This window comes from Falco punctatus, assembly GCF_963210335.1.
Source record: "Falco punctatus genome assembly, chromosome: Z".
Classification (NCBI taxonomy): domain Eukaryota; kingdom Metazoa; phylum Chordata; class Aves; order Falconiformes; family Falconidae; genus Falco; species Falco punctatus.
The window spans coordinates 34,076,643-34,198,538 of record NC_137586.1 but is presented as its reverse complement, the minus strand read 5'-3'; the positions used below and the strand labels follow the sequence as shown (position 1 = coordinate 34,198,538).

At 40.4% G+C, this 121,896-nt stretch overlaps 2 protein-coding genes across 2 annotated transcripts; both read right to left on the bottom strand.

Moving 5' to 3' along the window:
- Positions 1–800: 800 nt before the first annotated feature.
- On the bottom strand, positions 801–30,557 carry LURAP1L (leucine rich adaptor protein 1 like). The gene is made up of 2 exons (XM_080371881.1): positions 29,944–30,557; positions 801–6,840 (listed from the first exon to the last, which is right to left on the bottom strand). The coding sequence occupies exons 1-2, from the start codon at positions 30,493–30,495 to the stop codon at positions 6,466–6,468; spliced, it is 927 nt and encodes a 308-aa protein (XP_080228007.1). The 5' UTR covers positions 30,496–30,557; the 3' UTR covers positions 801–6,465.
- On the bottom strand, positions 6,719–70,498 carry TYRP1 (tyrosinase related protein 1). The gene is made up of 9 exons (XM_080371879.1): positions 65,529–70,498; positions 64,559–65,032; positions 62,866–63,188; positions 61,372–61,576; positions 60,260–60,427; positions 58,549–58,728; positions 57,030–57,176; positions 30,566–56,449; positions 6,719–6,840 (listed from the first exon to the last, which is right to left on the bottom strand). The coding sequence occupies exons 2-8, from the start codon at positions 64,938–64,940 to the stop codon at positions 56,244–56,246; spliced, it is 1,611 nt and encodes a 536-aa protein (XP_080228005.1). The 5' UTR covers positions 64,941–65,032; positions 65,529–70,498; the 3' UTR covers positions 6,719–6,840; positions 30,566–56,243.
- Between the last annotated feature and the right edge of the window lie 51,398 nt (positions 70,499–121,896).

Sequence of the window (121,896 nt, the reverse complement as noted above, 5' to 3'; positions counted from 1 at the left end):
TTACTTGACTGTGCAAATTGTGTGAGACAGTCAGTTGTCAGGGAACAAAGGGCACTGTATTCCTGTGGGAAAGAGACGGTCTTCTGAGTAATAAAAATTCTCAGAGATGCACAAAAGGTAAATAGGTTCTCCCTAATTCGACCATTTGTGATAAAAACTGAGCAGTTGATAGCTTTGCCTGAATAATTTGATTCCAAAATATATAACTATTGGGAGAGTCCTCTCATGTTCAGAGGAAAAGCCTGCCTTTTAGAAAAACAAATGGTACCAACCATGAGTAAGATAAAAGTTCTTAGAAAATGGATAGGGGGAAAATAAATACCAAATATTCCTGTGAAACATTTTTTTAAATTGTTATTCATGTACTACTTTAAGACAAGTATAGCATTCTATTTTCAAACATGTGAGCAGTCCCCTGGAAATCAGTCTTAGGGCTAGAGCGAGCAATCTAGGAAGCCAGGCTACCAAATGCTAGGTTCATTAATTTTTTTTCCTTGGTTTAACAAACACTTTTAGGCAGAGTTGAAAAAATGGTTTATGATGGAAAATGCAGAGGAGGCATTCAGATTTGTTTTCTATGTGTACAGCATTTAGGCTGCCTCCTGCAAGGTTGGTCATAGGGTCAGATCTGTCTTTAACCTATTGAGATCCACTATCATTTGGATGCACACAGGACTGGGTGCATTAGTAACTATTCTGTCATTGTCTCTCTTCCTTCCGTTCCTAAAGAAATGTTTATTGTTTTGTTGGCTTTTTGTTGCTTTGCTTTTGGTTTTGGTTGTGTGTTTTGGGGGGGGGGGTTGTGTCCCCTGCTCAAAAAAAAAAAGGTAGCACAATCATTTTATTACAAATTCTACTTTATGTTTTATTTCTTAATTCTGATTTGCCTAGTAAGTCATGCACTATTGTTTAGACAAGCGGTAAGATGATGGGAACATTTCTGAGAGAAAAACTTGAACAAAGGATTAACCAAGCCATTTTCTACAAATACTCTCACATATAGCATTCGTTGTTCTCCTGTTATGTTGGTTCTTAGAATTTGATTTGGAATGCAAATAAAAATTAAATTGAGCATAAATAATAAGATTTTATTTAAAATGAAATTGGCCAACAATAAACAGTTAGTTTACAATTAAAATTTCTAAAGTTTAAAATATATTTTTTAAATCAGTATTTGGGTGCATTCTTTTAAGGGACTACTATTTGCTCTTACAACAACTTTGAATACTTGTGACTAAACCTCACATAATGCCATCTGAAGAAAAATAAAGTGCTTTTTATTTTCAAGTGGTATAAGATGCTGAAGAGAAACACAGCCTACTGCTACGACATGTACCTACCTGAAGAGAGTTTCAATTTTATTTTGTAGATAGTTTTCCTTTGAGTTCATTATTCATAACCAAAATTTATGCTGTTCTAATAATAACATTTTCCTTCACAAAATCAAAGCAGTATCCTTTCCAAATGAAAAAGGTTTCAGTGTTCTCACAGGTTTCCAGAAGGTGACTGATACAGTGATCATATGAAAGGGTTTGAATTTATCATAATGTTATAGTTGTGGGCTACAAAATTTTGGGCACAGCAATGCTGACAAGTTTGCACTGAGAGTAAGTGTGTTCTACAGTCCACAGGTAAAAGCATGATTTCAGCTCTGGGCTTAATCTGCTGCTTTCTTTCCGTGTGGATGTCAATATAAAAACAAGGTAAAAAAAAAATAATTGAGCAGAAATACCAACACGGTTTCTACAGCCAATTTTTTTTGAGGGGAAAAAAACCCCCAAAGATAAATTATGTTACCAAGCTTTATTCTCAGGCATTTGTGTCATGTAGTCACCTAACAGTAACTAAAAGATCTGTTCAAACTTGTTTCTTTTGGTACTGAGCCAACAAAACCAGGAAAGACTACAGGGAACAGTCAGCCCTGAAGACCAGACAAGTTTGCTGGAAGAGCACACTTTTAGAAAGACTTCATGAAGATCGTTTATCTTATTTGTGGTATGCCATAGCATAGAAAATTCAATGAGGAAAAAAAGAAATTGTTTTATTTTCACTCTGGATATACTTAATAGATAAATTTAATCTCTGACCAATGGAAAGGTCGAGTTCAGGTAGCATTTATCTCTAATTTATGTGAGGGAGAAGCTTCTGTTTGTTTTAGGACAGGATGCTATAGTAAATTCATAGCTATTCTGAGAATGACAAAATTGCTGTAACAGAGCACATTTAAAGTGAAACAAAGCCTCCCTTGCTGCAAGGTCATGGATGCTTTCTACTGATCTCATGCTTATTACGTATGTGTTAATTCTTTATATCAAAGACACATCTTTTAGGCTTGGTTCCAGAAGTGTTGGCAACATGAACACTAGCACAGGGGTTTTAGACAGTTTAGTAACTGCTTAAGATTACTAAGTAACTACCCCCCACCATCCCCCCTCCCAAGTTTCCAGTGGATTATATACCATGGCATGAGATGTAGCTACAAGGTGTAATCAGACATTATTTCAGACTGCACTTCACCCACCTTGATTAACCAGTTCTTTTTTTCCAAAGGGAAATGCAATGAAAGGCTTTTGAAACATCAAACTTTCAAACATTTTGACAGCACTTTCAGCATTTTACCATTCCCTTCAAAAGACAGGACTCATTTTAACAAGATACACCACATTTCTGCATTTTTTAATCATCCTGTTTCAATTTGCAGGATAATGGTAGTGCACCTTCAAAGGCGATGCCTGTTCCCAGTACAATGTTTCTGGCTTGCTGATGGATCCACAAGCTCCTGCTTGGTTCTCCATCCTCTCACAGCATTTGTGGAGACACAGCCATGCTACCTTGAGATCAGTACTACAGCCAGCAGATGGCAGAGAGATTTCAAAGAATTTTCATTTATCATTTGAAAATGCAACAAAACTTCACAGCTAGGCTGTCTTGGTCAAATATTTAAAGCACAATGGTTTTCAGATTTGCAAGTTTGAATGTTATTTTTGTTTCTTCTCCTTCAACAGTTTGTCAACAAAAGCACATCCATTTACTAGCTGGTTCCTATTATTAGCAGGTAACAGTTATTTTAAAACAGAAAGCGTATAAAATCTATCATTTTGACTGCCCCTTATTGTCTTGGAGTTACACAGCTTACATAGTGGAATGTCTTTCAAAAACAAAACTTTAGCAGTACGGAAATAAGAACAAACTGGGTATTGCTTATTGTCTGCGATTTCACAAATTGTCTTGAAATTGGAAGCAAGCTACGTGACAGAAGAGACAAGATGATAGAAAATGACAGAGAATAAATGAATTCTATTTGCTATTTTTCCACTTTTTTTTTAATATGCTGCTTTTATCCATTTGAAAGAGACATAGCTTTTTAAAGTGATTTCAGATACCCTGCCCTATACTGCTGAATATTGTTTTTTAGTTCTGTAAATCAGAAAAAAAATATTGCAAGGACACTCAAGGGAAAAAAGAACCCAGCTCTACAAAATGCTAGAAGAGGGCATCCAGATCCCTTTTGACATGACAAAACCTTTGCAAGACCAAGGCGAAACAAGTCAAGAGGTGTGTGGAAGAAATATGTAAACTCTTTAAAAGCAAAATTAATTACACAACAGGTAGTCTTTTTTTTTAAGGAATATTGAACATCTTCCATTGCCTAAATAGTAAAGTTTCATTTGAGAGTTATTGGATTCATTTAGGAAATAATAAAATTTCATGGTCTGTCTAAAGTAGGAAGTCAAGAGTAGATTATTATCTTTTTGCTATGAAGTCCTATTAATACAATAAGGGAATGTAAGTAAAGCCTAAATCTTTGAAGTTTTTATGCTTCAATAATAAAAACCAAGGTGTTTATGTTCCTGGATATGAGAAACATGCACCTGGAAATTCTTGTTTGCTTCTAAGAGACTCCTGGAATCTCTGTTTTGTCATTTGTACTCTTTCTGTACATCCAGTCAGCAGACATATAGGAATAAAAGCTTCTAATCACATAGTTTTTATTTCACCACTTCTTGTAGTAGGTTTTTTTTTCTGCCAGCTTTGATTCCCAGTTAAATGAACTTTTTAATCACAACATGATAGATCTATCACTGGTGTAATTACTCTTTATCCAGTATTACAGTTGTGAGTAGGTGGGTGACAGCTACAGCCAGTATTTTCCTTGAAGTAATTTCAGCATAACTCTAGTGGCTATTGCAGAAGGTATGTTAATATTTTTTGAATTTCCTTCATAGCAGAAAAATTTTATCTGTGTCTTGGTCTACTGCCCAAAATCTCAGTTGGAGAAGAAAAGGCTGTATATATTGCACATTCATTACATTCAGAGGGAGTACACATCCTGATGTTTAACTTTCATGCCAAGCAATAAAGGTAGAAACACTTTAAAGAGTCAGAGTTTTATACCAGGGAGCTAGTTCTGTTCCCTAGATTCAAATAATTTAAAGTAATAAAACCTATTTTGAATTCACAGTTGATATTCTATTTAATGTCACACCAAGAAATTATTTTTTCCAAGATTTTTTTTCCTTTTTTTTTTTTTTTTTCCCAAAATATGTCCAGCAGTAATAAGCTAGGGAAGGATCGAAAAAAACTGAAAATGTTAAGTGAGCATTTGAAGGCTTGCCTCTGTTTTCCTTCAAGCTATCTGCAATATCCTGGTTGATCTCAGAAGTTGGAAATGAGAACCCTCATTCTTGATAACCACATATTTCTTCACTCTATTTCAATAAATCATGATGTTTGATGCAAAATATACATACCTTGTCTTTTAATTCTGGTGGACAGAGACATCTACTGTATTGAGAAGTAATGGAGCTAACCACAAAGCACAAACTGCCACTTCAAATTTCTTGAGTTTTTACCCTTTCTCCACATTCGATGTTGATCAAGGCTGGACAAGAAAGATTCATGGAGACATGTTTTGAATGAGCAGAATCTTATTGGACTATTACTTTCTCTCAAAATGAACCAAACCAACATATGTTGACTGCTGCATATACTAGCTTTAATCCTTCAGAATGCATAAAATGTATTTTGAATAGGGAGCCTGTATTACACTTGGCAAACACTAGTTTCTTCAGTGAGGGAATTTCATGATCTACTGGCAGTAGGTATACAGACATGGCAAGACAGGACACTTTTAGATGATGCATCAGTATCAACACCTCTTTCATTATCTGGAAACTGGAAATACACATTCATTAATCTGTTAAAGTGTACAGTTCCATTCTATTTCTTTTATTTTTATTCTTATTTCTTCTTTACTGGAGAAGGTTAAAAACCTTGTTTATTTGTTATTTTATTATTATGGCTCAAAGCCAGAGACTTCTCACAGAGCAGTTTCTTCCTGTTTTTCTTCTCACATGCTTCCAATATGATCGACTAGCCATACCTCATAACCGTACCGGTAGGCACAAAAAGGTTAAAGTAAACTCTTATTTGTAAAACAGGAAACAAAAAGACAGCAGGGCAACACTCTCTTTTAGTAATATTTGGTAAAAGCAAAATCAGCTTGTTAAGGTTGGGGGCTTCTAGCTTGTTGCCTCTTGTAAAATGTTTCACCAGTGCTGTCCACATCCCACAACATTTCAAGGTAAAAATTTTCAAAAATTCAAATTATGTTTTTAAAGTAACTCCACTGAGGACTTTTGGGTCAGAACCCAAACTATTAGAATTGGGTATTTTTATTGTGGGATATGCCCTTCATTTTTTTAAGGGATACAGACTATGCCTATAAAATAGTAGGTTCAATGAAAATGAAAGGTTTAAAGCACAAAACATGAAATATACTCATAGGCAGAGCTTCTAGCACTGGAATGCATCACTGCAAGACACCAATGAAGCACAGAATTTAAAATCATAATTAGACAATAAGGATGAGAACATTCAAGATGAAAGAAACCCCACAGAAAAGTTTAGGATATTTTATATTCCAAGTGAAGACAGCCTAACAGAATCAAATATCATTGCTTACAAAAGGAAAATTATATTGTAGAGGTATTTTCAACATTCAGATTTAAGGCTCAATAAGAATTGTCTTTGGAAAGGCCAAACCTGGTAGTCAAGAAAATTTACCACAACATATGTGTATCAGAAGATACTTTATTGCCAAGAAGAACAGAACTGTTGCTGTCATGCCCGGATGTCTCATTTTAAAGACAAAGCTTTTCCTTCACCACTTTTAAAGACCTGTAAACACAGCACTATAAAAGACTAAAACAAACAGAAGAAAAATTACAAAAATAAATTAGAAAAAGAAAAGCTGAGAAAGAGGAAAGCCCAACCGACAAAGGAGAAAATGTATTCGAAGCAACAGAAAAGCTATGAAGTGGAATGAAAGTATCATGTTATGTCTTCCTTCCAAATGAAGTTGGGGTGGGGGTAGAGTTTGCATATGAAATAAAATAGCAGCAAAGAAAAAGGGTAAGTACAAAAGGGTAAGTACAAGTGCATTTGTGTCCCTCTGGAACTTTATTAACCAAAACAGTAGTACTCATCTGAATCAATTTTGGGATGCCTATGCAGAGGCTGTGAGTCCTCCATAATAGAAGAATCACTGAACTTCTCCATATCTGAAGGGGTTTGGTGACCAGGGACATCATCCACTAAGGTGTCCAAATAACTCCCCACTGATATTCCATCCAGTCCATCACTACAGTCTTGTAAACTGTTACAGCTGTCATGAAGGGACGTCTCCTGACTTTCCAGCAAGCTGCACAGGCTGCCACTCAAGCTGCTACCTCTGCTGGCAATGGCTTTCTCTTCAATCATCCACTTGATTGATTCAATACTTTCATTGATGATCAGTAGCTGGCGCATAAGCTTCACATCAGTGGCTCGGAGATTAACCTACAAGGCAAAAGTGAATAAAAATATTACTAATTTTCTTCAAAATGGAACTCCAAATAGCAAGCTGAAGGAAAAGAATGGGTTAAAAAAAAAAAACACAAAAAAATCCATCTTTCACAGCTAGGACAAATCATAGAATGATTTGGGTCGGAAGGCATCTTAGGGAACATTTAATTCCAATCCCCCTGCCATGGAGAGGGGCACCTTCCACTAGACCAGGCTGCTCAAAGCCCCATCCAGCCTGGCTTTGAACACTGCCAGGGATGGGGCATCCACAGCTTCTCCAGGTAACCTGTTCCAGTGTCCTGCCACCCTCACAGTAAATTATTTCTTCCTAGTATCTAACCTTGAATCTGCTCTCTGTCAGGTCAAAGCTATTACCCTGTGTCTTATCACTAACATGCCCTTGTAAACTGCCCCTCTCAAGGTACTGGAAGTCTGCTATAAGGTCTCCCCAGAGCCTTCTCTTCTCCAGGCTAAAGGACCCCAGCTCTTTCAGCCTGTCTTCATAGGAGAGGTGCTCCAGCCCGCTGATCATCTTTGGGGCCCTCCTCTGGACCATCTCCAACAGGCCCATGTCCTTCTTATGCTGGGGACTCCAGAGCTGAATGCACTAGTCCAAGTGGGGTCTCATGAGAGCAGAGGGGGAGAACCACCTCCCTCAACCTGCGGGCCATGCTTCTTTGGATGCAGCCCAGGATGCAGTTGACTTTATGGGCTGCAAGTGCACATTGCTGGGCCATGTCAAGGTTCTCGGCCACCAACAGCCCAAAGCCTTTCTCCTCAGGGAATTTCCACAAGATTACACAAAGGTGAGGCCTAAGAGTTTTATTTGTTGCTTCTTTCTTCTCATCTGAAACATCACAAGCGTTGACAAAAAAAGAAAACAAAAAAATTATCTGTGTGACCTCCTATTCATCACATGAAAGAGGTTAAAAATGGAGAAGAGGCAGTCTGACGAACTGAAGATGATTCTAGGTTTGCCCATAATAACAAGTGTGGAGAGCCAGAAGCTGCTTACACCCATAATGTGAGAAGATAACACTAGTTTGTGAGCTAATCTACTCTGCAGCCCCTTCTAATAGCACCTCAGCACTACTAAATGTTTGACATCACAACAGACACACCTTCAGTCTCATCACTTCCACAGCAAGACCTCCACCTCTATGAACTTTTGCCATACTGCCAACATAGGGCATGCACGCTCAAAACCACTGGAAAAAAGATGCCAGTCATTTCAGATTAACTCATAGGGATACCATGTGTAGCATGTAATTTGTGTCATATTTTATCACATGTTCTTATACCCTTCAATTGTACTTATCAAGCATAATATGTGCAGAGATGTCACTGATTTAATACATGCATTTAGAAAATACTTGCCCTTATACATAATTTGAGTGTACCTCTCTACAAAATGTGTGCCATAACATCTGATGTATGTGTATTCATTACATGCTTTTCCAAAGGACACTAACATCTTAACTTTCAGCTTATTAATTTGAAAAAAACAATACAGTATATAACAAATTTCAATGTCTTCACTCAATTGAGAAATAAGGAAGAAGTAAGATCTGTTCTGCCAGACAATAGATGTTTTATACTATTCTCCTTGTCCACAATCATTATTCAGAAATACAGCATCTGTATTGTTCAGCCACAATGGACTGGAACGGAATCGGTATTGTCAGGAAGCAAAGACTGTGTCTTGTTTTGTCAGAAGTACAATATGGACACAGTTCTTTCCATACTCAAATGCTGTCTTCTCAATATCTGAAGTTACACTGACCTGGTACCATTGTTGAAGAAGTTATTTTAATGTGGTTTTATTCTGTTATATGCTGCAAGGGATTGTACTAGTTCTGGCTGGGAAGCTTCACAGCAGCCAGTATGGGGCTGTGTTCTGTATCTGTGACTGAAACGGCGTTAATAGCATACCGACATTTGAGCAGCTGCCGAACAGTGATCGCATAGCCTCAAGGCCTTTCTGTTTTTCACTTTGCACCCCCAATGATAGGCTGGGGCTAAGAAAGACGTTTGGATAGGACAGAGCTGGGACAGTTGACCAGAACTAACCAATTCCCTGCCTATATGCCCATTATATATGTTGTGCTCAGCAATAAAACCCATGGGTTTCACCTTTCCAACATAGCCATTGCTTGGGGACTGGCTAGGCATTGGTATACTGGTAGGAGACTGTAAGTGACTGACTTTGTATCACTTTTTTTTAATTTTAATTTCTTTCCTTCACTTATTAAACTACCTTTATTACAACCCGTGAGTTTTTCTTGCTTTTGTTCTTCCTGTTCTTTCTCGCATCTCACCAGAGGGGGATGGAGAAGTGAGCGAGCAGCTGGTGGGTGCTTAGTTACCAGCCAGTCAAACCAACACAAACATACTTCAAGGATAGCTAGTAACAGACTGCCTATGTAACTCTCATATGCATTCCCAGCCTCCCTCCCCAGTCCCAGAATGACTCCTGAATTATCCTCAATCCACTATCACAGGATGTAACATAGCTAACCTGGCACTGTGCAAAATAGCTTTACCATTCACAGTTTTAACAATACTGCCCATCTATCATTGTTTCAGACGTGAGGTTTTGAAAACAGATTGACCATTTCACAGCCCTCCTGCTCAAGCCAGTTCTTCTACTCCTACCCATAAATCACGATAAACCATTTGCTCAGCAACTAGGCTGTCATGAAAGCAGTAAATTACCTGACTTCTCAAATACAACTACAGACTTCAGCAACTTGCTGAATATAAGCCAGCTTGGAGACAGCAAATTTCCCAACAGGCCAATGAAGGAAATGTTTAACAGAGCTAGCACCAATATGCCTCTAATCAAACAGTCCCTTTTAAGTAGATGTCTCACATATTTCAGTTCACAGGAATAATTTTTACTCCAAATACATGCATAGCTTCAGCGTTTCTGCAGAACAGCCTTTACTGGGAGTGTTTCTTTGCATTCTTGCGTACTTGAGTCCTCCTCCACCCAGCTACCATATTGTCCCAAATCTCCCATATCAACAGTGTGCTTTTCCTAAAGCAAACGTTAAAAAGTAGCCCACTGTCATCTTTCTTTAACATGCTTTACTTAATCATCTGTTTGATAATACAAAAATGTCACTATAACATTTCTTGCCTCTTACCTGCTTTAGCACAGATACAATCGCATTAGCTCATACTGACTTATGTAGCTGCAACCCTAATGTAGCCATTAGAGTACACAAGGCAGTTCCAAGATGGTTCAGCTAAAGGGATTAAATGCAGTAAAACCTCATCATGTCTCATAGCTCCATTCCTTACGCACTGTTACGGATGCACTTCAGAAATATTCTAAGAGTTTATCATGGTTAATACAAGTATTTCAGAACAGTTTCTACAGCTGCTTTTTGAGTTAAAGGTAGAGCACAGCACCACCATAGGGAAAGTGCATGTCAGTATGTATCAGTCCTCAGCACAAGCTTGTGGTGTACACAGAAATTCTGACAAGACAGCAAGAAAGGAATTCTGGTTACAGGCTAGCTTCTGTATCTTTTTGCTTAGCTTATATAACCACAATAGTGCAGATCACCAGGAAATGTTTAACATTGAACAGCTAGTCATGGCAAAGAATAGTAATTAAATTGAAGTGACAGCATCTTTCAAGTAATGCAGTCTGCTATCATACGTAGGTGGACAGAACAGATCAGCATTCAAACACAACCAGACCTTCAGTCTAGAAAGGATAACTGGCCTAAGCACCTGCCTGTGCCTCCCTCCCTCTCATACTAGTTGTTCTAACAAGGTACTTTTTCCTTGCACAGCTAGCCTTGCTTATGGTCTTCCCTAAGATGATGTGCAACACTGTCATACCTTATACAAGAGACGTTATATATATACACAAACATATGGACATCTGTGCACATACATATATACACATAAATATACAAGTATTCATATTATTTTTACACATACAGTGTTTTTAAGAAAGGATTTGGGTAGATTATTGGTTTTAGAATAAAACTCTTCATGACCAGGGCTGTTAACAAAGACAATTATCACTTCCTGGCAGTCTCCCAAAATAGTGCATGAGCTGTCCCTAGCCTGATCACTTTCCTTTTGGATCAAAGTTGCACTTGCGCTCACACTACAGGCAGAACAGACTTGTTTTTCTGCTGCATGTCTTGCAGATATAGCTTCCAGTCAGCTCCAAAGATAGTGGGTCCCCTTTCCCCTGCCCCCCACCCCCAATGACTAAGCTAAAAATTCTGTTCAATATATCCTTTTAATCTTTCAAAACTGCACCTCCAGTCCCTCTCTGCAGACTACTTCCTTCTAGATTCCTGGGGGTCACATGCTGCTGCTTCTTTTAACTACAGGAAGTCTGCAGGGATATTAATGGTAACCATAAAATGTGGTCTGAGGAAAAGACACTCCTAAATTTATTTTAAAGATACTAGTTTCATTTTTTCCTCAACACCTTTATTTTGTGTGCTGTAAAAAGCCCATAAGTAAAAGAAATTATTGAGTTTGAGTAACAAGGTATTTCCTTCAAGACAAATCTTTTTGCCAGAGCACAGAGAAATAAGTCACTATAAGACATTAAAAACCCCTTAGAAGTTAATGGATTCAGGGAGCCATTTATGTCACTCAGCTCAGAAGTTCTGCTCTGCCTATGATCTCAGGCAGGATTCAAACACTGATCTAGGGTTGGCTACTATGTAATCTGTGTTTTTAAGGCAGTATAATTTTGGACAGATATTTCACAATAAATGGATGTTGGATGGAAACAGCAGCAATATATGGCACCCTACTGAAACCTGTTCAGAGGTTCAGTGTGTGAGCAGAATTAGCAAGTGAAGAGGTTAGATGAAACTGGAGCAGATTCCATCTGTTGTTAAACACTGCTACACCAATCTGTATCACTGATTTTACAAACAGAATTTCAAACCAGTAGAATCTTTCCATGGCAAACAGGTGTGCATGACAACTACAATTTAGAAGTATTGATGCTACTGCTGTTTTCCTTTTTCTAGGGTGTGTCAGAGAGAGCTTTTCACATTCAATTTCTTCTATTTCCCATATCATTCAGGATGAACAGCTCTGTGGCTACCCAGCTATGCCTACCTCCCTTTTTTTTAAAGGCAGGTTACCTCACTCTTCCATGGAATTTGAGGTGTTAGATTTTTAATATTTTTGTTACAATGTCCAAATAATAATTCATTTTGAATTCTGAGTATCCCTTTTGTCACAGAAGCTAATCTTATTCCACTTTCATCATTACAAAGAGAGTAACAATTTTTAGAGTAACTAAGAAAATTAATTCCCAAGGGGAAAGGTGTGAGTGTGAAAAATAAAATAAACATTGATTCGCAACATTTAATTATTTGAGTCTTACAAAGATACAGATTTAGTAAGCAGATACAAAAGTCTATAAAACTCAATTAAACCTCATCAACCAATTATGGGAGAGAATATATATAACAAGCTAAAAAGACCATAAGCAATCAATTTAAAGTACAAAATTCAGAATATGTGAATGCAAGATTATTTAATTGGAGTGACTGAGCTAACTCACACACTTACACACACAGAAGCTTTGTTTATTAAGCAACCACCTTAAAGTATGAGGTATGCCACCTGAAGGCTAGCAAGTTCAGAATGATACTACAATAGCTTCTCAACACCAGTGAGCTAACAAAATGCTTTTTTTCTGCATTTAACATGTGTAAAATAAAAATATAAATGACAGATAAGGGACAAATTTTTGCTCCATGAACACACAGGTTGATGAATATGCTGTGCATAAATGCCATCCTACTTAATTAGTAAATATGCATGCGCAGGACTTTAAAACCCTTGCCTACTTCAAAATTTTCCCACTGATGCAGGATGTTTGCATTGGTTTCTTCATATAATTAAGACACTTTGGGCGATGGCATTTCAGGATCCAGATGACAGAGCAGAATGCCTAGACTGACTTTTGAATTTGAACACTATCTTCAGTATCAACTGTCAAAAAGCCAGGAAGCTTTTAGGCGACAGTGTAAGAACACGGGGTTACTATCTGTAGCTGGAAGGGATCATCTATGCACGGGTGGAACTATAAGTGCTTGTGTGAATGTTCTACATCCACTCTACCGCAAAGTCAACTTGCTTGGAATAACAGAGGCACTACAATAATTTGAACTAACCTAATCAACCTGACACTGTGTGAGCTCTCTCATGTCTTCATATGCATAAACAATGGATGTGGTAACCAAAGTCTGGCACAGATCAAACTAACAGTGAATCAGCGTAGGTGCTCCATTGTTCATCATTATGCCATGTATGTCCGACTGATTTACCTCACCACTATTTTAGGTAAACTACATTTCAGTCAACAGCAATACATGTAGATCAACAGCTTTTTGTGCATCTTGTTTCTTGAGAGCACGGCTTTGTGTTATAACGTATTGCTGGAACGTTTTCCCATTTCTTTCCTCATGTTTTTTAGGCTTCTGGTAATCTTCAGACAATGAGGGAGCACGTACAAACGCTACATATACAAAAGGCAAGTTGACCCACTGTTGATTTATCATTGCAGTTTGCTGACCTAGTTTATTTCTGCAAACTGCACAAGTTACACCAACCCTTCTCAGCCATACTTCCATCATGAGTCACAATAAAAACCTTGTGGCAGGCTACAGAGGCAGTCCTGATCACTTAATTCATGCCTTCTTCTGCAAAAGTGGTTATTTATACTCTTGTTTCTCTTGAAGACTCCAAAATTGTTAAAACCCTCATAGTAGATTTTTAGGCAGCATTTGTTATTATCACTGAAGTCCCAGTTGTTCACAAAGTGAACGGTCATTAAGTCTTCAGTTTCTAACAGCACCCTTGACCTTGCTGGCTTAAGAAGCTCTAGCCTGGTCATGACCTTATTTCAACCTGATGCAGTTCCAGCGCGATCCTGAACCAAATGCTTATGACAAATACCTCTACAGTTCCTTCCATAAAATTTGGCAGCAACATAACAGCTTTGTGAGCAGTTCTTTTTAACTAGGAAAGACAAAGACAGACAGTGTGATTTGGCATCAGCCAGAAGAGGATTCCCCTTCTGTAAACAGAGCGTACCAAACACCCATCACCTAAAGCAAGGAAGCGGGCAGTTCAGATCTGAGCCACCACCAGAATAATCAGGAGGCAGAGCAACTTCATGAAGGAGCAAGTTAACTTGGTAAGCAGTGAGTGTAAAAAATTAACAGGTTTCAAAGACATTTATTTGTGCTACTATGGTTATCATCCGGTATAGGAAATCCCAATATTGCTGATTTACATTCATCTTACAACACTCTTGTGTTATAATACCAATATATTTTGATATGTTCATTTTATACATACTAATCTCCTTCTGACTTCACAGGAAAATACATACCGAGTTATGCAACTGTTTAATTACATTATCTCTGTAGCAAAAAAAGTGGATCTAAAGGCATCTTTCTACCTCCCCGAAATGTGCATGAGCCTTTTCTGTGGAGCATCTGTGGGCAGCTTGTCATTTTCATTAACACCCAGTAAAATCTCAATGATTTGGATGAATCATCATCATTGTTTAACACCAGCTGGCAAGTAAGTACCATGCAGTCACTTGTTTGCTCCCTGCCACTCTAGAGGGATGGAGAGGAAAATTAGGAAAAAGGTGAAACTTGTGGGTTGATACAGGAAGAACTTAATAATAAATATAAAATAAAAGTAATAATAACAACAATTATAATAAAAAAGGGTGGGGGGAGAGGAATAAAACCCAAAAGGAAAAGAACCCACCCAAGGGATGCACAATACAATTGCTGACCACCTGCTGACCGATGCCCAGCCAGTCTCCAGGCAGTGCCTGGCAGGCCCTGGCCACCCCCGCCCAGTTCATATACTGAGCATGCCATCCCATGGTATGGAATACCCCTTTGGCTGGTTCAGGTCAGCTGTCCTGGCTTGTCCCCTCCCAGTTTGCTGTGCCCCTCCAGCCCTCTCGCTGGCAGGGCCTGAGAAATGGAAGGTCCTTGACCTAGTATGAACATCACCCAGCAACAACCAAACCCATCAGCATGTTATTGACATTGTTCTCACACCAAAAACACAGCACTGCACCAGCAACCAAGAATAAAAAAATAACTCTATCCCAGCTGAAATGAGGACAATCATTTACTCAGTAGGCTACAATTTCTATTTTTTTTTTAATTTATACTGTTGAAGGTATCCTCTATGCTTAAGTAGAACACAAAATTCTCAGCACAAGAATCTTTTTCTTGGATGTTTGTTTTAGAATTTTGGCCATCTTTTTATTTTACAGTGAAAAAGAAGAAACAGTTCAAATACCTACTAAGTAAGTATGACTATGATTATCGGAAAGAAACATGCCATAATCAGAGAACAAGCAATAGGACCACCCCCACCCCACCCCGCCATTAGTTAGTTAAGTCCCTATTTCACCAACTCCTCCCCAAATGAAAAAAAAAAAAAAAAAATACTAAATCAGCTCTTTAAATACAGAAACACATCAGAATTCAGAGGGAGAAATATCCAGCCTCAGAAGGATGAATGAATATGAAAGGAAGGTCCTAAATATTTTAGAGCTTAGTTCAATGAACATTAAAAGGAGCAGCAAGGAAACGTAGGATTTTCCGAAGAGTAAAAAGCCTCTAATGCTATTGGAAGTTTTTACTGAACATTTCCAAATATCTCCTACTGCTGTCATAAAAGCAGCATCTGACCTTAGAAATGGACCTGCTGTGACAGAGGTGAAAATGCTTCGAAAAATCCATACTATGGACCCACATATATTGACAGACGAGATAATAACAGCGCAAACGTTGAGGTCAATACACAGTGGTAATAATCAGCTGTGGATGTCAAAGTGTCATGGCAGACTGACAATCACAGCATCACTGTAGTGGTGTTCTAGACACCACACTGCACAGGACTATATACATCTTCCACACCAACATGATATGGCACTGGGTCTCAACAGCGTAATTTTTTTTTTTTTTTTTTTTTTTTTTTTTTTTTTTTTTTTTTTTTTACCATTGGATTTAACTCTCTGCCTCATTTATGCTTGACTTGACCAAAACATGATCTTACAAATAGAGCACAAAAGCTGGATAAAGTATCTGTTAATTTCTGAATTAGGTTTGGTTAATGAGCACTCCAGACCTGCTAATCCCTTTAAAATTCCTTAATATCAGTACTGGCACTGTGTAGGTATGCTCAAAAGCATAGAACTAAAATACAAGTGAAAGAATATAATGGGTTTTGCTTACAGGTATATTCAAAGTTTGAAAATGTTGCTTTTACCAAGACAGTGATCCTCACTTCATTATCATTTTTAAAAGGAAGGGAAAAAAATAATCAAGAAAAAACTTGCAACTTGTTTTAAGTCAGAACTGAGACGTGACATTATTGAAGATAAAACACTGGAGACAAATCTGAACTTTCATAATACCACTGCAGAGACACATAAGATTAAAAAAGTGTAACATCTTTGTCTGAATCTCCCCAGAATTCAAAATTAGATTATTTTTGTAATAATTCTGTGGCCCTGGAAATTAAGTAGGTCCTGTTAAAAGTGTATTATTAACCTAATAACCAAATCTTTACTAAGAGGAAAATCCCACTGTATTTACTGAAGGTTTATATGAGTAAGAATAAAAAGGAAATTCAAGACAGCCTTGTAATTTTAAGTGATCAAATGTCCTCTTAGAACTGCTTTAATAGAGTTAGAAAGTGATGTGCTGATCACTGGATTTTTCTTCCCCTATGAAAAAGTTATGATCACCATGTTTCAGCGCTAAATCTTTTCACTTATTGAATAAAAATGAGTCAACATCTTATCAAATAAGGTTTGGTTTTGGGTTTGTTTTTTTTTTTTCCCCTAATTTTAATCTGTGCTCTATTTGAAGTTGCATGTCTTTCAGATTCAGTCTTATTTTTTCTTTTAAATCAAAAACTTCAACCAAATTTCCCATTGTAATCACCATCCTGCTAAAATACATTTTGTACACAGGCTTTGTGCCCATCTGAATGTGGCAGCAAATTTGAGATCTTTCAGATAAAAGAAAGAAAACTTGAGTATTTTGAATCTTTTCACCAAAAATACCCTTCCAAACTTCCAATAATCTATGAATAGTTAACTACTTTAGTTCTTTCTCACTCGCTAAGACTGTATCAAACAGCTAGCTGCCAACCTGCACCCAGGATCTCCAGGTTAAAAAGACAGAAGTAAACAAGAGGCTAAAACCATTTTTAGCAAGCTGAAACACAGAATTTGGTCAAAACAGTTAGCCAGGAAGGCTGCTGCAGGCTATCCTAGCTGCAGCTTTTGAGCCCTTTTGGCTCAAAAAGCCCAGTGACCCTTCAGCTCTCACAGAACACACTGCAGTAACGCATTCTAAAGGCCACAAGGCAAGATTACCCAGATCATAAAGCGAAAGGATATATTATAAATTAAATAAACAGAAATCCTACGCTTGTCGCTAAGGTCACCTCATAAGAAGGTAGCAGCAGTAATCAGTGTTGAACTATAAACCTCAGAACAAACCCAGGCGCTCTAGGTACCAGCCTTTCCATACTATTTGATCCCTCCTCTAACCAGTAAACATCATTCAAACCATATGGCGCAGCTTCTCCTACACCACTCTAGTTCATATCACATTGCTCTTTTTATACCTAAACCTGCTCTTGGTAAAGATTTCTACATAGCAGACTACTGGGGCAGTATGGCTTGATCCTAGTTCAGCAAAGAATATTAATCATAACCATCAGTGCAGTTACCAGAGGTATGAGTAGAGGGGAAGGAATCAGGGTCATTGGTTACATTTCCCATTTCTCCTTCCACTGAGGAAATGCTACCTACTAAGCTAGTTGTGAAGCAGAAATAAGGTGCAAGACTTGCACCAGATGGCTAGGAAAAGACAGATACTGCCTTTGCCAATAATCAAGAGTGACCTGAAAAGTGAAAGTAGACAACAAGGGACACAATAGAGTTGAACTAGAGAAATACAGCTGTATTCAAAAAGGGCTGTTAAGGCTCTTCTGAAGTAATTTCATCATTAAATTTCAACAGACTACAAATTAATAAAAATTAAGGAGAGAAATGACAAAATCTTACATATCATATGGTGGTTTGGGCTGCGTTTCTTTTTTCCTCTGAAATGGGAGGACTGCTGCTCTGCACATAATTAGCTATATGCATTGATGGTCATTGTGAGCTACCTCATGTGCCTATGGGGAAACCAACTGTGCCTCCACTCTATCCCTCCAGTCACAGCAGCCACTGCTGGGTGCTAATGCAGGAGTACATAAATTCCATAGGCATGTGAAGTTTAAGAAAATTACTATTGCTTTGGCATGCTAGTAGTATTGTTCTTCTCTTGCAAAGAGGTTTTCCCTTCTATTGTTTCAGGATTTAGTTTTCCACAAACCCTGTAATGCTAGAAATCTGTCACAGGCCACCACTTGAGACTAAAATATTTCAGGGTATGGCACAATTGTCCCATGATGTATGGATAGTCCATTAATGGTTACAGTGGCTGAAGTGGCCATGTGAAGGCAAAATGTGTTTGTAATCACAGATCAGGAGAAGTCTTCTAAAATTATCACTTGGACTTCATGATTGCTTCTCTCTATAGTTTTAAGATGACTAGAACAATAGTCTAAAGTCAGAGTTTACCATGACTCCTTGAATGACTTCTCAATGCTGTCATGTTTTAGCACGGATGCATCCAAATTCTGTTAGAAAACCTTCTGCCCATGGAAAGGATTCTTCAGTATTCAACTGCATTAAAACATGACACTGCCACTGTTTTATCATGTACTTTGTTCAAAACACACATCATTTGGTTTTGCCCAAAAAGGAAAGCTGTATAGGTCTGGTTGCTGATACAGACCAATTCAGGCTTATGATATAGCTGGAACAGGCCTTCTCCAGCCACCCTTCCAAACTTCACTGGTTTTCTAAAGAGATGGCAAACCAATGCACATCCCACTTCTGCTGGCACAGAAATGCTTCACTGTTTCCTCCTTGCTATCAGGACTGTTTCCTAGTAATTTAGGATTATTGGAAAGGTCAAGGTCAGAATCTGAAGCTCCATAAGTTTTTTTTTAAAAATACTGTTTACTGAAAAATGTGTAAGAGGGTTGTGTCCAATGTTTGCTATGTTTCATAAGCACATATAAGAGTTACAAAAAGCAGTGCAACCCTTTCAAATAAAAGATTTCTTTAAGCCAGTGGAAACTGTAGTAAGACAAAAAAGCCTCGCTTAGATAAATGCAAAGCAACAGAGCTATTCTACCTTTGTTTCTACCCTGAGGTAAAAATGTGGGAGCTTGGAAACACTCAACACATTTCTTACATTATAATTCCTGAATGTGTGCTTCTTTCTGTATGGAGAGAGGTAGGTTTCATGGCCAAAGTAGCAATGCAATAAAATTACTCTCCTTCTGGAAGCATTTTAGTCATGAATGCAGCTGGTATCTAACAACAGTGAACACAATTACAAATTAAGCCATTAAACTGTTTATAAAAATCTGAAACTCCCAGTAGTTAAACAGGAATTTAGCACTGCTTTCCAGACACTAAATGCTTTTGCTTCACCTGGTACTGTACCCAGCAGGGTCATACAGTATTAAGAGAAGTTTATTTTAGAGCACAGCAAATGAAACATTCAGATAACTTCTCCTAGTAGCTTAGCTAGTGTGTGTTTCCTGTTAAAGTAACAAATGTGCCATACCATTCCCTTGATAAAACACAAAAATTAAGAAATGTCACGTTGGTAGGGAGGGAAGAGAAGGATTAGGTTGCTGACAGCAGGGCAGCATAACTGTGCCAGTATTGCTGCTCTTTGTGTTTAGGGAAGCTCTGGGAAAGGTTGCATATTCTGTCATAACAGAGTAGCTAGCTTTTACTGTCCTCTCCTTATTTTCTCTTATGGCAGGAGGCAAAACTTTGGAGCAACTTTGAGAGGGGAATCCTCAAACACATTTTATTCCACACAGTCATCCGCAGGTAGGCAGAAGAACTCACTGCTGGAACACAGCACAGGTTATTTTTGAAATAAATGACCATCCAAATATGCTTCTAGATTTGAAAAAAACCTTGAGCTGTGTTGTTTATACTTTTCAAAACTGCCCAAAGTGGCTTACAGGCTCTCTGGATGCATTTTGGTCACTTAAGTTTGGTTACCCTCCAGACTAGGGTTCTTTCCAGTTGGTTATCATGAACACTCCCCTGACATAGTCTGGCATCTCTTGAAGCTTGCAAACTGCTCGGGGACATTGAATGAATAGCTTTTGAGAACTCATTGAGGAGAACGCCCCAGGATGTACCTACCAAGCCCACCAGTTGCTTTGGACACAACCCAGCTCTCACTAGAGACAAAGACATGGAAAGACATCCATTGACACCTAAGCTCTAAATGGCTGATGACAAAAAGAAAGCATGTTAAAAGCTGTGAAAAACAAAGAAGATTATTTCAGTAAGTCTAGTTAAAAATCTGTCTTTAAACCACATCCTCCAATACTGGTTACTTTACAGAACAGTCTAGACCCATTGCACACACCAGTCTTAGTGATGTTTTAATTTGACATAAGCCACTACATAGTTGTGAATTCAACAACTACTGAAATCAGTATCCTAATCAGACACCTATCAGCTACAGGCAAACAAATAGCAATACCATGCTGATTACAACACAACGGTTTCAATGGATGCATACAAGAATATTCTCTCTGTCATTCTAGGTTTTACTCCTAATACAGCTACAGTTTGCTAAAGACTCAAAATAAGAGCATACTTGGCTCTAGGGGTACCAAGGCCATTTGTACACTCACATGGCTCAGCATCATGGTACAGGGTAAAATCAAGCTCAGAAAGCAACTTAATCCTGGGGCAAGGTGTACTTCCTGCATAACCAGCTTTACTATAGCCAGTGCAGGCACAGGTTTCCCAGCTAGATCTGGTTTGTAGCCATTTAGCTGAAAAAGGAAATACCCCAAATGTGCAGGAATGTTTTATCTTCTACATTAAAGAAACATCATTATTTTAATTATTAATCTCCTCCCTGGCTTTTATTGCAGCCATATATTTCAGAACAAGTATTTCAACTTCTTCCTCAAACTCTGCAGCAGTCACTCCTACCCAGTTCTCTCTCTCCAATTCTTCTCCAGTCCTCGAGAATGTATTCTGTCTGCCACAAAAAAAAAAAGCTAAAGAGATCAAGATTCAGAGGTTTAAAATTTTTTGTATTACAATTCCCTTTTGCAACTAATTGAAGTTATCCAATGACAAGGATGTTATTTCAAAACTCTGCTTGAAAACAACTGCAGTATGTACAAGGATGCAAGGGAGAACAGCTAGAGCGACCAAATACCTCCACACTAACAAGGAAAAAAGGTAAACGAAAACCTTACAGAGTTTGGTGGGTTGTGGGTTTTTTTTTGCTGGTGGTTCCCCCCAAGCCCCAAGCATTTAGTAAACTAACAGGCCAAAACTGGATAACCTTGCTTTTCAGAGTTGCTATGCTGATGGACACCCTCACATTTCAGTTCAAATTCAAGTTTCTCCTGTTTCCTCCTTTAGTTGATTTTAACATTTGCAACTAACAGCTTGTACAGCATTGTAAACAACGTAACAGCTTTCTGAGAAGCCTGCAAAAAGCCATTTTTGTTGAAACTATTCTAGAGCAGTATTTGGTCAAGCTACTTCTGAGTCATCACAACTTCTAAAGTCATCACTTTCCTTTATCCCTCCAACACAGAAGGTCTGCATTCACAAAAGCCATGCTAAGGTTTCAAGTATTGCCTGTTCCCTGTGTTTCACTAACAATTTAAAAATACTGACAGAGAAGATTACAGACTGTGTAGGGGACATACCTTCTTTATTGGAGGTGGCCTCAGCACTGCTACTTCCGAAATACAGACACTGACACACCCATGCCATCTTAGGGTCCATTGTCCTACTGGATACTAGCTCTCATTCCACACCAGCAAGGAGAACTGCATGGTTGAAGCCAAAATTCAACACCGAGAAAAACTGGTGTGAAGGCAAAAATAAATCCACCACACGTAAATGCTTGTAACTAGCAGCCTCACTTACGACAGCGAGGGCTGGAAAACCAAGGCTGCAAGTCTGCCTTTATAACAAGTTTCCCCTTTTACTATGAGATTGACCATAATTTTTCTGTTCAGAGCTCTTCCACCTATACAAACAATAATCTGTGACCCATCTTTTGGAACTGCTTACATGCAAGATGCCCAAATTCTATGGTTATAAATGTAGGCGAAAATCCAAGACAGAAATTGTACTCAATTTTATGAGATTCCAATTGCTTTCCATCAGTTCAGATCCTCTATCTTTTTACTTCTGTAAGTTCGCCCTCATTTGCTCCAGATACCCGCATCCAGCCCCTCTTCCAGGCCATGGACAAGTAGGAAATCAACATGTCTACTGTGGAAGGTTTCCTAGGTTTTGAGCTTGAAGGCAGAGAACAGACAAATGATCTTGTAACCTTTAAAAAATGAATTAAAACATAAGTCTTTTAACTGTTTACTGCTAGGGGAAAAAGTATCAAGGACTAGAAATGCACTTATGGGCCATCACCTCTGTTAAGTATATTTAGTTGGTATTGTGCATTTCAAGTTTTTCTTGCTTACACACAAAAGGTACTTTCCAATTATTGTTAGCCGTAAGTATCCACAGAAAAAAAAAGTACCCACACAAAATTATGATGGTCAAAGGGCTGGAGAACCTGCCTTATGAGGAAAGACTGAAGGAGTTAGGTCCTCTTTCCCTGGAGAAGGGAAGTCTTGTGCGTGGACCTCATCACAGTACTTTAAGGGCAGCTACAAGGAGGATGGAGGCTCTCCCTTCAGAAGGAGCCATGTGGAAAAGACAAGGCAGAAGTTACACCTAGAGAGGTTTCATCTTGATATAACAGCGATGCATACAGTGAGGACAACCAACCACTACGACAACCTTCCCAGGGATTTGGTGGAGTCCCCATTGCTGGAGGTCATCAAGATGTGATTGGACAGGGTGCTCCATAATCTCACCCAGACTCTCTTTTGCATGAAAAATTGAACCAGATGACCTTTTCCAGTCCAGACTATTAAAATCATGCTGTTCTGATTTAATCAGAAAATTGGTCATCTATTTGCTAAAAGCTATTCTAAGTCACTTAAACTGCAGAGCTCTGTGCAGAAAGGGTTTAGTTTTCATGTCTTTTCATTACACATTATCAACAAACAGACTTTAAAAGGCAACTTCGAGACAAAATACTTCCTCTAGCCTTGAAACAAAGTAACCAGGAAAGAAATATCATGAAACAGTAAGACATATTCTTTGAAATGAGAGCTGGCAAAAGTCTACCTGTACATGATACTGAAAAGTTGAAGACAAAATTCTAATATTTGGTTTGGAGTTTTATAAAGCAGGCATTCTTTATTTTCAGTGCCAGATGCATGGGGGGATAAGTTCTGTCCAACATGCATACCAACTCTGCTCCCTATTTATCTTTCTATGGCTGATCTATACATATTAATAACATTTCTGAGAAACTATTAGCATATTCATTACAGTTCCATTAACTACTTATTGTATCTACACTCTTACTACATGTGTGTGGCCCAATGGGTTGGGGGTCCTCTGGTGGTAATTTGGGACATCTTCATCCTTTCTTCATCCTCTTTCCCATCTTCCTCTTGTTCTTTTCATGACCTTCTCTTCTTCTGGCTCTGTTTCAGCACTTTTGGCTCATGTCTTGGTTTCAGACCCATTCTTATCTACTTAGTAGCTAAACTATACAATGCAGCGTTCTAGTAGTAGCTGAACTACATAATACAGTGTTGTTCAGCTTGGCCATGTCATCGGTACACAGTTGCAACATTTATAGTTAAGCACACTGGTAAAATTCCTCCAGTATCACACGTGGCAGTCTAACTGGAAGCCTTGAGTGAAGTATCTCTGATTGTTGTGATAACTCATACAGGAGACAGAAGCACCTGGTATCTCGCACTGATGCTCTTAGATAAGGTATCAGCAATGTTCCACAGACTCTTGGTGAAGTAGCTAGAAACGTAAGCACATACTCATCAGTACTTCCTGGGGATATAAGCACTTCAACAGCTGCTGTAGCTGAATCAGAACAGCTGGAAGGTCTAAGAGCAACATGGAGATGGTTCCACAATTCAAATCCTTTTGCCAGGCACCATGTGAGATCTGCCAGTCAAAAGATATGTTTAAAATTGCATTAATTTAAATAAACTTGCTCACCTTCTCCCAAAGATACTCTGAAAAAGTGGAAAACTTGGTAAAGTTCCAGTACTATAGTTAGGTTACAACTTTTTCTTGCTAGACTGGATCATTTTCCCTAAGGATCTATCTACAAATCACTTTTAACACAATTATCCCAATATCACTGCCCAATCATACATAAAACTTACAAACTCCTCTGCCAATCAAGCAATTCTGAGGCTACAAAGGAGAGAGCTCATTAGCAAGACCCAAGATTACCAGCTTTTTCAGTGCACTTCAAGAGGACTTGGAGAAATGGATATATTTCCATTTCTGTATGCCTTCTTTCTACTTCCAAGAAAAGCCTCACTTCAGGGATTCACTGAATCACTAACCAAGGTTAATCAAACTCTCCTACACAGGCTTGAGGCTTAGCCGCTAGTAATTCTATATTTATGATCTTATCTTCAATCAAGTTTTTAAGCAAAAATTCCCATTAATCTAATAGAAAACCAGCACCTGATACAAAGCTTTGCAACTGATGACTAGACATACTGAACCAGATCTTGGCTTCAATTAAGTCAGTTGGTGTTATCACACAAAACAGTGGAAGTAGCAGCCTGTACCTACAGCATGTGTTAAAGAGATGTTTCAAGTCACAGCTGTTGACTTTTTAAAAAGGCTCTTTAAAGAATCTAATCAAGGCAGACCCCCCACACTGTGGATCTAACAAATCTAAGCAAATTTAAGTTGTTCAAGCTCTTAAAAGCTGGTAGAATAGAGTCAAAGCAGCTCTGCCCTCCAACCTGCACCTTCATTTCCATGCTAAGACTGTATTAAAAAAAATACGTAAGAATGAGAAAAGGACTGGCGTTGTAATGATCATATTTGTCTAATTTCAATCAATAAAAAATAATTTTAGTTCTTTGGTCTTTACTTTTGTCAGGGCTCCATATTAATCAGCCTTTTACAAATACACTAACACAGAAGTAGAAGAACAAAGGGGGAGAAAACTCAACTAATGAGAAAGCATAGGAACATGCCTCTATCCCAAATAACTTAAGCTTAAGTCTGACACACTCAGCTTCTTGGGAATAGTGTTGTTTCCATTTCTTTATCCCTTCACCCTAAGAACTGCTGCACTCAGAATACCCAGTTCAGCCTTCAGACTCATTAACAGTATCTGATCCTCAGCAGTGCTTACTGGAAGGAATCTCAGCTAAAAGTCCCAGCAATGCAATCTACCTCTCACCTCCAAGACACAGTTTACCTTTTCTGCCCAAAATATTTTTATGCAAAGCATGCTATTTTTTTGCTGCATGTAATGCAGACTATACTCTGGCTTTCAAGGAAACAAAGAGTTGATTTGGGAAACTTGAATGAAAAGAAGAAAAAACATACTTTCTTTGGTTACTCTTTGAGTATCCCCAGAACTTTTGAAGGAGAAATGAGGATTTTTAAGCAGTATCATTTTGGGCTGCAGAATGAACCTCACTGATAATTTACTGCAGTGCATAGCTGTTGAAGTCATGTGTATTGAATGGTGACCTTAGGAGCATGACACAACACAAACAGGACTGCAGCTATAAAGGGTTATTAATGCGCCAGTGGAAGATTCAATGTAAAAAAAAAAAAAAAAAAACACACAGGAGGAAAAAGTTTAATATTAAAATTGTGACAAATTTAATACTGAATCAAGGGCACATTGGCTAGCAGGAGGCACTCCTCATGTCCTAGGCTGACCAGAACACAGTGTTTTGACCCACACAGGCAGTTACACCTTGCTTCTCCTGTTATTTGATGGTCTTATGCCTTGAAGGTTTTCAGAATCCAACAGAGTCTCCACCACAGCCTTGGTGGGGCAAACTGAAGGTAAAGGAGGGGAAGGAGGCCTGACAGGTCCATATTTCAAGAAAGGTACTCCATGGTGCTTTGTGTGATCCAGTGACTACCAGCAAAAATAAAGCTTGAGGGCAAAAGCAGCATACACTGGGAGCAGCAAAAGGATCTGAAGCAAGGTGCAAGCCTCAAGGCCTTTAGTTAGCAGATGTATTGTTGCTACACACACCCCTCCCTGATCTGTAAGGTGCTTCAACTTACAATAAAAAACAGCATTTCAAATCAAGTATTGACACATTTATATGCTTATCTCTTAACATTCCCCTGCAGCAGATGACACAGGAGAGGTGATCACTTCCACCATTTCATTCACGCTTTTCCAGCCCAAGGTCATGACAACTTGACGAGAGGGAGCTCCCAAAGCTTCCACCATATCTCTCTTCTGAAGAAGTATCCAGTCCAACAGCTACCACTACTTTTTTCTGAAGAAAGACAAGCACTAGTTTCTCACATATCAGACAGATGGAAGAACAGAAGATCATTTTATTTGGAAGGACAAAGTGTGCATTGGCAGGAAAGGAGATGGCCCTCTAGTTTTAGATGAATAAAACTTTCCACCTACTTCCACTCCTGTACATCTGAATTTACTCTGGGCACTGGAAGGATTAAATGCAGCCTGAGATAAGGCTTGGTGTCTACTCCCGAGCATTACAAACAGGTTAAGGTAAGCTTTCCTTGTTCTTTACTGTCAGGGGCCAATCAACAGGATGTCAGGGAACACAGTGGTATTTTATAGTAGCTATGAGCCAGAAAATAATGAGAGAACATAGCAAACAGTAAAATACCTCCTTAGCAGAGTACTGTGCCATAGTTTAACTCCAGCGAGCAGCTAAGCACCTCTCCCTCATTTGCTCACTCCACCCTGATGGGATGGGGGAAGAGAATCAGAAGGGTAAAAGTAAGAAAACTCATGGGTTAAGATAAAGATAATTTAATAGGGAAAGCAAAAGCTGTGCATGCAAGCAAAGCAAAACGAGGAATTCATTCACCACTTCCCATGGGCAGGCAGGTGCTCAGCCATCCCCAGGAAAGCCGGGCTCCATTTTGGGAAGACAAAACACCGTCCCTCTGAACATCCCCTCCATTCCTTCTTCTTCCTACAGCTTTATATACTGAGTATGACATTATATGATATGGAATATTCCTTTGGTCAGCTGGGGTCAGCTGTCCCAGCTGTGTCCCCTCTCAGCTCCTTGTGCCCCTCAGCATCCTTGCTGGCAGAGTGGGGTGAGAAACTAAAAAGGCCTGGGTGCTGTGTAAGCCCTGCTCAGCAATAATGAAAAAATCCCTGTATTTTCAATGCTGTTTTCAGGCCAAATCAAAAATACAGCCCCATACAACCTGCTAAGAAAATTAACCCTACCCCAACCACAACCAGCACACACAGTCAAGAGCTTTGGGATCAGCGTGATTTAAGCACAATGATAATGCAAAATATACTAAGGCAGTATTTTTGTTTATCAGATTTAGTTGAAATTTGTCAGCACAGACACAGTCATTGTGACTAACAATAGCTGTGGGAAAGGACAGAAGTTGAGGTGCACAACTGCACAATTTGTATAAAGCAGTTAAAAAAAACACCACAACAAAACACAACAGCAAATAGCCACATCTGTCCAAAATATCTTCATTAACAAGAACAAGAACACAAGAAGATAATGAAACAGCACTGCTCAGTATCAGAGATCAAGATGTCAGCGCAGTAGTCCATATCAAGTTTTTATATGTGACTAAGAGGAAAGCATGAATAACCTAGTTTTGTAAATGCTTACAAAAAGTTTGCTTGCTTGCTTCAGACAAAAAAAAAGCACAGATGTGACTACCTGAAGTTCAGTGAGTGGGCTGCAGAAGCTGGCATCATAGCACAACTAGAAAAAGAAAGCTTGATGGATGACACTTGATTTTCTAAACTTCTAATCTTTCCATTTTTTGCATGTTTACTACTGCAGCAGCTATAAACTACTTTGCTACATGTTCAAGGCCTCTTAGGCCTTGCAGCAAAGCCAAAGAAGAATATGTTAAAAAGTGGTGTAAAATAATAAGCTAGATAGAAGTTTTGGTTCTGTTTTAGGAATGATGTGCAGTTAAAAAAAAAGTGAAACATAGAAGGAAACTACGATTTTTACCCAATATTGTTCTTAAATTGATCAGACCTGTAAAATGTCACAAAGCAAGCTGCAGAGGGGAAAGCAACAGATTAATAACCTTCAGAAAGTTTAAGGATAGAGGAAAATCCTTACGTTGCTAAAGAGAGTAGAGGAAAACCCCAGGAAGACTTCCATGCTCTGGACTACTGAAGACAGCTGAAAGCATGAAAGACATAGTGTAGCCATACTTCACCTTTTACTAACAGTCATTATATTGGTGGTTTAAAGGCCTGGACAAGAGACTAGAAATCAAACAGGGGAAAAGTGTGTAACAGAATTCCCCTTACTTGGCATGAGCAATGAGTTCAGCTGTGAAAGTCAGTTATTTAAGTGACAAAGAATAGGAGAGGTCAAGGATGTTGGAACTAAAACCTTCACATTGAGGGCAGGGAGGAAAAAAAGAAACTAAGTGGCAGGAGGAAGAAGAGGCAGATAGAAGATTGTAACATGAAACTTGCAAGTGTCAAGTAGGTGAAGAGAGCAATTAGAAACGAAAAGGTGATGAGGGCAAGTCACTCATTTTTTGCCCCCCTTAATAGGCCTGTCATGACATGTCTAGACAGCCACGCCACGTACTCTGGCTACCTTATTTATTTCCTTTGCAGTCTGCCATCCCTAACAGTTTTACCTGCAGGTCACTCTACAACGCTTGTGCAAGCTTAACACTGAAAAATAAACATGAGATATGCTGACAATGTGGATCAGTGTTAAAACTGAAATTCACAGCGATCATTGTGATTTTTAGTTCGATTTGTGAGGATCTCTTAAACCATATGAAGCCACAGAACAGCAAGCGTGATTTGTAAGTTACATCTCAAGATTAACATCATCATCTTGGCTATCCCCTCAGAATATCCATTCTTGATTTCTCTCCCCCCCAACATGCTTATTTTTTAAGCACTCTTACAAACCCACCCACCTTTTGCTTATCTATCTCTATGTAAGGCTGCACAGGGACTGATGGTATGGCATTTACTTGTTCAAATAGGATGAGATTGCTTTGTTTGCTGTAAATGGCTAGGCTCCAAGACAGTTGCATACAGTCATCTCAACAGATTGCCAACAAAATCCTCATCCCAACAAGATCAAATTCCATACTGCTTTCAAATAATTTTAGTGGCAAGAGCTATGGAAAGAACTGCTACCAAAGAAAGTCTTCTGGGACCTCACATAACAATGACACTCTAATAAAAAGTGGAAGCCAACTACGCCTGCACATGTGAAATACTCTGCATCATCAGAATCTTGTCTGCTGGGTGTTCACTAGTTGCTTGCTCACTTGCTTGCAAAAAGTTTGTTTGCCTTAAAAAAATGATGCCAGTTTTACAGCACCATCAAAAAAAAAAAAAAAAAGTTAATACTGAGATGGTGTCACACCAAGTAGGACAAGCACCTGCATTAAGACAGCAGGCATGTCATCAGTTCCGAACTAAATACAGCACTGTCCCATCACAGACCACCGGCAAAAAAAAAAAACCCTCTCAGCCAAATTACAAGTAGTTGTTTGCTCAAGAATCACCGTGCATCTTCTGCAGCCTGTTTGGAGTTAAGGAAGTCTCTGAAGACCAACGTCCAGAAATTGAGTCACTGAATAGCAGGCCAAATTTTCAGCCCAAAAGATCCAGCACCTCGTTAGGCATTACTCATCAGCAGGAAACAGGTGCGATGCAGAAAAGGCATTTACAACGGGGGGGGGCCGCGCGTTATTTTCTGCACTGACGCCCCCGCTGCCAGCGCCTCAGACGACCCGACGCGGCGCACCGCACCGCACCAAACCCCGCCGCCAAGGGGCCCTCGGCCACTCACCATCTCCTGCCGCAGGAGGTGAAGTTTCGTCTCCAGCCGGGCCAGGGCGGCGGCGCGGCGGCTGCCGGGGGCTGCGGCGGCGGCGCGTCCCGGCAGCTCCTCCCCGCGCAGCGGCCGCGCCAGGCTCTCGGGCACTTTGCGCCCCAGCTTTTGCTCGACGTCGCGGAGGTCTGGTGGGACGCCGGGCTCCATGGCTTGACCCGGAGGGGCCCGCGGCAGCGGCGCCAGCACTACCTGCGGCCGCCCGGCCGCCGCGAGGGCGCGGAGGCGCGGTAATCCGCGGTGGCGCCGGGGACGGCGGCCGAGCCTCGCAGGTGACCCGCCGCACACATGTGGATTTCCTGGGCCAGCCCGACCCTCCCCCCGCCGCCCTGCTCTGCCGCGGCCCCGCTGTGCCACCGGGCGCAGAGACAAAAGCAGGAGGGCTGAGGCGACGGAGAAACCCCCCGCGTAAGCCAAGGGGTGCGGGGGACGCCCCGCCGGCGGCTGCCTGCCGGCCGCCTGCCCTGCCCGCCCGCCCTGCCGGCCCGCTCGCACCGGGACCCGAGTCATCACGCGTCTCGGCCAGCTGCAACTTTAAAGCCCGCTGGCAGGTGGAAGCGGCGCGGCGCGGCCCTCCTACCGTAATGCCTGGAGGAGAGGCGCCACGGGCGTCGGCGGCGGGGCGCCCTCGCACGACGGGGAATGCCCTCCCTGCCCGGGAGCTGCCGGGCAGCGCTCGGGAACGGCCTGTGCCTTCAGGGGAAAAGGGAGAGGGCAGGAAGGGAGGGAAGAGGATAGAGGAGGGTAACAGGAAGGGCGAGGAAAGGAGAAGAGAAGGGAAAGAGAAAATAAAATACGGCAGTCACCAGAGCTCTGTGACCCTAGATGCTTTCTAACAGCGACAGGAATATACGTGCAGCAGTTATTCCCACTCCTCAACCAGGTGTTATTCCAGGCAAGCTAACTCAGCCCCCACCCACCTCATTATTTTTGCTATTTTTGTACCCACTTCCTCCTCTCTAAAAAGCAGAGCTTGCTAGCTGAGCCCACCACTGTAGCTCTGCTGGCAAGGCATGTGCCGGCTGTGCAGATAGCGCTGGGAGCGCCCGGTTGCTCCCTGGACCGGGGTGCTGCTGCATACACCTGTCATGGTGCTGAAAAACCTTTTAGGCATGAAACTTGGGGTATGAATAGCCCCATCCATGGAACTGCAGTTGACACATGTCAGCGGGGGTTGAGAGAGTGAGGCCAGCCCCTCCGTGAGGGTGCCAGGCCCTTTGTAGCCATGAGAATCACAAAAAGTGGTGTGGTGAGCTTGGGCAAACAAAATATCGTTACAGCAAACCGGGTGTTCTCCATGAAATAATTTCATCAGCACTTTAAAATATAAGAGTTATTGATCGAGAACTTTGCAAGGGTTTAGCACAGTCAAGCAAAAACCCCACAGACATATAATAATCTTATAGGTACCTTGATGTTAGACCAGGACCCTTATTGCATCAATATAATCAGACCATGTGGAAATCCTTTGCTTAAGACACATGCAAAGACACTTATGTCTCTTGTATTTGCCAGGATTGTTTGGTTCAGGTATCAAAAAGCCATCAGAAAAGAAAGCCAAAAGCAGTCACACATGCAAAATCAGAATCCTCCTTACTGCCAACACCCCCAAATATGTCCTATAGTTCTATTTTAATCTATGAATATTTGGAGAACAGCTTTTATATAACCTCAAATTAATATTGATTTCCTCTATTTTGTAAATTAACAAGTGTCATGCTGAAGTTCTTCCCATGTGAACTATGAACATTTTTTAAAGTAAAAATTTATATTACTGTTGCTAAAATACTGAACTATAAAAGGAGGGTTCTTTGCTGTACAAGAAGTACCTTATAAAAAGGATCATGTTTCAACTGTATTTGAATTTTTTTTGAAGACACTTTTTAAAAACAACATGTGAAAGACTAATTTTTTTAAAGATTTCAGGTTTCCTGAGTTATCAGGCTTTTTAAAATGAAAATGTAAGGAGAAATAATCCAAATTTTTATGCTAGTTTAAGTGTTCTTATTGATAAAAAGATTTCCTGAACCCTACTGTAAATCATCTGAAAATAATGAAAATAAATTCTTTCTGTTGTTCCAGATGAGCAACATTCAGAAAGTAAACTATATAATATAGCATGTGTGTTCATTAGTTTATGCTTTACTATCCGATGGACTGATTCTCACCTCACACAGGCTCTGCATCAGTATAACACCATGTAAGTCAATGGGTTTACTCTTGAATTACAAAGATATAAAGATACGCCTGTTAAAGGCACCCTTTTAAATCTTCAGGGTTATCAGATTTGGTAGACTGATCTGTATTTCAAGGAAATAGTTATCTCTGTAGGTAAACACAAACATGTACATCAAATAGTATCTAAACTGCATTCTCATCCTGTGTCAGATCTTCTATCTTCATTCTAAAATCAGAATATCTCAAGTTGGAAGGGACCCATACAGATCATTGAGTGCAATTCTCTGCTTCTCACTGGACTACCTGAAACGAAACAATATGACTAAGAGCATTGTCCAGATGCTCCTTGAACTCTGACAGGCTTGGTGCTGTTACCACTTCGGGGGGAGTCTATCCCGATCTCTCTGTAAGGCCTCTTTACCCTCAAGGTAGTCCACAGCTCATCCTAGTTTAGTATCATCAGCAAACTTACTTCATGTACATTTGATTCCTGTGTCCCCATCATTTGTAAAAACATTAAAGAACACTGGCCCTAAAACTGAGCCCTGGGGAACCCCAGTGGTGGCCACCAACTGGCCACCAGTCTGATGTAGCCTGGAACTGTAACTCTTTAAGCCCAACCTGTCAGCCAGTTGTTCACCCAACATATTATGGGATTGTCTGGTTGTATGCTGAACATTTTGTCCAAAAGGATATCGTGAGACACAGTATCAAAAGCTTTGCTAAAATAAAAAAAACCAACCACATCCATTGCCTTCCTTTGGCCAACTAGATGGGTGATCTTGTCATAAAAGGAAATTGAGTTAGTAACGCAAAACTTTCCCCTTACGAACTCATGCAGGCTATGACCAATGACTGCAGTCTCTCAAGTGTTTCTCAGTAACTCCCTTAATAACATTCCCCATAATTTTAACAGGCACTGAAGTGAGACTGACATGGCTGTAACTACCAGTCTTCCTTCCTACCCTTCTTGAAAACTGGGACAATATTTACCATTCTTCCAGTGGACTGAGACCTCTCCAGACTCCCAAGACTGTTGAAAAATAATGGAGTGGAGTCCTGCAAAGACATCACACGGTTCTTTCAGTAAGCTGGGATGAATCCCATCGGGCCCAATAGATTTATGCACATTCAGCTGGAGCAGCAAGTCTTGTAGTTCAGAGTCAGCTGAGAGTTTATCATTACCCTATTCATGGTCTTCCAACACAGGGCTCTGGGGGGCCCATGGCCCATCATTAGTGTTAAAGACAGAGGCAAAAAAGGCATTAAACATCTCTGCTCTATATACATCTCCATTTGTGAGGTGACTGACCCCATCAAGTAAAAGGCCAATGTTATCTCTGATCCTCCTTCTGCTCTTAACATGTTTTAAAAAGCCGTTTTCTTGTCCTTCACAGTGCTGGCCAGCTTGAACACTAATCGAGCTTTGGCCACATTAATATTCTCCCTACAGTGGAAAACAGTATCTCTGTAGTCCACCCTTGCTGCCCTGTTCTCTTCTGCCCTGTGCTGCCCACTCTTTGGATGAGGTTCAGAGCTTTTTTAATCTTTTAAATTGAATCTCTAAATAAGGCCATTTATATCAGTCTTTGCTAGCATTTTTTTTTTTAAGTTCAGAAAGACATATTCAGTGATTTTAATGACTTGTTAAATCCTCCTATAAACAACTTCATCCTTTCTGTAGTAGAAGTCTTAATAGTTCAGTCCAGCAAGTGTGAATGCTTGCATAGACAAGAAATGAGGCTGTTCAGGCTCTTGCTAGATAGGTTCTCTGTTGTCACACAATCTCATCTGCATCTTCTACTGGGTGTAAGAGTCAAGGAATAAGTTTCTTCATGTGACTACTGAGCACTGCCTTAGACTTACCTTAGGTGAAACCATGATTTTACATAAGAAATTGGAGAGTGGATGTTATGGTAAACATTTTTAACATAAACTGGTGATCCTGAAATGATTCCATTGTGTAGTTTTCCTTGACACCTTAAATCTATGAGGTCTGGAACGTGGTACTGTCTTTGTCCAGAAGGGTGAAAATGCTGTAAACAAAACCATAGTGCCGTCACACAACACACCTGCATTTTCCAAAGATCACACTGTCACTGTGATTTTATGAACCCTGGGCATGTAGGTTAAACAGGTAACTGCTTTCCAGACTGTAAGGTAGGATCCATGTTTTAATGGCATTTTTTTGCAGATTTAGGTTTTGAATGATTGCTGAATCTAATCACATGGGAAATCAGAGGAAAAAACTAATTAAACAGGACAAAAATGGGCAGCTTGAGAAGGAAGAAGTTTGTTTTCAGTTTATATTTTCTTTTGCTTTCCATAAAAGGTGGTGCTTGTTGAGGAGTGCTAGAACTCAAAATGGAAAGGAACAGCAAAGCAAAAGCAAATTTGTTTATAGGGATGTTATACTTAGGGGATGAGACACAGCAGGTCAGTTATTTTTATAATTGGTTTTAATAATAATGTATCTATTTATAGTACATTTATTTTCATTTTCTGTTAAATAAAGTCTTTAAGATGTCTGAGAGGTCAGAAATAGCTGTAATATGATCCTCAATGTGGGAACTTTACTGAAGCCAGATCCAAAGGAGGCACATATAGTCAAGCCCTCCCTCAGCTAGAGCGCAGTCCAAGATGAATTTGACTTAATGATGTTGGAAATATTAGCCCAGTCCAGAGACTGCTCAACATTTCAACATAACTGAGTCGGCAATCAGACTGATCTTGACCTTTGGCCAACATAAAATGCTTAGCCGTAGTGAGCCAAGTGCTCAGATACTGTATTATACTAGTTTCCCTTTACAAAAATTATACTGGAAGAATGTCTTGGAAAGTAGCCAGCATGTACCTAGGTCCATACAAGTTTTCTACTTCCTTAACCTGTTGACAGTGTCAGACAGATTCCTACAGTACAGCAGAAAGTTTGGTTGATATTTAACCTGGAGTTACGTCATAACAAACTGTAGATGAGTAAGGGTTGGTTTAAAAAAAAAAATACTCCTGGAAGACAGCCAGTTTTGTGGGGGTTATGTTTTGTATTGTAATAAAATAGACTTTTTTAATGAGGAAACTATTTCCAGTAAAAAAGTATATTTCTTAAGTGTTGGACAAAGACAATACCACATATAATGAGGAGAAAATATTCTTTACATTGCTTATGCCAAGGAACTGGGGCCTCTGATGAATAAACTGTAAGAGATGAAGTTTTAGTAGTCTGGGTCCTGACGGAATCCCACAGTCTCACTGAAGTAAATAAACCTTACATAAATAACTGCTCTAAGTAGTCCTTCCCTTGAAAGTACAGGCTACAGAAGTGGGACCTTCGTCTTGTCTTCAAAGGCTGCAGGAGCATTAAAAGAGTTCCATGTACATGACAGCGAAGGGTGTGGTAGACAGGAGTCCTGCCTTTCCTGCTTGCAACTAGTTACCTCACTAATGCCAATACTTTGTCAGCAGCTTCTAGGAAGCAATCACTATTTGTTTATTCAAACCAACACCCAGAGGAGGGTGAGGCAGTTTGAGATGGATGTTCATTGGTCATGCTTTGGTGTCACATTGAGTGACTCCTGCTTGCGCAGGATAATGCTTAACTTCTTAAGCAGGTCCCTTAGGAATGAAGATACTCTACAGCTGAAGAACTACTGCAGATGAATAAAGTCAAGTAGACTAACAGAAGCCATTAATAATCATCATCAAGGTGAATATTACTCAAATCCACTAGAAAAAAATAATATCCTGATACAAGCTTACAGACCAGAAGTTTGAGTCATACCAGTCAAAGTAAAAACTTTCATCTGGGGCAATGCAGTATGTAGGTAGTTCACCCCAAAACAGACTTTCCCCAAATTTAAGACTGTATGTTGCTGTAAGAAAAAGAACTGTGAAAGCTGAAAATGGCTACCAAGGGCACCTTGCACTGACAAACTGTTACTTCAGCAGCAGCAGGGATACTGCTGCAATGCATTGTCCTGTGCCCAAAGGCCTGTGAACGATGGAATGTGAACATGGTGGTGGAGAAAGGAGCAGGGCATTTTATTTCTGTCAGTTTTGACACATTGTCTCAGCAATGCCTTCTAAAAGTGATTAATTCCCTTTTCTGAGCTCCTTGCCTTGTGCTCGGAAAAGAGAGCAGAAAAAGGAACACAGGCATAGCATTTAGGAACACAGATTACTATTTTCTTGGCTTTGTTTAAAGGGAGGAGATGAGAGTGCTGCCCTTGCTGTTACACAGGCTTGTACAAGAACCCAAGTGAATCAACCGAAGGCATACAGAGAAGGACCAGTTTTTCAATGTGCTCACAGCAGGCTGTACTAACGCACCCTACTGACTTCAGAGGCATTAGTCATTGCATGTAGAGAACCCAGAAGCATTTCCAAAGCATTATTATTCTTTCTTTGCTGCTTTGCCTATGTACATACATGATTCCATTAGCCATTGCTGCCACTGTGTAAAGATTGTAGATCTTTATACAACCCAGCCTTTACTTTAAAAATACATGGAACAATGAACTGCACCTATAGGTCAAGTTTAATATAAAAGCCTTAAATGTTGTGGTAAGCATCTGTCTTAGAGTGGTGACTACACTGATTTATGTAATGTAAGGCTGTAAGCAACACTGTGAATTGTGTGTAGAATTCTGGTCAACACCCAAGAGCATTGCAGCCATCTCAGCAATCTCCAAATCCAGTGGTTTAAGCTTTTTCCCCAGTTGCAAACTTTGTAATACTTTCCTGCAAAAGATATGTTGCTGTACAATAGCTTTAAATCTACCCACGGTAGTTTTAACACTCTGTTTAGCAAAACAAGCCTAACAAAGAAACAGTCCACAGATCTCCAAAGATTTGGGAGCCACTGACTGAAAAACTACTTTGACGAACATTGTTCCTGCTGCACCAACAAAAAAGTCCTTTAGCTCCTGTGAAATTCATAATGTGTATCAGTTTTAAAAACAAAATAAACAAGAGAACTGAAGTCCATGAAGAGTCTAGACTGAAGCCTTTTTTACCGAGACAAAAAATTTCCAACCACCCAGTTTCCCCTAGAGTTGTGCCAAAACCCTCACATCATTGTGGCCCAAGCATTGGGTTACATTGCATCCACAGCAGAAAGCAAACTAAACTTCTAGAAGCAGCCAGATCTGACACATAAGGAAGCAGCAGAATATGAGCATCCTGAATTGTGCTCATCGTTCGACACGTTACAGGAGGAAATTTGAGAGTTGCTTAGGGGAATGTCTAAATCTTTTGATTGTCTTCCCTTCCGATATCACAGATGTATCACAATGCAAACTTGAGTGTGGGGATTACTTTTAATGTGAAATTGAAAGTTACTATTTTATTGCAACACCATTTCCAGACACCATTACTTTGCTGAAGCCATTTTAATTTTTACTGCTGACAGAATTGGACATACACACAAGCACCAGTATTTTTATTCTTTTAAAAATCCCAGCCTGTGTGGAGATTTGAGAAAACAGCATCCAGTATCTGCAGTGAAAAGATCAGGTGGAAGATATTTAACACACTAGCTAGAGAAAATCTGTGGGGCCAGTTTTTAGTCTGTGTCATACTGGTGTAGAAATGTTACTTGGAGATCACTTCTTGTCCTGAAGAGGTGAAAATAAAACCTTAGGGAAAAAAGCTGGGGTTTTGTTAACAAGGAAAGAGGTAGTAGGGCTAAATCTTAACTGAATACTCATGCTGCTTAGTGACTGCCTGTCATGGTTTAACCCCAGCTAAGCCTCACACAGCCACTTGCTCACTCCACCCTGGTGGGATGGAGGAAAGAATCAGAAGGGTAAAAGTAAGAAAACTCATGGGTTAAGATAAAGATAATTTAATAGGGAAAGCAAAATCTGTGCATGCAAGCAAAGCAAAACGAGGAATTCACTCACCACTTCCCACGGGCAGGCAGGTGCTCAGCCATCCCCAGGAAAGCTGGGCTCCATCACACGTAATGGTTACTTGGGAAGACAAAACACCGTCCCTCTGAACATCCCCTCCATTCCTTCTTCTTCCTACAGCTTTATATACTGAGTATATTTGACAAACAGTCAAATAATAACTGAATTAGCATTCAGGAGACCGTACTTCAGTGTTCTGAGGCCTTCAGAAGAATCACTCCAGGTCTGTATATATCATGTCCCTATCTGTACAGTGACTTAAACTTGGCCTTTCAGTAGAAATTTTACAAATTGCATAGTAAAACCTAAGGACATAAGCAAATCTTCCATAAGAAAGAAGGGTTTCAAAGGAGCCTTATTCTGATAATTCCTGCTTATCTGGATATAGAATAAAGTATCTTATTATTGTTATAGAAGTTCTCATTACTTCCGTTTCTGGTGCTTTGCTTCCAAAACGTAACTTAATTTGTCTGTCTCTGTCCACAAAGGGAAGGAATTTCCATGCTACTGAAAACACAACCACCTTTGTGAGGCCCAGAACACAAGGTCTTTCCTCACATAAACCTCACATACCTTCATGAAAGCATAAAGTGTATCCCACCCAACTGCCAAAAATACTCTTGCACACATCAACAGTTTGTGTTCAGCAGTCTTTTGGGGTAGGATTGCAATGATGCTTCCTGGGTGCCAAGGGCAAAGCTTTCTAGAAAGGCTACAGCATTTTTATTTACTCTGTTTTGTGATTTAAACTTTCTGGTCATTTGCCAAAACACAGGTAATTCTGTGCCTCTTGTATATTCAGCTTTAGCTGGTAGAACCTGGAGATGCAGTCCCACGCTGCTCTCTCAGCAGGGTCACTGCCAACATCAGCACACTCCAAGTGGACAGCACTGGGGGTGGAAAGCAGCTGTTTTGAATGGTATAGTTGAACAGATACATTTACCTTTGCACCTGGCTCATTCATTAGGCATCTTCCAGTCCCTGCTATGAACAGTTGGACTTGATGATTTTAAAGTTCTTTTCCAACTTAAATGATTCTATGATTCTACATAAGAACAGCTGCTTTGATTTAACTTTCCTTTCTACATTACTAACTTTCTACATTATCATGGCTGACAGCGCATTTTTATCTCTTCCTATTATGTATATAAGAAATTTGCCTCTGTAAAAACACCTGGGAAGGCAGGTCATGGGGTAAATATACTGTTGCAAATGAATCCTTTAAGCTTTTCTTACTCACCATCTCCAAGACTAACATGCATGACAAATTGGTAGACCCTTGTAGCATATGATGAAAACATACAAACCACCTGGAACGTAAAATTCAACACTGTGTCTTTATGTCTTGCTGAAAGCCTTTGAAGGAAATGGACATTTTCTGCTATAACAAGTGCAATTAAATGGCAGCATGCTGTTTTTGACTGGGGTAAAGTTAAATTTCTTTGTAGTAGCTGTATGGGACTACATTTTGGATTTGGCCTAAAAACAGCATTGAAAATACAGAGATTTTTTCATTATTGCTGAGCAGGGCTTACACAGCACCCAGGCCTTTTTAGTTTCTCACCCCACTCCACCAGCAAGGATGCTGAGGGGCACAAGGAGCTGAGAGGGGACACAGCTGGGACAGCTGACCCCAGCTGACCAAAGGAATATTCCATATCATATGTCATACTCAATATATAAAGCTGTAGGAAGAAGAAGGAATGGAGGGGATGTTCAGAGGGACGGTGTTTTGTCTTCCCAAGTAACCATTACGTGTGATGGAGCCCGGCTTTCCTGGGGATGGCTGAGCACCTGCCTGCCCGTGGGAAGTGGTGAGTGAATTCCTCGTTTTGCTTTGCTTGCATGCACAGATTTTGCTTTCCCTATTAAATTATCTTTATCTTAACCCATGAGTTTTCTTACTTTTACCCTTCTGATTCTTTCCTCCATCCCACCAGGGTGGAGTGAGCAAGTGGCTGTGTGAGGCTTAGCTGGGGTTAAACCATGACAGGCAGTCACTAAGCAGCATGAGTATTCAGTTAAGATTTAGCCCTACTACCTCTTTCCTTGTTAACAAAATCATCTCTTTCTGCAACACTCCAGTAGTGGTCCCAGAAATTAAGCACTCAGAAGTTTGGGAAGTGTTGCAAGAATACATATAACTGTGCAGCTGAACTGAAACTGTCTTGCTGCATACTCTTAATATTACCTTTAATTATATGATCACAGCCTTTATTTTCACCCACATCTTACTTCTTCCCATTCAGTTGCTCCCATACTCAGCATCATTTCTCTAATCCACATCTTTTAGTTCCTGCTGTCTTCTCAGCTTTCTCATTTCAGTCTTAGCTCTTCTTCCTGTTACTCCTGACCTCGCTGCTGAATGTCTAATTTCCCTTCTGCTAATCAGATCCCAGACCAAGTTCAATGGTACCCCATTTCTCCTTCTTTATCTTCTTCCACTCACAGCCCAGCCAGCTGTTGTATTCTTTATTATACTTCCCAACCATTAAGAACCATGATTTAACACCAGAAATCTGTTAATTTTCCATCTCTTTGCTTAAACACAGCTCCTTTCCAGATCATTTGCCAGTGCTCGTTTTCTACAGAACCTTGTTCACTTTTCATCTAATAACACTTTCCCCTCTCATCTTCCACCTAACTGCTTCCCTTTCACTCTGACTCTCCCACTCCTTAATCTACACACGTCTTCCAGGTTTGGGGATTTATTTCTTCCCACCCCCCATCCCCCGCATTTGCAGCATACAGTTTGTGTTCCTTTCCCTTACTTCCTGGAGGTCAGAATGTTGGGCTCAGTAAAAATGAAGAAGAGAGCAGTTTTCTGCTTTCAGATCTGGCATCTGACTCCAAATTTGGACTTGCCAAAAGCAGTCAGGTTCTGTCCTAGTCAGTGAGCGACAATGCTGTATGTGCCTTCTCACTGTATTTCATAGTAAGAGGATAGAGCAAAGCCCCTCTGCTCATTAAGGAAGCATGTTAAATGAGGGAGCATAAATCATTGAGGGGTTTAGCGGTTCAGGGTGGAGAAAGCCAGCTGGGGATAGGTAAGATACCCTTTTCAACAACAGTCAGGTCTACAAGCTTCGTGGGTATATTATACACATTTTACTTGGAAAGCAAAGAGGTGCTAGAAAAGAAGCAACACTTTCTTAAAGGAAAAAGTAATGCACATATCCAAATGTTAAAAAAAAAAAGGTCTTGTCACTTTGTTTCTTTTTTTTTTTTTTTCCCTAGTCCTTCCACCATCTTCTTCTGCCTGGTAAAATGCTGCATTGTTTCTTACACCTCTTGTCTTGAGTTTTCTATCTATCTTTTCTACCTCTTCCCTATTAAACAAAGAGAAAAGAACCTCAAATCTGCCTTTATCTTACTTCAGTAGCTGTCCAAGCTGCATAAACTTGTCCAAGGTTCCTGCAGGTAGATTGTGCTTAGCAGGCCAAAAGGGCATGCCAGTGCCATGACTGACTCTCCATGGCCAGCCCTGAAGACCAATTATATTACCCCTTGCAGCTTGCCTCCTCTTTTAGTAATTCAATATTATTCCAGGTTTCAGCCTCACTATTGGGAATGTCCAGGCATCTGCTGATCCAATAGTGCTGTGAAACAGTTTGTAATAGATTTACAGAAATAAAAACCATTCTGTAGCTTTAGGAATTGTGGTCTGAACCTGGAAAGAATTATAAATAAAAGACTGTAGTTATGCCTCTGGGATATAGTGGATTATTGAGAAGTTGAATCAACTAGTCTTCTTAAAAACCAGCCATATTTACCAAATATATGAATCTGCATATTAATTTGCAGATACTTGTCCAAGATGGACAGAGGTAAAGAAAGGCTTATTTTAAGAAAGGGCTATCACTACTGATAGGCACAGAATTGGACCGCAGGCAATGTGAAGCTACTCAGGGCTTCAAGAATTGCTAAAAGGAGTTCACATGCTCAGTAAACTACTGCTGGGAGCCCAGCCATTCCAATATAGCTGAGAAATGCCAAAGGAGTTCAGTAGTGTTAGGTTCATGCAGAGGCCAGTTAGGTCTGACTTACGGGGTAAGCTATAGAAACCACACCCTGGTTTCCACCTGAGAGACCTAAATGGAATAATCTTTTGATATTACATTGAAATGAAGCCTGCTTACTTGGAAATGGTAGCAAAATAGTTAAATCCTGCCTGGAGCACAAGATGAAAAGAGAAGGTATGGGAAGCGAAAGCATTAATGCAAAGAGCCAAATAATAACACATAGAGTTGCGCCACTCTAACCAATAAACAAAGAGCAGTGTAGGACTCCCTTTATTAGGCTGATTCATAAGAAACACATGGCTTGCAAAACTGTTCAAATTTCTTTTTGTTCAGCTTGGCTGGGCAGAGAAAACTGTGGCTTTGTGAGCCAGTTGTGATGTACTTTCTGGCACCATAAAGACATTCAGGATCCTGTATCCCATTCAACAGAGTAATGTAAAGGTGCACATTTTCAGTTTCAGCAAAAGCACAGGGAATAAAGTGCCCATTGGTATTTTCTTTGTTCCGGCAGCACAGATATAACGTATTCCGTACATTTGTCATGTTAAGAAGTGGAAGACAAGATTGTTCTTCTTAGTGATATATTTATCACCAGTGCTACGCTTATTTCTAGACTTCAAAATAAAAAGATCCAGGTTAGCTATATTCCTAGCAGGAGATGCTGGTCACATACTCAAGGCAAAAATAACTCAAAGAAAAAGAATCACAGCTGTAAAGGACAAAACTACATCACCAGAACTTACACTGTCTCAACAGGAGGTAAGGCATATTATTCCTAGCCCCCATCAACTGTGTCTTTAGGGAGGGTAGTCTTCAGTTCTTTTTATATGATCGAACTATTGAGTCCAAGCAGTAGAAGTCTTAGCACAGAAAAAAACACGGGGATGTAACTTGACACTGAGACACTCATTAAGACTGTCTGATTACTTTTAGGATCGTTTCCCATCATGCAAAGATCCATGTAAATTCTTCTGCAATCCACAATTTAGGTATTGTGCCCTTACTTCTCCCCCTACCCCAGGAAACTGCTCATCATTTGCAACAGTACTTCCTTCTGCCACTCAGCCCTTTCTTCCAGAGTGCCTCCATGCAGTGTGGTTCAATAGATCTCTACATTTGTTGTTGATCTTTCATCCTCAGAACCTTTAATTGCTCTTGCGGTGCCATGGCTCCTAGATAACAGCTGAAACGTTTGAAAGTTTGTTCTGTTTCATGTTTAATTTCACCAAAAAAATTTGTGTATTCTTGGCTGTCAGTAAAAAACTGTTTTGCAGGTCAAACTTCCAACAGAAACATTCCTGTGTCCACCCACTGTGGGAGGGCTGTGGGGCAGATGGTGGAAGAAAGACTCAAAAGAGACAGAACGCTTTTGACAGCACCTGAAGTTGTACAGCTTCTAAAGGTGTGGTTACTTTCCAGCCTGTCTCCAAAAATGTCTACTGAAAAGTTATTTTAAATTCAAGTACAAAGGATTTCCCCCCCTTACATTAGAAATACAAATGAATGAAGCTGTTTCATTTTTTTGAGACACTATATTGGATTCTTTTTTTTGTTAAATCCTCTGGATTCTGATATTATACAAGTTCGCTTCGTTAAATAGACTTGTATTGGTAAGTTATAATAGTTTCTTGGTTTTACAGGATTTCATAATGTGTATTAACTGGTGGCATGCTGCTAGGACAAAACTTCACGTCTCAGAAATTTCAAGATGCCAGCAGAAGGGTTTCGTCTTCTGAAGTAGGACAGCAGTACTCTTTGTTGGGAGCATATTACTAGCTCTTCTACCATTTCTGAGTTTTGCAAATAAATAAGGTCTCCTGGAGGGAGAGATGATAGCAACCCAAACCCAGATCTGGCACGAATCTTCTGTGCTCTCCTAGCAAAGATACCAGACTCATTATTCAAAGCACAAGGCTTCTCATCCTCACCAGACAGGCAGTGGAAGAGCATTTGAGGTCAGGAAATGCATGCAAAGGAGGTCACGATTGCTGTCCCAATTTTTATCTTGCTGTTGGAAGATTAATTTTTGACATTTTTATTAAATACAGTCCTTGGGCAACTTCTTTCCTTTTTTCCTTTGCATGACACTTGATATCAGCTAGTCTTTGCTTATTAGATAAAGGGGGCTACTGTCTCGACAGTAGCATCTATACAAACAGGCTCAAGACCAGTCACAAACATGGTAAGGTTTGTGTTTAGCCTTGCGCTGATAAAAATTGTAGTCTCACAAGATAAATCTCAGTGAAAGTGGTGCTGAAGGCTAATCCTATTTATTATGGGAAGTGAACAGTGTTATCATATCATAAGACATTTTGTATGGACAACTTCAATATCTTTGAAAGGAATAAAATGAGAACCCATTCAATTATTGCCAGGAAGGACTCCTCACCCTCTCCCAAGACAATTATTTTAAGTGCTGGAAGGAGAGGAATTAGCTCATTAATGTAAGTTGCTTGAATTGCTTTCCATCCCCCCTAGATCTCCTGGGAAAATATTTAACATGGAACAAACACAGTGGAATCAAGTCTTCCTGTTGTCAGCCTTTAACAGTAACCTCACTTACATCTACGGGCAAGGATCAAAGGGTAAAAAAATTCCTAGGCTGATTTATTTCCTGTCTAGATAGGTAAAGCACATGAAAACTCTAGCAGGTTCCCGACCTGATTACATGCAATTTTCAGCTGATTTTCAGCTGATACCATTGCTAGGTATAAACAAACTAATGGCATACACCAGTGTCCATTAAGGTCAACCAAAATATTCTTCCCTGTCAGTGATGCCCTTTGGTTTCATGTGGAGATCTATGCCAACTGCTGTAAGTATGCACACCTCCAACCTCATTTCATCCTCAGCACAGCGGCTCTGTGCCACCATCCAACCAGCAAGTTCAACCAGGACAGTCTAACCACAATGACCTGTATTCAGATAGCCCTTGATGACCTTAGCCACCTACCCTTCCCCATCACCTTTACTAACCACAGACCTACTCCTGAAAACTCTTCTCTTCAAAGAAGTAATTCTTACTGCTTGACTTCCCTGACAGCATGAATATTAATCCCAATACTATCATTGCTTTAACCCATCAACTTTCTATAAACTGAGGTAAGACCTGGAAGAAGCCTTCCAAACCAGTTATAATACTGTACACAATTAATCAAGTAGGAGTAAAGTCTCTAGTTACAGCACTGGCTGCAGATGTACAGCTCAGGTAAGTAATCCTAATTTCTTGCAGTCCCCTACCAGTGTCCGCCCCCATACCCTGAGCAGCTCTAACCCTGCTAGACTTGGCCTATCAGCAGTAATCTGAAATTACATATACATGTACAGTGATACCATTGCTACTGCTTTACCTCAGCTGGTGGTGCTTGCACAGCCTAGCCCTAGAATTATGTAGTTAACACAAGCCACTGTGAGTGTTAAATTTATGTGGGCAGCCCCTACGATGCCTAACTTTCTAAATCCAGCTGATCCCCTCCTACTGGAGATTAATCCATAACTTGCCTTATTTAAGCAAGTAAGATTAATAGCCCCTGATGGTAGCAGCTATGCTACCTGGAAGGGACTGTAGCCTAAATCACCTCTCCTGGTGTCCTGATCCTGATCAAACTCTACCTGCCTTGGGAGAAGAGCCAGATTGCAGCCTAATGAGGTGACTAAGCCTAAAGATCAGGTGATCACATTTAGGTTTGATTTCAGACTAAGGTTAATTGCAGCCAGCTGGTTGTTACCACCACAGATATAAATTTTGCCAGGTGGCTCTGGGTGGGTCTGTGAGGTCTCAAATGCAGTCATATATCTCAAGCCTACTTTTCTTGTCTTTGCAGACCTTAAGTGTGGTTCTTGGAGGATCTCCTGGCACTAACCTTTCCCATAGCTGATCTGCTCTTTTATGCTTATTTCTCTGCTAACCTGTATCTAACAAGGTGATGTCTGAAAGCACTGATTTTAGATAGAGGAACACTATGGCTAGTCATAGCTGGAGAATGTGTCAGCCCAAATGCTGATCTTAGAATGGATTTAAGAACGTAAATTATCTTTCTGCTTTGTATGGAAGTTAATCTGTGCCTCATAAAAAGAGGTCCAGAAGCATGGTCTATGCCAGTGAATAGCCTGGGGTAGAGCGATTTGGAGGTTCCACAGACTGACCTCATGTGTTGTTTAGACATACAGAAAGTCTTTTGACTTAAGACAGTAACGGCATTTTTCTGATACAATGATGAAGTCATTAAAAAACCTGAATCTTTAGGGAAGCATTTTGTCACTTAAAAATACATGGTGTTGTCAAGTAAATAGTAATGCAAGCATTTGGCTTTTGAGGCCACAAAATGTTATTCTGAAGCTGTTTTAGTTTTAAAGTACAGTCTTGGGTTCAATAAACCCCTTTCACTGAAGCAAGCAGAAGTCCAGAAATAAATGCAATACCTCACTGACTAGCTCTACAGTGCCACAGACAGCCTTTTGGACCTGCATTCCTGTGGGTGAAGCAAAGCTGCAGTCAAAATGCCGTCATGATCTCACCCTCTCCCTGGTGTCTTGGTCTCATTCCCCAGGTGCCAGAGTCATGTCTGGTACCTGCACGCACCACCTATGATGTACCCAGCTCTCGGGGGCTATCAGCAGTTCGTCCCCTAGGCAGCGCCGAGCACAGATTCAGCAGCACCAGTGTCTGGTGGTAGGTGATAAAAATTTCCCTCTGCCAGACTGCCCGTACCTGGGAAAGCATCACAATGAGAGCTACTGGGCCCCGTGTGCTCCTCTGCAGTGGGAAACGCCATGCAGGCCAATAAAGAAAGAAGCTCTGCCTGGACGTGGCTGACCGCAGGAGCTGGAGTCGATCGGTATGTGAAAAGCCCGGAGGGAAACACGCGGTGGAAGGAGCTGACGCACAGGGGCACAGGCCCCACCGGGCACGTGGGGACAGGCCGACGGGCGCCGCGGGACAGGGGCGCAGGCCCCGGCGGGTACCGCCGCAGCCGCGCGGGAACGGCGCCATCTGGCGGTCGCCGGTGACAGGGCATCGGCGCGGCCGCGGGCCCGGGACCCCGTGCCCTCCGCAGCCGGCCGTCCCGCGGAGCTGCTGGCGGCCGGGGGGTGCCGAGCCCACCCTGAAGGCGGCCCCGGGAACAGGAGCGGCGCTGAGTGCTGCCTCCAGCTCCTGGGGGGGGGGGGGGGGGGGGGGGGCAAGGGCTCCCCGCGCTGCGCTGCTTTCCTCCTGGGATTTTAGAAGTGGCTGCCGCCTGCAGGAAGGGGCGATGGGAAGGGCTACTTCAGCTTGGATTTGGAGAAAGTTATTAGGAAGCATAGCACATTATTTTTTGCACAAAACACATGAAAGTCAAGCAACAAACAAGATCGTTTGCTATGCTGACAAGAAGACTGTGCTAGAGTGATACATTACAAGCTCCTTGAACAAAAAACCCATGCAGGAGGGAAACTACAGCTGTTTAAAAACGCAAATATTTCCAGGGTGGCACACTCATTACTTCTTTTTTAAACATCTTCCCAGAACTTGATTAAAGCAAGCAAAACTCATTTAAGTTTTAGATCTCATTTTCCTTTATGGCCTCCCATTCCTCAATCTTTCTTATTTTTATTTTTTTTAATTCCTTTTTTCGTTTGTCAGCAAAGCAATCAATTATCCTACTTTGCATGGACATTTTAAAGGTAAAATTTTGGAAGAAAATATTTTTCTGGAAGGCAATGTTTCCCCTCAAATCAGTGAAGTTCACCTACAGGCAGAGCGCCTGCTTTCAGGAAGGCATGGTGCCAGCCATCATGAGCCCTTTGAAAACACTGATAGGGCATTATGCACAGAGATAACTTGCCCCTGAATGAACCAGCAATATTTACTGTCTTTCTCGCCCCCCCTGCCTATGGTGCTCTCCTAACCTGTCCAGCTCTCCAATACTGGCATTACCACTGCCTCTTCACAAGTGTCAGGGCCTGTGAAGTCTTGGCCTGCAAGCCGGTGGCAAATTTGAAAAGCAAACTCTCCCTTTTCCTTGGTCTAAGCCGTTAGCCTTGGTGCTGCCGGGCTGCATCTGAAGAAGGGCTGAGAGAGGAGGCCGAACAGGAGGGCTCTTTTCACAGTAAAGGAGGGTGGCCACTGGAACAGGCTGCCTAGAGAGGCTGTGGAGTCTCCTTCTCTGAAGATACTCAAAACCCACCTGCGCGTGACTGTGCAACGTGCTCTAGGAGAACCTGCTTTAGCAGAGGTGTTGAAATAGATGATCTCCAGAGGTCCCCTCCAACCCCAACCATTCTGTTACTCTGTGAACCTCTGGACACCGGCCAGTCAGCCCTGGGAAGCTCCTACAGCCTTTCATGACTCAAGCCAACATCAGAGCTGAGGCTCCTCCTTTGCAGGATGTAAAACAGAACCCTGAGGATGACAGAGGATGTAACCCTGATGTGTCAGGCTTCACAGCATTTGTGTCAGGTTTCCATTGCTGGTTGATTACCAAGAAGAGCATTTGAACTTTGCTTTCCATGTCATTACCCTTCATGGTCCCTCATTTTACCTCATCTTGTCTTCCATAGCTAAGAGGCAGACTTTATTTTTCCTGCCAGTCTACTAACATCTGAAGGGTAAGAGCCGTAATTAACATTTATGGCTATTTGCCCTTAGATAAGAAATAGTTTTGAGGTAATTTTGTGTGGAAACCACACTTGCTGTCTGTGAAGAAGCTGAAATGTGGAGTACTTTCCTCTCTGACCCCCTGTCTCCACTCCTAGAAAAGACATTTTAAAGAGCCCAGAAAAGGTAGTTATAACAAGCCCCAGACTGATGACAGAACATGTGGCAAAGTAATTCAGAAAAGGAAATGCCATCAGTGAAATACTGTTTCAGCCTCTTTTCTTTAGGTCATGGCCTAATTTTATTTAGCCTGTTTCCAAATTGTTAATTAATAATACCATACAGTTCTTCAAGAATGGGTGAATAAGTCTCTTACGTGGTGAGGCCACGATCTCTTTTGTTCACTCTTGCCACAGAGAATGCCACCAGGGACAGGCACAGTGGTAGAAGCTGCACGGTGGCTTGTAGGGAGCCTGCAGGAACAGGAGTGCTCCAGGCTGCTGCCAGCACCTCCACCTAAACCAAACAGAGGTAAAAATCCAGGCCAGGTGCTGCTGTCAAGGGATGGTGTCCAGCTGAAAAAACCTTATCTGGACACTTTTATGCCAGCTTGATTTTTATCAGCATCACTTTTCTGAATCCTTAGTCACTTGAAGAAACAATGCTATTTTTGCAAGCCATGCTGCTGCAGTTGCTGATTTGTCTTCCAAAGTGTCAGAAGAAAAACATGAGCAGTGCCAAAAGGACAAATTCAGATCAGAAATTTCTAATATCAAATAGTATCAGTGTCCAGTAGGCCCTCATTTTCTTCTTGCTTGTAGATACAGGGACAAAAAAAAAGACAATATGACAATCACTTCTGTGCCTCTTAAAACCCAAACCAAACCTTCCCCAATGGACAGCATTTACTTACTGTTGTCAACCAATAATGGCAGATACTAGACAGTTAGGCACGGACTGTTTCCATTAAGGATTTGTTTTAAAGATTTTTAAAAACGTTTTTAAAACTGAGCCTTCAACAATTTAAATAGTGTCCCAGATTAAAGGGGGCTGGACTCCTGTTGGAATGGCAAGATGAGGGAGACAAATTAAAATAACTTTTTAGAAAATTGTGTATAGAACTCGAAGGAACTTCTTTAGTTAAGTAGAGAAGTTTTCTAGTTCTATTTCTTCTGAGAAAGCAGCCAGAACTGTTTGGTCCAGGCCTCCCTGTGGCAAGGAGCAAGTGCTGCTGGCAGCGGAGGCACCTCCTGCAAACCCTGCTTGGCTGTGGGCAAAAGGGAAGATTTGCACTATAAGCAATATTAAAGCCATGGTACCAGGAAGAACACTGTTCCTAAGGAGATTCAAACCACAAGATTCACCTTATTTTAAAGATAAGACTTTTTCGTTATGCTCATATTGAATGCAATTGCTTGGTAGGTATTAGGAAGGTGACTTTTTCCCCCCATATAAATCAATAAATAAGGGGTACAGATGATCACTGTCATCCAAAGTCAGTTGAAACTATCTTAACTTTTGATTCATGCATGAAATAGTAATTCAATCACTTGATACTATTTAAATTTATTTCTTTCTTTGTCTTTAACTATGCTGCTCATACTGAGAATCATTCCTATATATTGTTTTGTAGAAGGTGTTGAAAAGAGACAAAATTCCACTTGGAGGCTTTAGGTGGAGTGATATTGTTTGGAGCTAGTTTTTTTGTCATGTATTATCTGGTAGTCTAGAGAGAAATACTGTTTTTCCTGCAAACTTCAAGCTTACTAGCCTGAGACCATTTCAGCTACAACACAACACAACACAACTTTCCGCTTCTAAACAAATATTTTCTCCCGTTCATCTCTTCTCCTTTGAGATTTTTCCTTTAGAAAAATTTTCTTCAGCACACAGCCTTTTATCTATATTGGTAGTTTTCTCTCAACCTTTCTGCACTGAAGCAAAATAAAACTGAACACCTGTAGTAAACAGACAGGTTTTGTGGACAGCTTAAAATCCTTTAGGCAGTCATCCTGTCACCAGTTCAGCCTCAAATTAAGGATGTTTAATTTGGCACATTACTTCTGTCTTCCTTTGCAGATTCCTTTGCTTCAAGCAAATGATCATGGGTCGCTGTTGTACTGAACAAGGGCACTGACTTCAGCAAAATACTGGTCCTATTCCTTGAAGCATTCTTATTAGTTATAAAATCCAAATCCATCCTTGACTGATTGCCAGAGGTCTTAAAGTCATTTTCTATGTACATTCAAACCTCACTTACTGTAAAATTACTGTTTAGATCCCCTCCTTTGCCCTGAGCATCTGAGGGGTGAAGGGGGAAAAGAGATGCACATGATTGGAATTGGCAGTGGCTTGGAATCCTCTGAGCATTAAGTGTGGGACTGGCATGATGACAAAAAAAAAAAAAAAACCAAAACACACTATGCTCTCTGTTTAAAAATCTACACAGAAATCAGTCCAAGGTTTATTTTAGTTAGAATTGTGCCATTTTCCTTTCCCATAAAACAGCACCTGAACAAAGCATCTGCATTTCCATTCAAAATTGGAGGCAAAATGAGATTTAAATTTAAAATTCAGTTTTGAGAGAGGAGATCTATATATTTTGCTTCAAATTAAGATTTTGAAAATGTATGTCTCATTTTTCATCAGGTTTGCTTGCAAAATTATTCTTTTGATAGTCAAATGTTTAGCTGGGAGGCATTTTTTGGACAATAAAAATATTAAGATGACAAACTGAACACATTTCAGCAAGCAATATATCTTGTTTTGGGTGTCATTCTATTTCTATGTCAACATAAAGCCATTGTTAACAAGTGTTGCTTAGCCCTTCCATACACAGGAGAGCTGAAAATTCTGGGGTTAAAAATGTTTCTCTAAGTTAAAAAAATAGTTCAGCTGTGTGTCCAAAGCAGATGTTAATGTAAGTTATGATTTTACTAACCACCAGTAAGAGGAAGTTAACTGGACAGCTTAATCACCCACTGGTTTCCACTAAATTCTTGAATCTGCCTTTGAAAATCTTTACTTTCTTGTAGTAATACCAGTTTGTAAGGGAAATTTTTCCCCAGGTGCTGCCTTTATTGTAAAAAGCCAATTTAGAGAATCTTTTAAACTTCCAGGGTATATGCTACATTTCTTGAACAAACTATGCTACATCATATGACCAACTGCCTTTGCTTTTTTTCACACTAATATGACATCGGTGGCATAAGGTTTGCAATGTTTTTTTATTCCTTACTGGAAAATTTTGCATGTGGGAATAGAAATTCCTGTTACTGGAATGCAGTGGAAGAGCGGAGATACTATTACTGTGCTGTTTCACTTCCTTTCTTCAAACTATTCTGCAGGTTCACAAACTATTCTGCAGGTTATTCTTATCCCTTTGTATGTTCTCTGTCAGTATGGTCCTAGGGGTGATGACTGTCCACACAGTGGTTTTGTGCATCCACATCTCTCTTGAAAGAACTAAATAAAGGTGATTCAGTCTTTGTAATTCTGCTAGTAAAGGGCTACAGGGACTAGCCTACAGGGACTAGCCTATAGCCCTTGCACTTCTTTCAATACTGTATCGTCATCCGTCCTCTAGTTAACCTTCTCAGTCTGCAGATCCTATTCCAATTCCCAACTTAAGTGCTTAAGCATATGGAACTTTATGAAAGGTTTCAATGTCAATATAATTCCTATATAAAATCTTTGAGTTATCAAAGAAAGCTATTAAGCTGGTGAGCATGGTCTAACTTTGATAAACCTCTGCCATATTTGATTCCAGTTGTTTTTTCATGATTTGTTTTGGAGACTGCCATGCTATTGAGTCTAAATTAATAAGCTTGTAGTTGTTGCACAGAATATCTTTACTTTCTCCTTCCCATAAAATATTGCTGCTCTCAATTGCACAGTACTTTGACTGACCTAATAAAATCATTCAAACACCTTACAGATGGAGTTACAGTTTTGTATGTAATTTTAGGTTTGTGGATGGAAATTACTTGCTGTCTTGAATGCAGATATATTGTTTAGTTTCTGTCTTGTAAGGCAATATCTGTCTTTAATTCCACAAGCCTTTAACTATTTCTGCAGAAGATCAGCATAGTTCATCTTACTGAAAACAGGGGTCGACTATCACTGACATAGAAAAATGTATCTGGTTCCTGCTGATCTTGACTTTATGTTTATTGCATTTTCATTTATATGGTCAAAGAATCTTTTGAATATTTCCTTTCCAAGGTCAAATGCAGCTTTGGCATTTTTATTTTTTAAATTTCCTGACCTTAGTTCCTTTTCTCTCTTGCATATTCTCAACATCTATTCATTTAGTATTGTCTGGAGAGAATCTGATTTACTGTTTCATTTTTGAATTCACTAGTCACTGTCTATTAGATACTTTTAGAGAACTAAGAAGGCAAATAAACATAAAAAATCAATAACATCCCCAGCTGTAGGGGACACATAAGAAGCCTAAACCCCTTTTTCTTTTTTTTTTTCCTTCCTTTTCTTTTTTCTTTTTCTTTCTTTCCTTTACTATTTTTTTCTTTTTTTTGGTGATACAGTCACTGCAGTTTAAGTCAAAACAATAACAATATGACATTTTATTTTATTAGGCCAATAACTATTTGTGGAAAAAAGGTCTATGACCAATTACATCCATGGATTTTTGGTTCCGTTAGTATCATTATCGATATTTATTCAGCAATCCAAACTTTTTGTAAATTACACGGTTCTAATTTGTGTGAGAGTTTCTGTCTGACAACACTGTAGAGATCTCTGCTCATATCCAAATCTGAGGTTCCTTTCAGCTTTTTCTTAGTGATGCCAACCCTTTGCTACCTGTGTCACTGTTCCTTTTGACGTGGTCATCAGTTCAACATGAACTTATGTCTAGTTTCTTATGATTTCCAGATATCCTTTACAGCTGCCTTATACAACCCTTATATGAATAAACCTTTGTAAGAAGAACAGGAAGAAAAACCCATGGGGAGAAGTGACATCACACACTTCATAACTGCTGTACCTAGGATGTCTCATTTAGTATTTTTTTCAGCTTTTCACTTCTTTGCACCTTGGGACTTCTGCTACCTGTTCTTGCCCCCATGTAAGAAGTAAAACGTCTATAATCACAATTTTCTGGTGTTTATTTATTTTTCTTGATTTTCTTATATGCTGGCCATTTCACATTTCAAACCTAAACCAGTGTTTCCCCATCAGATTAGCTCGGGGACAAACATCAAGCAGCTTCAATGAATGGCAGGAACTTTTTCTCCACACCTCGCCATATTTCATAGAACTGCAAATAGTGACCAAAGAAAGGAAGATTTGTGAGACTCTTACCAAGAATGGGTCACACACAGTTCTCCACATTCCTTCTCCCTCTAATTCCTGTGCTTACTATTCCTGTTATTTTTAAGTCTGTTATAAAAAATCTACCTTGCTTCGTTCATTTATGTGTGGCAGCTGTAACTAGCAGGTAGGTCTCCTCATTCTCTGACCCACAGGGCTTGATGGCCTGCTCAAAACCTGAGTGTATGCTTTTGCTTTGAAGATTGAATGGCTTTAATGGCTAAGGTCCTCTTCACAAGATCTGATTTTGCTATGCCATTTTCCTTCTCCTATCAAAGTTCTGTGTACTTCTTTTTATCCACTGAAGTAAAAACACTTTAAAAAGGAAGCTCTATTATCTTAATTTTATAAATGAGTCAAATGAGTCACAGAGGTAAAAATATGCTAGCTAAGAACATTCAGCAGGTCAGTAACAGAGCTAAGAATAAAACCCAGGTCTCTTGACCTCAATCCAAAGTACATTGGATCACCCTACTTTAATCCATTGAAATCACTGAAGTGGATGACTTGTTAAGTTGCTACTTAGTACAAGCAAGAATGGCAGAAACAGGCATTTAAGTTGAAATTCTAGCTGATGCTTGTGTACCTGAAATATGGTTTGGCTAGACCGTAAGTAAAACCAAAAGCAGAACACAAAAGACATTTGCCTAATTTACTTGGTGCCTTGTGTGCCACAGGTGAAAGTTTTCTTCCTAAGTATCAGTTATGTGTATAAATTTTTGGTGTTGTCCATGTACCATGCTTGATAAGATGGTTAGGATGATAACCCATCTCCCCCTCACTTAGCCAAGAGTACTTGTCTTTCTATTTACATCATTCTCAATGTATAAATTACAAATTTCCTTGTAAGGGAGTAAGTGTGCTTTGAGCACACCTGGTACTCACTGAAACCACTGAGGTTAACGCAGCATGTAGAAAACATGGTCCTTGTTTTTGCCTAATAATTTCAAGGAGAGCTGCCACAGACTGAAGGAGCTCAGTCCATCTGTTGAAGATGGTGTCAGGCAGAAAGAGAGACAAGAAACAGCTTGACTATATAGTCTGTCAATTAGAGGGTTGAGTACATGGTGTCAGATCCAGTAGTCTGAACCCAGGAACATCTCTGTGTGTCAGCTAATGACAGCTGAGTTAGATTTGATAAGCCACCACAGGAAGACAAGTAGGTGACTTACTGGTACCCAGTTATGATGTGACAGAGGGGGTGAGGCTTGAAGCCAGATTCCTCAAGCCCTACCTCAGTCTGTAAAGGCAGATGTCATTTTGTTGCTCTTCAACAGGTTCACATTGAATAAACAAACACAGCAGCAGTTGCATATGGTTGTTCCTCCAAGTCTATTCTACACCCTGATGCCTCGTGCCTTCTCTCAAAGTACAAGAGATGTAGGCTTAAATTCCCACAGGAGAGAATTGAAGCAAGGTTTCTTATTGCTTGGGAGAATGCCCTACCATGGGGATAGTGAGAGAAAGGGAGTGAGAGAGTAAAAAGTGAAAATAAAACCAAAATTAAAACTGCTGCCAGCTGGCCTGTCACATGGATGTCTCCTTCAGGCAGCTGTGTTTGAATGTACAGCTAGAAGTGTCCAAATACTGTAGTGGCTGCTTAGTGGTGGATCTCTTTTCACAGATCCACTTAAAAGCAGCAGTAAGATCAAAACTATGTTCTGTGAATAAATTTGGATATGAAACACACTGTTCCCCTCAGAATGCCGTTGTAGCTCCCTGTCTGGTGTGCTGACTGTGTTGAAACACATTTCCACTCACCTAGCCAAGGTGTCTACTTGTGTTTTGGATTCTGCTTCTGTTCCATTCTAAACTTGACCTTTTCATAAAAGTACCTCATAAAAGAACTCTGGGTATAAAGGCTAGGTGAAATCAGAAGCTGGCTGTTGACAAGTTAGCTAAATTTTACCAGATTTTATGAAGAAGGCTTGCAGGGGAGCCCTGAAGAGTTAGCAGAGTTCTGTTAAAATCAACACAGAATTAGCATTGCAAAAGTAACTTATAAATGCATAATTATTAATTGTTAATTTAATTATTTAAAATTTTATTTTAATTTAATTAATAATTAATAATTAAAATTATTAATGCATAAGTGTGATGAAACAGGAGGAACTAGAAGCAAACATATCAAGACAGCTGACAGTTTATGCTCTTTATTTTAAAGCAGGTGAATGACCACCATTTATAAAATACATCAAAATAAACGGCTTCAGTCAGATGCAAGAAAGTGCCATCTCTTCAAACAACAGACTGGCTTGGTGTCGGTATGCCATCATAATCATCTGAGTAGTGCTGATACTGGTCAGTAAGAAGAGGCTGATGCAACTCATCCTTATTTTTCTTGACACGTACAATACATGTAGCAGCAGCGAAGATAATTGCAACGAGAACCAGTGCAGTCACTATTGCAATAGTTATAATCTCTGTGACACGAAGAGCTCGACCTACAGGAAGGAAAGCAACAGGCAAAATTACATGTCAAGTACATGTACATGTCAAGTATATGGATCATCATCAGAGGAACAGAACAAAGGTCAGTATCTGTCATTATTGAATATGTCATGAAGTAGAAATATTTCAATTTTGATAGATAATACGTGTTCCAAAATGTGAGAAAATTTCAGTCTCTCTTGTAACACTCTGAAGACAGTCCTGGCCCTTCCTTCTGCTATCTGGTTTGTGAGGGATTTGCAGTCTCTGTAGTGATTTAATGAAGGCGTATGGTACAGGAATAAGGACCTTCTGCAAGGTTTAGATCCAAATGAGTACTTCTCCCAAAATTGAAGTGAATAGTGAGAGCTTCATGTAGGAACAATCTATAATCTGTAGCTGTTTAGCTGTGCTAAATCCCAAACACAACTGATTTGGAAAGCCAAGCAAGAAAAGAAAAGAGAAACAGACCTTTACAAAGGCATCAAGTATTGTTTGTGAAATTTGAACCAACTTTTTTGTATGATGCATAAACTTAAAGGAAGAAAGGCATGATGGAAAAAAAAGAGGGAGTATCTAGGTTAGACAGTTTACCTGGCCACTCAACTTCGTAGCTGTATCCCAGATTTTCCGGTGCAGTAACAAACATTTCATTATTGGTAACGGGGGGCCAGAAAGGCACCATATTGTACTGTCTGTTATGTCCAATAGGGGCATTCTCCAGTGGATATGTTGAGATATCTAAAATTAAAAGTCATATCACAGTTCTTAAATAAAAATCAAAACAATTTGCACTACTTCATTTTTGTTTTCCAAGAACTACTCTGGGTTTTGAGTACCTATTTTTTTTTTCCTAACCTAAATTAATCCAGAAGGATTGGTTTTGCAGTGTGACAGGTAGAGAATGAAGGACTCTGCTCTGTCCAAAATCAAGATCACTAACGCACCTCTGTTTTTTTAACAGAGACCATCAGTAAATTGTAAAACTTTCTGTCTGTCTCATGCTTCTCATTTCTTCTCACAAGGAAAAGAACAAATATATATATGGAGGACTTGGGAAACCTTTTTGCTATAGTCTGGCTTTGTCTGATTGAAACAGTGATGAAGAGCACTCTCATGCAGTTCAAGAGGGCAGCTGATATGAACTCTGGTGAAGTTTTTTTCAATGTTATGGTAAATCAGGAGGAAGTCAGCTGAAGGAAAAAAAAAAAAAAAAAGGAAGAAAAAATTCATCTTGGTAAGCTGATGCAAAAGCTTGTGATAGGACATGTGAGTACCACAAGGGGATACAATTTATCTAGTTGACATGATAGTTGACATGGGAAAAATACATGAGGTAGGTTGTGGAAGCTGCACAAAGAAGTCTCAGTTGCACATCAGCAGCTATCTCCTGTAGAAGAAGAGGGGCTGGATTTTCCTAAGAGGAATGCAGTCACTGTTTTGTGCAGACCAATGCACAGACACTAGGATTACACAGATTTCTACCCCCAGTTCACTGATGCCAATATCCTCTTTCTTTATTTCTTTATTCTTCCTTCTTTCCTTCTGTAAAATTCTTTCCTTCTGTACTTTCTTCCTCCCTCTCCTTCAATTACTCCCATATTCTCTTTCTTTCTTCTTTTTGGAGTTAAAGAAGCAAGGGCAGCAACAGTGACCATCCTTTGAAAGGATATGGAAATGGTTATGGAATGCTGGTAGTAAAAAAGGTGGTCAAAATGAATCAAGAAGGTGTGCATGGCATCTGATCTTTGACAAGAAGAAACATAGGTATTTACTCTGCACAACAACAGAACTTCCGTGAAATATTTAGACCTTCTGTGGTTACACTGTTTTTGCTTTATGGAGACAATGTATTTCCACATTTCCTTTTCTCGAATTGTGCCTGGTATCTCTGGCCAAGTCCCTTCACAAACAGTGATGTGAAAATGGATGTCAATGAGGTGATGAAGGGAGCTTGCCTGTTATTATACTACCTTTGTTAACGATACTGTTAAAATTCTAGTCCTTTCTTCTAAGCTTAGGGGCATCTTGCTGTCCCACAACAAGCAGCTGAGTTCCTGTGACTACAAAGACTGACAGCCACCCATCCTGCCTCTGTCCATGAACATGTTACCTGCAGAATACCTTCTCAGCCACTCATCAAAAACAGCATCAGTAAATGTGTGCAGGAGGACAAAAATGGGATCATTTGGTGATAAATGAGTTTGCCCTCCAGTCCCATTCAAAAATAGATGAGCCAAGTTGTGAAGACTTCGAACTGCTGGGTCGTATTTCCCTGAAGGATCACTGTACCCTGAATATGCAAACAAAGAAGAACACAAAATATCCCAGTGAAGATTTTGTTTGGAAGCCGCAGTCCCAGCTGGATACTTTTTTCTCTGAAAGGCTGTCACGTTGCGTTGCCTTGCTTAACATAATGAAGTAGCTAATTCTCTATCTACTGTCATTTGAGAAATGTTGTTAGCATGCATAATTTTGAGATTAAAATTGTCTTTACAAAAGAATGCTGAGAATGTAGAATATGGGGTGGCTGAGATCTAATGCAAAAAATGGCCAAAATAAACACATCATAGCATGGAAATAAAGGTATATATTTGCGACCTACATGTTTCAGCATAACTGAAATGATTGCATGTGTTTCCTACGGCTGACTTAAGTGTGTATATGTTGCCATCTATCTTAATGAGCCAACTTTTATGTTTCAATACAACATTTCCAAGCTTACGGCGAACACACCTCAGGAAGTTTCATGTGCTGTTTTTTGAGTGAAGATACCCTATGCAACTCTGTTAGTGCGGAACACCTCATAACTCTCATGTCAATGTCAGGATCTGAAGCATCATGAAAACCTCTCTTGTTTTCAAGCTTTGGCCAAACCTTGCAGAGAAAGGTCTGTGCAGTTCAGTGGCTAAAGCCTTGTTCAGGTACCTAGATATTGATAGCCCATTTGTCAAATGTGGTAAGTATCTAAAACTTTCATATATATTTAAAAGGTTGGTGTAGATTCCTGTTTTGTTCTCCAAGAGAAAGAAAATGGAGCAGATCCTTCCCATCATAGGTGTTACCCCTCTCCAAAAGAGCCAGAGGATCTATGGGAGGTCTGGCAAGGATATGAACTGTGACTTGGTAATCTTTTCTCAGGAATCCTAGTCCTTCCTGTTAAAAACTCTGGATTATAAAGCACAGAAGCAGTTGTCAGGATAATGGCTGAACAGCATGAATCAAATCTTTAGGCTGATTTCTGTGCTAGTGTATGTGTGTTCAGATACCAGTGACAGAAAATTTTATTTTATATGTGTAGAGGTTAAAAAGCAAGTCATATGGCTCAGAGAGAAGAACTAACATGTAGCAGTACATCCTGTATCCAAACATCAGTTACTACTTCAGTACCATTTCATTAAACACTACCAAGGCTTGCAACAATTTGTATTACTTGCTTTTGTTGGTTTTAATTCATATACAAAAGTAAGTGATCATCACTTGTTTGCCTCATTTAAGGATGCAGATGAATCAATAAGCAGGCAAAGGCTGTCTCTTTTCAGCAATGGCAACCTATTACTTGCAAGGAACTGATCTCAGCTAGTTTTTACTTAGTGACAGACTTTTGAGGCTTTTAAACATTGAAAGAATTGACATAAGCTATAAAGTAATTTACCCAGAGCTTGTTTCCACTTAATACTAAACTAATACTTTATGCTAAGAACAATGTGTTCTTAGTGTCCAATAGACTGTCTCCAAAGTTGTACTTCCAATACGAAAAGTGGCAAGCTGGCTTCCTTGACTTATTTGGAGTTGTCTGATTACCTTTTATTTGCCATAGTTACCTTCTACTGTGTTACGGAAACTGTCTGTTGAATTGGAATAGAAAGGAGGAGTGTCGAATACACCAACTTCCAAACACTGAGCAACATCCTCAGGCTCTGGGAGATGCTGTACCATAGGCCGTGCAACGTTTCCAGCAGGATTTCTTCGGATGGGACCACCCTCAGTGCCTAGGAGTGGAGAGAAGAGAGAAAACAATAATGCTGCAAAACAGTAGGCAAGAGTCTGCATCTTTCTAATGACAGCCATGGGGGAAAACCTCAAACCCTCACAAATGACACTTAAACTGAGCGAATGGGTCAGTTCCTTATGTCAGACAAAGACATGAATCTTCATGGGGTCCTGTGTGTCAGATCCTTTGCACCAGGATTTAAAAAAAACATCTAGAAAACTGTTACTGAAATTTGTGGTTCTGTAAGTGCTCTGGGAAAATTTTCTATAGCTTTTAAATGTGGTTTCTTGGTGATAACTAGGACAAAGGTTTTGAGGATATCCTGATAGAGTAGCTGGGGAAAAGACTATAGTTGATTATGTTGGTGACTAACCCAGTATTGTGGGTTTTCCCTGTTTCCTCCCCTATTTCCTTGAAGATGCTGAGTTGTGGCTTGAAGGTGATGACCATACAAGAATCTTGCTGGTATTTTTTAGCTCTTGTAGCTGAGGTAGATGTGCTTGGATTCAATATTCTTCACATTCAAAACATGTTCCACATAGTTAACATGGGGATTTGTTAGATGTTTTAGGAGCAGAATGCTGTAAAGGTGGTAAGTGGAGTAGTCAGAAGAAAACTTTAGCTTCAGTTAAGAAATGCAACTGCTAGATTTAATTATTTATGGTATAGGAGATGAATAGATACTGCATAAGAAAGAAGTCAAAACATTGAGCTTTTCCTGTACTACAGGCTCCTGATCAAATTTTGAGCTGCTTGGTGCCTCAGTGCAAGAGAGATGATAAACATGTACTACCTCAGAACACTGATGAAACTCAGAACAAGAGTATTCAAATATCACTTTAAGACTTTTGGGCTTGGAAAAGCCATTCCAATGTAAAGTATTTTATGTATTTATTATTAAAAGGATTTTCTTTCCAGATATCTGTCAGCAGTCATACTTACTGTTACAGATAGTTCCCAATGTTTCATAGTCTTCTATATTTTCACACAACACTCGCCACTGAGAGAAGATTGAGTTCTGGCTGATAAGAGAAACATCAAAATTGCTTCTAGCTCCCATCAAGTCATCCGAGCAGATATCACAGGTGTTTTGTCCTGTTGCAAAGTTCCAGTATGGCAGCCCAAATGTGGGGTCCTGCAGCATGTTCTAAACCACATAAATATGGTGTTACTACATGTGTGACCCAGAAAGCTATAATATGTACTGCTAGAAGGATGTTAAAATACAGTTAAACACATCTTAGTAAGAGTTAGAGTCCTGACTTATGGAGGATAGGAAATCTATGGAAAATCCATGAAATCAATGTAAAAGCTTTTGGTAGTTTTTAACACTGATGCCTTTTTTCATCAAAACAGAAAACTGGACTATTGAATTGAGTCATGGATCTCCCTCATTAAATAAGACAGTGTTTCTTCCATGAAACTATATCATGAATACTAATACACATTACTTAATACTGATATCCCATTTTTCCAAATATTTTTAATGGCCTGTCAACAGAAGCAGTGTTTATAGCACACAAAGTAACTAAGCCAACTGTGGAATGACTGAGCAGATGGAAAAGTTCTGGAGTGTGTCCTGACTTTCAATATTTATATAACAGGATGTGTTGGCCAGCCAAATTAGCTTAACTAATGATTACGTTTACTGACATAAATAGGAATATGTACTAAATCACCAAAAGCTATAACTCCTCAGGGCTTCCACATAATGAAATGCCACTGATGTCAAATGTGTTTTTGAAGGGAGGTTGTGCCTCAGCCTGATACAGAGCCACTGACGCTAGTAGAAACACTTGAAATGCTTTCAAAGACAGTTTAATCCTGACCTTGAAAACTTAATTCTCTCTTCTTTAAGAAGGATGATGGTCCATAAAAGAATGTATTTCTTTTATGGATAGGTCCACACAAGGAAAGGGAAACAAAAGAATCACTGATTTGTGGAACGGAATATAATGAAAAACCAATTTCTTTAACCAGTTACACTAATTATGCAAATAAAATGTGATTCTGAATCCCCAAGCAATCTCTGTAATACTTTAGAATTTCTGCTGCTTTGATTAGTCTAACTTAATCAAGAATCGTGGCCTTGATATTAAAAATAACGCTGACAATAACTTTTGTTGGTCTAATAAAATGCCTTCTATGGATATATCAAGAATTTATATCTATTTTTACAGGAGATTTTTATGTAGCTTTTATGTTTTCCATTGCTCCGAAGGAATGCACCTCTTTAACAATGACAGTCTAAATTTCTAAAGTCAAAATGTACTTTATGGATTGCAGTATACATAATGAGTTACTGAAATTCAAGCAGAATTATTTCTATGTGTGGAAAGAGCTGCTATAATTTTGCTTGTTGGAATATGGGGATAATCTCTTTAACTGTACAAAACACAGCATGAACACAAGGCTCAGCATTAATGTGAAATTTACCTGCATGTCTCTTTCAAGCTGCAGTAGATGGTACCTATGCCATGTGACAAAAGCTGGTCCCTCATGAGAGAAATCAACTCCTCCAAAACTCTGCTGCCCCGCACCAAGGAAAGTCTTCCTGACAGAATAATAGTGAGACCACACAAAGTAGTTATAAATGGAGATATTTTCAAATTGTGGTGTGTTGCCATCTGGTCCAAATATTTCCTCACGTCTTCGTGTGGCAATAACAATGTCAGGATGGATCGTCACCTTGGCTTCGTGTAAGGCATTCACAAAACGCCTCCTTTCTTCTGCGCTCAGATCCAAAAGATTCCTCCTGACTGTCAGGATATAGAAGCAGCAAGTTACCAAAGTAATAGACACCCAAGTCTGATATCACAGGATTTATCTATTTTGCTCCTATTAATCCCAGGTAAGTCCCTTCTTCCTCAAGCATTCATCCATTTTTTATTGGGGCAATTCATAGAGTATTGAGTGTAAATTGAAAATGTTATTTATTATCAGAATCATTGTTATCAGAATATCATTGTTAATGAGAACAGGCCAGAGCGTCAGGGGGTGCAATCTGGCTTAGCAGATCCAATTCATCAGTTATACTTCCTACTTTCTAGTTTGCTTCTTGGAGCTCAAAGGATGAATAAAAACCTAAGGTCTTTCCTACAGCTCTCAAAAAGTAGTTTTTAAGGAATCGTATTGTTAAACTTTTGAATTGGTAACTCATCCTTTGTTAACCCTTGCTGGAATAAACTCATGTTCATGGAGTGTTTCCTGTCAGTTAAAAATAATGTCAGTGCTGATTTCTGTTTCTGTAAGAGGCACTGCACATTTGTGCTAGACACCTGTTTTTTCACATGTCAACAGAACCCATCACTAATTTGGGAGGATTATGGATTTTACCGGATTTCAAAACCACCTTTAAACCTTCACTAGTAAAGACTGAAATCTTTTTCATTCAGATGGTTTTGACTTGACAAGGATCAGTCTCCAAGCTTGCTTGTCTTTTTAAATTTACCTACAATGTTCAACATTTTTCCAGTCCCATAAGGATTTCATATCTGTTTAAAGGAACATTAGACATCTCTTTACTGATATTCTGGACTAAACTGAAACTGGAGAACTCTCAGAAAGGTCCATCAGTCCCTGTGCTGATTCATCTGAATAGCTCATTGTCATGGATTAAGACTTCTAAAGACATCAAAAACAACTAGGTAAGTAAAAAATTACAAGGCCGGGTACATAGTTTAGAAATTAATTATGGGATTTTGAATTAAAAGAGCTTCTGTCACACTTGAAGTAGTCACAAGGTATTAAATGTGATATCTAGGTATGTATTATTCCCAGACATACTCACAAACACACATACGTGTCTATATACATTGGTTTACTCTTAAATAATTCCAAAGAATACAGTTTTTTCAGCCTGGATGTTCTATTGCTTAATGGGCTTGGTCCTAATCCTGCAATGACTACAGGTTTTGTTTCTGCCTTTTATTGGGCAGCAAATGCAGGTGCTTCGTACGCAGACTAAACAAGTTATCTATAGCTGCCTTAATAACCTCTATGATGATATACATTTGCTAAATAAATATAAAAGGCATTTTGTATTTTAAAGAAAAGAAATACGCTAAGTACATTTATAAGCAAGCACTGCAAAGAGGCAATTTTCATGTTATATTTCTGATGCTCTTACCTATATTGATTCGTTGGCTACAGGTAGGTCCACTCCAGCCAGGGCGACATGACCCACAATTGTAACCAGAAAAGTTACCATTACAGCGGCAGGTTTGGTTGAAGAAGCGTATGGGCCATTGCTCACGGTCATCCCGCCCATCATGGATGTACTGTGGGCCGTGGGGCCGTGAATCGACAGTCACCTGTACGCACCGACCCCTCCCTGTAGACACGCCACACCGGTCGGTGCCTGGCCCAAACACCGGGAAATAGTCTGGGCAACACATGCCACTCCTCAGGGATTCGACGGTAGCGCACTGGCGAGGGAACTGAGCTCCAGCTTGCCCAAGAATGCTAAGAAGCGGTGGCAGGGAAAGCAGCAGTAGCACAGGGAACTGCATGATGGTGGATCCGGCAGAGCCAGCTCCTTCCAAGAGCTGGCTGTCCACACACGCTGACTTCTTCTCTCCTGCAACGGGACACCCAGCTCCCTCTGGAGGGTGGGTGGGGTGGGGATGGGGATGACGGGAGCAGGGGGGAAAGAGAAAGGGTAATTAAAAAAAGTGATACAAACCACCAGGCTACCCCTTCCACCCCAGAACATTCCTCCAAACCCTGCACTTCAATATTCTAACTGGAAAAAACAAACTCTGACTACAGACACTAATGTTCTTCTCTCATTATCTGCACAAAAGACAATAACACCCCGGAGCTATATTTGATCATTGACTTCCCAAATGTTCATTTGCATTGTACATCTGCCAGCCAGATTTATTTCACTACCACAAAATGCTAAAACCTGTCTGAGGCACGAGTTTTTTTGAACCCTTTTTCCCAACCCTCCCTCCCCTTCCCCGTTCTTGCCCTTCTTTTCTGCACTTCACTAGTGTATCTTGTTCTCTACTCAGCAGTTCCTGTCTGTGTTCCCTTGCTATTGTCTAACGGCAGCTCTACCAGAAAGTGAAGCTACAACGCTTCATGCATTGTACCTGTTCTTTCTTTCTGGCACCTCTCCTCTGCTGAGATCCTGTTCTATCTCTGCACGTCCTATGGCTGTGTCTAACCCGAAATAAGCGCTGCTAATTTCTCTCCTTGTTCAGTCTGCCTACTAATCCTTCTCCTACCAACACAGTATGGCTTGGCCTCACCCTCCTTCTTCTATTAATCCCCTTTCTACTTCAGTGCATTTCCCTGGACTTTAAGTACTTGAACAGCACATGATTTCTTTCATGCTTATCTCCTTGTGATTTTCCAAGTTTTAGCAAAGGTCAGAGACAAATACTTGAATTCAAAACAGAACAACTGTGAACGTTTTTGGTTGTTTTTCTTTTTTTTTTTTCCTTTTTTCTTTTAATTACTTGCAAAGAAAGGCTCACTTGAAAACAGACAAAGAACACTGGGGAAATTCACATTCAACAGACATTAAAATAAATAATTCTTCAAATAGCATTTCCAAGATCAGGCCAAAGTAAGTGATAAAGATACATTCTTTAGAAAATAAAACACTCCAATCTTAAATGTACAGCTTTAAGTTTAACTATTTTTTTGATAATCAAATAATAAGACAATTATCATATTGAAGTATGAAATGAAATGCTAAATTATGAGAAGGTGCTATGAAAGGTAATGAAATAAAGAAACAGAAAAAAAATATCTGAAATTAACAAAATGCTTCTCTATTCTTTGCAAGGACAATCTCCATGGAGCAAAACTGGCCTTATTCAAGCTTTTGCTCTCTTTCTTATCTATCAATAAGGGTGGCTTTCAAGGGATGAAGATATTTTGTCAAGAAACATCTGAACTGACACCAACAAAGCACATCAACAAGTTTTCTGGAAAAAGGTTCAGCCACAGTGTAACTCACATTGGGCAGAAAATGGATAATCTACTCCTGCTTCTCTATATGCAAGTCAAAATGTGAGAGTGCACACAATTCTGACAGGCCAATGTAATAGGTTATATTGTGCATTTATTCTTGCTAGCCTGCCGTGAACCACAGCAGTGAACATTGCCATCTGGGTCTTGTATAACCAACCATGCTATAGCTTGCTTCAGTGTGGCATGAAGGCTTTTAGCGCACTTCTCCATATCTTTCATTCATTCTCCATTTGTGGATAGGAATATTTGATAATCCTTAAATAAAACTCTTCCCTTTTCTGGTTTTCATTTTATTCTCCATTTGAGCCTGTTTTCTCTTCTTTAGTAGCCTGTTCTGTACCCTGCTTCTTTCCAAGCTCAAACCTTTTCTCTTTGAACATGTCTGTTGGAACATGTGACCCAAATTCACTATTATTGCATCAGAACATAAATCAGAGCTAGTAAAAAGATTCTTGACATTTTATCTGAAAAGAACTCTCAGATCAAAGAAGCAGCATACAGGTTTTAGCTATGAACATCAGCAAAGACAGCAAATTCATAATAAACTTAGAAGGGAAAAATCCTGCTCCTTAGACCAAACCCCAGTTAAGAAGAGCAAACAGATATACTGACTGTGGTTGCCTGCCATCATAAAACTTCCCCTTATAATGATGAACATGATGCACACCTTTTGTAAGTCTTCTGCATAGCCATCACCTATGAATTTTGTTCAGCAAGCTACTAGAGGTGTGCAGCTGAGGATCATTTCCCTTCTTTGCACCTAGATGTTCCCCTGGGTCTCCTGCTGGAAATCTTGCTGAACAGTTTGGCGGTATGCAATCCCTTTTATAGTATTTATTTTTATATTCTTGCCCTTAAAGACTCCTGCTCCCCTACTGTGCCTGGAAAGATTTGACTTTGGAGATTATCCAAATGCACAACATCTGTTTCTGTGTCTTTGTTCAGAAAGAGCTTGTCTACATAAGCAAGATAATGCGGAAAATGTCAGTGTGTGAACCTCTAGCTCACTAATTGCCTGTGTGGACTATAAGTCCTGCAAAAAGAGTTAGTTAATATGCTAGGCATTTGTATATAGTTTGCATAGTTTTCCTTGTGTAAACAGTTCTTGATGCTGAGACCAGGTCTGTATGCAGCCACGCGAGGTTTAGCTGTGGCCTATAGTCTAACCTACTGGAGGATGTTACGAAAATGTAGCCAGTTCTGTTTGCGCTTGAGTGATAATGAAAGCTGATGTGCTGGTTCTGTCTCACCTCACGATATTTAGCTACAGAGTCAACCATCAGTTCTTTGGGAGCTACCTTAGATATTTACCGAGTGCCCAAGATTTACAAATTCTTTAAACTATTATGTACTTTGAGAGCTAGTATAGTTAACTAAGATTTTTATTGCCCAATCTCAAGACGCATGGACTCCTAGAAAAACTAGATTTTGCTGACTTCACCTAAGTTGCATAGGAAGAAGTTTAGCGTTATTACTGTTATTTGTGTAGCACCTCTGGTGTGATGACACCACACGACTAGTGTTTGTGAATGGAATATTGGAGTGGTCAAGTGGGTGAATTTAGCAGTGGACAAATGAGCATCTGAAATGAAGATACAACTGTGGTAATCCTCACCATCACAGTCTTAGGTTGAAGGTTTCCAAACCTTCCGAGGGTTTAGAAATCAACAGCTTCATCTTCAACTGGTGTAAACTGATTGACGATTTGCATCACCTGTGGATCTTGGCTAAGTCTTAAATGCCTGAGCTTCTTTTTGTAAGTTTTTAGTGTTGTTTGTTTTGTTTTCTTCTTGTAAGTACCATCATTAGTCAATATTTTCACAAAATAAACAAGCTCCTCAGTTTAGAGCCAACTTTGAATTGTTTTGATTTTTTTTTTCCTTCCCAGTAGAACAAAATAATGCTGCTTTTATGAAAAAAGCAGAGCTAAATATCGCTTATATGAAGTGGTGCCTTTGAAGATGAGTCAGAACTGACCTTCTGCTTCTTAAACACGTTAGTACAACACAAATGTTCAGAAAATTTGGGTTCACATGTGAATCCAAATGCTGTATGGGATCTTTCTTTCTGAAAAGTGAGTTACCAGAGGACACTTAATACGCATCTGTGTCTAGATGTGAAAATGTGAAAATATAATTTTCTGGAATGAAAATGTATATATTATATACCAAAATTCAAGGAAAATGATTTTTAATTTATTAGATTCTAAAAATGTTAAAATGAATATGAGAAGCCACTGTCAACTTTTCATTTGAACTGGGAAATATACTTTCACATATTTTTATATAAAATGATATTTCTATGCAACGCATATGGTATACAGTTCTAGTGTTTTATAGAGAGATTGTTGTTATTATTAACACAGATGACTCACTTTTGCTTTGCTTTATAGCTACACATAAATAAAATAAGGTTTATTGAAAGTGCAGGCAAGTTTTAAGGAGAAGAGTACTGGAAAAAAGATAGTTTTGTCAATCATTTTATAAAGTAAACTTGCATTTTTCATGGAAAGGAATTACCTGAGATGGTAGGTATGATAGAATTTGCTCACGGATCATACAGCACTCCCAGACCTTTACCTCAACTTGAAAATGTCAGTATTTCTTGAGATAACTGGTGATGTACATATTGGAAAATATGAAATCACTTTTTTCTTTTTTTCTGACTAAATGAGGCTTTCACATTCAAAATTAAAGAAACAAGGTCATTTTAACCATTCCTCCTCCTCTCCCCTCCAACAAAGGAAAGAGTTCAATTGAAGTTACAGAACTTCTCCTAAGGACTTTAGAGGGCAAAAATGGAAGACCAGCTCCTCCAGTAAAGCTGGCAGAACCTCTGAAATGTTTGTGAAAAATCTGAGTGGGATTCCATGTTCCACTAACACCCTAAGTGCATACACTCCCTATGGGGGTCTCGATGTGATGAGTTCAGAGCCTCAGCAATGTTCATTAAGGTGCTGATTAGCACAAGCTGAAGGTCATCTCTATCACTGACGAGAAGCCAGAAGCCAGGGGAAGGGCTTTTCAGCAGAAGCTGTTCCTGCTACCCTGTCTGAGCCGTGTTGCAGCTGCTCAGCAGTTCCTGTCTGTGCCCAGGCTGGCTAACATTCACCTTCAGCTCCTGGTTCCCTTCCCATGGGGAGCAGCCAGCTATTGCTGGTCCGACACCTTCACCTTCCACCCTTGTGTGTCTATGATTGCAAGGGTGCCACTGTGCCCTAAGCCCAACAGCTGCTCTGAGCTACCCAGGGAGGGAATCTGGGACTCTGCACTGTGTTCGCTGTTGAGCTGTGCTTGGGCATCCCTCAAGAGCAATGTTTACCTGTTTATATATGTCATCACAGTGTAATGTTGCATGGTTAGATAACTGAAGTAGTTGAAGGGTATATGAGTTCATATGAAACAAATTGGTTAAAGTTGTGAATTTAATGATTTATACTTTAGCATTCACCAAATACATGTTCATACCTGCAGGAAAAGTATCCTATTTTAAGACACAGATTATATTAAATGTCTTGATTATGGTACCAGTTTCATGGCAAGCCTAGCAGTATATTTTGCAGGAGATAGCATGGCTACAACCACTTTGATCATTGGTTTTTGTTTGATTTTTATAAGATGTTTCTTTGAAAAGCATTTTTCTGAAAAAGAAAATAATTACATACATTTCAGTTTTGGGAAGAAATGAAAAATTTCAGATACAAACATATTTGAATAGATTTTACAATTTTAACTATAAGACAATTCCATTGTACTGCAGTAAACTAAAGAAATCTAGATTTTTATGCAAAATGAACTAGACAGACTTTGGAACCAATTGACAACATCTCACATCTTAAAAAATAACAAATTTAATGACAAAACAGTTTTAAAACCGATGAAAATATATATTAATAAACAACCAAACTTTTGAATTTCCAAAAGAACAGGGCTTTTTGATAAGCGTGCAGAGACTGATGGCACAGATAGCTGATAACAGCAGTAAGCACTTGTTAAAGTCACTTTCGGGGTAAATGTCAAGGTCCTGATATGTCAATATTGACAGTACAAATATTGTAAAGCTTATTTCCTTTTTTTTTCCTCCCCCCCGCCCCCCGCCCCCCCAGCCCCCAGCTTCCACTTTTTCATGTGATACTTTTGAAGGAGTATCTCCTGATGTGTCTGAACCAAGATGGAAAAATGAAGCCTGGCTGCTCACAGTACAAGCCAGGTTTTCCCAAACTTCTTGTTGGACAGTGACCCTTGATAAATGCGTACTAGTCAAAAATAAAAGACTTCCTTGCACATGCATCTACATCATCAGGAAGAAGCTGTCAGCATACAGTAGCTGTATTGGATCCTACGATTATGGTTTTTGGTTCATAGGCACTTCTTGCCTCCCCTCCCCCTGGAATTAATGCCAGACCATTCACTTTGAAAGTATTGTTTTTCATAGACTAGGTTGGAAGGGACCTTAAAGATCATCTAGTTTCAACCCCCTTGCCACAGGCAGGGACATCTTCTACTAGACTAGGTTACAAAAAGCTCCACCCAACATGACCTTGAACTCTTCTAGGGATGGGGCATCCACAGGTTCTCCACACACCCTGTTCCAGTGTCTCACCACTCTCACAGTAAGGAATTTCTATCCTAATATCTAACCTAAATCTATCCTCTTTCAGTTTAAAACCATTACCCTTGTCCTATCACTACATGTCTTTGTAAAAAGTCCCTCTCCAGCTTTCTTGTAGGCCCCCTTTAAGTACTGGAAGGCTGATTATAAGGTTTCCCCAGAGCCTTCTCCAGGCTAAAGGACCCCAGCTCTTTCAGCCTGTCTTCATAGGAGAGGTGCTCCAGCCCGCTGATCATCTTTGGGGCCCTCCTCTGGACCATCTCCAACAGGCCCATGTCCTTCTTATGCTGGGGACTCCAGAGCTGAATGCACTAGTCCAAGTGGGGTCTCATGAGAGCAGAGGGGGAGAACCACCTCCCTCAACCTGCGGGCCATGCTTCTTTGGATGCAGCCCAGGATGCAGTTGACTTTATGGGCTGCAAGTGCACATTGCTGGGCCATGTCAAGGTTCTCAGCCACCAATGGCCCAAAGCCTTTCTCCTCAGGGCTGCTCTTAATCCATTCTCCACTGAGCCTGTATTTGAGCTTGGGATTGCCCTGACCCACATGCAGAACGTTGCACCTGGCCTTGTTGAACTTCATGAAGTTTGCACAGGCCCCCCTCTTAAACCTGGCAAGATCCCTCTGGATGGCATCCCTTCTCTCCAGTGTGTTGACTGCATCACTCAGCTTGGTGTCATCAGCAAACTTGCTGAGGGTGCACTCAATCTCGGTATCCATGTTGCTGACGAAAATGTTAAACAGGACTAGTCCCAATAACACTCCCTGAGGAATGCCACTTGTTACTGGTTTCCACTTGGATCTTGAAATGTTGGCCATGACTCTTTGAGTGTGACCTTCCAGCCAATTCCTTATCCACTGAGCAGTCCATCAATCAAAATTATGTCTCTCCAGTTTAGAGACAAGGGTGACATGCGCGACGGTGTCAAATGCTTTGCACAAGTCCAGGTAGATAACATTAGTTACCCTTTCCTCATTCACCAATGCTGTAACCCCGTCGTAGAAGGCCACCAGATTTGTCAGACACAATTTGACCTTAGTGAAGCCATGTTGGCTGTCACCAATCTCCTCATTATTTTCCATGTGCCTTACCATGGTTTCCAGGATAATGTGCTCCATGACGTTACCAGGCACAGAGGTGAGACTGACCAGCCTGTAGTTTCCCAGGAGTTCCTGATTTCCTTATTTTCCTTTTAAAAAATGGGGGTTATGTTTCCCCTTTTCCAGTCAGTGGGAACTTCACTGGACTGTCACGACTTCTCAAATATGATGGACAGTGGCTTAGCCACTTCATCCGCCAGTTCCCTCAGGACCCGTGGATAGATATCGTCACATCTAATAGACTTGTGCACCTTCAGGTTCCTTAGATGGTTTCTAACCTGATCTTTTCCTACAGCAGGTGGTTCTTCATTCTCCTAGTCCCTGCCTTTGCCTTCTGTGATTTAGGCAGTGTAACTGGAGCACTTTCTGGTGAAGACTGAGGCAAAAAATTTGTTGAGTACCTCAGCCTTCTCCATGTACTGGACTAACAGGTCTCCCGTTTCCTTCCAGAGGGCCCACATTTTCCCTAGTCTTCCTTCTGTCACCAATATACATATAGAAGCTTTTCCTGTTGCCCTTGATGTCCCTGGTCAGATTTTATTCTACCAGGGCTTTAGCTTTCCTAACCTAGTCTGTGGCCACTTGGAAAATTTCTCTGTATTCCTTCCAGACTACCTCTCCTTGCTTCCATCCTCTTTAAGCTTCCTTCTTGTGTTTGAGTTTGTCCAGGAGCTTGTTGTTCATCCATGCAAGCCTCCTGGGGTTTTTGTCCAACTTTCTCTTCATTGGGATGCAGCACTCCTGAGCTTGAAGAAGGTGATCCTTGAATATTAACCAGCTTTCTTGGACCTCTTTTCCCTCCAGGGCTTTATCCCATGGTATTCTCTCTACCAAGCAGATCCCTGAAGAGGCCAAAGACAACTCTCCTGAAGTCCAGGGTAGTGATCTTGCTGTGCACTCTCCTCACTGCCCTAAGGATCTTGAACTCTGCCATTTCATGGTCACTGCAGCTGAGTCTGTCCTTGAGCTTCACATTCTCCACCAGCCCCTCTTTGCTGGTGAGACCAAGGTCCAGCACAGCATAGCATAGCACCTCTCCTTGTCGGCCTCTCTATCACTTTAAGAAGGAAGGTACTATGAAAGATTCCAGAAATCTCCTGCATTGCCTGTGCCTGCTGTGATGGAGAGACGGGACGCAGCTTGATGCAAGCAAATGTCAATTTATTGTACAGAAGCACGAGTTTATATACACTTTCAGAAGCTGCGCGTTTTAAACAGATTGGTTCTTGAAGCTAAGCCTTGCATGCTAGGCAATCCCTGATTGGTGGTTAACTACCATCAATTAACAGCAAGGTGTTACCTTTCCTGGGCGCCATCTGTCCCCCACTCCCCTGTGCTCTCTCAGCATGACTCATCATGTTAATTGTTGTGTCTATTCACACTCCTTGTCCTCCCAGGGTTCGTGACCTACAAGCTCGAGCACATTCCCCTCAGCTAACTGATTGCCACGCACGGTCCTAACTTCCAGCCCGCTCCTGCATGTGCCCTGCTGTGTTGTCCCTCAAGAGATATCGGAATGGTTGAAGGCCCTCATGAGGGCTAGGGCTTGTGAACATGAGGCTGCTCCTATCTGTCTGCAGAGGGCCTCATCTTTTTAGTCTTCCTAGTCAGGCAGCCTGTAGCAGATCCCCACTATAATGTCACGTGTCCCTGCCCTTGCTTTAATCCTGACCTATAAACTCTCGGTCAGCTCTCTTTCCATCCCCAGGCGGAGCCCCATGCACCCCAGCTGGTCATTGACATAGAAGGTGAGACCCCCTTTTAATCTCACCTTCCTGTCCTTCCTAAAGAACCTGTATCCTTCCATTCCTACACTCCAGTTATAGGAGCCATCCCACCATGTCTCCATGATGCCAATAAGATCATAGCCCTGCAGGCTTGTGCACATCTCTAACTCCTCTTGTTTATTCCCCATGCTAGGTGTGTTTGCATAGAGGCATTTAAGTTGGACCTCTGATGAAGCTGACTTACTTTTTCTATTCTTACAGATCTGCTCTTTCTCTTTCGTTCTTTCTAGTATCCTGTCTTTCACTTTCTATTTTGAAAGCTCTGTTTTTATACTCTACAGTTTTTTCTCTGTGTTGCAAGCATCTACGCTGGGTCCTTGTGTTGTTTCTTATTGCTTGTCCTTACAAGGATTCTGAATAATGTCTTTCCTCTTTCAGTTTATGGCAGTCCTAGGCCTTTCTGGCCACTCTTTGGTGCCCCCACTTAATCTCGCTGACCTAGTTCTAGTTCTGAACAGGGTATGGCTCACCTTGGGTCAATGCCAGTGTAATACAACATGTGGGTGCAGCACGTGGTGAGTCACACTCAGTGCACTGGTTCTTCATCACCTACAACCTCAGTGGATTTTGTTAGTGGTTTACAAAGCACAGTGCCAAGCATGATTAAAATCAGGCCTTTGTCTCTAATTCTGTTATCCTTTTCTGACAAAACTGTCTGCTTTTCAGGTCTTTCCCTCATCTGTATTTCTTACAAACACTCGCTTGTTTTTTCTTGCTCTTCTAATACCCTGTTAGATTTTATACTAGTGATACTCATTTATACATTTATACATTTATAAAGAGACATTATAGGTAGTCAAGAAGATGTTTCAATACATAAAATTTCACTCCCCTCCCCTCCCAGCTGTTGAATTTAATATTACCAGTGATTTGACCTGGAATGTTTTTAAGAAGAAATACAAAAGAAGCTGAGGTAGCTGTCTAGACCTTAGGTCCAAAGGAGCAAAATCACAGAATGAGAGAGGATCTCTTGGGCTGGAAGGGACAATCTCCTGCTCAAAGCAGGGATGACACTGAATTCAGCACAGGTTTTCCAGGTCTTTATCCAGCTGGATCTTAGAAAACTCAAAGGATGGAGATGGCACAACCTCTCCCCGCTGCAGTTCCACTGCTGGGCTGTCTTTATTCTAGGCCACAATCTGGCTTGTGTTTTTGGCAGCCAACCTTGACAGGCTGCTGGTCAGTGCCCTCAAAGCTGTCCTTTCTCCTGGCTGTAACAGCTCTGGTCCTGCAGCCTTTCCTTGTGGGGCAAGGGCTCCAGATTTACCATGTTGGTGGCCACCTCTGTACTTATGCAGGGATCTGATGAACTCTGGGAAGAGAGGACGGTCCATATCCATCCCCCACAGCTGCTCCCTGGCCCTGCTGGCCCCAGCCTGCACCCTTGCAAGGCTTTCCCTTCCCAAGTCAGGGCTTGGCCTCACCCTTGTTGACTTTCATGGTGTTGTCAGCCCTTTCCTCCCCCTGTCCAGATCTCACTGGACTAAAGGCTGGCTCTTCAGTCTGGTGACTGCCCACCCTTTGGCGTCAGATGTAAATTTGAGGTACTTGCCCTCTGTTGCCTCCTCTGGCTCACTGGTAGAAATGTCAAACAGTACAAGTCCCTGAATAAACTCTGTGGTACCTGAGTTGTTACTCACCAGAGCATGAACACATTTTCCTTGTTCATCCTTTTACCTTTAGGGTGAGAGTAGAAGCTTTTCCTCTTTTCCCTGATATCACTTGCTTTCAGCTTTGCTGTGCTTTAGTTTTCCTAACACCATCCTGGCATACCTAGGCAGGTACCTTCTTCTATTCCTCTTTTGTGGCTAGGCTCTGCTTCCATTTCCTATACACATTCCTTTGCTATCACAGTTGCTTTTTCTATCAAGAGGGATGGGTATTGTGACTGAAGGATGTTGTTCTCATGACCTTCCAGATTTTCATTTTCCTTCAGTGGGCCTCACCGTACCAGTTCTGTGAATAATCCAAAGTTTGCTTTCCTCAAATCCAGGGACTGTGCTCTGCTGCTTTCATTCCTTTCTCTCCTCAGGACTTTGAACTCGTCTGTTTCATTGTTGCTACAACCATTGGTTATCACATCCACAAACAGTTCTTCCTTATTAGTGAATAACAGATCCAAATGTGTGCCAGTCCTGGCTGGATCATCAAGTAACTCTATCATTCATAAACTCTTGATATCCAGAAATCTTATACAGAAATTTTCTTGACTATGCTGCTTTACCAGCAGATGTCAGGGAGGTTGAATCTCCTATGGCAACCAGGAGTTTTGACTCAAAGACTTTCTCCAGTGGTCTGCAGGAGGCTTTGCCCCCTTTTTCACCCTGTTCGTGTGGGTGCACTCCCACCATGATGTCACCATTATTGTCCTGGGCCTGTAATCCATCCCATTATAAAAGCATACGTTTGAACTCTTCCATCACATACAGGGAAACCCCCTCCTCCTTGTCATTCCTGCCTGTCTTGCCTGAACAACCAGTATTCCACCATCAGAGAACTCCATGACTGCGGAGTGTCTCAAGTCATTTTAGTCATGGCACAGCTCTGTGACTACATGTGGAGCCCTAACTTGTTTCCAAGGCCGTGTTTGTTTGTGTTCAGGCACTTGAAGTGCACCTCCTTTCAACCTGTTTTACCCTTTTCAGAGACTGCATTCAGAGATGCTCCTACCATCTGCATATGTTGCCTATAACCTCTGCTTCTTGAGTTAGTTGTAAACAGCTATTATCAGCCTTCATGGTACATAGTTTAAAATCCTCTTGCCAGGCTGAAATGCATGTTGAGGAAGGTGCTCTTACTGCACTTTGTCAGGCAGATCCCATCCGTTGCTAGTGGTCTTCATTCCTTACAGAGCGACTCATGCCATTAAAGCCAAAGTGCTGCCTGTAACACCAGCCCTTCAGCTAGTTGTTAATTTAAAAGTTGTGCCCTTTTCTACTCAATCCTTTCCTTTTCATCTGTAGGATGTAGGTGAACACTACTCAGGCTTCCACTGGTAGCTGTTAGGTCTCATGTCTGGAAGTTATGTTTGCTTCCAGAATTTTTTAGTAGCTTTTCATTTAGCCCTAGTGTCCCTCGACAGCACAATTGTTGCCCGCATGGATAACCAGCAAGGGGTATTAGTCTGAGACCCAGACAGATCTTGGCAGTATCTCTCCAACATCCCAGATCTGAGCATGTGGCAATCAGCAAATCACCTGTGACAGCATGCCAGGTCAACAGACAGGTGCATGCCCCATTCCCTGCAGGAGAGAATCTCCAACCACTGCTGCTTCCCGTTTCTTCTTCCTGTGCTCAGTGCTTAGGTGCAATGGACTCTGAAAACTCCTCTGGCAGAGTTTGTTCCTCTTTCCAGGCTGTTTGGACATTACAACAGTTGTGAAAATTAAGTTGTCAAGGCAGACAAGAAATCCTTCCACTATCAGATATCATAAGTTTTCAACCTCTCCTGAATTGGGAGTCACCAATCATCACTTGCTAAAATGCAGCCCAGACTTCATACTAAATAATTTGTAACTTCCTCACTTTCTCTCCTCTCCAGCTGCTTAGCTTCAGAGATTTTACTGTAAAATTTAAATAGACTTCTGAAGAGTCTGCTGTTTACACTCAAATGCTTTCATCTTGGATCAGTTCAGTATCTCTTGCAATCTCTTGCACTCAAATGCTTTCATCTTGAATCATCATCATCATCCAACAGATTAGGCAGCACTGAAAGGCAGCACTGAATACTACACAGGACCACTTAACCAAGGTGACTTTCTCTCCGAAATAAGGCTGGATCTGGCATAGAAGATACTGCTCAGATGAAATGCTCATCTTTTGTACAGCAGCCTACTGATAAAGGCTTTTTAGTACATTTTCAAAGTAGGCAGAAAGTCTGGAGCTGGAATATACACATCTGTTTGTTTAGAGTCTGAGAACACAGTAGTCACTCATAAGCTCCATTCCTGAACACGTGAAAAGACATATGATTGTAATGATATTGCTTCACATGTTTTTTAATTCCTATGAAACAGTACCTCAAAAAATTGTTAAAGGTCAGTGCCAGGAAGCAGATCCTTATCAACAAAACTCATAGGGAATATGTAGCAGAACAAGGTTGACTGTTCAGATAAACCATCTCTTTGCACTTCTTTGTTACGATAGGCTCGTTCAGTTTTGCACATTTAAATAAGCACATTACGTTTTGAGGTTTAGGCTATTTCTTCTAATTTTAGCTGGTGCATCCCAACAGTACAAAGCAAGGCTAACATAAAGGAGAGCAAAATTCACCTGATAATTTTTTTCCCAAAAAGGTAGCGTGTGTATGTGTGTGTGTGTGTAGATAATAAAAGAACAGCCTATCATATTATTGTTTTTCTAGCATACAATATGTAGTAACCAGTAAAATCTACTGTGTCAAGGCATTAGTAGACAGCAGCAGAGATTACACCAATTATCTAGATCTCAGGAAATGTAGTGGAATGAGGCTGGGTTAATTAGCATTGATAATATACAACTGTGGGCTGGCTTCAGAGGCAGTGTGTTGGCTGATGTAGGTAAGGTGCAGCTGTGGCTGGTTAAGATGCTGAGAGCCAATGAAGAGAGTGCAGCCAGGGAAAAAGCAGAGAGAGCATGAAGCAAGAGAAGAGAGAGCATGCCCTGGATGAGGTGAGATGAGGAGAAGGCAGCAGAGGGACTGGCATGAAGAGTATGCTGGTATGAGATGGTAAAAGACTTTGCTGCAGCTTGATAGTTTGGAGTGAGCTGCAACAAGGAAATGGCGTTGGAGTTTCATTAACAGAACATGTGGGTGTAGAAGAGTGTGAATTTATAAACAAATTATGAAATGACAGGGCAACAAACAACACTGACATTAATTGATGTAAAGCATATAAATTTCTGTTTATAATTGGATAAACAACCAATGGGAAACTTATTAGCATGTGCTTATCTGAGTGAAAGATTTCCAGCAGTAAAAGATGATACTGATACAAGGTGGTCTTATGGATATTTATTGTCCAAATTGTAAAAGTACGTAATCATAAGGAGCATGTAAAAGTCACTTCTCCTAGCTGCACAAACTTCAGGTTTTAGCGAATCACTTCCAACTAGAATTGATGAGTGCAACTATAAACATTTAAACCTTAGTGGTCTATTAAATAACCAATTTGCTGTGGTGGTAGAGACAGTGTGCCAGTTCCAGATAATGCAAATCAACATAGCTTCATTGGTTTTGATAACAGAATTACTTTGAGCCTGAGGGAACTTAGCAATTTACAATGAAGACTTGGCTCATATGCATATGTTAACCTTTAGCAGGCTTATCTGGCAACTAGAATATCACAAAAGTAATACTTATTGTTAAAAGAAACCGCATTGGTTCCCTGTTATTATGTATTGTGCTAATGTATATTCTTTTTCCTTTTTATTAAAGAATTGAAAGTCAAACAAGTGATCGACATAAAACTCTGCTTAGCATAATCTTACAGAATTGGAAAAACCATTCTGAAAGAATAGAAATAAAAATATTTTTTGGCATGGTTTGGATTATACATGAGTTTTCTACACACACCTTAAATTGTTTAGTCTCTTTGTCACGTTTTCCCTTTGTTGTGTCAGATTTTGAAAGTCCCTTATTTATGCAGAGACATCGCACACATAGAACAATATTATTAATTTTTGTAGAAAATCAAGTAGATATTGTACTGTATTCTACTGTAAGAGTGAAATCTTGATTAATGATAATTAAAATAACATTAACCAGTCATTTGTCTTATAGGCAGTATTTTTCTCGTATTCACCCAGCAGACTGAAAGATGTTTTTCTCAGATTCCTACTAACTGCTTTTATTTTTTTTTTTCCCAAAAATGAAAATTTTATTTTAATTGGGAGAAAATTTATATTAGTCACATACAGGAAAAATAAATAAGGCAAAGGACAAGATTTTTCTTTGACGTTTTGGATAACCTGATTAAAAAAAATAATCATAACATATTTTAGACTGATATTGCTTTTCTTAATGTACAAAATTTCATAATTAATCTCACATTGGCTACACACAGTTTAAACCAGAATAAGTAATTTCAGTCATATTACTTCATAAAATGTGTTAAACACTGTTCAGTTCAAGTAAACAAAAATTTTAGCCACTGTACTTAAAGGTGTGTGTGTCATAATAATGTTAAAAAATTCTGAACATATTCTCAATATTCTCTTGTGTTTCGTATTCTAGAATGATATCAATATACTTAAGTATGGATGAAAGATGAAATGAGCCTACAGTGGCTTCTCCAAATTGAAGTGCAGAAAATTTAGTCTATGTCTGTAGTTCAAGAGTTCATCTTCAGCAGGGAAACTTATATAAATAATTGGAGTCTTTATTACTTTCACCAAACACACCTAGAGAGAGATCTGCAGTTTCAAAATGATGTAATAGAAGTGACAAATGACTGCCTACAGAGAAATGAGTGAGACCTGGAAAAGTGTTGCAGATAAGCATAAAAAGAAAATAAGTAGCACTTGTCTAAGAGTTTGAAATGGCTCTGAAATAGCACACATCATTGTTACCTCTTGAAGATATATGTAAGTTTGAGATCAGTATTTCAGAGAAACAGTTGACTGACAAAGGCGCAAGATTGGATAGAGCTTCTAGGAAGTAGTAAAAGAATTTGTTGGGGTTTTTTTGTTTGTTTGTTTTTCTCCTGAATTTAGAGTGATGCATACAATGTACCTGGAGTAATGAATTTTACTTGTAAGTGACTGTTGATGAAATCTGAGTTTTTTAGCGCAGCCTAAGATGAAGGAACTAAGGCAGGTTATAAACTTAGGGACAAACCTGATATTAAAGCTCGCTTTGTGTTGCGAGCGTATATGCTGAACATCTTGTTTTGTTTTGCAACACTGCAGTGGCAGCTGGGCGATGTAAAAATGAACTTTAATATAGGAAATTTTCTAATATACTTTCATACGGTCATTGAATCCAAAATGACAGTTGATGAGGCCTGGTCAGGGAGTATTTGCACACAGAGACTGAGTTTACAGCAATTAAGGTGTCCATCACCAACAGAGCCCTGCACCTGCCACCCTACCCCATGCTCTCCTCTATCCACCTGCCAGTGCAGCGTTGTGGAAATTCCTCCTCAGCCTCCACTCTGAGGAACTACTTATGAAAAGTGCTAGCATTACGTGCTTTGTTTTTATTGTAGATGTTTTTGGGGCAAGACCCTGAGCTACTGAAGTAAAGGGAGTTTTGCTAGTGCTTAAAAAGTTAACAACAAAACCCCCCTAATCCAAACAAACCTGAAGTAAGACAAACCAAAAGCAAGCTAGCTGATTCTGTTGATTTATAGTATCCTCTTTCCTACCCTTTCAGATAGAATAATTTTCAAGGACAAAGGTAGAGTTTGCCTAACACATTTTGTTCATTATAAAGCACCATGAAATTGAAGGCACAACAGGCCGGATCATTGCTTAAACTCTCCTAGGTCCAAAAAATTGTACTGTTCAGGATGCGGCCATTGATGTCCAAGAAATGACAGTGGTTCATATTTAGTGAGAATCAAGTTCTCTTTGTTTTAAGAAACTCAGTCTTATTTTCCTCTTTGCTGAAATGTTTTTTGTTGTTGCTTGAAAAACAATCTTCCAGTATTAGAAGGTGAAAGACCTCCTGGATTATACTTACTCTTATGTAAAGCAAATAATTAGTGCACTGGGTAATAAGGATCAATATCTTAAGTTTCACAGGTAAAAATACTTTGTAGAGAATTATTGTACCAAGCTAAGATGTTATTGCTTTGTAAATTATCTTTAAAGAATAAGTACTAACATATTTTCGAAGTAGGTGGAAAACAGAAGCTTGGTGCAGGAAAAGCTGCTAAACTTTTTTATAGAGAAGACACAACTAACTGATAGCTACTGTCTCCAGTGTCAATGCTTTCCTTAGAGCCCACTGAAATTAATAGCAGCCTTTCTTTTGCCTTTGCTGGATTGTAGACCAGGTCTATCATGACTGACAGAAATTCCTGAAACTCAACCACAAGTGGTTTGCTCTAGGAAAGAGAATATTAAATCCCTTTTGCCAAGCTTTAGGCCTTAGCTTAATAGCTTTGATGAAAACCACTTACATTTCATGGGTTAAATGGGTGAAGATCTTTTGGTGTACTTTGTGATATTTTTTTTGTCATGCCAATAGCTTTAGAAGTATTTTCAGTTGCTGAGTTAGAAGATGATGCTAGTGCATTGGAAATAAAGACTAAAAGACATGAATTAAATTATTAGAGGAAAAAGAAGTGTTTATTATAATACATAAACCCCATGTATTACCATACAAAGCATTATTTTGTCTTTTTACAGCTACTGTAGATTTGGTCTCACAACTCAGTCAAAATGTTAATGACATAACAGTGGGAGTCTGTCCTTTAAGGCTATCCTTTGCCACTGCACAGTGCTGAATCTTTACTTACTGAAGAAATATCTGCAGAACCATTTTGAAACTGAAGTTCATATTTGTTATTTATGAATATCTAAGTTCTAGTGACATATTTTTGCAACAAAATGATGGGGTCCTTGGTCAACGATTGTCTGAACAACTGCATTATACCCATTTAATGTCTCAGTATTTTCAGACCAATAGGATAGTTCCCTTCGTTTCAAGATGCAGATTGTTTTATGGTGCTGTTACTGAGGCATTCATTCTGAAAATGGGGCAGTGTTTCATTCCAGTTGTGGCTGAAGTTGATATATGTTAAGAATGGATGTTAAAGGAGTACTAAGTCCCATAACTCTAACTAAAGCCCTTGGAAATTTCATTACTGAGCAGTCCTCGAAAATCTCACTAATACTTGGTAGCATCAAGGTCACAGATCAGAGCTAAGCCCTTGATGTACCTGATGATCTGTGGAGGATATTCATATTATCCCCTACTGTATATTATGAACTATCATACTTGCCTGAAAAAACTTTCTTTTATAAAAACATATCAGCCACCAGTAACATAGTAGAAACTCTACACATTAAAATCTGACAAGCTAGGAACACAGTTTTAACTTCTCTGCATGTTTACTCCATTTCTCAGTGTTGTCTAAGTAGTTTTAGGTTTCTATTTTGCTTGTATTTCAAAACAAAACCTTTCTGAGCAAACCAAAAAGAAATGCTAACTCACCTTCCTTTCTGTGGGCAGTTAATAAAAGACAAAATGATGAAATCTTTTTGAGGGTGAAATTGTCACCAGTTGCTAAGAAACCCTTAACTGAATGTAGATTTAAAAATGAGGTAGGACATATTAAAGCAAAACCTTAGGGGATCTCACTTCACAGAAAATCAGCTATGAAATCTGATTCCACTACTAATGGTCAAAACTGTGTGTGTGCATTTCAGGCATGGATCACAGAGTACTTTTAAATGCCATGAGCACTAATGGCTCCAATATGAAGAAAGATTTACTGGTATGTCACATATATGCTTTAAAACTTCATAATATTATCTATTGACTAGAAAGCCCTGTGATAACTTCTGAAGAAAATGGCTGAGCAAAGAACTCAAGAGGATCAAACAAGCATTTAGGGCAAATATGTGTGCAATGAGGGCAGACATACATAACTTCAGACATCGCTGAGTTATTTGATGAATGAAATATGCCTAAGAAGGGTTATTACTGTAAATGCATTTTCAGTTTTTCAGAGTAAGTTGATCTTTTTAGGTAATAATCTTTCTTCTATTGATTTTGTGTCAGACATAAATGAGAGAACATTTAGCCATAGTTGCTTACATCTATCTGCATTTTTTAAATGAACTTGATATGCTTGTGGTAGCTCGTGGAAGAAAAAAATTCTCCTCTTCTTAAGATTATGGTATTGATACAGAGATGCAGACATCCAATAATTCTATTTCACCTTCTTTCAACTAGACACTTTATTGAATTTTCCCTATTTTTTTCCCCTGGGATTATGTGAATTTGACCAGCCTAGTCATCCCTGCTCCCCCCTGCCCCCCCCCCCTTTTTTTTTTTTTTTTTTTTTTACATGCTGTTTCACCATCAGCACACTTCCAGCCTGCTGGAATCTCAAACAGAAATGATCCCTCTATGTACAGTCTAGTTTTTAGTAGCAATCCCTATTTGTTATTGAATCTGGAAAAGTTCTCAGCACTGCCAACATCCTGTTTCAATGAACTGTACTGCTTGCATGCATTTTGCACAACTTTTCAGCCTATATAAAGAAAAATTCTTGTTCATGGTATAGACTTGAATGCAGGGAAAACAATGAGCTCACCTCTGACCAAATATTGTCAAATGCAAGAAATGGAAGATGGAATCCTGAAAAATTTAATCTAGTAAACAAAGAAGGCATTTCTACTAGTAAAAGAGAAGAACAAAATTCCTCTTTATGTTGCAGTTTCTTCACACTTTCTAGGGTTTTTGAATGCATTATAGTATTTTGGAGGTACTATGTCTTTCATTTTCCAGATGAAAATTCCTTTCTCACTTCATTGTTTAATCTATGCTGCTTCTTCCCATAAAACTGCAAGTGCATCAATCACATTTCATATTGCATTTCTAAGGCAAGGTGTGAGTGACACTGGGTTCATTGATAAATTGATCAATTTTTATTATTATTGCATTTAGAAGCTGTGCCTAGGAATTAATGGTGTCAAATACTGTAAAAAACAGAACAAAATCAAACTGGACATAAAAATGAACATGTACAGAAATAGAAAAAACACTTACTTATTGCTTGTCTTTTTAGTAGGCATTGCAGCTAGGAAAATTTGAAAGAAAAGCAGAATGCATTCAAAAAAGGGAAAATTATGCCTGACCCTGTGGGCAGATAAAAACAGATGACATGGTCATTTTCAGTAGTGAATGAGACATGGTCAGTAGGGTGGGAAATAGGGACGGAAGGCTCTTTGAAGGGAAGGAAATTAGTTTTTCTTTGATAGGGCAGAGAAATCAATGAAAAGGATGAAAAAGTGTTGACATGTAATTAATAAAGACCATGTAGTGTGTGAATATCACTCCAATGTGAAAACTTCATATGTTCATATTAAAGAGAAAAATCTCCATAACCATCACCCTGTGAATTGTAAAGTAGGGGCTGCAAACAGTATCGAATGTGTCCATGTGCAATACAAGGGAGTTTGATTTTCAACCTGCTTTAAGCATTATTAATTGTTGTCTCCAGATTAAGTACTAGTAAATACTGGGTTAATCTAGACAAATATATTTCATTATGCCCTGCTGATAGAGAAACACAATATTTACAAGGGAGTGTACCACTGGGAATATCATTATGTCAAACAGAGAAAAAGTAATATTCAATTTAAAAATACCTGGATATTTGAGAACATATGTCAGATTTGGTGATGTGATTCTGGTATTTGAAAAGCTGTTTAGTAATGTAAAAGCTAGATTAGAGTTTAAGCAAGACTTCAGTCTGTCACTGACCAACTACAGCAGATATATTAAATTTGTAATGAATTTGTAGGGAACAGTTTTCCCTTTACGTCTGATGAAAGCTAGATCTTTTTCTCCTACAGAAAAAGTATTGCTACGGTCCAGTGTAAAGTCATACTTGGACAACGTATTTAAACAAGTTTTGTTATTTCTATAAAAAGAAATAGAACATTTCACCGAAAAATACCTAATACCCAATTCTTGCCCCATCTATGTGTACTTCACATATTCAAGAATGTCTTTCTCATTAGGAAAGACAGGCTGTTCAAAGAGGCTGTAAATTAATCTTCATGTCAACAATTAAAACAAATTAGTTTCTTTTAAAACTAAATATAACACTCAAGTTTGTATGTATTTGTGGTTAAAACTTTTTATGGCAAGATATGACAGAGTAAAAAAAAGGTACAACTTCTTAGAAAAGTTTTTGGAGTTGTCTCACCAGAACATTTCCAAAGGAGCAAGTTGTCTTGGACTTCTGTGGCCAGTAGAGTGCTCTGAATGCAGAGATGTCATACTGGCAGCAAAAGTCCATACAATAGACTACTCACTTGCAGGAAAAATGTAATGAATTTAGATTGTTAGTTCAATAAATATTAAAACTGGATGGCTGGATGGATTTCAGAAGGGTTTTGCACAACATTTCACTGAACACATTATTTTTATATCTGCCTTTATAAATAAACATAGACAGAAAAAGTGAATCTAAATAAATGTAAGTCATATATGTAGTTTTTACTGTTACTGGAGAAAGAAAAAAGAAGATTGATAACCATATTTTGCATCATCTTTAAGAAAAGATGTTTACTGAAAAAGCAGGGATTTAGAGATGCTGTAAGAAATAATTTAATCAATGTGACAAAGAATAGATCCTGTTACCCACCTGCTCAAAAACATGTCACTGAATCACTGAATATCTAGGGAATGTGTGTGTGTGTGTGTGCGCGCGGGCAGAAAGAAAGAAGCCTGTTGTATGGATGGCTTTTTCTTTCACTTCATGAAGACCTCTTCAGTGAGATGTCCTGGCAATAGGACTGCTGAAACGATATGGATTTCATTCAGACCACTTCCTCCTCTTGTCCTGATCACTTCAAACTGCAACTAACTCTAACAGCTGTATTTCAGCATCAGTCTGGAATTGCAGCTGATACTAACAGGCAACTGTTAGTTAGATACACTAGCTGTGTATCACTGATCAATTTCTGCAAGACAGGTCTGACAATTAAGGGCTACTAGAATGCTTGAATTGTGAATTGTCTGTATTATAGGTCAGAAAGAAAGGGAATTTTCTGTTTGAAAGTAAGTCTTTTGATATTGTGTGTTTTGCTGACATTATTTATTTATTTTGCTTTTACGAGTTGAACTGAAAGAGAATAATACACTATATATAAGAGAACAAAAATGCCTGCTAAGGCTCAACATGATGGCCAATATAGATCAGGCACCAGGGCTAGGATTTGTAATGTCTAGCTGTGGATGTCAACATCTGAACTACTGGCTATAGACTTACTCTACAATTAACAGAAATAAACAGATACTTTCAGAATGCAATGCACCACATTCTAAAATAAATATATAAAACAGATCAGATGAATCATGTTCTTACAACACCTATTTCCCACCATTTCCTGCAATGAGAGCCACACACAGCTAACTTGGTGTAGAAGGCTAAAGTTAGCTTATATGAACTGAAGCTTGAGCTCCTGGCTAATGGATTTATTCAACAAATCCGCCTGACATATATTGACATTGTACATTTGACATCCTTCTGCATGTGTAAAAATTTTTGAATTTCAATTAGACCCTAAAATGATCATACAATCTGACACTTTAAGACATTTGAAGTTGGTTTTTTTCCTATGAAATTATACCTTTAACATTAGATATAATAAGTTTCTCTGCATTAAAAGCAATTATTCATGAAGATTAAGTAGTGTCTTACATTTAGTACATGTAACCATGTTACAGTTGTTATATGCTTTGGGAGGCTGCAAACCTAGATGTAGTCAGCATTTTTGCAAAAGGTAAAATATTTATTAATAGGCAGTATGGTGGTGTATGTAAGATTTACTTCATAAGCACAATGTGATAGTTTAGGATATCATTGGCAAATTAATTATTAAATGAGGTTTGCTAGTAAATTCAACAACACAGCTGGAATGGAGCTTGGCAGAAAAGGGTGTAGGGGTCCTGCTGGACACCAAGCTGGGTATGACCAAGCAATGTGCCCTTGCAACAAAGAAGGCTAATGGGATCCCAGGAGGCATTAGACAAAATGTTGCCATCATGTCAAAGGCAGCGATCGATCATTCCCCTTTATTTAGCATTGATGAGGCCATACCTGGAGTACTGTGTCCAGTTCTGGGCTCCTCAATACAAGGTAGACATAGACATACTGGTGAGAGTCCAGTGAAGGGACATGAAGATGTTAAAGGGACTGGAGCATTTCTCCTATAAGGAAAGACTGAGACAGCTGGGACCATTCAGCCTGGAGAAGAGAAGGCTTAGAGGGATCTTACCAATGTTACATACACAGCTTGGGAAGGGAAGAGAAAGTGTAAAGAAGGCAGGGCCAGGCTTTCTTCAGTGGTGGCCAGCGGCCAGGACAAGAGCCAATGGGCACAAACTGAAACACAGGAGGCTTCATCTGAACATCACTTTGTTACAGTGAGGGTGACTGAGCACTAGACCAGGTTGCCCAGAGACATGGTGGACTCTGTTTTTGGAGATACTCAAAAGCTGCTTGGATGTGACCCTGCTTGAGCAGAGGGTTTGGACCAGAAGAATGCAAAGGTCCCTTACAACTTCAGACATTCTGAGATTCTGTAAAATATACTTTACAAGGTCCTGAAAAAGTATTCTTTGAAGAATACAGTGATGAATAATAGCAATAGATTACAATCTTCACATATTTTTTTTCTCTACAAAGTCATTTATTGCTATGATAATGACTGGTAATACCCACAATTTAAACTGAAAGACAGACTTTGAAACATCAAATACATAGATGGAAATGGTAATAAGTAATATATATATAAGCCTTCAGTTTGTACTGGCTTATTGTAGATATAAGGAAAAGTCTAAAGCCAGAAAGTACAGTGGTATTTCAGCTCATGAATTCCAAACTAGTTTCGTCATTTTACAGGATTTTTGAAGCTTTCCCAAGTATTACTAAATAAGAAATGCTGGTGATAATTTGTAATGGGCCTAAACTATGAGTTGTAATACCCAGAAATGTCTGCCTTGAGTGCTGGAGGATGACAGCTGCTTACTCATGGAGTACAAGGGTTTTCAAAGACCAGGCAGGTGACAGGCTTGTAGGATGAGTCTTCAGTGTTACCATTGTTCAGTTAGTACACTAGGGTCTACTCTCTTTCGTGTGGTCTCTCTGTGGCAGATGCACCAAGTCTTTATCTGGGAATGGTCGACCTGCAAGAGGTTTCCTTGTTGGGGAAGAGAGCCAGTTTTCTATAATGAAAAGCCGGATTTGTCAGAAATGTTAATAAAGGTAGAGCTGCTTCACTTAAAACAAGATAATACACATGCTTCTACTCATTAAAATCCTTTGACCATGTCTCAATTTTATTCAGTCACATGAAACATATTGCAAGTTAGGAATGTTTGAGTTAAAAGAAAAAAGAGTGACTACTGTGTGTGGTGTGTCATGTCAGTGTCATGTCCCTCCCCCCCCCCCCCCCCCCCCCCCCTTCTGATGTAAGCAACACTTTTATCATCTTCCACTCATAATATGAAAGTAATGCCTGGGAAATAAACAGTGTCATTCATTGTACTTACATCATTAAAGTATTCCTCAGACTGTTCTTTTCATCATGTGAAGTTCCTTTGGGCAGCAATGATATGACAAATTTCATATTTCACATATTACACACAGCTATGAAATTCTAGGAATGTTATTTCTGTTTTATATAAGATGAAGTAAATTAGATTTGTATGTGTCTGATGAAATAATCATGTCTTAACAAATAGTTCCATCAAGGGCTGTCTTTACCAATGCAATTCATTATCATTGTGCAAAATCCACTTTAATTATCAAGAATTAAGTGCCAGGAATTGTAACTATGCATCTTAAAGAAATGAAATATGTATCATTATCTGTTTTTCACCTAAACCAAGCTATAATAATGGAAAAATTAAAATGAAGAAATAGAAGATAAACTCAAACAGCAGGCTGAATATTTATACTCTTAATAGGGACAGTGATTGACCTGAACAACATGTGCAAATGAAAAAAAAATGCTGTTAGAGTAGCAAAACCTTATGAGAACATTTAAAATAAGTACCAAGAGTCTAGTGGGGTAATAGGTACTGTATTAAAGCATCATGATAAAGTCAACATTGAGAGGTTAATGGTGGTGCAGTCTGAGACCCCTGAGGCAAAACTATTTTGAGTGAAAGATGAAACTGGTCCTCTGCAGGTCTGTGTGTGAGCAGGAAAAGAAAAATAACTGTCTCTGTTCAGTACCTCATATAATGTCCTGCACTTTATTCCTCAGCACACGTTGCTCAAGGCCTGCGTAGCTGGAAAACAAATCGGAATAATAAATTAATGTGCACAGACCCTCTTTCACAAACAGTTTTTGATGCAAACACTCAGGGGAACCGAGCAAGCAGACAGGTATGCCATACCTATCTTCAAATCCAAATGTCAGTAAAAACTCAGGTGTGTTGGATATTACAAGGGCATCAGCTTAGCAGCTGACAGCAGCACAGGCTTCCCTGCATTCAGCTTTGCTATCCACTATGCATGTGGTATCTTCACCTAAGCACTCTCATCTCCCAGAGATGAGACCTGAAAAAGAGGGAAATTATTTAAAGAAACTACTGGAATTTATAAACATTGAAATACCTCACTATTGAATTGCAGAGGATAAGAAGAAAAAAGGTAAAATGAGTTTTGCAATTACTTCTACCTAACAGGAGCTGAATAAAGTTTGAAACTAAGTAAGACTTTCCCTGATCTAAAGCAAGACAAGAAAAAAAAATAATTGTTTTTTTCTCTAACATGTATAGATCCTGTATAAACTGATTCAGACTAATGCTGAAGAGCAGCTGAATCCAATGCAAGCTAAAATGGCCAGTAAATACACATAATCTTTTTGTAAAGGTTTTAGAACATATTTGATTTGGAAAAAAGGTACAGTTGTTTTAAGCTCTGTCTCATTTTCTGTTATAAAGTATTTTAAAGACTTTTAAAATTAAAATTGTTGATTGCCCCACTACTTTTTTATTCCTGTATTTTGTGTAAATATCACAGTAGGTCTCAAACTCCTGAAAACTGGCAGAAATTATACATGTTCACTGCAGATACTAAACATTTGGAGATTTTTTGGATCATGTGATGTCTGGAGTAGGAGATTGGAATTCTTACAGGTATTAAGACAGATATGGGCAGTTGTTGACACCAGTCATGAGTTTATCTCATGGAAAAGGTTTACTGTAGAACACCACAAAGGAAACATGTGAAATAGACTTTTTCATTAAAAAGTAAGTTAAGCAGTGTAATTTTTTTATATTTATGAAAGCGCATTTGGAACAAAGATTTTTGGTTTATGCCCTATGATAAGATCTGACTTCTTTTCCACAAAAGAGGTCTCTGTAGTAATCATCATCAACACTGAGGTCATCTCATGGGTGGAAAAATCCCACTGTTTCTCAAGTGGTAGAACTGAGCCTGTCTAAACTATGATTACAGTTTGCTTGCTGGGTCTACTTTAAATTCAGCCCATAAATTATACTACTTTTTCCCCCGAACAACAGTGAAGGTCTGATTTTTAAAGATATTGAGCATTCAGACCTCAAACTCTTTTCACTTAGCAGCTTGGTTTTGTGCTGTCGTTCCAAAAGCAGCATTTAAATAAAGCTGTAATCTGTAATAAAATATATTACAGACAAAGAAGTTCTGTATATTTTATGCAAGAATCAAAGTAATGGATGAAACCATTAAGTAAAAATAGATTCTACTTCTATGTGAAATGGGGCTGCTTGGGACTATTTTAACAATATACTCAGAGCTTACATGTTAGCTTTAGAAAATGTCAAATATATGAATGGTGTGATCTGCTTCAAACATACTCATCGTACAAAGAATAAGAAGAATGGAGAAGAATAATTCCATTGTTGTTTCCAGTGTAATAATCATACCTGAAAAGACATGGCATATAATAATAACAACAACAATAGCAATGATAAAAAGTTTAATTTTTAGTGGAGGTTTAATTAGATTACTCTTCATCAAGAAAAGTGAGTACTTGCAATGGATTGCTATCAATATATTATCTTCTAACCTTACCATGTGGGATTTGTCATTGTGCTCAAGAATACTCCAAGATCATAAGTTCAGTGGGGAACAGAATGATGAACTGTGCTCATTCTACTCAAGGACATAATCTCTCATAGAAGCAAGTAAATGGATTTCTTGTCAAGAATACCAAAGGGAAAAGTACATCTAATTTCTTATGGGACCTGCTGTGAAATGGAAAGACAAATGACAGTTTGATAATGGCCTGAAACAAAAACACATCAGAAGACACCAAGACTGACACATTTATGCAAATCAACACTTCTTGCATGACAAGTAACTTCATACATTTCTTGTATCACAGGCAATACTTATATGACTATGAACCTAGAAAGTCAGAACCAGAAGTCTCTCAGTATTTTTAAAATAAATATAACCATAACTGGTTTTCCAAATCAGGTGAAAAAACTCAAATCACTTTTTATAATTATAAAGTAATTGCATTTAAAATTTATACTTAAAAATATTATGAAATACTGTGTAGACTTTATTCTTTTTCCAGTTAAGACACTTATAAAATGGAAACAGTGTTTTTGTATTCCTGAGCTGATTTAGTTGAATTCATTGTAGAGGCAGGATTTTGCCAAAACAGCTTTAGCTGTGTTTTCAATGAACATATCTTAATTTGCACTTATATGTCACAGAAACTTCCTGCTCAACCCCCCCCCCCCTGTTTCTACAGTTACATCAGTCCAGTGAAGACAATGTACTAACTTAGAGAATATGGAGAACAGCGTTGTGTCCAACAGTTAAATACTTTCCTGAATTTCTGTTCAGGTGTCAATATAAATAAATATTTGACCTTTACAAATGAAAATGATCTTCATGTTCACAGGAAAATTAAAAACAGTGACATAGAGAAGGCTGAGGTACTCAATTTTTTCGCCTCAGTTTTCACTGGCACTTCCTCTTCTCACATCTCCAAGGCCCTGAACCTCAAGACAAGGTGTGGAAGAAGGAATCTTATCCATGGTAAGAGAATATCAGGGTCAAGACAATCTGAGGACCTTGAAGATTCGTTACTCCATAGGACCTGATGGGATGCATCCAAGGGTATGGAGGGAACTGGCAGATATAGTTGCCAAGCTGCTCTTGTATTTGGAAAGTCATGGCAGACAGGCTAAGTCCCCAGTGACTGAGAAAAGGGAAACATCACATTCATTTTTAAAAAGAGTGAAAAGGAGGACCCTAGGAACTACTGACCAGTCAGTCTCACCTTTGTGCCCAGGGAGATCATGGAAAAGATCCTCCTGGAAGTCACGTTGAAGTACATGGAAGATGGGGAGGTAATCAGAGATAGTCAACATGAGTTTGCAAATCGTTCCTGAATAGTCTCATGCCCAAATACAATGAACTGACTGCATCAGTAGAAAAGGCAAGAGCAACTGGTGTCATCTACCTGGACTTCTCTAAGACATTTGAAATAGTCCCCAAAATACTTACCTCTGAATTGTAGAGATGTAGTTTTGATGGGTGGACAGTTACATGAGTAAGGAATTGGCTGGATGGCAGCATCCAATGAGTACCCTCAACAGGTTAAACTCCAAATGGAAAACAGTAATGTGTGGTGTCTCTCAAGGGTCCATACTAGGACTAATACTATTTAATATCTTCATTAAGGACATATAGATAGGGGGATAGAGTGTACCATTAATGACTCTGCAGATCACACCATGCTAAGTAGTGCAGTTGATATGCTTGAGGGAAGGCATGCCGTCCAGGCTTGAGAAGTGGGTCCATGAGAACCTCATGAAGTTCAACAAGGCCAAGTGCAGGCTCCTGCACCTGGTTGAGTCAGTCTCCAATATTACTACAGATTTGCTGATGAATGGCTTGAGAGCAGTCCTGCAAAGAAGGACTTGGGGATAATGGTAAATGAAAAATTGGACATGAGCCAACAATGTGCACTTGCAGCCCAGAAAGGAAACTGTATCCTGGACTGCATTGAAAGGAATGCAACCAGCAGGTTGAGAGAGGTGATTCTTCACCTCTGCTCCACTCTTGTAAGAAGCCACCTGGAGCACTGCATCCAGTTCTGGGGTCCCCAATATAGAAAAGACATGGACCTTCTAGAGATGGTCCAAAAGAGGGTCACAAAAATGATCAGAGGGCTGGAACATCTCTCCTGTGAAGAAAGGTTGACAGAGCTGGAGAGCTGGGGAAAAGGCTAAGAGAACTCAGCCTTTCACTGTATAACGGGGGCTTATAGGAATGATTGAGAGGGAGTTTTTAGTGTAGTGACAGGACAAGGGGCAACGGGTTTAAACTGAAAGAGGGTAGATTTAGACTGGAAATAAGGAAGAAATTTTTTACAATGAGGCTGCTGAAACGCTGGAACATATTACCCAGAGAAGTGGATACCCCATGGTTGCAAGCATATAAGGCCACATTGGATGGGGCTTTAAAGCAACCTGGTCTAGTGACAGATGCCCCTGCCCATGGCAGGGAGGTTGGACTAGATGATCTTTAAAGGTTCCTTCTAACCCAAACCATTCTATGATTATTAAGATTGTTAAGACTTTTTTGAGGCTTTAGTGCAAACAATTCTGCTTTTCCTATAGGCATATAATATATTCATATGTAAGCCTAAATAATTGCATTTCAAGTTTTTTACTGTTTTATATATCTTATAAATTGTTACTTTAATAATGCTTGTTTCAAAACCACTGTAATTATGTGGTCTGTCTTATGCAGTTATAGTAGATACTGGTTTCTTTATGAGCAAGCACCCTGCCAAGCAAGGGATCATTAAATAGCTTGTGTATTTGTTTTGATGTGGTTACTAAATAATTTCTTTACTGATTATGAATTAACATTAACGTAATACTAAGGTGTCTAGTTGGTGGTTGGTTTTTGTTTGTTTTTTTTTTCTTTTTACCATCTGTACAGGTTTATCCCTTAAAATCATCTGCATGCACTTCCACAATGTCTTTGGCCCCAAGTATTCTTCTACTGTCCTATTTCTGTTGCAATAAAAGCAGATAGATTATCTACATCTCATACATAGCAGCCAACACAGTTCATTTCATTTAGGCAAAGCTTTAAATGCACAAAAAGAGAATGGCAATCCATATCATGTGATTCTGTGTGATCTCAAGGGAGTAATCCTTGCTGTTAAAATAACAATTATTAAAAATCCAACACACGCCATACACATGTGCAGTGCAAGAAAAGAGGCCTGCCATTTCAGTACCTTATGGACGGCAGACTTTTTATTTGATTGTTACATGTAAAGAAATCCTTCTTCTAAGCTGAACTTGCTATTTTGTTTCACTCTTCTAAATTCTATGTGGCTCCTAGGAGACCTTGAAAACCATGACCTCAGCACATCATTCGAATCATGTAATCACTTGGCAATTTTTCAGAGTGAAAAAGTCAGCTGCCTTCACAGGCTGACACATACCTTTGCACTATTTGTGCTGGCATTGTCAGGGGTTTTTGGAAGATTAAAGTGATTTAGATCCTGTTTCATAATGATTCTGCTATATCAAGCTGATCAAGATGATCCAAAGATAGATGTGTAGTGGATTTGCATGCCTGGTTTTGGTAGTAGAGGGGCTACAGGGGTGGCTTCTGCAAGAAGATGCCAGAAGCTTCCCCCATGTCCTATGGAGCCACTGCCAGCTGGCTGCAAGATAGACCCACAACTGGCCATGTCCAAGCCAATCAGTGACAGTGGTAGCACCTCTGTGATAGCATATTAAGAAGGAACACCCCCCCCACACACACCCCCCCCAGCCATATCTGTGCTGGTGGAAGAGAGGAGTGAGACTATATGACAGCAACAACTCTGCAGATGCCAAGGTCAGTGGAGAAGGAGTGGGAGGAGGAGCTGCAGGCACTGGAGCAGAGATGCTTCTGGCAGCCCATGGTGAAGCAGGCTTTCCCCCTGCAATCCATGAGGTCCACAGTAGAGCAGATACGCACCTGCAGCCCATGAAGTAACCCATGCCAGAGCAGGTAGATGCCCAAAAGAGGCTGTCACCCATAGGAAGCCTGTGCTGAAGTAGGGTTACAGGTAGGACTTGTAGACCGGTGAAGGGCCCATGCTATAGAAGTCTGTTCCTGAAGGGCTGTACTTCGTGGAAGGGGGCCACACTGGAGCAGTTTGTGAAGAATTGCAGCCAGTGGGAAGGACTTATGTTGGAGAAGTTCATGGAGAACTGTCTGCTGTGGGAGAGAATCCAGGCTGAAGCAGGGGAAGTGTGAGGAGTCCTCCCCCTGAGGAGGAAGGAATGGCAGAGACAATGTGTGATGAATTGACCACAACCCCTGTTCTCTGTTCCCCTGTGCTTCTTGGGGGGAGAAGGTAGAGAAATCAAGAATTAAGTTAAGCCTGGGAAGAAGAAAGGGGTGGGGGGAAGGTGTTTTTCTGATGTGAATGGTAATAAAATGATTTTCCCAAGTAAAGTCTGTTTTGCCCCTATGGTAATTGCTGCATGATGTTCCTGTCCTTAGCGCACAAGACCTTCATTGTATTTTCTCTCCCCTGCCTGGCTGATGAGGGGGACGATAGAGCAGTTTTGGTGGGCACCTGACATTTAGCCAGCATTAAATCACCACAAGATTAAATGCTGTACAACAGATCACTGATACATGGTTTGTTATGGAAGCTAGGAGCAATTGCATTTTAATGAAGCTGCTATTGTCCACCTTATGTCATGGATGAAGATGGCATTGAGGATATCTTAACTGTTTAATGTTCTAGGAGTACAGCTTTGTATACAAATAAGCTGTTGGTGATATCTGGAAGAAATGAGATGAATTAAGAGACTGGATAATACAGGATGAAAACACAATATTAAAAAAAACCCTTTTTTTTAAACCCATATTTTTTGTGGTACTATTGCCAGATTTCGTGAAGAACGGAAGCAGGAAAACCTATACAAATGTAATGGTAAAGAAAGCATGCTTTGTAATGGTAAACTAAACAACTTTTATTAGTTATTTTTTCATGGGACCGTATAATTGGATGGTGCCTGCAACCTAAAATTAGCTACGGAGGCTCCTTAATCTAGTACATGAAGACAGCATGGCCCTATGGCTGAAATTTGAAGATAAAGTTTAAATAGGAAAAAAATGCACAGACAGCACCAATGCTAACTAACTTTTCAACAGGAAATTTGAAGATAAAGTTTAAATAGGAAAAAAATGCACAGACAGCACCAATGCTAACTAACTTTTCAACAGGTCACCCTTGAGGCACTGTGCCCATAGGTAACACATTCCAGGGCAATACGTCCCCAACAGGCCTGTGGATGACCCATGCTGAAGGAGGGACACACCTGGTGGATCAAAGGGGCATGAGGCCCTGACCAAGGGTAGAAGGAGCCATCAGTGCCTGTGCTGTCACCTAAGCTGGAGGTGTAACCTGAATTGAAAATGTGGAAAGTTTTATAAATGGGGAGAAGATTGGTGTTTATGTTGTATTTGTGTAAATGTTTGTGTTCATGTTTTGCTTTGTCAGTGATTGGAGGTTTGTGTTGACTGACAATCAGCCAAATAAATTCTTCAACTCTTGACACCTTTGCCTGCAACTGATGGTGGAAGACATCCATTCAAACATGCAACTCATTCTAAGATTGTTACAGGAATGATTCTGTTAGGTACAGGAATTATTGCCTGCTTTTGGGAAGCTGAAAAATTTTAAAAGTCTGTAATATAAATCCATCAGTTTCTCAATTCAGGTCTCTGTTTCTTTCTGACTGAAAAAAAACTTTGGTCAGGAAAGCTTCCTGTCAAAACCTCTGTTGGAATTGGTGTGTCTTCATGACATGTTTCCACCTCAAGACAGTAATTTTCCAACAACAAAATGTTGCCATAGGCACACAGCTCTGGAAAACAGACCTACAGGACTACATGTGGTGGAGCACAGGTTAAAGACAAAAAGAAGTGACTGGTCTTAATTGACACTTGTCAAATAAAATATCCTATAGAAAGCCATGATGCTGAAGAAATAGAGCTCTGCTTTGTTCATAAAGGACTTGTCGATTTAAAGAAATTGATGCAAATTTTAGTTCAAAAGATAGGAAAAAAAAGGAAGAAGGAAGGAAGGAAGGAAGGAAGGAAGGAACGAACGAACAAAGGAACGAAGGAAGGAAGAAAAACTCTCTGCAGACATGAAAGAACAATGAAAGAAGACAGATGAAAACTGGCAAGAGAAGTTGGAGCTTATGAACAGCAGGGAAATTTCTCTGCTGATGACATAAGCAACCCAGTTTTGCTGAGTGAGTGATCAAGTGACACAAAGTAATACAGAATCGCTCTGTGAAAATATATCATGAGTTGCTATGTGAACAAAGGACATACTGTGTTTGTCTCATATCATATGGAGATCAGCTAAAGATGTTAAAGTTCCTTTTATACAAGCTGTAATTTAATAAATGATAATGGTTTACACAATAAATATATTCTGCAATAGAAAATAAGAACAATTATATGGAAAGTTAGAAGGAAAGCCAAATAGCCTACATTACTTAGTCTACCATGGCATCACAAAGCTTAACATTTTATGGATGTTGCTTAAACACAAAATAATTTTTGAGGTTTTTTATATATAATATATATAATTTATATAATTGATATAAGAATGAATTCAATATAATGAAAATAGTTTATCTTACATTGTTACTAAATATAGACCTGGATAATTTGAATTATCTGAGTTCTTAATAGAAATCATTAGGAAAAATAATCAGTAGGTTGTTAATAAGTGGAAACAGAAGTTCTAACAGAGAAAGTCTAACCTGAAATTATTTGGATTTTTTAGGAGGTTTGTGTCCTTAAGTGTAAGGGCATAGAGGAAGTTATTGCTGATATGTATTGGGAAATATGTGAAATGTTGTTCCCTCACTTTTGTTTGAAGCTTTGCTTCCTTTTAAGAGGTCCTTACGTATGGACTGGTGGCACCAAGTGTAACACTGGTTATGCTTTTTTCAGTCCTTTTTCTCTGTGCTGCCCATTCACAGAAATTAATCACATATTAGTCTTCTAATCAACTATGAATTTGCACACAGGATTTGTTGCCTGTGGGAGCTGCTGTACTACAGGAAAGCATGGAGGGAAGGAAAGAAAGGCAAAGAAGAAAGGAAGCAAGGGAGGGAGAGAAGAGAGGAGCAGAGGGAAGGAAGGAGGAAAAAGTCCATACAGTACAAATACTACTTCAGTATCTTGACCAATGCTTAATATTTATGCCCTTTGTATTTTCACTTTCTTAGTTATTAGCATGGATATTGGTTTTTATTTTCTTTTTCTTGGTTTTTTGGGGTTTTTTTTGTTTGGTTTTTTTTTTTTTTTCCTCTAACAATGCTCCTTTTCTCTTTTAAGTGAGGACCTATTGTATGCAAAGAAGTCTACAAGGAAGCATAAGCTCCTTAGAGTTTTGCAAGTTTACAAGAGATTTGCAATTTGAATTGGCACTTTGTTTCCTGGCATCTATAGCTTAAAAGAATGTAAAAATATTAGGCTTTGTATATGATTATTCAACATTCTCAGTTGGTAGTTACTTTTCATTTTAAGAGGAGAATACCAAAGACTGGGCACTTTTGTGCTTAGTTCTGAACATAGATCAATTACAAATCAGTGCTTGGGAATGAAAAGGGATGAGGCATTTCTGTCTGAATGATCAGCATAAACAGGCCAGAGAGTTCCTGAAGAGCCCTGATGACAACATCCTGACACAAGCAGACAAGATGAGGAGGAGAGCCTTTCTGATCGATGGCGTAGCCAAAAAAGAAAAAAAAAAAAAAAAAAAAAAAAAAGGAGGCGCTTGTTAATCCTTTCACAAATACAATAATACAATCATAGAATCATAGAATTATTTAGGTTGGAGAAGACCTCTGAGGTCATCAAGTCCAACTTTTAAGGACTGCCAAGTCCATCGCTAGACCAAAGTGCTAAGCACCACATCTAAAAAATTTTTAAATATCTCCAGAGATGGTAGTTCCACCACCTCCCTGGGAAATCCAATCTAAACCTCCTCTCGTACAACATCTGCAAGCTCACCGAGGGTGCACCCATCCAGATCGTCAGTAAAGATATTAAGCAGAACTGACCCCAGTCCCTAGGACCACGACCTGTGACCAGTCACCAGCTGGTTGTAACTCCGCCTACTACCACACTCTGGGCTCGGCCAGCCAGCCAGCTTTCAACCCAGCACAGAGTACACTCGTCCAAGCCATGAGCAGCCAGTTTCTCCGGGAGAATGCTGTGGGAAATGGTGCCAAAGGCTTTACTAAGGCCCAGGTAGTACAACGCCCACAGCCTTTCCCCCATCCACTAGGCAGATCATCTTCTTGTGGAAGGAGGTTGGGTTCATCGAGCAGGACCTGCCTTTCAGAAACCCATGCTGGCTGGGCTTGATCCCCACCTTGTCCCACCCCTGTGTCCTGCCACATAATGGCACTCGGGACAATCTTCTCCATAACCTTCCCCAGCACTGAGGTGAGGCTGACAGGCCTGTAGTTTCTCAGATCCTCCTTCCTGCCCTTCTTGTAGACGGGCATCACATTGGTTAACCTCCAATCTTCTGGGACCTCCCCAGTTGGCCAGGTCTGTTGGTAAAGGATGGAGAGTGACTTGGAGAGCTCCTGCCCCATATCCCTCGGTACCCTCAAGTGGATTCCATCCAGCCCCACAGACTTGTGCTTGTCCCCATCTTCCAGCTCAGGGGGCTGAGTACCCAGAGGGTAACTGGTCTTACTATGAAAGACTGAGGCAAAGGAAGCATTAAGTGCCTCAGCCTTTTCTTCATCCTTTGTGGCAATGTTCTGCCCCACCTCCAACAAAGGATGCAGATTATCCTTGGCCCTCCTTGTGTTTCTAATCTATTTGTAAAAATAGTTTTTGTTCTCTTTTATGGCAGTGGCTAGCCTGAGTTCTAGATAGGCTTTTGTCTCACTAATCTTTGTGCTGCATAACCTCGTGACAGCTTTATAGTCCTCCAGAGTTGCCTGCCTCTTCTTCCAAAGGTGGTAATCTCTCCTTTTTTTCCTCTGAGTTCCAGCCAAAGCTCGCTGTTCGGCCACGCCAGTCTTCTCACCCACCAGCTCATCTTTCAACACATAGGGGTGGCCTGCTCCTGTGCATTTAAGATTTCCTTCTTGAAGAATGCCCAGCCTTCCCAGACCCCTTGGCCTTTCACGACTGCCTCCCAAGGGACTCTGTCAACCACATTCTTAAACAGGCCAAAGCTGGCCCTCCAGAAGTCCGAGGTAGCAGTTCTGCTGACCCTCATCCTTTCTTCTCTGAGAATCAGAAACACTGTCATCTCGTGATCGCTTTGCCCAAGATGTCCTCTGACCACCACATCACCCACCAGTCCTTCCCTGTTTATAAACAGCAGGCCCAGCAGAGCACCTCCCATGGCTGTCTCACTGACCAGCTGTGTCAGGAAGTTATCTTCTACACACTCCAGGAACCTTTCTTGTCTGCTGTGCTGTGTTTCCAGCAGACATCTGGTAGGCTGAAGTCCCCCATGAGAACAAGGGCTAGCAATCTTGAGACTTCTCCCAGCTGCTTGTAGAATGTTTCATCTGTCTCATCACCCTGGCTGGGTGCTCTGTAACTGACTCCCACCAGGATAGCTGTGTTGTTGGCCTTCCCCCTGGTTCTTACCCATGAACACTCAACCCTACTGTCACCATCATTCAGCTCTAGGCAGTCAAAACACCCCCTGACATAGAGAGCTACCCCACGGCCTCTCCTTCCTTGCCTATCCCTTCTGAAGAGTTTGCAGCCATCCATTGCAGCACTCCAGTCATGTGAGTCATCCCACCATGTTTCCGTGACGGTGATTATGCCATAGTCTTCTTGCTGTGCAATGGCTACCAGCTCCTCCTGTTTGCTGCCCATGCTTTGGGCATTGGCATAGATGCAGTTCAGTTGTGCTATTGATCCTGCCTCAAACCCTGGCATTTCACCCACAGGCTCATCTCTAGCAGGCCTGGTTTTATTCCCTTCCCCCTTCAAACCTAGGTTAAAGCTCTCCCAACAAGCCCTGATGTCTCTTGACCTAGGATTCTTTTCCCTCGAGACAAATGTATCTCATCTGTTGCCAGCAGGCCTGGTGCTATGTAAACTAAGCCATGATCAAAACCCCCAAAATCTAGTGAGTGACACCATGCCCGGAGACTGGTATTCATCTGTCACCCCATCATTCTCTGCAACTGGCAAGATAGAATAAAACACTATTTGTGCACCTAATTCCTGAACCAGTCACCCCAAGGCCCTGAAGTCTCTCTTGGTTGTCTTCAGGTTCTCGTCTTTGGGACTTCATCATTGCCCATTTGGAAAACCAGTAACGGGTTATAATCAGAGGGCCGTACCAGACAAGGAAGTATTCTAGTAACATACCTTACCTGGGCCCAAGACAGGCAGCAGGCTTCCCTGTGGGTTCGGTCTGCTTGGCATATTCGGTCCTCCATTCCTCTCAGAATGGAGTAGCGATTTGAGTTGATTTGAGTTGAATTTGCCCCCATTCAAACTTGTTCTTTCAGGTCACTCAATAGAGATGACTTATGATCAGACTACAGTGTGGAATATGCATTCTCCAAAACCTCACAACACCTAAGGAAGTTTGTATTTCTTTTTTGTTAGTTGGTGGAAACATAGCTGTTATTTTCTTGATCACATCCATTGGGATATGATGATGCCCATCTTGTCGTTTTATTCCTAAAAAAACAGATCTCCTGTGAGGTTCCTTTGCCCTTACTTTGCTATATAGGAAAACAAGCTTTCAAAAGAATCTGAATTATTCTTCTCCCCTTCTCAAACAGTTCCTATACTGTGTTGCCCCACACAATAATATCATCAATATAGTGTAGGTGTTCAGGAGCTTCATCTTGTTTCAGTGCAGTCTGTATCAATCCATGACAAATGGTAGGACTGTTCCCACCACTGGAGCAGTCGATTCCAGATGCTCTGGATACCCCTCCATGTGAAAGCAAATTGTGGCCTGTACTCTTCTGCCAAAGGGATCAAGAAGAATGAGCTAGCAATATCAATTTTTGCCTACCCTTTGGTGGCCTTTGACTCTAGTCCATACTGGAACTCTATCATGTCTGGTACGGCAGCGCTCAGTGTGACTTCATTTAGGCCACAATAGTTCACTGTTAGTCTCCACTCTCCATTAGACTTCTGCAGTGGCCTTAAGGGACTAATAAAGTGTGAACAAGTGTGCTGATCACTCCTTGACTCTCCAGTCACTGGATCAGCTTATGGGTGAGAGGCATGGAGTCTGGACTGGAGTGCTACTGTTGCCTGTGCACTGACATGATAGCAATTGTCACCTTCTGTTCTTTAACCCACAACAAACAGATCTTCTGAAAGACCAGGCAAGCTAGACAGCTGTTTCATCTTGTCCATACTCAAGGCAGCTATATCAAAAGCCCACTGGTATCCTTTTGGATCCTTAAAGTACCCCCTCCTGAGGTAGTCTATGCCAAGGATACATGGATCCTCCAGACCTGTCACAACATATTGGATGTTTTTGCTACTCATTTCCAATTAGGCTTACCTCAGCCTCCAACAACAGACAATTGTTAGGATCCTCCTGTTACTCTAGAAATACAGATGGCTTCTGCCCCTTGTAATATGATGGTGTAAGAGCACACTGTGAACCAGTGTCCTCTAGAGCTTTATACTCTCCTGGGGCTGGTGTGCCAGGCCATCGAACCCACGCAGTCCAGTAGGCCTGGTTCTTCCTTTCCTTTACACGGCCAAAGGCAGGGCCCCTCTAATGTTCATTAAGGTATTCATTACTTGGTTTCTGTAACTGTAAACCAGAAGTCCCTTCAACAGGATCAAAAGTATGATCAGACCTTCTACCCTGCCAACTGACACTGGAGCAGTAATTTTCCTGAACAGATGCCTTTTGGCTGTTGTTTTTCCCTTGCAGATCCTGTACCTGAGTTTCTGGTTTCCAGGTAGGTTCAGCATCTGACTTCCTCATGTCCTCCCTCTGGTCACACAAGAAGAACTGCAGGGCTGTGGTATGTGCCACCAGTACACTCTTTCTGGAACAGAGAAAGGCTGACTCTTAGAAGCAGAGAGCTTGGTTGGTGTGCATGAGGAAGACCTATGTTTATCAGATTGCTTGGACAATTTTTGGGCTGGTTTCTCCACAGCCAAGATGCAGGTTCATAGGGAGGATGTGAAATTATTTTCATACTCTCAGAGCTGTCTGGCCAATCCACCCATAGTCGGTGACTCTGTGTCTGTCCAACTTCTTATCACCAGGGGGTTGCGCTGCACTTGGTATAAACTTTCACCATATAGACTGCATGCACCAGGTTTCATCCAGGTCTTTGGATACCTGGTTGTCATCACCACCTGGTTGTTACAGATCACTTCCACCATGGCTAATTCCCTCAGATACTGGATATCTGCCTCAATGGTGGTCAATTTGCAAGATCTTCCTTGAAGAAATACCTGTCCTTCACACTTGACAGGAGTCACCACCAGAGACTGAGGACTCCTGTCCTTTTCCCAATCCCTTTTGTCAGTGGCTTTATCCCTAGCATGGGACCCAGCTGCCAGCTTTCCTTACCCTCTAATTCAGGGGTCCTCAAACTTTTTAAACAGGGGGCCGGTGCGTGGATGAAGTGGCAGGCAGCCATCTGCGCCTGCTTGGTTCCCCCCCCCCCCAACCACTGACAAGTGGGGGGCGGGGGGTTCTGTAAATAGCGGGGGCCAGATTGAGGACCCTGGGGGGCCGTATCTGGCCTGCGAGCCGTAGTTTGAGGACCCCTGCTCTAATTCGTAGGTATTGGCCCCAACATCCCAGTACTGGAGTAACCAGCTGTGAATTTGCTCACCTAGTTGACAGCTGAAATCTTTTTGCATGTCACAGCTCCCTTAGGGATAGGAATGAGTGGTTTCTGTCTCATTTATGATTTCAGTCTCTTCCTCCTCCTGTTCTTGTGACTACTCTGCTGCAGAACAGGCTGCCTGTTCAGATTAGCTCTCCTGCTCCCGCTTAAGAGAAGGCTCTTCATCTTTTACTGAACAAGTTGACTTCTGCTTTACAGTTTCTTTTTAAATATAGGGCAACTGATATAGTTGGGGGCTGAATCTCAGGTTTAGCCATAATGTCTGTTGGTACATTTTCAGACCCAGAGACCCTCTCCTCTTGAGGATGCTGAATAGTATTGAGCTGTGTTTGGTGGGTGTTGGGCATCTTTTTTTCAAACATACTATCACTTCATCAGGATCGTGCACTTGTTCAGAAGTGAAGTTCCAAACCACTGGAGGGGGGAAGCTTTTAGATACCTGCTCATATGCTCCCACCTGTCTTGCCACTATTAACCACACTGACACATGGCCTGGGTCATATTCTTAAATAGCTTGTTAACCTTGTAAAAAGTCAAAACAAAATTCCTAAGAAATATCAATAGAAGTATTTTGACTACCCAAGGATGTTCAAGGTACTGAAAAGTTATTAAAATAAGAGAGAAAACATCACAGATGGTGGCAAAGGTGTCACTCTGTATTTTCTTCACAAAAAAGCCTCTCAGAGGAAGAAGTATAATTGTTAATTGGCTCCATGAGATGATACTTGAAGTACAGTAATGGCTTCATTACAGAGCCCAAATACCAGATTAATCTCAAGGCCAGTGTTTTAATAATAAATCTTCCAGGCAAAACATCACTAAGCTCTACAGAGCATAGCAAACTGCAAAAGCCAACACCAATCTTTAACACATATAGCAAAATAAAACAGCATGGCACAGATCAGATAAACAAATATCAAGAACAGGTTAATCAATATCATGACCAACAACCGTTAGCAGATATAAATCCCTTCTAATTCACTCTGGTCAAAGTTGTTATTATTTCAAACCCTTTATGCCCCATGTTGGTCACCAAAAAGGGCTGTGGTTTAACTCCAGCCAACAACTGAATACATCCAGTTGCTCACTCACTTCCCTCTCCCCTGGTGGGATGGGGGAAGAATTGGAAGGGTAAAAGTGAGAAACCTACTGGAGGACTGAGATAACAGCAGTTGAATGATTAAAATGAAATAAAAATCTTTAAAAACTGTAAAAGAAAGAAAAAGGAAAAAACAAAACAAAACAAACAAACAAAAAAAAGACAAGCAAGAGGAAAATAAAGCCTAAGTAAGACAAGTGATGCAAATGAAAACAATTGCTCACTGCCAACTGACCAATACCCAGCCCACCCGCAAGCAGTCTCTTCCCAGCATCAGTCTCCTCCACAGTTTTATTGCAGAACAGGATGTCATATGGTATGGAATGTCCCTTTGGTCAGTTGGGGTCAGCTGTTCCAGCTGTGTCACCTCTCACCTTTTTGTGCCTACTCACTGGAAGAGCAGTCTGAAGAGCAGAAAAGCTCTTGATGCTGTGTAAACACTGTTCAGCAACAACGAAAACATTAGTGTGTTATCAACACTATTTTCAGCACAACTCCAAAACGTAGTTCCATATCAGCTACTATGAAGAAATTTAACTCTATTCCACACAAAACCAGTACAATGTCACAATAAAGTCGCAGCTTTTTATAGTGTTTTGCAATTTGTGAAAGTCATTTAGTGTTCACTGCAATTTCATACCTCTTCCAGAGTCAAAACACTGTCCTTAAAAGCAAATGGCTTCATCCTTCATTTGCTACAGAAAACATGAAGTTGAGGCAAACTTAGCTGAGTATAGCATAACTACCATACCACATACGATGTATCACATATGCCATAACATAATCTATGGAACAGAGCAAAGCTCTTAAGTTCTTAACACTTCTGCAATCGTTATTAATGTCCTTGTGTGGTCCACTGAAAATTGTATAGTTTCTATTTCTCGTGGAGAATCAGTACACAAAAGTAAAATCATGGGATGAAAGAGCATCCCTAAATAGTTTGCTGACGGTCTTCTTTCAAGTAGATAACCTCACCAGTTTACATAGGAAAGATATAATCTGAAGGCACACAGGGCATTTAATTTATGTTCCAGGCCTACAATCTAAAGGGCCAAGTATAACGGAGCAGATGGATAGAGTAATGGAATGTAGAGGCTTAATATGAATAAGAATTGCAATAGGCCAAATACAGGATGACATATAAAACTCTCCTTAGGAATCCAAATGCATCAAACATTCACATGACACATGAGTGAACATGGCTTGCTTCCCTCAGAACACAACAGAGAGTGAAAATGAATGTCACTGGAAGGCAAAAAAGTCCAAGAAAAATCTGTCTGTTCCTTAAAGACAGATAACTGGAGGGGCCTAGAATAACACAGTTTAGAATGAAACACATCTGCTCTTTAAAAAATATGTAATGAACGTTGAAAATAAACACACAAAAAAATTGTCAGTTCTTGACACAACTGTACATCACCCATGTTGAAAGCTGTAAGGTATAGAATAAGTTACTAGAATTACTTTGGCAGTCCGTCAGTATGTAGTCATCTAAGGTTCATTATTTCCTTCATGGGGTTGTTATAATGTTTTATTAGTTCCCACCTATAAATTTTCTTAGACTTGTAGCAAAAATATGTCACAGAAATAGAAAGTATTATTTTAAAATGATTTGGAAGTTTGTGTACCACAGAAGTTTACTCCATAGAATTTTTATCATCTGAATGATTTCTTATTACTGTGAAGCCAGGATGTATTTTACAATAGACAAGCCCATCTATATAAAATAAATAAATAAATAGATGTTGTATTCAGTGTTACACTGAATTACATATGATGTCATGCTGTAGTATTTTATTTGATTCTCTGGCTTTCAATGCAGACAGCTCTAACGGAAAAAAAAAATCAATATATTCTTTTATTGGGAACATTTTTTAGGCAGTTTAGAATTATGATATACAGACATTTTATAATACTAGGGATTTTTAAATTGGAAATACAGAACTGACTTCTCCAGCAAACTGAACATTTTATAGCTTGCTAGTTATAAGAAAGGGATTGATTATTTCCAAAGTTTATTACATATTTTAATAAATATAACTTCCATGCTAATTTGAAAAAGGAATATGCAAATATTATGTCCTGGGTGGGATTTTATGGTTTGAATGAGATATTATACAGTAAACCAATTCCTTCCAATTAAAAGGTAAATGGTGGTTTTACTGTAAGCAACATAGGTAGAGCAGTGCAAGAGTATTACTTAGATGTCTTTTGTTCCTGAAACACCCTACATCTTGGGTCCTGACCAGGTGTAGGAGAGAGTTTTTTGACCCAGGCCTCTCCCCAGCCCAGCATACCTCTCTTATCTGCCTACTGTCTGCACAGGAAGAAAACTATGCTTCTGCAGACCTTGCATTTGCTGCCCCTGTTATTAATCAAATCAAAGTACCTTACTGTTCAGATTAACATTTTGTAGCAGAATGACTGCCTGACCAGTGCAAGTAGGCATATCAGGACTACGTGAGGACACACACTGCCATGAGGACTGTACTATCCAGTTGTCACATTGGACACAGGCTAATAGTTTCAATGCATACCCAAACCCAGTACAGACTTCTTGTCTTTATTTTTATTGTGAATTATACTGTCCAAAGCAAAGATTTTGTAAGTAAGTGGTTTACCCATGCTGTGTTGGCACTTATATCTCAATCTCAGACATTCTGAAGTAGCAGTCACATTGCTAACTCTGATTAATATTGGGCTGGGATTGGAGTCATTAATTGTCAGATTCAGATTTTGGTTGGAGATAATCAAGACATGTTTTCCTTATATCTGAAAGCATAAATTCTCCTAACATATTGTTCTTCTGTAATCTAATAGTTAGGTTTTTTTCCTGAACTGAGGGCACAGAGTCTTGTACAGCAAAAAGTTCTATTTGTACAACTCTCTGAGTTCACTTTATGAAAGGATTTTAATAACACTTATAGTTTGTATATGGCTAGCTCATGCACCATTACAGGACAAGTAGTACCAAAAAGCATACAACCAATTAATTCAGAATGAATTAGGCTAAAAAAAGAATACAGGTTATTGCTAAAGGTATATGATTTGTCAAGTAAATAGCATTAATAAAGAGGTGCCACAGAAGCAGAAGAGCAATTTCTCCAAGGCTGTAATTTCTACAGAAAGTATTTCAAGTTGTAAATCAGACTAGTTTATACCGAACACACTTTTATTGCAATGGAGTGATTACACAATCACAGTTTTCAGTACCAAGTGAAACTCATCACCATATGAAGATAATGTCCTCTGATTATATGTCACTGTAGAACAACTGATTCCTACAGATATTATACTTGAGCAATATCAAGAGATTAAAAACTGTGCAGGAATACCAGCAAATTACTCCAATACGAAGGGTATAAAATGCAAACTTAACACTTAGTACAAAATTGTTGTGATAGTTAAAGATGAATCAGAGCATGAAACCTATGAAAGCTTCATATAATTTCAAGGTTTTTTACAAAAACTGTAATAAAGACAATTCTAAAACCAGCTGTTAATTTCTGTTTCTCCTTGAACTAGTCAAGTGGAGGTTTTTTTATTGTTACGAATGTATACACCTTCACCAAGTTTGCGTATGTTTTATTTACAGTGAGTTAGTATTTAGGAGATGACACATTCTGATTATAAAGAATGTATTATAATTCAAACAACAAAAAGCATTGTTTTCAGTGGAATGCTACTTACAAAGCAACAAATAACAGCTAACGGAGAGAGAAATGTAATAAAGTATGCAAAACTTTGTTCAAACTATTAAAATACTGCAAGATTTACACTTTGAATGATTGTACTTACACATTTTTATACTCACCTATTCCATCCAACAACTTTCTAGCCCCTACTGAACTTTCTTCCATTAATAAGCTTCTTTCCCTGTACTCAGAGATTTATCCCCTTTAGTTTTAGTGTGCCCTGAATTCATAATTTATGTTTTGGGGACTGTTGAAAAGTAAGACAACTTAGAAAAAAATAAAGATGAGACAAAAAATGACCCAATTAAAAGAAATATATACAGGCAACCTACTAATGAAGAACTACAATAACTGTGCAAGCTTCACTACTGAATATCTCAGCTAAAATCCCTCTCTAAAATAAACCCAGAATAAGCTCCAAATGAAACACTTCTCTATGTATTTTCCTGATGCCATGCTCCTCTTCTCCTCAAAAAATTGCTCAGAATAGAATAAAAATCAGTGCTGTAACATCTGCATTGAAATGGTATAGGGCATCTCAAAATTAAATATTATGACTCCCAGAAAGAAAAACCTAGGCAACAAACCTCCAATCAATTCACAACTAATTTGCTCAAGCAACTATTTTTCAGCAGTTACTGCCCATGTTTGTACATGACCTGTTTGCAATGGCAAAGGAATGTGGGAGGTGGACTCATGTTAAAACTTCAGGGGAAGGATTAGAGGCAGCAAGGAATGGGACTCCAGACAACTACTAGCCCCAGGCCAGTGCTTAACAAACTCCAGAAAACTGACAGAAAGGCCAAGGCCCTTAAGAAATGAGGCACTTTGACAGTGCTATGTAGAGCAGCAGAAAATATTGCATATGGAGAAAAAAAAAAGATCCTCACTTCAGCTTAAAAGACAGTACACATGAGAATCTCACAAGGGAACCTGATGCCAGACATTGAAGTTAAAGGTCACCTCCCAGATGTGCCAGGTGGGCCTGAAGCTACACAGCCTGAGACCTTACACATCATTAGAGAGTGGCTGCAACACCCAAGGTACAAGAGGTCATCCTAGTGTCAGGAAACCAGATCACACACCACCCAAACTGACATGACGGCAAGAAACTGTACAGTGAGAGACTTCTTCCTTCTTAACAAATGGCAGGATAAATAAACTACTAAAAAACTGCAAGACTTGTAGGGCTCTGCTTGTAGGGCTGTCATACCTGCCAAGCTAGAGGCCACTGTGACTCTGAAAAGCACAGAACTGAATTGCATTAAACACCATGTCCCTCATCCTGGCTGTCACAGCAGCACAGAGAATTCCCAACACCTAGGAGAGCCTCTGTCAAAGCACATCTGTTTTGCATACACCTTGATCTACCACAATGGCATACAAACACCTAACAAGGATTGAAATGCCTCATACAAAACCCATTGTACAATATGGACTAGGACAGATCCTGCTTGCAAGTCTTTCACCCTCAGACTCTGTATGATGAAGCCACGAAAGCAGAGACTCAGAGGGCCTCTATGACAAGAAAGAAACTCCAACCAGTCCTCTGAGGCAGTAAGAGATGCAAACTACAAATTAAAAAGGCTAAGAATCTGGACCATATGTAAACCATGCTGTTCACAGGACAAAAAATGAGGCTACATTGCATAAAGGACATACACTGGAGGGACAGACCACTTACTTCCTTGTATTCTCTTTCTTGGAGGTCCTGTTTGTGCTCCCTACTTCTTCTCCAGTCTATTTGAAATTGTTAGAAACCAAAGGGTATGTAGATGCAAAAAGTCAAGAATACCTTGACCCAATTCTCAGCTCAAATCTGTTAACCTAGTCATCCTTTAATCTTAATCATCCCACTATTACTGAGGACTAGCAAAATCCTATGTAGTACTTACATCCTTGTCATGGTTTAACCATGGTAGGCAGCTCATCACCACATAACCACTAGCTCATCCCCACCCCCTGCAGCAGGATGGGGCAAAGAATTCTTAGAGTAAAAGTGCAAAAACTCATGGGCTGATATAAAACCTGTTTAATAATTAGAATAATTATTAAACTTTTAAAAATGTTTAAAACAAAACCAGGAAAACCAAGTGATGCAAAAGAAGGCAATTACTCACCACCAACTGAACAATGAGAAATGGTAGTCCTCACCCACCTCCACTTGCCTCCAGTTTTATTGTTGAGCACAACATTATATGGTATGGAATATCCCTTCGGTCAATTTGGGTCTGCTGTCCCAGCTGTGTCCCCTCCCAGCTTCTTGTCCACCCCCAACCTACTTGCTGCTGGGCAGTATGAGAAACAGGAAATTTCTTGATGCGGTGTATGCGCTGCTCAGCAACATCTAAAACATCCTTGTCTTAGCAACACTGCTTTCATCACAAATCCAGAACATAGCCCCATACAACCTACTATGAAAAACAATTAACTCTATCTCAGCCAAAATCAGTAAAATCCTCAATCAGCTGTATCTAATCTCTGTCTCCTTGTCTGAGTCTATGTAAATATACACAATGAAATAAATTTGAGCACATTATGGCTTAAATTCAATTAAGAACTCCAAATATTTCTATTTGTCCCATAAAAGGGACCTTGTTACAGGCATCTTCATTACAGAGTTATGTAGTCCTGTTCTCTGGGGATCAAGAACTGGAAAAAAATATTCATCCTGCTTCATTACATGGTGGCCAAGCAAGCAAAGACAGTCTCCTATTATGACAACAGAATTATTCTTGTAAACATCTTTGTTACACTATCTTCAAACTCTAGATTGCCACTGTTTGTGAATCCATAAACACAGTCCTGAGCCTTTATTACTACGTATTGACAGATTAAAATAGTGCTGTTTGAAGCCAGTCCATATTGTTCTTTTAGTACATTGCTTATTTTTCAAAAAAGTTTAAGTATTCCCTACACTTTCCGCTCCAGTCATCCCGTCTTCTTCCTATGTAAGTCCCTTTTCTCCCCAGGCTCTTTGGGACTTGTCTGAGATCTCAGGTCAGCCACTTCTGCTTTTTGACCCACTGATCCTTCTCCAACACCACACACCATCTCTGCACTTCCTTCTGTATTCCTGCACCAAATTCCTAGTTATGGGATCAAAGGATAAATCAGGTAGGAAGGGACCTCAGAGGTGTCTAACATAGCCTCATGCTGAAAGCAGAAGAGCAGGCCAGTTTGTTCAGGGAATTATCAAATCAGGGCTTGAAAACCGTGTAGCATGGAGGCAAAATAACATCTCCAGTTTCCGGTTTCACTTTTTGACTTTCATCATAATGATAAAGGCTCCTCCTCATCTCCAGCCTGAGCCTCACATGTTTCTGATTCTGCTGCTGTATTTCACCCTTCAATGACACACCACGGTGAAGAGACAGCTGTGGCTCCTCCATCCCCTGCCATCATTGCTGGAGGTGCTGCTAGGTGCTCCATTCTCCCAGCTGAATCAGCCCTACATCCTTAACCTCTCCTTGCAGGGCAAGGGCTCTGTCCCAGGACCATCTTGCTGGATGTTTGCTGAACTTAGCCACATCTGTCATCATCCTTCTCCTAAGGCCTCAGACTGGAGGCCATACTCAGACAGGGTCTGACAGACACTGAGCAGAGGTGAGACTCCCTACCCTCCCCTAGTCCTCAGGATCATGTCTTGCTCACACAACCCCAGGTACTTCTTGCACTTGTTGCTGCTTGGGTATATGCCTGGCCCGTACTCAGCTCATTTCCATCCTCCACAGCTGCTCCCTGGTCCCATCACCCCCAGTCAACATCCCTGCCTTCCTCTCAGGGTAGGGCTCAGCCTCATCCTTACTGAATTCTGTGGGGTCAGGTCAGCCCTTTCCTCGCTGTCTCTATCGACCCCTGCAAACTGCATTCTGGGGTGCATTAAACACAGTATAATAAGCCAGTCAAAACAAGCGATTAACCCAATGTATGTAATGTTGGTGCAGCCTCACACTGAGTACTGTGTGCAGTTCTGGGCCTCAAAATTTAAGAAGGAAGTTAAAGTACTTGAATGTGTCCAGAGGAGGACAGAAAAGCTGGTGACAGAGTCAGAAGACATGTCCTGTGAGAAGAGACTGAGGTCTCTGGGTTTGTCTCCTCTGGAGAAAAGGAGGCTGAGGGCCAACCCCATGGCTCTCTGCAGCTTCCTGAGGAGGGAAGTGGAGAGGAAGGTGCTGATCACTTCTCCCTTGGATCCAGTGACAGAATGTGTGGGAATGGCTCAAAGCTGCACCAGGGGAGGTTTAGACTTGGAATTAGGAAACATTTCTTTACCAAGAGGACGGCCAAACACTGAAAGAGGCTTCCTAGAGGGGTGGTCAATGCCCCAAGTCTGTCAGTGTTTAAGAGGCATTTGGACAATGCCCTTAATAATGTGTTTTAACTTTTGGTCAGCCCTGAAGTGGTCAGGCTGTTGGACTAGGTGGTTGTTGTAGGTTACTTCCAACTGAACTATAAGCAAAAATGAGTACCTGGAGAGGTGAATAATTCTATTTTAGCACATAGTTTTCCATGTTTCCACATTTGATAAACATGTTTCTGTTTCAGTTTGAAATTTAACGTCAAATAAATAAATAATGAAGTTTTAAATAATTAAAAACATTTTAGTGAGAATAATTATTTTTGGGAGACTAAAGAGCAAAATATAAGGAATAGAGACATGTGCCACTGGAGACACTGGAGGAGTAGAGACAAGGCACATGGAGGACAGGGATGTGATTTGAGACAACGAGCACAGCTTCACTGAGAGCAAGTCTTGCCCGACCCACCTAGTGGCCTTCTATGATGGAGTGACTACATCAGTGGATAAAGGAAGAGCTGTAGATGTTGTCCATCTGGACTTCTGTAAGGCCTTTGACACGGTCCCCACAACATCCTTCTCTCTGAATTGGAGAGAGATGGATATGATGGGTGGACTGTTCGGGAGATGAAGAATTAATTGGATGGTCATAACCAGATGGTAGTAATCAACGGTTCAATGTCCAGATGGAGACTGGTGACAAAAGGTGTCCCTCAGGCACCTGTATTGAGACCAGTACTGTTTAGTATCTTCATTTGTGACATAGACAGTGGTATCAAGGACACCCTCACCAAAATTGCAGACACCACCGAGATGAGTGGTGTGGTTGACATGCCTGAGGGACCGGATGCCATCTGGAGTGACCTGAACAAGCTCAAGAAGTGGGCCCATGTGAACAGCATGAAGTTCAAGCAGGTAAAGTGCAAGGTCCTGCACCTTGGTCAGGGTAACCCCTGGCATCAGTACAGGCTGGCAGATGGATGGATTGAAAGCAACCCTGCAGAGAAGGACTTGGGGGTACTAGTGGATGAAAAACTGGACATGAACTGGTAATGTGCGCTTGCAGCCCAGAAAGCCAGCCGTATCCTGGGCTTCATCAAATGTAGCGTGGCCAGCAAGTTAAGGGAGGTGATTCTGCCCCTCTACTCTAGTCTTGTGAGATGGAGTGCCTGGAGTACACTGTCCAGCTCCGGAGCCCTCAGCACAAGAGAGACATGGACCTTTTGGAGCGGGTCCAGAGGAAGGCCACAAAAATAATCAGAGGGATGGAACATGTCTCCTTTGGCGAAGGCTGAGACAGTTGGGGTTATTCAGCCTGGAAAAGAGAAGGGCTCAGGGAGACCTTATTGCAGTCTTTCACTACTTAAAGGAGGATTATAAGAAATATGGGGACAAACCTTTTAGCACAGCCTGTAGTGATAGGACAGGAAGTAAAAGTTTTAAGCTAAAAGAGTGTAGATTTAGACTAGATATAAGGAAGAAATTTTCTGCAATAAGGGTGGTGAAACACTGGAACAGGTTGCCCAGGGAGGTGGTAGATGCCCCATGTCTAGAAACATTCAAGGTCAGGTTGGACACAGCTCTGAGCAACCTGATCTAGTTGAAGGTGTCCCTGCTCATTGCAGGGGTGCTGGACTCAATGACCTTTAAAGGTTCCTTCCAACCCAAACTATTCTATGATTCTATGAACTGCCAAAGATTGGGACTAAAATTCTGTTTTCTCACTTGGTTCCTCACCTAGGCACTTTAAAACTGTGAATTTTCAGTATTGTGCTAAAATTCCCATAGTCTGAACATTAAACACTTTTGTGTTTTATTGAGTTTCCTTTGCATTGAACCCTTTATTTTGAATTTGCTGAAATGCATTTTCCAAGATGGCCACGGTCCTGAAGAAAGACATACCTTATTTTCAGAAGCACATTGTCTGTTAACATAGGATCTATTTCTCCACTAAATTAAAGAAGTATTCAGTATCTGGTATTTTTGTCCCCTGAGAAATTACACGCAGTAACTAGATGGGATTGAGGTGGGAAATGGCTGTTCAGTTTTTGTTTAGAAATGGTGAGTTCAATTCTTCAGATTTTTCACTTTAGGCTTTTCTATTGTTCCTGAAATTACTTTTTTACTTCTGGCAGAATTGGATCGGAATATGGATCAACACATGGACTTGTTTTCCTAACAGGAATTCAGATAAGACCGAACTCTATATTCTCCAGAGAGACTGCTGTAAGAATTCAAGGAGAAAAACAATAATTATGAGACAAAAGTATTGCATGTGTGCATTCCATCATCAACATTCATTACATCTATATTTTTTCTCTGAAAAACTGTATGTACTATAAAGTGTAGATAAAGGAATAGTCTAAATATAGCAGCAAAATGATACAGACCCTGAAATATTCAAACAACATGCAATCTGTTTTCAGTTGTCATTCTGTTTTCATTTCATACTGTAGTTTTAAATAGGAGTGAAATTGTCAGTAGGATGAACAAGTACTCTATGGCCCACATATAAGATGCTAGCTTGTCTCCAAAAATCTGCACATTTCACAGATAAGGTACAGTAATATCCAAATGGTGAGTAGCTAATTCTTCAGCAGAAGTCAGACATTAAAAATAAAAAATATTATAAGATTTAGACAGAAGAAGTCTCCATAATGAATTTCTGTATTTAAAAATCTGTCATTGAGAGAGCTTTAACCTAGGTTTGAAGGGGGAAGGGAATAAAACCAGGCCTGCTAGAGATGAGCCTGTGGGTGAAATGCCAGGGTTTGAGGCAGGATCAATAGCACAACTGAACTGCATCTATGCCAATGCCCAAAGCATGGGCAGCAAACAGGAGGAGCTGGTAGCCATTGCACAGCAAGAAGACTATGGCATAATCACCGTCACGGAAACATGGTGGGATGACTCACATGACTGGAGTGCTGCAATGGATGGCTGCAAACTCTTCAGAAGGGATAGGCAAGGAAGGAGAGGCCGTGGGGTAGCTCTCTATGTCAGGGGGTGTTTTGACTGCCTAGAGCTGAATGATGGTGACAGTAGGGTTGAGTGTTCATGGGTAAGAACCAGGGGGAAGGCCAACAACACAGCTATCCTGGTGGGAGTCAGTTACAGAGCACCCAGCCAGGGTGATGAGACAGATGAAACATTCTACAAGCAGCTGGGAGAAGTCTCAAGATTGCTAGCCCTTGTTCTCATGGGGGACTTCAGCCTACCAGATGTCTGCTGGAAACACAGCACAGCAGACAAGAAAGGTTCCTGGAGTGTGTAGAAGATAACTTCCTGACACAGCTGGTCAGTGAGACAGCCATGGGAGGTGCTCTGCTGGGCCTGCTGTTTATAAACAGGGAAGGACTGGTGGGTGATGTGGTGGTCAGAGGACATCTTGGGCAAAGCGATCACGAGATGACAGTGTTTCTGATTCTCAGAGAAGAAAGGATGAGGGTCAGCAGAACTGCTACCTCGGACTTCTGGAGGGCCAGCTTTGGCCTGTTTAAGAATGTGGTTGACAGAGTCCCTTGGGAGGCAGTCGTGAAAGGCCAAGGGGTCTGGGAAGGCTGGGCATTCTTCAAGAAGGAAATCTTAAATGCACAGGAGCAGGCCACCCCTATGTGTTGAAAGATGAGCTGGTGGGTGAGAAGACTGGCGTGGCCGGACAGCGAGCTTTGGCTGGAACTCAGAGGAAAAAAAGGAGAGATTACCACCTTTGGAAGAAGAGGCAGGCAACTCTGGAGGACTATAAAGCTGTCACGAGGTTATGCAGCACAAAGATTAGTGAGACAAAAGCCTATCTAGAACTCAGGCTAGCCACTGCCATAAAAGAGAACAAAAACTATTTTTACAAATAGATTAGAAACACAAGGAGGGCCAAGGATAATCTGCATCCTTTGTTGGAGGTGGGGCAGAACATTGCCACAAAGGATGAAGAAAAGGCTGAGGCACTTAATGCTTCCTTTGCCTCAGTCTTTCATAGTAAGACCAGTTACCCTCTGGGTACTCAGCCCCCTGAGCTGGAAGATGGGGACAAGCACAAGTCTGTGGGGCTGGATGGAATCCACTTGAGGGTACCGAGGGATATGGGGCAGGAGCTCTCCAAGTCACTCTCCATCCTTTACCAACAGACCTGGCCAACTGGGGAGGTCCCAGAAGATTGGAGGTTAACCAATGTGATGCCCGTCTACAAGAAGGGCAGGAAGGAGGATCTGAGAAACTACAGGCCTGTCAGCCTCACCTCAGTGCTGGGGAAGGTTATGGAGAAGATTGTCCCGAGTGCCATTATGTGGCAGGACACAGGGGTGGGACAAGGTGGGGATCAAGCCCAGCCAGCATGGGTTTCTGAAAGGCAGGTCCTGCTCGATGAACCCAACCTCCTTCCACAAGAAGATGATCTGCCTAGTGGATGGGGGAAAGGCTGTGGGCGTTGTACTACCTGGGCCTTAGTAAAGCCTTTGGCACCATTTCCCACAGCATTCTCCCGGAGAAACTGGCTGCTCATGGCTTGGACGAGTGTACTCTGTGCTGGGTTGAAAGCTGGCTGGCTGGCCGAGCCCAGAGTGTGGTAGTAGGCGGAGTTACAACCAGCTGGTGACTGGTCACAGGTCGTGGTCCTAGGGACTGGGGTCAGTTCTGCTTAATATCTTTACTGACGATCTGGATGGGTGCACCCTCGGTGAGCTTGCAGATGACCCCAGGTTGGGGGAGGACTGTTTATCTCCTTGAGGGTAGAAGAGCTCTCCAGAGAGATCTGAACAGGCTGGAACAATGGGCCAAGGCCAATAGTATGATATTCAACCAGGAGAAGTGTTCAGTCCTGCACTTGGGTCACAACAATACCCACATAACGTTATAGGCTTGGGGCAGAGCGGCTGGAAAGCTGCCTGGCAGAGAAAGACCCATGGGTGCTGGTTGATGGCCAGCTGAAGATGAGCTAGCAGTGTGCCCAGATGGCCAAGAAGGCCAGCAGCATCCTGGCTTCTATCTGAAATAGTGTGGCCAGCAGGAGAAGGGAAGTGAACATCCCCCTGTACTCAGCACTTGTGAGGCTGCACATCAAATACAGTGCTCAGTTTTGGGCCTCACCCTTTCAAGAGGGACGTTGAGATGCTGGAGCGTGTCCAGAGAAGGGCAACAAAGGTGGTGAAAGCTCTAGAGAACATATCTTATGAGGAGTGGCTGAGCGAACTGGAGTTGTTCCATCTGCTGAAGCGGAGACTCAGGGGGGACCTTACTGCTCTCTACAACTACCTGAAAGGAGGTTGTGGGCAGGTGGGATTGGTTTCTTCTCCCACACAACTAGCTACAGGAGAAGAGGAAACAGCCTCAGGTTGTACCAGGGGAAGTTTAGATTGGATATTAGGAAAATTTTCCTCACTGAAGGGTGGTCAAGCATTGGAACAGGCTTCTCAGGGAGGTGGTGGAATTACCATCCCTGGAGATATTAAAAAAATGCATAGGTGCAGTGCTTAGCCATATGATCTAGTCATGGGCAGTCCTGGGTTAATGGTTGGACTTGATGATCTCAAGGGTCTTTTCCAACACTAAATGATTCTATGACCTCTAAGGTTTTGGAGCTGGGGCTATACAACATCTGAAGCCAGTTATACTCCAAGTGAAAAAGAAATATTATCAACATATGAGGGAGTTCGAGGTGCTTCAGAAGTAGGTGGTAATGAAGCACATCTCCTTTTGGCAGCTCAATTGCCTTTGCTGGGCTGGATGTTCGAAGGGTGGGTCTCCTCCACACATCATGGAAATGATGCTAATGGAGTAAGTGGGTTGCACTGATGGCACAATGGGTTTACATGGAAAATCCTGACTGCCCAGGAATCCTGAAAGCGACCATGGACTGGCCAGAGGATTGAAATTTTGGAGTATCTCCAGAGAAGGATACTTACTCTGGAGGCCCCACTGTACCAGAAACTACCAGAAAATAAAAAGCAATATTCCCTATTTACAGATGGATCCTGTTGTATTGTGGGAAATCATCATAAGTGGAAAGCTGCTGTGTGAAGTCCTGCATTACAAGTTACTGAAATTGCTGAAGAAAAAGGTGAACTGAGTCAGTTTGCAGAAGTGAAAACCATCCAGATGGCTTTAGATATTGCTGAAGAAGAAAAAATGGCCAGTATTTTATTCCTGTACTGACTCATGGACACTGGCAAATGCTCTGTGGGTGTGGGTACAGCAATAGAAGCAGTCCAATTGGCAGCACAGAGGTAAATCCATCTGCGCTACTGAATTGTGGCAAGGTATTGTCAGGGCGGAGAACCTGACGGTAAGAGTATATCACGTAGCTGCTCACCTACCTGACTCATGCTGCTGAAGGACATTGAAACAATGGGCAGGTGGCCTGCTAGAGTTGAAGTGGTTCAGTTGGATCTGGACTGGGAACATATGGGTGAGCTATTTATAGCTCAATGGGCCCATGACACATCAGCACATCTAGGAAGGGGTGAACATATGAATGGTCTCATGATTGCGGGGTGAACTTGACCATTGATACCACTGTGCAGGTTATCCATGAATGTAAAACGTGCACCATAATCAAACAAGCCAAGTGGCTAAAGCCATTTTGGTATAGAGGATGATGGCTGATATGCCAGTATGGGGAAGCCTGGCAGATTGATTGTCACACTACTGTGGACTTGCCATGACAAACGTCATGTGTTTACCATAGTGGGAGTAACTACTTAATGGTTGGAAACATACCCTGTGACTCATGCTAGTGACAGGAATAATATCTTGGGCCTTCAAAAACAATTTTAAGGGCAACATGGCACCCCTGAAAGAATTGAATCAGACAACAGACCTCATAATCACCTGGGCCAAGTAGCCTGGCATTGAGTGGGTGTACCACAGCCCCTTATCATGCACTAGCCTCTAGAAAAATCAAATAATAAAATAGACCTAAAAACCACACTAAACAATGAGTGCTGGAACATTCAAGCACTGAGATACAAATTTAGCAGAAGCCACTTGGCTAGTTAACACTAACTAAGATCTGCCAGTTCACCTTACCCTGTCCAGCTGAAACACCTGTGCACTGCAAAAGGAGATAAGGTCCCTGTAGTACATACAATGAGCTGGCTGGGAAAAAAGTCTGGGTTATTTCTTCCTCAAGAAAGGGCAAACCTATATGAGGGACTGGTTTTGCTCAAGGACTTGGGAACAGTTGGTGGGTAATGTGGAAGGATGGGGAAGTCCAGTTGTACTTCAAAGTGATTTAATCCTGGATGAAAATAATCCATGATTTGAATTGTATAGAGGCAGTGCTACATGGTGCTGTGTGTCACCACTCCTGTGGCTTCCATATGTCAACCTCTCACTGCTAGCCAAACTAAAGGCAAGAGGAGGAATTCATTGAAATGTTAAATCTTAGGGCTTAGTTCAAAGGGACCAGGGGTGGAAAATGTTGTGGATATACCTTTGAATTGTTGTAACCCATTATTTGAGTTGCATGTTATAGGAATGAATACAGCAGAAACCACTTGAACCAATGAAGGAAAAACCTCACAAAAGCAGTACAAGGACAGCAGGGACCCAGCCTGGGCTGGTTTCGGTGCCCAGTAACCCTGTGCAACACACCACCTGTCCTGTCCTGTCCTGATTGAATAACATAACAGACGATGCCCAAAGTCATAGACCAAATGAACTCAAAGAACATTTTATGGGTATTTATGGATATTTTGCCAATATTTTACATGGAAGGGGTGGTTAATGGGGTTGTATTGAGATAGAATGGACCTGAACATGACATAAACACTATGGAATAAGGGGTAGAGAACGTACTGGGTTTGGTTGGGCATAGATTGACTGGTTGGTGAGCAACTGTTTTTATTTGCATGATTTTTCTGCCTTGTGTTTTATTCTCCTCTCTGTTTCTTTTTTATTATTATTTCTTTTCTTTTTCCTTTTCTTACAGTTTTTGTTAGTTTTTTGGTTTGGGTTTGTTTTTTTTTTCACTTACTAAACTGTTGTCATTTCAACTCACAGGTTTGTTTCTCAATTTTACTCTTCCAATTCTTCACACAACCCACCAGGGGAAAGGGAAGTGAGCAGACGGGTATGTGGTGCTTAGTTTGCTGGCCAGGGTTGAACCACAACAGACACTAACAAGCCTCAACCTTATGCATTCTCAAACCAGGTTTGAAGCAAAACTTTGGAGTCTGATGAGGGAGCTGAAGAGACACTAGCTGTAGGGGACCACTGGCAACTGTAATGGTGAACACTTGTAAGTGCACTGGCTTTTCAGTATATCCTGAGATACTACTGCACTTTTTAAATTCACTTGCTTTGGCTGTTTTATT

What these genes read in the sequence shown, in the direction of transcription:
- TYRP1 (XM_080371879.1), bottom strand. Translation starts at nt 64,940, where the DNA reads ATGCAGTTCCCTGTGCTACTGCTGCTTTCCCTGCCACCGCTTCTTAGC. An exon ending in TTTCCGTAACACAGTAGAAG is followed by an intron (nt 58,729 to 60,259) that starts GTAACTATGGCA and finishes TTGCATATTCAG; the next exon opens with GGTACAGTGATCCTTCAGGG. An exon ending in CTACGAAGTTGAGTGGCCAG is followed by an intron (nt 56,450 to 57,029) that starts GTAAACTGTCTA and finishes TCCTTCCTGTAG; the next exon opens with GTCGAGCTCTTCGTGTCACA.
- LURAP1L (XM_080371881.1), bottom strand. Translation starts at nt 30,495, where the DNA reads ATGACTCGGGTCCCGGTGCGAGCGGGCCGGCAGGGCGGGCGGGCAGGG. An exon ending in ACCTCCTGCGGCAGGAGATG is followed by an intron (nt 6,841 to 29,943) that starts GTGAGTGGCCGA and finishes TTTGCCTTGTAG; the next exon opens with GTTAATCTCCGAGCCACTGA.